At 37.8% G+C, this 124,290-nt stretch overlaps 10 protein-coding genes across 12 annotated transcripts; 3 read left to right on the forward strand and 7 right to left on the reverse strand.

Annotated features, from left to right (window-relative positions):
- The first annotated feature begins 1,586 nt into the window (after positions 1-1,586).
- On the forward strand, positions 1,587-17,794 carry LOC136277230 (tetratricopeptide repeat protein 28-like). The gene is made up of 6 exons (XM_066158960.1): positions 1,587-1,786; positions 4,100-4,251; positions 5,030-5,191; positions 5,454-5,531; positions 11,618-11,685; positions 12,700-17,794. The coding sequence occupies exons 2-6, from the start codon at positions 4,155-4,157 to the stop codon at positions 16,126-16,128; spliced, it is 3,834 nt and encodes a 1,277-aa protein (XP_066015057.1). The 5' UTR covers positions 1,587-1,786; positions 4,100-4,154; the 3' UTR covers positions 16,129-17,794.
- Positions 17,795-21,493: 3,699 nt separating this feature from the next.
- Positions 21,494-110,029, forward strand: LOC131791484 (tetratricopeptide repeat protein 28). Of its 3 annotated transcripts, none has more exons than XM_066158962.1 (6): positions 21,494-21,692; positions 53,199-53,350; positions 95,550-95,711; positions 95,971-96,048; positions 104,757-104,824; positions 106,021-110,029. In XM_066158962.1, exons 2-6 carry the CDS (start codon positions 53,254-53,256, stop codon positions 109,078-109,080), a joined length of 3,465 nt encoding a protein of 1,154 aa, XP_066015059.1. In that variant the 5' UTR covers positions 21,494-21,692; positions 53,199-53,253; the 3' UTR covers positions 109,081-110,029. The 3 variants fall into 3 exon arrangements, with proteins under 3 accessions (XP_066015059.1, XP_066015058.1, XP_066015060.1); XM_066158961.1 differs by lacking the exon at positions 21,494-21,692 and adding an exon at positions 49,548-49,755; XM_066158963.1 differs by lacking the exons at positions 21,494-21,692; positions 53,199-53,350 and adding exons at positions 89,618-89,876; positions 95,149-95,302.
- On the reverse strand, positions 27,415-29,394 carry LOC131786473 (melanocyte-stimulating hormone receptor-like). Its single transcript, XM_059103526.2, has one exon. The coding sequence runs from the start codon at positions 28,766-28,768 to the stop codon at positions 27,824-27,826; it is 945 nt and encodes a 314-aa protein (XP_058959509.2). The 5' UTR covers positions 28,769-29,394; the 3' UTR covers positions 27,415-27,823.
- Positions 31,352-32,876, reverse strand: LOC131769621 (melanocyte-stimulating hormone receptor-like). The gene has a single exon (XM_059085349.2). The coding sequence runs from the start codon at positions 32,798-32,800 to the stop codon at positions 31,871-31,873; it is 930 nt and encodes a 309-aa protein (XP_058941332.2). The 5' UTR covers positions 32,801-32,876; the 3' UTR covers positions 31,352-31,870.
- On the reverse strand, positions 40,081-40,878 carry LOC131785382 (uncharacterized). Its single transcript, XM_066159391.1, has one exon. It carries the CDS (start codon positions 40,876-40,878, stop codon positions 40,081-40,083), a length of 798 nt encoding a protein of 265 aa, XP_066015488.1.
- On the reverse strand, positions 41,028-42,007 carry LOC136277362 (uncharacterized). Its single transcript, XM_066159392.1, has 2 exons — positions 41,587-42,007; positions 41,028-41,482 (listed from the first exon to the last, which is right to left on the reverse strand). Exons 1-2 carry the CDS (start codon positions 42,005-42,007, stop codon positions 41,028-41,030), a joined length of 876 nt encoding a protein of 291 aa, XP_066015489.1.
- On the forward strand, positions 63,283-67,058 carry LOC136277231 (tetratricopeptide repeat protein 28-like). The gene has a single exon (XM_066158966.1). It carries the CDS (start codon positions 63,535-63,537, stop codon positions 65,056-65,058), a length of 1,524 nt encoding a protein of 507 aa, XP_066015063.1. The 5' UTR covers positions 63,283-63,534; the 3' UTR covers positions 65,059-67,058.
- On the reverse strand, positions 69,789-71,452 carry LOC131782706 (melanocyte-stimulating hormone receptor-like). The gene has a single exon (XM_059099445.2). It carries the CDS (start codon positions 70,866-70,868, stop codon positions 69,933-69,935), a length of 936 nt encoding a protein of 311 aa, XP_058955428.2. The 5' UTR covers positions 70,869-71,452; the 3' UTR covers positions 69,789-69,932.
- Positions 80,843-81,786, reverse strand: LOC131776870 (melanocyte-stimulating hormone receptor-like). Its single transcript, XM_059093074.2, has one exon. It carries the CDS (start codon positions 81,784-81,786, stop codon positions 80,848-80,850), a length of 939 nt encoding a protein of 312 aa, XP_058949057.2. The 3' UTR covers positions 80,843-80,847.
- A 9,102-nt stretch (positions 110,030-119,131) lies between the features above and the next one.
- LOC136277527 (adrenocorticotropic hormone receptor-like) lies at positions 119,132-120,081 on the reverse strand. Its single transcript, XM_066159852.1, has one exon. The coding sequence runs from the start codon at positions 120,059-120,061 to the stop codon at positions 119,132-119,134; it is 930 nt and encodes a 309-aa protein (XP_066015949.1). The 5' UTR covers positions 120,062-120,081.
- Positions 120,082-124,290: the final 4,209 nt, after the last annotated feature.

The following is a 124,290-nucleotide window of genomic DNA, read 5'->3' on the forward strand; positions in this document are numbered from 1 at the left end:
GACATAATATCCGTCTTTTCGTGTCTCAAGCGAAATTGCTAGTTACTTCTTAGATGTTTCCCTTAACATGAAAACGGGTTTAAATCCTAATATACCAATTTCATTTCATTTTTATTACTGAGACTCATTATATTTTTATTTGCTTGCTCTTTTTGTTACGTACACGTTCAAACGCAAATAATTTAGTGTTTAAACCAATAAAAGGTGAGTTTGATTCAAAGGTTTTGCGCATCCTCAATGCATATATTTATAGTGCAAAATCGTTGCAGTGAACGGCTTTCAACTTGAAAAGCGCCTAACTCCAAGTGGCACCATGAGTGTTCATGTCAATCACGAGAATCTCGGGCGTGAGTCATCGATTCCCACGCACGAAAATTGGAATGGTTTTAATCTAATCTAAAATTTCTTTGCTAATGGGGAGTCTATATTTCCATCAGTCTGTTCTAAACGGCGAAAAATTAGTCTTTTGCAACACCAAATCAACACGCCGTTAGTTGTATGTTAGTGAATATTTTATAATAGTGGTGTTTACGTTAGTGCGTGACAGTCTGTCACTCCATTAAGCAAGAAACAATAAAGTTCCGCAATGTTCACCACAGGAAAAAATCATTTCTGTAGCCTCGTCGTCCTTGTCCACTGGAATCAAAGAGCCTCACTCCAGTAATAACCTTTTTCACATTTGCCTATTTTAGCTTGTTAGCAAATAAATTTATACCCTCATCATCTTGCCGCAATATCAGTAAGTAAATGATATTTCGGAACAAAAGGAATAACAAAAATACAGATAAAATGCATCATTTTACGCGATAGCACATTTACCGTCTAGACAGTAAGAACCATAGCTGGGAAACGTGATAAAGCCATTCATTGTTTTAAGACGACGACACTACAACTAAAGGGCGCCTAAAAACTATATAGTTTTTATAGTTTTGAGGCGCCCTTGAGATTCTTATCCTATTCAGTTTCAAGCTTGAATTTTCCATTTCACTTATGTATTTTTGGCGGTTACGGCGTAAACCAACTGAACCAACCGCTGGAACACGAAACCATTTCGGTTTGTACGAAACCATTTGTCGTCACGCTAAACCATTTGGGGTCACGCTAAACCATTTCACTTTACGGTGAGTAGATTGATGCGATACTAAACCATTGCGGCTACGATTAACCATTTGCCGATAACCTAGGCCATTTCACACCACTCTGAACCGTTTTTGTCAAGTTACTGAACCAAAGTACAGTTAGCTGAACCGTTTGTCATTTCGACACTGAACCATTTCAGTTAACACTTGGCCACTCATGTTTTTATTGAATCAGTTCAACAAGGGTGGCTACACAGCTCCTCAATTGTATAAACCATTTTTTGTTTGAATATTTCATTTCACCAAATGCGACTTGTCCATTTGTATTTTAAATAAATCTCTTAGGATAAGATAAATCGTTCTCCAAAAGACAATTAGACTCTATCTGTTATTACAAACCAATTCTATTTTTGTATTTTTAACAGTGACAGCCGCTCATATGTGGGCTCTTCTTTCAATTCCCGTTTGAGCATTTCCGGTTTCAAGCTTGCACAGATTTATGGGCCAAGGAACTTTCTGTTTCATTTTCACAACGGGCCGTTGCGATTCTCCGTTCCATGACATAGCTTCGAGTCTTTCTTAGTACTTTCTCTGTCTTAGTGACTTTGAAACATTTTCATGACGGATTGAGGAAGCAAGGTCGTAAAATAGTCAAACGTGCCTTCCGTTTCCGCGACAGAGGGTTTTATCAGATTTTTGAGTTTAAGGTAAATACTTTTATTTGAAATTTTTTTAGTTGAGATTTCCTCCTTCAAATGTTCCTCATCTTTCCGAACTTTCTCTGATTTCCGACAATGAAAGACGTTCCTGCAGTTAAGTGACGACGATTGCCAACTTTTACTTTATTCTGGCGTGTATTAATTGTATTGCCGCTTCTTGTTAGTTACAAGCTTATTAAGCTGAGCTTGTTTGAACAAGTTACAGCTGTCGAATTCACAAAAATTCGCAAGCAATGCCTGGCATTTACCTTGGACAAAATAAATAACTCGGGAGAGTTACAAAGGATATCCAAATTATCGATTTGATTCAGTGCAAGCCCTTTTGGTCGCAACACTTTCAGTTTCGTTTGCGTGTCATGCGGAGCATGTACACAATCGTGTTTGGCACTAGCTTTCATGTCGGGCTTATGTACGTATTAACTTAATTTGCTCCCGTATTTACGATGCATTTGATCAAAAAGCGATAAACATTTTCAGCGTATTCCATGTGTCTAAGTTTATCATTTTATACTGCAGTTTGAAAGTGATTTTTTCTTTTCGATAGACAGCTTAGATTGTCCTTCCAAACTGTACTGATTTCCTCGTTAAATATTGAGACAAGTTGATTTTTCTTCAAATTCAGCTAGTTATTTACTGCAAGAGTCCTTTCAATTAACTGCATTCGAGTTTTAGGAATCCAATGCATCAACTGGTAATGATTGATTAGTGTCTGAGTGAAGTTTTACCTTTTGTCATCTGCTAATCAACATACGATCAATCAATAATCATATCAACTGAATGTTTCCGATCAATTTTTTTTTATTTTTTATCAAAACTGGTTTAGTTCTGCATGAGGCTGCATGCATCCAAGTATATGTTTGTTGATAATTTATGTTGGTATATGGCAAGGTAGTCTTGGGATAAATGTAAAGTTCTGATTGGTTCTTACTTGGTCAGGATTTTGCCACATAGACCATCATTGCACCATACAGAAAATCATAAAACATGTAAATTCATTGTAAACTAGTTTAGTCCAAGTGACATTGGTGCATGACAATTACCTTGCTCTCTTGAAGGGTACTGGGGGATAATGGCACCATGTCATTCCTATACTGTTACAACCTTGGGCCAATATACCTCTGTAAAGCTCTTGCAATCAGCCGGTTATATAGAAGTTTGTAGTGGTTTTTGTAAAAGCAATATACTCTTACAATTTTGTGCAAAGACAATATAAATATAGAATAACTGCAAAAACAATTAGTTAAATATACCTATACTAATAAAGCAAAAATGTCAGCACCTGTACCAAATTGAAATCCATTTCAACATACATCAGCATGCATAAATGTAAATATTTCACTGTTTTTCCTGTGATAAAGTGAAACAGTTGAACTAACAATCACCCATAAAAATATGGGCATCAGCTCAACTGTAGGAAATTGAATAAATAAAATGCATCTTTTATAAGTTTTGACTAGTAAATTCCCTATTTAAAAATCAAATATGAAAATTTTACTTTGGTGTTGTAAAATTTCTTTCTTATGAGAAACGATTCAGCATAAACTCTCTCCTCTTGCGGAGACATGGTGGTCTTATGATTAGTGAGGTGGACGCACGGTCAAGAGGTCTGCATTTGTAGCCTGGCCTGTGCTGGACTCAGGGTCAAGAGGTCTGGGTTCCAGTCAATGTATTGTGTTCTTGTGCAAAACACTTTACTCTTACAGTGTCTGTCTCCACCCAGGAGTATAAATGGGTAGCAAAAATTAGTTAGGGAAACCTGATAAAATGCAAGGAGGGTGAAAGGGGGGAGGGGGGGGGGAGATGACATTGGAATGGACTTGCATCTCCTGTCCAGGGTTGGGTAGTAATACTCCCAGTTGCTTCATGTAAGGAAACCAGGATTAAGTAAAGCTCAGGCCCTGGACGGGCCACTTTTCAAATCCAGATGTGACCTAACTACCTACCACCTCTTAGTTTAAATGATTTAAATTGCTACTGTTACATATTATATAAACTTGAAACACACAGATGTTAATTTTTGCCCAATTTATTTCTGTCAATTGCATAGGAATGTCTTTGGTAAATCTTGAAATTTATTGTAACGAGAAGTGAATTGTTTATTTAAATATTAATGCTTGTTTTCTTCAGTATATATATCTTTTGTTCTATTACTGCTTTAAATATGCTATTAATATTAATTGCTTGTGATTCTGTGTCTATGTATCCCTCCCATTCTCAGGAGGGAAAAAATATTTAGTTTACAATTAATTGGGTAATATGTTGAGCTAATTTTTTACCATTTGCAACCATCTTTTTTTTCAGGCCAGGATGACTTAAAACAGCAACTTTTTGAAAGAAGCATCCCCTTACAGTCGCTATGGCTAGAGAAAGAAGTCCAATTAAGGTTCCATCTGAAAATGAAGACTTACCTGACAAAGAAAATGCTCCAGATTTTGATGAGGACACTTTACGAGGTGAGCTAGGTTCAACTTTGGCTTCAGTCACTGTTAAAACATTTTCTATTCCACCAGTTTCAAGAATGTAAGCAGATGTGGAGAACAATATTAATACACTGCATGACCACCTTAAAGGATATTTGGCCGGTCATGACTCTCTTCTATGATTAAAATATGCTGTTCATTGACTGAGAGGATCCATGACATATTTGTTATTTTCTTTTCTCAAATTTCAAAGCAAGTACACAAAGTTATAATAAGTAAAGACTTTATTTGATCATCATATAACATTCATTTTGTAAGTTTGCATCACTGATAAGTACCATCATCATCATCATCTTTGCATTATATTATGCAACATTAAATTGAAAGTTTCAACTTCCCCTAAGCAACCAATTTCCAGTAGAGTGCAAGTGTTATATCATTGAATATGGAGGTGTTTAACCCTTGACACCCTAACATCAGTATCCATATTCTCCATACTATTCTTTGTATGTTTCTTGTGGTACTGAAAAAGAGAATTTATTTGAAGATCAATGCTTCTTAGGTTGGTGATCATTTCCTTTATTCTCATGAGCTTAGTGAATGATTCAGCAGTATTACTCCAAGCTTTTTAGGGGATGGGTCAAGTCAGGCAGGTGCAAAAGTGGCAGCTGGCACTAAAGGAAAAATCTGCAGATTTTAAATCTCCAGATCTTGGCAGCTCTGCTTATGCACTAATTAACTACAATCACAGGTAATTATTAACTACAACCACAGACTTTGACACAAATTATTTTTTATTTTTTCTTTGCAGCCACAGCTGATGTTTATAGGAATGAGGGTAATGAAGCCTTCAAGAAAGGAGATTTCATCAATGCTATTCATTTTTACACCAAAGGAATTAAAATGAACTGCAATGAGAAAGAACTGAAGGCCAAACTGCACAACAATAGGGCTATTGCACATTTTAAACTTGGTAAGATGATGAGAGCTTTAATATGCATTTTTTTTTCTATTTTGAAGCTATTGAGTAGTCAGTAGTAGTTTTCAGGAAAAGGTGATAATTTTGAATGCATGCCCGGAAAAATTTAGATCTTATCTTGGCCTCTCAAATATACAAAGAAGTAACCTCTTACCCCAGATATCAATGAGCATCAGAAGTTTTTTCCCAAAATTATAGTAATGGTAGTTGGTTTGCAACATGTATGGCTAATTAGAGATATTTATTTGAATAACAGGAAATCACCAGGATTCACTAAGGGATGCAGAAGCAGCCATTGAGTTAAATCCAACTTTCCTTAAGGCAATTGTGAGAGGTTAGATATGTTAGCTGTGCTATAATAATAATAATAACAAAAGAACTCAACACTCTAAGGTGAAATGAGGTTAAATGGAGTTCAATCTTGTCTCAATGGACTTTAATTAAGAGGTCGAGACCACCCTGATGTACATTTGAATCCAGCTCTTGACTGCTACGCCATTAATTTCCATTAATCATGATAAGAATTTTATTTTTAACGGGATGAAGAACTTAATGCGGAATGCAAAGCAAAATTTCAGCAGGAATATTTTAGTTCCTTAAGTCCAATGAGTCACAGGTGTCAGATATGTTAAGAGCGTGTCCACGAGAGCACCGGGCAGTCGTGCTACAAGTCATCTCACCGATTTCAATGAAACTTTGGCAGTTTAAAGGGTCTACCCCAAAACTCAAAACGACAAACTGGTTTCTGTTTTGGTTCTTCCGGGGGGAGATAGACCACCCCCGGTTTTTCTTGGTTTTCACCAAGGAAATCGCTTCAAATAGGTAAAATGTATGAAGCTCTCACGACGATGATCTCTGACCGATTACTTTGAGGATGTGCACACATATTTTTACATCCTTAGTTAATGTCTGCTGCGAGTATCAGTCAGTTTGATTGACGGCTTGTCAATCAACAGAGGCAAATATACGACTTTGGTTTTAGACTTTTCGATTCATCCAACTATTTGACAACTTTGAGGTCAAATATCTCCCGTTGCCAGAAAGCTACAACACTAATCTTAATTCCCCTTTATAACCCTTTTTCATCTCTGAAAATCATCAAAAAAATCTTTGGGCACTACCCTATTTTTGTCTTGGATGCCTTTTAAAATCTGCGACTGTGACAAGTTTCTCTCAACTACACCTGTCAAGCAATTCTTGCTCTAGGCGGTCACTTAACAAAATAAACCTACATTTTTTAGCTCTTTATACAAGATGATTGATCAAGAAAGGTGAAAACTGTGAAAAACTTTCCAGATTTTTTTGTAGGAATGGAAAATTTCACGTTCAGAGAGATGCATGTAAATGAAAAATCAATGGGAAAATCGTAGCGTTTCTTTCTTCAGTCGTTTATTACTTTGAAGATTTGCTAAAATCAGCAGATATGGCTTTTGTACGGCACAAAAACATTTTACAGACGAGAAATTCTGCGCACTCGCTCGAGAGCAAATATCAATAGTTCTATCGGACTAAGAACTGTGCCTCTTTCCCGAAAATAAAATTAAAATAGTGTTGTCGTTGTTACTTACCGCCATCGAACATTTCCATGCAGAACTCCGCTAAGTTAACATCTGCTGTGTGACCCGAAGACTCTTAGTAGGAATTATTCAAGCGCGTTGTTCATGCTGTCTGCTAGATAACAATTTCAGAATAATCTGCATATCTCTATGATTATTTGCCTGCTTCGATCTTAAAATATCTGCATATTTTTTTAAGCATTCTATAACTACACATAAATCTACATCTCTCTATATCGAGTGTTGCCGGCGTTTAATTGCGTGACTTGTAAAATTTTTAAATAAGGATGAGCCAGCGGTAATTTGACGAGTAGCCTTCCTGCAAATTTCCCTCGATGAAATCCTAAGACATAGCCAGTTGTTTTCGTGAGCAAAGACAATAAATGTGACAGAAAAGTGAGATGTAAATGTCTTTTTTTTTTTTTTTTTTTTTTTTTTTAGCTTAATAGCAGCTTTACACTCTCCTGCAGTCTTTGTCTAAATTTTGCAAGGTCTCTCCTTATCTTCTGCCTTGTTCGGTCAGTTTCGAATTCTGAAGCTAGATCATTGGCATCGGCCTCTCCGTCCTTATTCATATTTACAGAGGGGGACCTCATCAATAAACCAATTTTTGTTACGGCAGATAACCGGCTGAAGTATCGAGCGATTTGCTGCTGTATCAACCGGTCAGTCTTAGACAACATTTCTGGCTGGTGTCGTCTCTTAAACTCGATATTTGGGAAATCACATTAGAGGCGGTTGCCTTACTAATTTCCTCCCTTGTCCAGCACACGTCTAGGAGATAATTATCTGCTTTCTGAGAAAAGGTGGCTGTTTTTTGTGTTTTCCAAAGAGCCCATCCAAAGTCCACTTGGTTAGTTAGGGATTGTTCGTCAGAATTTTTACCTGAGGACCGACCTCGAACGTAGCCGTCCTCTATAGAATGGCAAGCCGGTCTTAGTCCATTTCCCCTTGATCTTATCCTAGGGGGAATTTTTTTGTTGGCCTCACTGTCTTTGTCTTTGTCAGGCTACGACTAGTTTGCTGAAGGTTTCTAATGTGACGAGCCTAGTGAGACCCTGAGGTGCTTCAAACTGTGCTAGTTGGTCTGCGCTATAAACGTGTCGCAGTTCTTAAGTCAGAGGGAGGATCGCCCACCTCTATCTATGTGAGCGCCTCTACAGTACCTGCGTATCCCTAGCAATCATATGATATAAAGTTCATCTCAGTCACAAATCACCAGTTAGGAAAACTGATGTTCAGATAAGCGCTCTTCTTGCCCTTCTTCCTTATTCATTGTCGACTCTAAGATAGCAGCTATAGTACGCGTTCTATTTAATTAGGTTTACAGTAACCTTGCCGCCACCAGAAAGACTCGCCACCAGCTTTGATTTCTTCTGCCATCTGCAGATTCATCTCTCTCTCACTTTATGTCTCCGATTTTTATGAGGAGGCATTTACGAACCCGAAGGTGTGAATCTCACACCAAGCTGTGCACGATATTTAAGGTACATCGTGAAATCGCGGCCTTCGTAATCTTCAAATAAGCCAATACGCGCTAGAGTAAGCTCCGTCTCGGACGAAACGCATGTTTTGGATACATCGACGTCTCTCAAATGTTTTTTTTTTAAGCTGTATACCCACGAATTTAGAGGTGTGAGCTGTTGCCGTCCCTGGCCAGCGCGAGGAAAGTAACATTTGGTTCTACAGTTAGTTGCAAATGAACAAGACAACTGCACCATCTCGACTTTATCAATTCCAGTGTTAGATTGAATTGAGGGCTTTTTAGACAATCGATTTATTATATGGCATCACTATGAAGACGTCGTACAACTGATACACCTACACTACACAAGATTAACAATGTCTGTTGCGCTGTTGCTATAAGGAGGAAAATATTACAGGAAGTGTACGCTCTTTTTAAAAAGAGTTTCAGAGACGTTTCAGAGATGTCTATCTTTGATCGGCTGTCACAAAAAATGACCCCCACTTAAATTTACTAGGAAAAATGAACTTACCAACTCCTTTTTGAAAAAATTGGAATTCATCTGACCGATACGCCGGTTGTTTCAATTTTTCTTTTTCCTCGGGCTGCTATGAAACAGTTCATAAATTGACTAATGAATAAAGTGTTTTGAAATACCGTTCGGGATTTGCCTTTCTTTTCTGCGTGCAAATCAAGGGTAGACAAAGTTTTTAAAACATTTGACTATAATTTCATGGAGTTCACCTCGATAATTTCGTCGGCCAGAGTCAAGACGCGCCAAGCTAAGCGACATCGCCCTCCAGTAAAACAATTTTCCAAAGAATAAACATGGCGAACGTGAGGAAACGCACATTTTTTTCATCATTGTGATCAAAGCCCAATGATGTACCTAAATTGGTACTTACGGTATCAAACCATTGATTATGACAGGGTGAGCTTAGTTTTTCTGTCGAGGTCGACGTGACTTCACATGAAAAGCATTTTTGACGGAACAAACTAGTGAGCATCACTGCACGAACTGAGAAAGTAAAAACTTGTATTTATTTCCCACGTGTTTCGTCTGACAATAGTAGACTTCATCAAGGATTTTTTCAAGTAGGGTAAATAAGCTTGCTCATATACAAATAGTAAATAAGTTATCTCTTTACTATTGAAGTCAGTGGATAGAATACGCCAGTGCGCCTACGGTGTTATACATGCGTGACATTTTCCGGACGTTACATGTACGAGTACGTGATCCGTTTAAGGGTCACAGATTTAGTGTAAATATTTCACTCCTCAACATCACCCAATGTCTCTAGTTTACAGAGGTCTTAGAACGTTTCATTATATGGAGTTGCCTTCTGCGGGTAGAAGGCTACAAGCGAATTTCTCAGGCGTAATTGCCTTTGATTTCTCAATTGGCGTTGTCGCAAACACGGTTTTTGGGAGTCACGAGACAAAAAAAAACTTATCAGAACCTAGTTTCATGTTCTAATGGAAATAAATAGCAAATAAAAACACATTTTCTTGAGAAATAAATTCACAAATGATGTGGGTTCTCTGAAACAAATAGTGATAGAAAAGGATTTCAGTTCTGGTCAATATTGACTTTTCATGGCCTACTTCCAAATCTAAGGGAACGTGCTGAGGGAATAAAAAAACATAAATGTGTGATAATGCAAGCAAGAGAATGAAAATACAAATAAAGAAAAAGGAGGAAACATAGGAACCCGTGTTGCAGCGTGCAGATATCTTTTGAACCAGACCTACACACATAAGCCCGACACCAGCCAGAGAAACTCGAAAGAGTCCTGTATAAGAACTAGCTCGCACGTGCACGCAGGAAAGGCCATGACAATCAGCGAAAATAATAGCAAATGCAGACAATATTTGCAGTCAAAAAACAGGAAAATAATATAAAAAAAAGGATTAGAAACTTTCTAGAGGTGTCTTCTTGAAAAAAAAAGATGAACAATTTTAACTTCTCATAAAAAAAAAAACAACAAACAAACCCTACAAATACTATTCCTATACGTGGAATTTCTTGATGGTAGAAAGTGGAAAAAAACATTTTCCAGTCTTATATTCTGGAAACATGGCGTAGTTAATGAATTTAACAAATAAGGGGGGCCGAGTTTCCCGTCATTCGCGGTATGGAAAAGCCGAAGTTGTTACACTCGGGAACTTGTACGTCAACAAGCAGGCGACATGTGACTTTAAAATCTCCTCTCCTGTTACAGTTTCCTTATTGAAAACTGTGCGATAATGATAATAGACGATCAAAGTATTGGCTAATGAATGTTTTGTTCTGTACAAGAGCCCTATGTCCTGATTTTAGCAAATCTTCAAAGTAATAAACGACTGAAGAAAGAAACGCTACGATTTTCCCATTGATTTTCCGTCAACATGTATCCCTCTAAATGTGAAATTTTCCATTCCTACAAAAAATCTCGAAAGTTTTTCACAGTTTTCACCTTTCTTGAGCAACCATCTTGTATAAAGAGCTAAAAAATGTAGGTTTATTTTGTCAAGTGACCGCCTAGAACAAGAATTGCGTGATAGGTGTAGTTGAGAGGAACTTGTCACAGTCGCAGATTTTCAAAGGTATCCAAGACAAAAATATGGTTGTGCCCAAAGATTTTTTTGATAATTTTCAGAGATGAAATGATGGGTTATAAAGGGTAATTAAGATTAGTGTTGTAGCTTTCTGGCAACGGGAGATATTTGACCTCAAAGTTGTAAAATATTTAGATGAATCGAAAAGTCTAAAAACACAGTCGTATATTTGCCTCTGTTGATTGACAAGCCGTCGATCAAACTGACTGATACTTGCGGCGGCCATTAACTAAGGATGTAAAAAATATGTGTGCAAATCTTCAAAGTAATCGGTTAAATATCATCGTAGTGGGAGCTTCATACATTTTACCTATTTGAAGCGATTTCCTTGATGAAAACCAAGAAAAACCGGGGGGTGGTCTATCTCTCCCCGGAAAAAACCAAAACAGGAATCAGTCGGTTTTTTTGAGTTTTGGGGTAGACCCTTTAAACTGACAAAGTTTCATTGAAATCGGTGAGATGGCATGTAGCACTACTACCCGGTGCTCTCGTGGACACGCTCTTAAGTCACTATCTAGCTGTTTTAAAAAGAAGGATCAGGACTTACCTAACTTTAAGTGTTTTTGTGGGAGTTGTTGATTCCAATTTAAGTGTTCTTAGAAGTTTCAGTTGTCTGTAAAGCTAAATAAATCTAACTGAAACCTAATAGGGCCTGTTTATTCTTTTCCGTTTAGTTTTTTTTGTATTGTTTTGTTTTGTCTTTTTTTTTTCTTCTGGTCTGTAATGATTTCAATTGTTTCAGGTTCTTTTCTCAGAATTGAGCAACAGTAATAATATGCTTCTTTGTGTTGTTGCCTACAGGAGCCACTGCTTGTGTTGAATTGAAGAGATTTGAAGAAGCAATCACTTGGTGTGATAAGGGATTAGCTGTATCCTTTGAAGGAATCTTTCATTTTTAACCGTGGGTATAACGGAAAAAAGTTTCCATAATTTGATGTTTCAAGGGAGAAAATACAAAGAAGGGTATTAATTATGATGGGAACTTGTCAGCTCGTATATTTTAAGTGTGTGTGATAAAATAACATAGGAGAAGTTATTACCTCATGACTTATTAATGAAATTACTCCTTTTAGCCAATTTGACTTAGTTCTACTATCCATGCCAATAACTGGTACATTAGTTTAGATAACCCTTTAATTCACAGACCAAATTTGTAATTATCCTTACTGTAAACCATACAATTCTTGTAATGTTAGTAAAGAGAATTCAATATTGCATCAAATAACTATTTTTAAATTGATATATTTTTTCTTACTCTCAACACTTATCTGATTGATATTGTATTGCTATTGTAAGGAGAAATTCTCTTTTGGTCACTCACGGGAGTTAAAGGGTTAGGAGACTAATATTCATCCAGTTTATACATGGTACTTGGGTAGATGATCTCTCTAAAACAAGCCAGAACAAAAAGCTCGGTAATGTTTACATATCTTGTGCAGATTTTCTTGCCTTCGACCTTTTTTCACTACTTAGAGACTCAGAAACTTTCGTTGTGCTTTCCTATGGACAAATAAAAATTTTAAAGACATGTATTTGTGTTATGGACTCATTTCTTCCACTGCTGTAAAACATTTGTCTGATGTTAAAGCTATATTAATTTAAAAATTGAGCAAGTGCTGCTCAGTTTTTGGAAACTAGGGATTAAATCTAGATATTTCGCGTTAAATTTTGTGGCTGCACACAGAAAAAACATTTTTTGAAGTGTAGATCTATTTCATAACTGACTTTAAGGCTGAATGTTGATAAATCATCTAATCATCGCTCTTGTTGAGAGGCTTGGGAACCAAGCACGCAAATGTTAAAATGGACTATTACATATCAGTATGATCAGAAACATAATCTTTTTTGTTTTTTCCACATTTTTAACCCTTAACATAAAAAAGATTGACAAAAACAATAGGATCTTGTCGTCATTAAGACTTCAGTCTGTCAGTGAAGTGAGAGAAGAGTCCAAGAAGGAAAAAGATCCTATTAGTCATGAGCACGGTAGTGCAAGTTCAGGTGATGTCAAGAAAGTCATAGTTCTCTATAATCAGGGAAAAGAAGCCACAGAGTACCTCAACCTATATCTTAAAAAAGCTAAAGAAGTAGGAGACAAGCTTGGGGAGAGTAACACTTATGGTAATCTTGGCAATGCTTATTTTAGTCTGGGTGATTTCAAAAAAGCAATAGAGTACCACAACCTACATTTTAAAATAGCTAAAGAAGTAGGAGACAAGCATGGGGAGGGTTGTGCTCATGGCAATCTTGGCAATGCTTATCACCGTCTGGGTGATTTAAAAAAAGCCATAGAGTACCACAACCTACATCTTAAAATAGCTAAAGAAGTAGGAGACAAGCATGGGGAGGGTAACGCTTATGGTAGGCTTGGCAATGCTTATTTAAGTCTGGGTGATTTAAAAAAAGCATTAGAGTACCACAACCTACATCTTAAAATAGCTAAAGAAGTAGGAGACAAGCATGGGGAGGGTAACGCTTATGGCAGTCTTGGCAATGCTAATCACCGTCTGGGTGATTTCAAAAACGCCATAGAGTACCACAACCTACATCTTAAAATAGCTAAAGAAGTAGGAGACAAGCATGGGGAGGGTAACGCTTATGGCAGTCTTGGCAATGCTTATCACCGTCTGGCTGATTTCCAAAAAGCCTTAGAGTACCACAACCTACATCTTAAAATAGCTAAAGAAGTAGGAGACAAGCATGGGGAGGGTAGCGCTTATGGCAGTCTTGACAATGCTTATTTAAGTCTGGGTGATTTCAAAAAAGCCATAGAGTACCACAACCTACATCTTAAAATAGCTAAAGAAGTAGGAGACAAGCATGGGGAGGGTAACGCTTATGGCAGTCTTGGCAATGATTATGACAGTCTGGGTGATTTCAAAAAAGCAATAGAGTACCACAACCTACATCTTAAAATAGCTAAAGAAGTAGGAGACAAGCAAGGGGAGGGTTGTGCTCATGGCAATCTTGGCAATGCTTATTTAAGTCTGGGTGATTTAAAAAAAGCCATAGAGTACCACAACCTACATCTTAAAATAGCTAAAGAAGTAGGAGACAAGCATGGGGAGGGTCTTGTATATGGCAATCTTGGCAATGCTTATTTTAGTCTTGGTGATTTCAAAAAAGCCATAGAGTACCACAGCCTACATCTTAAAATAGCTAAAGAAGTAGGAGACAAGCGTGGAGAGGGTAAAGCTTATGGCAATCTTGGCAATTCTTATGACCGTCTGGGTGATTTCAAAAAAGCTGTAGAGCACCACAACCTACATCTTAAAATAGCTAAAGAAGTAGGAGACAAGCGTGGGGAGGGTAACGCTTATGGCAATCTTGGCAATGCTTATGACCGCCTGGGTGATTTCAAAAAAGCCATAGAGTACCACAACCTACATCTTAAAATCGCTAAAGAAGTAGGAGACAAGCATGGGGAGGGTAACGCTTATGGCAATCTTGGCAATGCTTATCACCGTCTGGGTGATTTCAAAAAAGCCATAGAGTACCACAACCTAAATCTTAAAATAGCTAAAGAAGTAGGAGACAAGCATAGGGAGGGTAACACTTATGGCAATCTTGGCAATGCTTATCACCGTCTGGGTGATTTCAAAAAAGCCATAGAGTACCACAACCTACATCTTAAAATAGCTAAAGAAGTAGGAGACAAGCATGGGGAGGGTAACGCTTATGGCAATCTTGGCAATGATTATAACCGTCTGGGTGATTTCAAAAAAGCCATAGAGTACCACAACCTACATCTTAAAATAGCTAAAGAAGTAGGAGACAAATCCTTGGAGGCAATGGCCTACTGTTCATTAGGATGGGTTTTTGAGTTGCAAGGTAGACTGCCAAAAGCCGTTGAACATTCCCAAGCTAGCATAAACTTATTCAATTCCTTGAGAGTACTTCTAATATCTAAAGATGAGTGGAAAGTTAATTTTCGAAATCAGCATCAAGTGGCGTATACGGGTTTGTGGAGAGTTCTCGTAGAACAAGGTAATGTAGATGAAGCCTTATTTGTTGCTGAGAAAGGACGAGCTCAAGCTCTGACCGACCTTATGGAATCCAGTTTTTGTGGTGGAACAAGTCACCACAAGGGAGAAGATGAAGATTGCGCAGTTTTAAAAAACGTTCCATCCAACACTGTCTTTCAGGCAGTGGACAAAGCTAACGTCAATCTTTGGGTTGTGTCTGAAGGAAAACAAGTTCACTTAAGACAATGTAAACTCAAAGGTTTTGTTTCAGAGAATAGTGGATCTAGCCTGTCCTTTGAGTCGTTCATGCTCGGTGTCTATACACAACTTGGTGTTCGTTCTAATGTGAGATGCGAGAATCGATCTTTAGATGCTTTGAGGGAGGGCCGTTCAAAAGTGGATGAGAAAACCAAAGAAGCCAAGCCTCAACCTCACATCCAACAAGACGGCTTGAGCACTTTGTATGATATCGTTATGAAGCCGGTGGCTGACTTGATTGAAGGGGATGAGCTACTCATTATTCCTGATGGACCCCTGTGGATCGCTCCTTACGCTGCATTGAAGGATGGTAATTCTAAATACCTGTGCGAATCGTTCACAATCCGAGTCGCTCCATCGTTAGCAAGTCTTAGACTCATTGCCGATTGCCCAGATGATTATCACAAAAGCAGTGGTGCGTTACTTGTAGGAGATCCGTGGGTATCCGAGGTTACTAACAGCGAGGGAAAGAAAGTCTTCGAACAGCTTCACTATGCTAAAACAGAAGTAGAAATGATCGGAAAAATTCTGAATATCACGCCAATCACAGGCAGTCAGGCCACGAAACGTGAGGTGTTGAAAAGACTCAGTTCCGTTTCCCTAGTTCACTTTGCGGCACATGGATGTATGGAAACTGGCGAAATTGCTCTTACACCTGACCCAGACCGAATATCTACTGTGCCAACGGAGGAGGATTATATTTTAACAATTGAAGATGTGTTGAATGCTCAACTTCGGGCCAAACTTGTGGTGCTTAGTTGCTGCCACAGCGGCCGGGGTGAGATCAAGGTTGAAGGTGTGGTTGGCATTGCGCGAGCTTTTATGGGGGCTGGTGCTCGGTCTATTGTGGTGTCCCTATGGGCGATTGATGACGAGGCTACTCTTGAGTTCATGAAATACTTTTATCAACAACTTGCAGGAGGTAAACCAGCAAGCGAGTCACTGAACCTGGCCATGAAAAGCCTCAGAGAATCAGACCAGTTCTGCGACATCAAACACTGGGCGCCCTTTTTGCTGATTGGAGATGACGTCACTCTTGACTTCATAGCAAAGGAAAGAGAAAATTTGAATATGAAATCACATAAATGAAAACTTTTTTATTTCATCTGAAAATGAATGACGCAGGAACTTGGAAGGTTTCAATGCTTCTCCATTTTGGCGCTTTTTGGCTATTTTTCATTACTTTTCACTTTTTTGTTAAATGGAACTTGAGATGTGTGACTTTACTTTGGTGAAGAAATAAAACAGACTATTTCAGTATATTTTGTTCAGTGGAATTGCTTTTTTTTTACCTTTACAAATTTAGATGCTTGCGAAGAGAACAAGATGCAACAAGGCTTCTGCTGTTAATGCCTGAAGTTGTTGAAGGCGACTACGAGGTTTTCGTTTCGCCAAAATGACACACAGATCTATTCCTTTATTGCAATCAGTTATGTGTAAAATAATTTAAAGGTTTTTTTTCTTGTACACAACCAGGAGCTTGTCCACCGGGTTTTAATTACGTTGATAATCTAAGCTTTTGATAAGAAAAGAAACAGTTTGTCATTTGCAAAAGGTGGCGAAATTTTAATTTCAAAAATGTGATTTGCAAAATTCGCAGCCATATGTGAATTGATCTTAATGGTTTTTCTACGTCAAAAATTACTTTGTTGCAATTAGCAATTATCTTTACAAAAAAATTTATTATCATTTTCAACTTTTTTTCAATCCATTTTAATACAATCTAATTCCATCGGTGCCAAGATTGCCATTCTAAGCATAATTTGAAGAAGTAATCATCAGAGATGATGTTGAATTTACTGACCATATGTAAGAGACATAAGACCTACTCTTAGGGGTGTGGCCAGCCTCTAGTCCCGTGGGCCCGGCCTACAGTTGTTTTCCGCCCGCTTGACTTTTCTAATATGACTCTTACAAATGTTGGAACAAAAATTGAAATTTCTCAGGAAAAAGGCCCACAACAAGTCAGAGAGCTGGCTACAACGGCCTGCTTTCAATCAAACGAGTTTGATCAATTTTAGTCCGTTTTATCAAACACTTGGAGATGTCTGATGATATCTTTCTTAGATTTAAGAATTTATACTAAGGTATTCAGAGCACGCTTTGTAATTAGAACCCGTTATGTGGTCAAAAGTTTAAGGTATACTGTATCACAGCTGTTTTAAAAGAAATTTTTGTAAAACCAATGTTAATTTTTGACAGATTTTCATAACTACCATTGGTATATGCTGGTATCAAATGTAATAGTTGACCTTGCACATGGTTGAATATGATGTAACGTAGGATTTTAAAAACAAGCTGGGACAATTTCCACTAAACATTCTTTTTATAATGTTAGTGTATTTGGTGTGAATTGTTTTGATGCTATTTGTATTTAAAGTTGAAGCTATTTGTTCATTTACCTTAGTTTTTATTCATTCACTCATTAACTCCCAAGTTGTGAAGAAAAATTCTCCCAACTGATAAGAATGTGTTTCTTTGTTGCTTCATTCTGAGAATTCGATGAAACATAACGTTTCTAGTGAAAAATAACCCGCTAGTTTAGATTTTCTCTAATTCTTATTGACACCATGTTTGTCGGTGCATTAATTTTGTGAGGAGAATTTAAGTTATGATCAATCTTGGGAATAAATGGGTTCATTTTAGTGTCTCCGTTTAGCGCGTACTTTACTTAATGCCTTGAACAATTTAATGCAGTTTGTATTGTACTTTTTTTTACTTTTTTGTGTAAGAGAAATAGAGAGTGTATAAAATACAAAAACTGCCTTTGTTTTCATTGTCTGTCTCCATATTCTAAGGATTCGCGTGAGATGCAGGGAGAACAGATCTTACGGGGACTTCAATGCTTGTTTTGACCCGTGCGCGCCAAGTTGATAATCTTTGCAGCTGACAGTGTACTGACATTCCATGTTTCAAGCCCCCTCCCACTTAACAAACGCTCGTCGACTCTTCGATTGTGTCTCTTTCACTGTCTACCGTTCTCCATATTGTCACACGATTTTGAATGCCGACGGACGTGTTCATACTGTTACCTGTGTGCGCCCTTTTTACCTTTTTACACCTTTTCACATTTGTGCATCTATTTTTTTTTATCCTTCCTTTTGTTCCTTTCCTTTTTTTCATCGTACTTTTCCTTTATTCCCATTTTTACGCGCACTTCTTTCATCGCCCTCAACTTTATTCTTCTACGCGTTTCATTAGACGTGACTATCTCCTTGTCTGTTTCAGTTTTCATTCGTGTCCATCCTCGCGCAACGTCAGGTCTCTTGCAACTCATATACCTCTTTACTTCCCCAGAGTAGTTGTTATTATGCTTATTTTGTTCACTTTAGGATGGTGTCCTCTTAGCATCATGTCTAGTAAAATCTTAGTTTTCCTTTCGACTCATTCCCAGTCCACAGGGGGTCTCAATTTTAAGTCTCACTTGCAAGTGTTTGCTCTCCTCGGTCCTCTCATCACAGTAGCAGCTATAAAACGAAAGAGCTCCCTCCAAGTCTCTGCGACATAATCGATGCATTTTGTTGGAAACAAGTTCTTTAATGTCCAAATTAAGGCTTCTTCTGTCATCTGATTGCGAATTAATCAAACTCTCGCCCAGGGTCCACCTACATCGCGAGTCCAAGATGGCAGCAGGCCAATCTACAGACTTCTCCGAGTCGGTAGCCGTCATCTTGGATGTAGACGCAGAGAGGACCTTGAAAAAGTGTTTTTACAAGACAATAATCAAGAAAGGTTAAGTTGTTGTAATGCTTCCTAAGAGGTAGTCGATGAAAACCTTTGCGTCGTTCAAAGAAAACGCAGCATTTTCCAGCGCAGTCGTGACTCGTTTGACTTAAAGACACAGAGATGGCGAGTTGATTAAGGCTTTAAATTTCAAACTCTTAAAGGCGGAAATATATCTGAAACAAAATCATTCACGAACATCACTATTAATTCTGAATAATGTAAATTCGATTCACGTTTACTTTAGATAATAAATTTTACTCCCATTTTGCCAATCATACAAAGAAATCAATACACTAAGCAATACCTTCAACAAGACACAGTTACACAGTTGTAAATCTCCATCCTCATCCTCAGTAGAACTATGCTATCACAAAGGTGGAATAATCGCGGAAGAATAACCGCGCTTAAGACCTTCCTATATACCAAGGAATTCGTGCCACTGGATCCGACATGTGCCACTAACCTACTTTCACATTTAACGTGACGTTCAGCTAAGATCAGCAAACTGTTTCTTTTTTTTCTTCATTTTAAACGATTCCAATCCTAATAGTGGTATCATATTTGCATAAGAAAGCTAATGTCAACTCGAGACTCTGCATTATTTTTTTTTTGATGAAATGAAACACAACAAACCAGAGATACCGCGTACTTAAAACACTAACCGTTTAAACATTTTCTTCCACATGACGCTCTTAACGGGCTCAACGAGCTGCCAAAATTCTCTTCAAATCCGTTTTCGTTCGTGTGATAGCTTGACTTCTATTTCGATTTGACAGTTCAGTTCGACAGTTTGACTGTTAAACCTTAAATGAAGATTTGTAGACACCAGCTGAATAGATTTATGAATTTTCTTAACGGCGAATGAACGCATTGAAATCAAAATTGATTTTCTTTAAGCTCAGCTCACTGAACTACAAGTCTGCTGTCAGATGATTAACGTGGACGCTATTTTAGTCCCTTAAATTTCTCATTTCTCAATGCGTCAGCAATTGAAATTATATTCATGAAACAGGGACGCATTTTGTGACACAAATCTTGGCAATGACTGGTGTAAGCCGCAAAGGTACAACGGACGATTACTGGTCATTCTGATTTTTCGGTCATTGCTAACGTAGCACTTGTAGTCATAAGCATGATCCTGAGCAGACCCTTGCAAAAGTTTCACCAAAACTGCAGAGTCCTGGAGATTTTCGCTTGATATTATCTTAAGAGATTTATTTAAAATACAAATGGACAAGTCGCCTTTGGTGAAATGAAATATTCAAACAAAAATGAATGTACAATTCAGGAGCTGTGTAGCCAACCTTGTTGAACTGATTCAAGAAAAACACGAGTGGCCAAGTGTTAACTGAAATGGTTCAGTGTCGAAATGACAAACGGTTCAGCTAACTGTACTTTGGTGACTTGACACAAACGGTTCAGAGTAGTGTGAAATGGCTTAAGTCATCGGCAAATGGTTAATCGTAAGCCGCAATGGTTTAGTATCGAATCAATCTCCTCACCGTAAAGTGAAATGGTTTAGCGCGACCTCAAATGCTTTAGCGTGACGACAAATGGTTTAGTACAAACCGAAATGGTTTAGTGTTACAACAGTTGGTTTACGCCGTAACCGCCAAAAATACAAAAGGGAAATAGTTAAGTCAAGCTTGAAATGAAACAGTCTATGTGGCGTCTGACGTCACAACCTACGTCATTCAGATCCAATTTGGCGCGAAATTCGCCAGAACGAGGTATTCGCCACGCCCTCCACTCGATGTTCACCACAGGAAAAAATTATTTCTGTAGCCTCGTCGTCCTTGTCCACTGGACTCAAAGAGCCTCACTACGGTAATAACCTTTTTCACATTTGTCTATTTCAGCTTGTTAGCGAATAAATTTATACCCTCATCATCTTGCCGCAATATCAGTAAGTAAATGATATTTCGGAACAAAAGGAATAACAAAAATACAGATAAAATGCATCATTTTACGCGATAGCACATTAACCGTCTAGACAGTAAGAACCATAGCTGGGAAACGTGATAAAGCGATTCACTGTTTTAAGACGACGAAACTACACCTAAAGGGCGCCTAAAAACTATATAGTTTTCATAGTTTTGAGGCGCCCTTGAGATTCTTATCCTATTCAATTTCAAGCTTGACTTTTCCATTTCACTTTTGTATTTTTGGCGGTTACGGCGTAAACCAACTGCACCAACCGCTGTAACACGAAACCATTTCGGTTTGTAGGAAACCATTTGTCGTCACGCTAAACCATTTGGGGTCACGCTAAACAATTTCACTTTACGGTGAGTAGATTGATGCGATGCTAAACCATTGCGGCTACGATTAACCATTTGCCGATAACCTAGGCCATTTCACACCACTCTGAACCGTTTTTGTCAAGTTACTGAACCAAAGGACAGTTGCTGAACCGTTTCTCATTTCGACACTGAACCATTTCAGTTAACACTTGGCCACTCATGCTTTTATTGAATCAGTTCAACAAGGTTGGCTACACAGCTCCTCAATTGTATAAACCATTTTTTGTTTGAATATTTCATTTCACCAAATGCGACTTGTCCATTTGTATTTTAAATAAATCTCCTAGGATAAGATAAATTGTTCTCCAAAAGACAATTAGACTCTATCTGTTATTACAAACCAATTCTATTTTTGTATTTTTGGCGGTGACAGCCGCCCATATGTGGGCTCTTTTTTCAATTTCAGTTGGAGAATTTCCGGCTTCAAGCTTGCACAGATTTATGGGCCAAGGAACTTTCTGTTTCATTTTCACAACGCGCCGTTGCGATTCTTCGTTCCATGACATAGCTTTCGAGTCTTTCTTAGTACTTTCTCTGTCTTAGTGACTTTGAAACATTTTCATGACGGACTGAGGAAGCAAGGTCGTAAAATAGTCAAAGGTGCCTTCCATTTCCGCGACAGAGGTAAGAACGCATGGTTGTATCAGATTTTTTAGTGTAAAGTAAATACTTTTATTTTAAATGTTTTTAGTTTAGATTTCCTCCTTCAAATGTTCGTCATCTTTCCGAACTTTCTCTGATTTCCGACAATGAAAGACGTTCCTGTAATTAAGTGACGACGATTGCCAACTTTTACTTTATTCTGGCGTGTATTAATTGTATTGCCGCTTCGTGTTAGTTAGAAGCTTATTAAGCTGAGCTTGTTTGAACAAGTTACAGCTGTCGAATTCACAAAAATTCGCAAGCAATGCCTGGCATTTACCTTGGACAAAATAAGTAATTCGGGAGAGTTGCAAAGGATATCCAAATTATCGATTTGATTCAGTGCAAGCTCTTTTGATCGCAACACTTTCAGTTTCGTTTGCGTGTCGTTACCTCGTTTTGTTATTTGCTTCAAAACGAGGTAAGGACAAAGCATCCACATCCTTCAGCCCGATGATGACGGAGAGTACAAAAAATCTTTGTGTACAAGATGATTGAGGTTAGCAAATATAGTGATATGCCTATACGACCAAGTCATAAGATTATGCGGTAATTAAAAAAATACAACAACCCGGAGAAACTTGAGAAAACCCAAAAGATGGCTACAATGAGATATGTGCGCTTTAAAGTTACAGTATGTGTGTATCTCAGCCCCAACAACAGGGCTAGAAGCCTGTCCACGCTTATGGCCGTCATCGTTGACAAAGACACTCCACATAATGTAGGCTGCGTCCCTTGTGTATTGACAGAGACTCCAGTGTTCGTGAACCAAGGAAATACTGTCAATTGTGTACAAAAAAAATGGTGAACCATTTTTCTTAAAGCCTCACTTTTACCTCAGCTATGATTTATCAAAACGAGGTAAGAACCAAACATCTGCGAATGTTAATATCTTATGGCGCGATAGATAATCCTTCGTCGCTCAGACGACCAATCATTTTATTCAGGTAGAGCGCATTTATTGAAAACGAGAGACAATGCTTTGTCAAACAAAATTATTCATCATTTAATTTCGTTACTCAATAATCACTTTCTTCGCTTTTTCTTCAGGTTACTCGTAACTGCACGTAACGAGAGATATTTTTGTCTTGAAAGCGCCTGCCAGGCTGCAATCACGTAGACCTTTTCATTGAAACTTTCTCAGTAATGCGGTTCACTTATTTAACATGCGAATACTCAATGCTTCTTCTGTCACATGAGCTGTTAATTTCTTCCCAGGAGTCGCATTAAATATAACTTTTTGTAAATTTCTTTGTAACTGGTAATTCTGTCATGTTATTCCATCAATAAACTCTAAAAGTTCCCTCCAAATTTAAGAAAGGTTTATTTATAGCAAATTTCCCTGCAAATTATCTTTGTTAATTAAGAGAGGCTGGATGTTTGTCGCCTAACTGTGTTGCGCGTCACAATTACATTACATGTTTATTCAACTTGGTAAGTTTAATCTTTGAATAACTTGGCGCTAAGAGGTAAAAATAAAAATAAAATAATTTCCTTTTTTTATCACTCACAGTATAAGGCAAAAACTATCCCTACTAAGGAAGAGTGACGTTGATAGGATAAATGAATAAGTGGTGATAGAAAGTCTGAAGAACAACCCGAGGAAGACCTGACTCAACGAAGTGTCTCTTTAATTGTCTGCTTCACTTTTTGTCTCACTTCACTAATCTTCCAGAATTAGCAGTTTATTTAGATATACTGTCATTCTTTTGGGACGATGATTAGGTGGTAAAAAACGTTTTCTGCAGCGTGGTTAATTATCAATTCCAAAAGAGGTTCATCAAACAACTTTAAAGAAATAAAGGAGCGAAAATCAGCAATAATAAATCGCTCGGAAGTGGAGGAGATAGATTCAATAAACTTGAATATATTAAATATTTTCAAACATTTTTCATGCAATATTGTCCCCCCCCCCCCCCCCCCCCCTTAATTTAGGATTAAAAAAAAGTGACCGATCGGGAGGAGAACTCTCTAACAACCGTTTACAGTCAGTTTCATTTCGCACCCTTTTGTGATTGCGTTACGCACAGTAAGCCCATGAGCGTGAGAATGCTTATCTTCGCCTTCCCCTTCCTTGCTCGGCGTTGTTTGAAATTGCTTCGTTTGCTAAAATGCCGACATGTTGCTACTCCGAGCTCGTTGGTGGTTCTTGTAGTTCCCGTAAGACCAGTGGAGAAAGTAAATGCATAGTCCTAACTAAGTGCAAAAGAGACATCCAAGGTCATCTTAAAACATATAAATGCCATGATGCTCAGCTGAAAAGTGAGTTCATTCTTCTTCTCGCCAGAGCAGGTAAATATCTCATTATCAAACATATCAAGAATGTTTAGCAAAGGCAAATACTGTATCCCTCTTTGTCCTGCTTTTCTTTTTTGCACTAAGATCAATGAGGTTATATCGTGACACAGTTCAACGCCCTTGATTTTATCTTTGCTTTAAGATTTATCTCTTGAATCCACGTAAACGCTTGAATACAAGACAACAGGATGCTAAACAGCATTATATGTTGTCATGAAATATAAAGCATTGGTCCATGCCTACAATTTATTTAATTATTTATTTATCATCCATTCCTTCCTTCTTTCATTCCTTCATTTATACATTTATTTATTTATTTATTTATTTATTTATCCATTCATTAATTTATTTAATAAGTACACATATTATATAACTATTATAAATAAGATCCATTATATTTACATTATTTTACGAAATGGGTCTGGGGGAGGGCCGGGGCTCGCATTGAATTGCGCACCCTCTTCACCAAACTAAGTTCCCATGATATGAAATTTCGTTTGTTTGTTTCGTTGTCTTATGTTTTTGTTTGTGCGTGTGTGTTTGTTTGTTTGGTTTGCTTGTTTGTTTTGCTTTTTATTTCTATCATTCTGAGTGAACAAGTAAACGACTTCGCTTTTTCAGGTTTATTTGAAGTCGAGGAAAGCCATAAAGAACTTTCAATTTGTCCCAGACATAGAGATGACTTCGGGACTAGATGGTTATGCAATTAAAAAAAATGCTCCTGTCCATCGGATTGGGCTCCACATGGGAAGTCTTCTCGGAAAGGTGATCGAGGTATGACTCTGCAACAGTCTCAAAAGCTTTATGCTTTAACATCTACACTTCAGTTCCGGTGGGAGTCACGTAAGTATACATCAGAATTCCATCCTGACCGCCACCTTGATAAGAGATAGTATCAGGATAGTAGAAGAGAAAACTACCCTCATTGATAAAAGCAGAGATACTCTATGTGCAAAAGCTGACAGAAGGAACAGGCACACAACCTCAAATGGCCAGCTTTACTGTACTGATGTCAAGCTCGACAAAACTTTCGGAAGGCTGGGCACTGAGGGCGTCTAAGAAATCAAAGCATTTCAACGAAAACCAAAAGAATTATCTCGAAGAAAAGTTCAAACTTGGCCAGGAGACTGGTTACAAAGAAGATCCATCCCAAGTTGCGAGTGACATGCGTCGCGCTAAAAATGAAAACGGAGAGCGTCGATTTGCTGTTGGCGAGTTTTTATCACCACAGCAGATAAAGTCGTATTTCTCAAGGTCAGCAGCAAAGATCAAACAGGCGGATCGGTAGCAGAGATCGATGGACTAGCCATTGATCAAGAAATGGCATACTCCTCAGCTCATGACAAGATAATTCAAGAGTGCCAGCTTAGTCATCCCATTTTGTATGACACATACCACCTCTGTCAACTGTATGCCACGAACAAGCTTACTCGTTTCATTATTTCTTTCCTTCAAGATATATGCACATATTTCCAATTGGAAATTGATTCCCTTCCTGCTACACGAAAAGCACCATATGTTGGTCTGATCAATGAACTGATAAAGTCGTGTACGTGCAAAGAAAAATAGGAACTTTCCAGCTGGAAGTGACCATAGTCTTCGTATTCAGAAAGTAATGACTTCTGGAAAAGAGGGACACCAACATTATTCCAACTGCCTCGAGATTATCCCTTTGTAGCTTTGTTATAAAAAAAAAATTGACAGTGAAAACCTCACGTTTACATAAACATGTTTTAGATCGAAGGATTTTGTAAAGACCAACCTTGTTCTGGTTAAAACGTTGGTCATCTTCTTTATTATTTTCACTTAATGGGCTTCCCGTGTGTAACGCAATCACATACCATCGATCGCGCTGTGGTGGCGAGAAATGGTAGCATGGATAAGTCTTGAAAACGGTGGAGCGGGTTAAATGCGTACTCTTGGCATGGAAACCACTTCTAAAGGTAAAATTTTGTGTAATTATAGCCTGGACAATTCCTTTTGATGCTAAAAAAGCGTTTGTTATCGTTGGGTTGCAGTATTAGTTGCGAATATGACCGTTGTAACAACATGAACTAATAATTTGCATATACTAGACTATCGAAAATTGCCCAGATTGCTACGACTTTTTGGCTTCAGGAGAAAATTGTATGTATATTTAACATGAAGGAGACCTGTTTCGAAGTTTTTATATGATATAAGAGGGAATTCGAGTGTTTTGGTAATGTTTTTCTTGATGTGACGTGCAAGTCATGTTGGTCACGTAAGGCGCCTCTTGAGCTCAAATACACTTATATAAATCGCTCTAAAAATTAGTGGTTTGATTAGCCCAAAAACTTTATTGCAGTTTCTAAAAGAAGAAACCTTATTCTTGAGAATGGTTATTGTCTCATGGTCAGTCTATGGAGCCATGTGACAATGGCCGATTTTAGTCGCCAAAGTTGAGCTATGTTTGATGAATGAAATTTTACTTGAATTAGAAAATTCGTAAAAAAAATCGCTTTTCAAGGAATCTTGGAAAAAATACTTCACAACCTTTAAAAAATATCTCTTGTTTTAGAATTGTTATATTGTTTCCGAATTGCTAGCGAAATAAGTTTTTTTCGGCCGTTATCTTTAGGTGCACTATTTCACCGGGAAAACACGGTTATGAACCCCCAAAACACAAAATGCCACTGTTCTCCCAACATAATTTTTTTTCGGCATTTTTTATATTTTTCCATAACTAAGGCCATTTATACCTATGTTCTGGCAAAGTTTGAAAAAATGTTAATTTTTTCATTTTCAACACCTTTTCTCGATTTTCACAGACGACCACTCTTAGACCACTTTTTAAGTTTTATCCAATGCTCTGATATTGTTTACAAAGGATAAATTCGTTTGACGGTCTTCACTGCGGACTCATTTTAGATTTTCAGTTTTTTGAAGCAAACGGTATTGAAACATCTGTTGATGTTCGCTCAATGCAGTCTTTAAATCGAACTAAACGCTCAGCGTCCCGCTCATTTAGAAAAACCGCAGCTTTAAGACGAGCTTTAGTTTCAATAGACAATATTATTCGTTACCTACTTCTGCACTGTGTCGTTTTGGTCGACTGAATTGTTCAGAAGAAAATTTTGCGGCAGATTTCTTCAAAAACTTTCATCACATGTGCAGCATTGTCAACCGATTCGTTCAATAAAAACTCGAATTACCGGAACTCCAAGAATGCGAAACAAGAGCCCTGTTTCAATTTTTCATGTCAGGTAGGATTTTACCAAGCGTACACTTGCGTTCGAGAAGGTAGAGCCATTATTTCACGAGAAACTGAACAAATTTAAAATATTATTAACTCAGTATAGGCTATTTAAAGCTCGTTAACTTGTACTTTGTAAAATATGTCGTTAATTAATTCAAAACATTCATGATAATCCGAGTAAATGTTTAATTTAATGAAGGATCGATCGGCACTGGAGCAGCAACCCTCTGAAACCGCATCCCGCGTAGTCTTTAATAAAAAATGTTATAGTTAATTTTACTTCTTTCGCTTTCTTATAATAACATTCATGAGAGTATAATTTAAGTCAAGAGATTATAAGACATTATATATCCTCTTGTGCACGTATATCTTTCCTTGGATTAATAATTTATGCGCTCAAAAAAAAGTTTAGTAGCATGAAAAATATTTTTTAAAAGTTTTGGTTTGTGTTTCCATTACCTTTCCTTAATTTTGTTTTACGTGACTAGCAAAAAATACTATCGACAGACCTTGAGCAAAAATTTAAGCGACAAGCGTTCTCTATCGGTCAGCTTTGCACTGAAAGTACTTATACGATCATATATAACTCGAGGATGGTCTAACTCCATGGACAGCAAAGTGCTTGTCTGATTGTCTGCTTCATTGCTCGTCTCACCTCACTAATCTTCCAGCAATAGAGAAACGGGTTTAACGTCGAGTTAAAGTAAATAAGGATAGCTGCTATTTCCCTTGCGACGACTGAGGTTGATGAATGTGTTGTACTAGAAGTGGTTACAAATACCACAAAAGGGGATGGTGCATAACAAATAACTAAGACTGACTGTACCCACAGTGCACTGTGCACTGCTTTTCTGTATCGCGCCATGTTCAGTGCATTTGGTTGGCTCGGCTGTTGTTGAACTTGTGCCTGATGATGTCTAAGAGTGCGAAATATCTTTGTATACGAGGCGAGTGAAATAAGCAGCGAAAGTGGTACCGATATCAAGATAAACAAATTGGTTATACGCTGATCGAAAATGATGCATAAAGAGGCGACAAGACATAAAACCCAAAAGCTAGCTATAGTGATATAAATACGCTTCAAAGTTACAATCTCTTTGTATCTCAGCCCCAACAACAGGGCAAGAAGCCTGTCCACGCTTATTACCGCCATCGTCAGCAAAGAAACTCCACATAATGCTACGCCTGTGATGTAAGATGCTTCTCTTGCGTAATCACAAAGGCTCCAGTGTTCGTGAACCACCGACATCCAATAAGTAACACGGAGAGGCTGAGCAACAAGACCAACCAACAGGTCAGTTGTTGCCAGACAGCGATACAAGAGTTTAGACGGCGGATGAAGGGAAGATTCCTTGTGAAGGGCAACAAGGATAAGAGAATTACCAAGAAATGCTGTGACGGCGAGGAAAATGTTGACTGCTGCGAAAGAAACTGATGCTGATTGAAGCCCACCCATGATGAAAGAGGGGGAGCATACCAGTTCTTCAAATGTTTTTGTCTTTGTTCCACCTCTGGTGAAATTCGTTGTCGAATAATTCTGCATTCGTTTCCTCTGTTCTTGCAACGAGAAATATTTCGTCTAAACAGGACACGCCGAACTATGGTAACTGAAACCTCTCATAAAGACTTCCGCCCTCGCGTTTAATCATTTAAAATGCGTCAGAAATTTGCAGCTGTGGGATGCCTCAGGCATGAAACTGATTCTGGTTGAAGCCCAACCAACAAAGAGGAGAGCATAGCAGTTCTTCAGTTGTTTTCGTCTGTGTTCCAACTCTTCTGAAATTTGTTGTAGGTTATCTAAGATTGCAACGAGTAATATGTCGTCTAAACAGCCCACATCCAGCCACCATCAATTACACCTCATACTTCAATTAATGATATTTATACACACTGAGAATTCTTCATCAGTGTTTACTCGTTCAAAATACGTCAGAAAGTTGTCTGTTGTGTCCAAAAATTGAACCTTTGAAGTGCCTCAGGTATGAAATGGCAACAAGTAGAAAATGGAGAGACATCTGTGGTATCATTCTTTTAAAAGAACGACGAACAATCTCCTTTTATCTAGATCAACTGTCACTGATAGGGTGCTAACCTGGTGTCCATATTATTCGTGTGAAGTTCAGACTTGTGTCATTAGTAGCCATGAAAAATTGGAAATTAAAATTTCAAGCTGGCGCGATTTTATTTGGTCTTAGAAAAGTGCGATTTGAGACAATCTGCGAATGCATAAACCAATTTAAATGTAAATTTTGGTCACAGATGTAAACGTATTTTTAAATGTTTGAATCAATTTGTAATGACAGGTTTTTTCTTTCCGCTTTTCGTCCCCGGACTGATATTAAAAACAAAACCGTAACACGATGTTATGCCGCGCGCCATCGATTTTTTCAAACTCGTTCTCTACCAGCTTTTTCACTTTCGTCAGGAAAGTTATGATGATTTTTTTTAACAAAGACTGTTTTGCCTATTTTGCCTATTTCGCCCCACGATGTTATTTCCTTTCTTCATCCCTTTGGTCAACAAGATAAGAGAAATGGGCGCTAACTGAAAATAAAGGAGGCGGAGAAACCATCAGCCATGATGGCACTACGCGCTCGGTATCGTTTTAATCCCAGAGTTCCATCGGGTACCAAAAAAAATTTCTTTTCCTTTGATGCCAATTTTTATTCCAACTTTACATTTGTCATTTTCGATCTACAATTTTTCTTCCTTTAATGTTAATTCCTTTAGCAAGCACACAGACATCGGTCAGTAATATTTCTGTTTGACGATATGATAAGGAAATTCTCTTTTGTCAGTTTTTGAATGACAGCATAAGCGGTTTCAACGGTATATTTAAATATACTGTCATTCTTTTGGACCGGTAATTAAGTGCAAAGATTATCCCTGTATTGTGGTGAATTCTGAATTCCTAAAAAGCGTCATGGAACGAGTTCAAGGAAAAAGAAGCGAAAGTTAGGAACAGTTAATCACTCGGGTCGGTAGACATAGGATCAAGAAAAACTTGAAGAAAACACAGACCAGCATTAAACTGGATATATCAAATATTTCAAAAGTTGACAATATTCTTGCCATGAGTTAATCTGTGAGAGCATCCAGAAAAATATTTCATTTTAGTTAACGCCAATTGCACAAGAACGATCCCTAAAACCCTATTTCCTACGTAACATTTCAAATAAAAACCTCCTCACTATTGTTTACACGTTTGAAATACGTCAGAAAATTGTTCGCCGTGTCAAAAAAGCTTTTTTTGTGCTTAACTTGTCATGTACATCATGTATGAAATATGAATAACAGAAAACTATTCAAAGACATCTTTAAAATTATTATTTCATGTTGCAACAAACAATCCCGCTTTATTTAGCTTGCGAGAAGGCACTCAATATTATGGCTTCAATGCGAATTGAATAAGTTTGAGGATATAAGGCCAAAGATGCAAAGATTAGCTGAAAGAAAAACTAGATGAATGACTTAATTAATTGCTAAGAGATGCGTCAATCCTTCCTCAGAAAGAGTTCTTTCCCAGGGAATTTTCTTTTCAGTACAGCGAAGGTAGCTTTAAAACTAATCAAACAAAAAGATGTTTGTCGCAACCAGCTGTTGATTTTACTAGATAACGTTTCAGTTTAATTCAAATTAGCATTGAAAGGGAATTTCCTTGACAAACACAAAGACATGGGCTATATTTTTTTATTTTGCAATGCGATATGAGACTCCTAGGTCTTAAAAGATCTATTTTATCACTTCTTTAATGGGTGAAATAAACATGTCGTTTTTAGGCCGATAATTAGATGGTATGGTATTGAAGCAAATTCTGAGCTCATAATAAAGCTTTGAAAACGAATTTAAAAAAACATTTGAGGAACTTTGGGACAGCAGTTAATCACTCGGAAATGGAGGAAATAAAATCCGTAAAACTCAGAGACAACCTAAAGATACACCAGTGACAAACTGAACTTATGGTGACCTCTATACAATAATACGAAACTTGTTTTTCGCCGTTGCCAATATAACTTCAGCACATCGATCGATCTGTAAAAAAATTCCATAACAAACAGAGATGATCAATTTTATTTCAAATACTTTCGTAACTTTCAGTTAAATATACAAGTAACAGAAACTTCTTCACATAAGCTTTACGGGTAATTTTCTGATCACAAAACAAACAAATTCTAGACTTAAACTGGACTGTCTCTCTTGGCAATATGGCGTCAACATCAACGTCAAGCGCTTTCTTTTAATTACGAGTTTAATGAGTCGAAATAGTTTTCTCGAAACACACAACATCGGCCTCAAACACATCTCTTAAACTACTCTTCGAAGTTTTATCTGATACCTTCATATTGCTAAGAGGAGAAAACATGAAAGTAAAATGTTTGCATATCTTTTCTTCGATTATGACATCTTGTTTTTTTTAGCATAGCGGCAAGAAAAAATATTTTTGAAAACACATAGCTACGGTTACCTAGTCTGTCGTTAAATTTTTCTCAGAGATATAAAGACTTTCGACAACAGCCTGTGAAACTATTCTATTGAGCCACTTATTTACTTTTATTCAAAAACGTATTTAACGACTGCTCTCTAATAATAATCATGACTTAATGAGTTTGCTTTGAAAGTCTGAAGAACTCGAGGAAGACCTAACTCAGCAAAGTGCTTCTCTAATTGTCTGCTTCACTGCTTGTCTCACCTCACTAATCTTCCAGCAGTATAGGAACGGGTTTAACGTCGAGTTGAAGCAAAGTAAAATAATTGCTACTTTATATATGACGAATAAGAGAAATGAATATTTTTTGGTATGAGCGATCACAATATTCACTGTACATAGTGGTGCATAACAAACAACTAATGCTAACTGCACCCACAGTGCACTGTATACTGCCTTTCTGAATCGCGCCATGTTCAGTGCATTTGTTTGGCTCGGCTGTTGTTGATCTCGTACTTGTGCTTGGTGATATCTGAGAGTGCGAAAAATCTTTGTGTACGATGCGACTGATATTACCAGGCAAAATGATATAACTAGGGAGCTGTACATAAAGATTATACGGTGATAAAAAAATCCACTTAAAGAAGCGACAAGGGTAAAAACCCAAAAGGTAGTTACAATAATATACGTGCGCTTCAAAGTTACAATTTGCTTGTATCGCAGTCCCAACAACAGGGCGAGAAGTCTGTCCAAGCTTATGGCCGTCATCGTCATCAAAGACACTAAAGACAATACATAGGCTGTGATGTAGGCTGCGTCCCTTATGTATCGACAAAGGCTCCAGTGTTCTTGAAACACGGACATCCAATATAGAGCACAGAGAGGCAGGGAAACAAGACCAACTAACAGATCGGTTGTTGCCAGACAACAATACAGGAGTTTGGACGGCGGATGCAGGGAGGATTCCTTGTGAAGTGCCACAAGGATAAGAGAATTTCCAGCAAATGCTGTGATGGAGAGGAGAATGTCAACCGCTAAGAAGCAAATTGATAGTTGTTGTTGAAGCCCACCCACCAAAGAGGGAGAGCACAGCAGTTCTTCATATGATTCCACGTGACTTCTACCGCTACTGAAATTTGTTGTCGACATAGTTATGTTTTCGGCGTCTCCCTTTTCTCATAGGTTTCTGTTCTTGCAACGAAAAATGACAGCAAGGATTACTGTAGCTTTACTTCCTAAATAACAATCGCATGCTGACTTACTCATTTAAAATGCATCAGGAAATTTTCGATTGGATCAAAAAAAAAATTTTTCCCGGGAACCTTTGGGTGCCTCTGTTATGAAATAGCAATTAAAGGCAATTATAGAAACATCTGTTATTTCAGTGTTTTTGTAGGGCGGCAAAGAGTCGCTCTTTATCAGAATTAAATTTCATTATAATAGGATGCAAATGAAGGGTCCATTCCTTTCGTGTGGAGTTGAGACTTGAATCATTATCAGCTACGGAAAGCTAAAAAATGCAAAAGCTCACTCTGGTGATGTCAATTGTACTAGGTGAAAACTTGAATTTGTGACAATCACCCAATGTACTAGGTAGAAAACACAATTATTCAACTATGCAAACTTGTTTCAAAATATTTGAAATTAACTGTGTATCTACCTTCGCTTTGTAGGTTTTTTTTCTCTCCGTTTCGTATCCGACTAGAATTAACAATAAAACAGTAACAGGATCAAGTTATCCCTTTGGCAAAACATTTTCTACAACTGTAAAAGGAAAGTTATTCAATTTTTGTCCCTGCGATTCTCTTGAGCAATTAACGATTCTACTTTGGTGATAACAGTTAGTTTCCAATTATGAAGTAGACAGGATAATTTATTAATCGAGATGGAAAATGAAGGGATGGGCGCTCAAAGCTTAACAACAGTCGATGAAAAATTTACAATTGTTCTAAGAGAGGCTTCGTCTTTACCAACTCTGACCCATATTTCAAACTCTCTAAGATTGTCTCGTGCTTTATATCGCACACTGAGGGACGAATAAGTTGTTAAGATGACACCTGCTTGCCACGACAGATTCGGACTTGCATTAGGCCTAGTTTACATGATTACGTTTGTTTCGACGTTATATACCCGTTTTTAAAAACCTTTCAAATTTGAAAATAAATATCAAATAAATTTATCTTTTCTTTTCTCATCAAAAAAAGACACCGTGATGAGAAAAGAAAATACACACACACACACACATATATATATATATACATAGACCATTTAATATATTTTTTTCAAATAGCAGCATTTTCGAATATATAAACCATTTTTCGAAAATGCTGCTATTTGAAAAGATATATTAAGTGGTAAATGTTTATATTTATATATTAACTTTAGATCCATTGTTTTATTTTCGGACGGGAAAATTGCTGATAGACAAACCAACAACTCATCCAAATCTTTAATACAGAGTAAGAGTTTATCCAGAAAATTTTCAATTTCTGCAGCTGGTCAAATTACTAAAAGAGTTTGTGTGGGCTGCGACAAGTTTTTAATCTCAAAGGTATTCAGTTTTAGCACAAATTAGCACTAAAAGGTAGTTTCGTTGACAAATAAATAGACTTCGGCTATATTACTGTTTGACAATACGATGGAAGAACTTTTTTTTCACCTTTTTAAATGATGAAATAAGCAGTACATTAAGATAAGATCTCATATAAGTGTCCATTATTAAATTGAAATATTCTTCCTTTATTGAAGACAATACTAAACAATAACGAGGAAAAGTTAGCCTATGTGACCCTATGATCTAGTTTTCTTTCTTCCTACGTCTGGTTAGTGAGATAACAAAAGTGTTTTTGTATCAAGAAAGCTCTCATGTAAATCGCAGGTAATTTTGCGGTGCTCTTTTAATCACAACGGTTACATCTTAATACTGAAGTGAAGAAAACAATTTATAAGTGGTGGTCGAAAATCAATGGACGTATGCTAAGGAATTATCAAAACTCGCCGCACAGTTCTTCAATTCTGCCTTCATCAGCAACATTTACTTCAGAACTCCCTCACTAGCGTTTACTCTTTGAAAAGACTATTGACAAAAGATCGATGTACAACGATTCCATTGAACTTCTAATTTCCTCCGCTTAAGCAATGATATTTTTGACGAGCGCTCTCCAACAATTATCGTGACTTAATGAAAGTCTTACAAGACCAAACCGAGGAGGAGGTAACGCTAAGGACGGCAAAGTACTTCTCTGATTGTCTGTTTTACTGCATGTCTTACTTCCCAAATTTTCTAACAACAAAATACGGATATAACTTCAAGTTAAAGTAAAATGAGACAACTGATACTCTCCATACAACGACTGAGTCTGATTGATATGTTTTACTATAGATTGGTGCGCAACAAACAACTAACGCTAACTGCACCCGCAGTGCACTCTACACAGCCTCTCTGTATCGCGTCAACCGAATAGCGACTGCATCTTAACTAGTAAATAGTGTGTGTTAACCCCTTAACTCCCAGATCAAATTGTTATTTCTCCTTACTATCAGTCATACAATTCTTATAATGTTAGTCAAGAGAATATATTATTGGATCAACTAATTATCCCCAAATTGAGATTTTTCTTTACTCTCACTACTTATCTGTTTGATTTTGTATTGATATTGTAAGGAGAAATTCTGTCTTGGTCACTCATGGGAGTTAAAGGGTTAATTAATTAAGATATGAAGCACACAGGAAACTGAGGAGACATCATCCAGCCATGACACCCTCGGCCTCGTTTTGAGTACGAAATTTCATCAAATACTAAATTATTCATTTCGTAACATATTTACTTTTCTTTCGACTCTACATTATTTATTTTAATTTTTAATCCATTATTTTATTCATCGATGGGGAAATAGCTGGGAAGCAAACCACACGAGTGCCTTCATTGTCAAAAAAAAATGCAACAACTTATTTGATTCTTGTGTAAAGTTCTTTTCTCGGCAATTCTCCTTCCCATTTATCTCTTCTTTAATTATTCCGAATAGCGACTGCAGTTTGATTGGAAAACAGTTATAAATAAGCAACACAGCGGTCAAATGATTAGGCGTGCGCTTTTAGATGGATAATTTGCTATTCTAGACATTGAGAATCCAAATGATGCGTAGTTTTTTTGCAGTTTCTTAGGAAAGTTCAAAGTTTCTAAGGCCTAGACTTATACACTTTGTTGCTCAAGACTTAACCCATTTGGTTCTAGTTGACACTCTTTAAACTTTGCCTAGCGGCGCAATGAAATCGTAAGCCTGGACGTGCTGGCGGTGGTTATTCCTTATTGCATTTATGGTGGAGTTGACGTCATCACCGAGGGAAATATGTGAAAAAAGGAAGAACCAGTGCCACATAAGATATTGGTAACAATAACAGGTCTATGTTATGATAGTAGACTGTGTGACGAGGGTAGAAGAAAGGTTCTGTAATTTGATTTAGACCAAGATTTAAGCTTTCTACGAAATCCCTCTCTCAACTGTATTATGCTTTCAATTTGGAATAGTTAGGAACTTAACCTCTCCTTCTCCACTTTACGCAGTACACGCGTTTGAAAATCCCCCGTATTCTTTTCAAAACACGTGCATGCGCAGTGTTTGACCGCTGTGTTTGAATTGGCCGCTACTAGCTGTTTACTCCAATCAGTAAAATTTAATTCGAGCACTAATTAGCGCTAAAGTCAAATCCCATGGCAAACATTAAGACATCAGCTATTTGCTCTTTTCAAAACAATAAAGGAACTTGACTGTGATTTTTTTCTTAAGGACTATGAAATAAACATGGTGTATACTTGTCGCCACAGTTTACTGGCATAAATTACTACAATTTAATTACGAAAAAATCTAACATAACACTCTTACCATGTTTATTTAGGATTTTAATAGCTGTTTCGATGATCACGTTATGCTCTACCACACTCAAGCCAGAGTTGAGTTCCAGTTTATATATCTTCTCCATCTTATTTTATCAGTTGCATGACAAGCGTGACACAAATTCAAAGATGGATCAACCTCCGAAATACCAATAGATTGTATTTTTTTCCTCTTTGCACGATATCTAGAAAAACCTTCTAGGAATTTCTGTATTCAGAAAACTAAAATGTCTAGATTCATCAATAATTCCTTTGCCGGCGTAAGTCAGAGAATGTTTTCAAAAGTCAATTTGATTCACAAGCTACATACTGATTTAGTGTGTTGATGTGTTGTATAAGTGTCTCATCTTACTTGCTAACATGGAGATTTGTTGTTCATTCAAATCGTTCGCTGGCGGAACTTGTGGGTTTAGTTATCGAGAAGATACAGAATCTAAAATTCTAAGCCACATGAGCTACCTTAAGTAATATAAAACGTGCGCGCAGATCGAGCGCAGAGAAAGTCTAAGTGATGTGTAGTTTTTCGCAGTTTCTTGGAAAAGTTCAAAGTTCTCTAAGGCCTAGACTTATAAGCATTGTTGTTCTAGACTTAACCCATGTTGTGCTAGTTTACACTCTCGTACTTTCTTTTAAAATTTTGCTTGGCGGTGTGAAGAAGTTGTTAGCTTGGCCGTGCTGGCGAGGGTAAAGGAAAAGTTCTGTAATTTACCTTTATCGCCGGAACAAAGCGTCTCCGTTAAAAATAAGTTGAGATATCTCACTATAAAATAAGGCCAAGCTTAAAGCTTTCTCCGAAAACCCTCTTTCAACTGCATTACGCATTCAATTTGGAATATTTAGGAATTTAACTTTTCCTTCTTCACTTCACGTACTACACGCGTTTGAAAATCCCTCGTATTCTTTCAAAACATGTGCATGCGCAGTGTTTGACCGCTGTGTTTAAATTGGCCGCTATTAGCTGTTTACCTCAATCAGTAAAATTTACCTCAAGTACAAATTAGCACTAAAGTCATATCCCTTGGCAAACATGAAGACATCAGCTATATTACTGTTTTCAAAACAATAAAGGAACTCGACTGTGACTTTTTTTAAGTAAAGAAATAAGCAGTATATTTAGATATACTGCTATATCTAAGCCCGATAATCAATTGGAAATATTCTCGCTGTATTTTGGGTCAATTCTGAATTCAATAAAACTTTATGAAACGACTTGAAAGAAATATAGGGGAAAGTTTAGGACAGTTAATCGCTCGGAAAATGGTAAAAATAGAATCAAATCACTTGGAGACAATTGAAAAATACACCATGAACAAACTGGAAATAAAGCGACCCTTTCTATCTGATATTTTTAAAAGTCGATATTTTTTTTTCATTCAACATTCCTTTTTTCCTTCAGCATATAATTTCAGCGGAACGGTGAACCTGAAAGAGAACTTTGTATAAACCGTTCTTACTTCAATTTTGTTCCGTACACTTACTTACAATAACACACGTGAGAGTATGATCGTACGCGCTCATATCTTTTCTTAGATTATGAATTGATTCATTCATGATAATGAGAGGTAGTTTTAAGAATACTTTCATAAATTTATGGTTAGTTTTTTGGTTGCCTTCCGTTTAGTTGTTAAGGTGCGAAAAATACAATCGAGAGACCTCGAGCAAAGATATATATCATGGTGTAGCTGATTGACGAGCGTTCCCTATCAGTCAGTTTTGAACTGAAAGTACGATCGGGTAAAAGTCGAGATGGTCTAACTCCATGGACAGCAAAGTGTTTGTCGGATTGTCTGCTTCATTGCTTGTCTTACTTCACTTATCTTCCATCAGTAAAGAAACGGGTTTAACGTCGAGTTAAAGTAACTAAGACAACGGTTATTCCCCTGAGGATGACCAAATGCGATGAATGTGTTTTACTATGTGCAATCGCGGTTACCACGATAAAGAATGGTGCAAAACAAACAACTAATGCTAACTTCACCCACAGTGAACTATGCACTGCTTTTCTGTATTGAGCTATGTTCAGTACATTTAGCTGGCTCGGCTGATGTTCAACAGGATTTTCAGCCTGAGCCTGATGATATCTGAGAGTGCGAAAAATCTTTGTATATGATGGGAGAGAAATAATCAGGCAAAGTGGTATAGTTGTGATACGATGCAAAAAAGTTATAAGTCATCAATATTTGAACTCACCCCGCTAATTGTGGATATTTATAAATGCTCACTCAGGGAGGGATATGTTCCTGATCTGCTGAAGCGATCCATAATCAACCCCCAGCCCAAGGTTTCTCCGCTTCAAGAAATTCAATCTGACTTGAGACGTAATATATCAAACACGAGGAAGAGTGTTTCATCCGATATCTAAACACCGAGAAGTGGTTGAAAAAACAAGGCGCAGCCGAGTTTTTTTAACCAACTTCAAGGTGTTCGGATATCGGACGAAACACTCTCTCGAATGTTTGATATAGCTCCTCAGACCATTAATAATTCTTGGAGAAAATCAAAGCAAAAATTCGCCAAATTTTAGGATAATTAATATCACATATTCAAACCTCCTTCACGGTTGTAATTTCCTTTTTCTCAGCATGAATTAATAATGAGTTTGAGAACTATCTCTCCGACATGCACCCTTGCCAAAGTCATGGAAGGGTTTGCGCGCAGCAGGCTCGTGGCCCAAATTTCGGAAAAACTTAATCCACCCCAGTACGCAAGGGAGGGGCACTCCACCACGGACGCCTTGATTTATATCTTACAGACGATTGACGAAGCAACTGATGGTGGGAATTGTGGGAATTACCGATTTCTCTAAGGGTTTTGACCTGATTGACCATTGAATTCTTCTCAGGGAGTTGGCGTCTTTCCATATAGACACTGTCTTTATTAACTGGATTAGTGCCTTCCTGACTGGAGATCGCAAGCTGCAAGGATTGGTAACTCTCTGTCTGATTGGAGGTCACCCAGGGGAGGTATCCCACAAGGGACGAAACTGGGTGTGATTTTGTTTGCTGTAATGACCAACAATCTTTTGCGTAAATGGTATTTGAGGATTAAATTCGTTGATGATGCCATTAGAAATCCTGCCAAGAAACGGTATTAGCTTACTAAATGTAGCTGTCAATGATATTCACAAGTTTCTATCGAACATAATATGAAATTAAACCCGAAAAAATGCAAAGAAATGTTAATTAACTTCATGCAAAATGATAGTTTACTACAAGACCAATTGTCCCAGGTAACGAAACCGTTGAAGGTGTAACAACTTATAAATTAGTCGGTATTATAATCAATAAAGATTTAAAGTGGAGCGAGCATATATATTAGATATCGAAAAAAGCTTCGAAACGCCTGTATTCCCTGAGGATTCTTAAAAAACCGGGTGTTAATACAGAGGAAATTGTCAAAGTTTATTTGACAACAATAAAACATATACTAGAATATGGCGTACAATTCTGGCAAGATATTCCTGAATTTCTTTCAAATAAGCTGAAGTCAATTAAAAAAAGGGCACTACATATCATCTATCCATGCCATAGTAACTTAGATGCCCTTAATACTACCAACCTTAGCAGCTTGAAAGAAAGACGAACTCAGCTCTGCTGTAAATATATTCAGAAGATGACTCAAAAAGACCACCCCATTCACTTCCTCAAGCCGAGAACATGCTGTGGTAAGCACTATAAGCATAACTAGCTTTAAGGTCAGTTCATTAATCGATAGTTCTGTCGCCTTTCCCATGCCCCGCAAGTTCTGTAGTACAACATTTACATCCCATGTCTTGTTGTATCTGGGCATAGGTGGCCTGTTCTGATAAACACCCTTCATAAAGCGTTTAACGTCTGGGTGTTCACCAAATGTGTAGTTACAATTACTTGAAGTCTGTAAGATGGTTGAAAGAGTTGAACAGGCTGAATTAATACTACTATAGCTCAATTTCTGATCAAATATGGCAGCCAAAAATTCTAGAGCGTCAGTTATATTTGTGTAAATTAGATCAATTTTCCTTGCAGAACAGAGTAGGATCCATTTGCGAATGTGCACATCATATTGTTTTCGGGACGAGTCCCTCCATGAGTGCATGATAATGTCGGTTGTTTTCTTAGAAAAACCTCTGTCTTCGAAAATTTTCCTTTCAAATGACATACCAAGAGAGTCAGTTTCTCCAGTAATGGGTGTAGTTGTTGAGTCCCCGGCAAAACGAACAGATCTCTCTTGGGCTGAGTAACAATGGATACCTCCACCAGCAGTCTGAGTAGTTTGGGGTACCAGCTTTGGCACATCCACCGTGGCACTATAAGAATGCCCTCTGCTTGGTTTGCATGTAATTTCTCCAGACATCTCCCAATTAGACTAAAAGCAGGAAATGCATAAAAGAATAAATTATTCCAATTTACAGAAAATGCATCCACGAACAAAGCTTCCGGGTCTGGACGCCATGATGAGTATTTGGCACATTGTTTATTCAAACGGGATGCAAAGAGGTCAATTTAAGGACTATCAAACTTATTGGTAATCCTCTTGAATATCTGTGGATCTAACATCCACTCTGTGCGGTCATTAAATACCCTAGATTCTGCATCAGCTTCTACATTTTTACATGCAGATAAATATGTAGCACTGAGCCAGTTATTATTAGCAATACACAAGGCCCAGATTTGTTTAGTTACCTCATTACATGGAATGGATTTACTTCCACCAATGTTATTTATGTGGGACACTGCAGTAGTGTTGTCACATTGCACCTGGATGTGTTTATTTTTGTGTGCACCACACAAAGCTTTGAGAGATAAAAATATAGCGAGCAGTTCAAGGTAATTGATGTGATTTAGTGCTTCTGTGAGGGTCCATCTGCCCCTTGCTCTCTGGTCGCCATGCACCCCTCCCCAACCTCGAGAAGAGGCATCAGTTTGGATTACTATATCAGCTTCACCATGTGAGATTGCTTTACAGGAAAAAAGGAGGTTTGCAATCCATCACTGCAGTTCCTCTCTTGAATTAACAGATGAGATATTTCACTCGAGAAATTGCCTTTAGTTTGTCTCAAACCCTCAATTTTCTCAATGTCAAGGCTATGGTAGTGTAATGGGCCATGTTCCCCGGCGGGGAAGCTGGAGACCATAAGCCCAATAACCTCTGCTAGATGAAGTATGGTGGGATAGGAATTACTGAGAAGCTTTTCACATGCTTGGACCACCTTCTGAACTCTAGCATGAGAGAGTCGTACCGTCATTGACACTGAGTTCAGGACAAAGCCCAAATACTCGAGTTGTTGAGAGGGATGCAGACAAGACTTTTCCTCTTGGACTACAAATCCAAGATCTCTAAGCAGTTGCACTGTGTTCAAGGCATTTCCAAGACACTCATGAAAGATATCTCCTTGCAGATAAAGATCATCTATGTATGCAGATGACATGAGGCCTTTTTCTCTAAGGACTTTAAACACAGGTTTGGGCAGCTTGCTAAACATACGGGGTGCAGAGCTTAACCCATTTGGTAGACACACATAGAGGTTGTCCCTCCACACAAACCTGAGAAATTTCTGGTGCTCTATTTGTCAACTTCAGCTGATTGTTGACGTTATTAGCGGTGCTGGACCCCGATAGGTTTTAGTCCTTAGTGCTAGCGCTGTCTTTGTTTGGCGCCTTGTCGGTCTCTTTCTCCGCGTCGGAGTTTACCGAGCCTTCTTCATTGGCAGATTCCTCGACCTATGCGAGGTTTCCTAAAGTCTCATTCATCTCAGTAAATGAGTGGTCCATTGAGGAGTTGAGTGTGGTAATAGAGGACACTAGTTGTTTAGTCATAAGCGAGAGTGCTTCAATAATAGAGTCGGGTTTCCCGAGTGAGTTTGGCGAGTCGCCATGTTTGCTTGAGTCAAGCGCTGATATTTCTTTTGGATTTTGCTTTTTTTTTCATGTTGACGGTCTTTGATAAGGTAGCTGAGAAGAGTTTCTCCTATTTTTCTTTGATTGTATGACAGTTTACGTCGACGTTGAAAGGTTTTCTTGATTTCGAAGTTAGATTTCGTATTTCTCGACCGTCTCAGGCAAGACGGGAAAATGCACTGATCTCTGGGGCGGTTAGTGCTTTCTCACGTGACTTCGTCAGTGCGCATGATGACGAGGCAGACTTGTGATTTTACCCCTATGAGGGAGACGCGATGGCGTAATGGTTAGTGCGCTGGACTCCGGGTCAAGAGGTCTGAGTTGGAAACCTGGCCAGGTCATTGTGTAGTGTTCTTGGTTTGTCGGTCGGGATTAAGAAATAATAGTGAAATAATAAAGTAAGATGAGATCGTAGCTCTTCTGAGTCCCTATGACTTGAGGTGGCAAAAGTCATCTGATTGTGCTTATGTCATTACTTTATGGAAGATGTTCTTCTATTGTTGCCAGGTTGAAAATATTTTTTTGAAAAGTAAAGCAATAGTTTTTTTTAATTCAAAATCATTCCCATACATCTTAATTATTAGTTCAGTATGTCCTACATTTGTAAGGATACTTCAAGGAATGGCAAAAAATCCACAGTGGTCCCTCTCCTGCTTCTTGGCCCTGCTCCTCCCCCTCAGTGGCCTGCAGGCGGAAGTAACTGGTATGGTTGAGTCCTTGATAATCAACTGCAAACAGGACAAGTGGAGATGCCCACTCTTGTAGGTGCGGTAAAAGACAGTGGTGTCCTTGATGTTACACTCGAGGAAGGTGAACAGCAACAAGAAACCATTTCCAGGGAAGGTGAACAAATTGGTAAACACGAGATCGCTAAGGTGTTTTGCCATCGTGGTAGCCAGACGAGACTGCGTTCACAATCTATCTCTAAGGACGCAGAAAGTTTGAATTCACATTTCTAATTCAAAGTGAGTAGAAAACGAGCGCAAATGTTTTAAACTAATTTTACAAAGCTATTGTTCATTGAACTGAGCTACGCTGACAGTCTCCTTCATAGGGGAAAGCAGTTTAAAACTTTAGCATGGAGGCTACTCATACTCTTTTCTGGGAACTAGGAAGTAACGCCGAGGAAGACTTTTTTGTTGATTGATGTACATCTTCGCTAAACATTTTTTGGGGCTCATATCATATTAATTAATGTTCGCCTCTCCTTTTCAGATTTTCGTTACCAACGCATATATGCCACCGTAAAAGGATTCTTTACAAAACGATTTAATCTAGTAGAGTATCTCTGTCTAATCCGAAGAACTAGTGATAATTCTATCACTCCAAAAGACTTAAACCCCTTAACTCCCAAGATCTGATTGTTAATTCTCCTCTCTCGCTGCTACACATTTCCTTTTAGCGAGCTGTTCAATCAATTGATTTATGCATATGGTATTTCATTTTCGTCAGACGCTTAAACGTTAATTCATATGATCAAATTTCTTTCAAACAAAGAACACCAATCAAGAAGAAAACGGCTTTGAATGGATCATGAACTCGATAGACTGGAAAAACGTGAAATAATAGAAAAATGTAAAAATAATAAAAATAAAGTATAACTAATCAGATCGTATGAAAGTGAGAGTCATGTGAAGCGCTCGAGAAGTATTTTAGTAATGTTAAGGTGTGTGTATACGAAGTATGCTGAGTTTTTGGGAGATTTCTACTCCAGGCGCAGTCTATTAAATATATTTTGGTTGCTTTTGGCCTCGCACCAGGTGCAGGCATTGTAATCAACAATGTATGAATAACTGGGTTTAGTTTCTAAGGAAATTGTGGTGCTGCGTCGGTGAGGGGTACAACGAGATAATTTGGTTTTATAATCCAACTGCACAAGCTAGAGTTCAAATAATGCAAATATATGTATATACCACATGTGTACAGTTGGTTATTTTGTACTGTAAAAAAAACCTGTTTAACCAGTCGGCTACGCACGCTGCGCTTCTCTATCCACTTTGCTTTTCCCGCCTTATGAGAAATGAGCAGAAAGACATGGCGGAATAAAAAACAGTTGGATCATAAATAATATAGTAGACTATTCATTGGTTTGTAGTATTGCCTAGTACTTTCACTCCTTGTTTGAATTTGACGAGCCTGTGGGGAAAGTCAAAATACGGCACAACTCATAAAAATATTCAGGTATGCCACCGCCAGATAAAGAAAATCCGAAAAAATCCGCAAAAATCACCATGAATCTTATTTCGCAATCTTTAATCTTTAATCTTTAATCCCAGTTCGTAATCATACATCGAACAAAAGTACAAAAATGGTTGACAGGACGGTAGTAGGGGGAAACTAAATTCCCATGCTAAGACATACCCTTCAAAAAAAAAACTATAACCAAAAAAAAACAAAACTGGTATTTGGGGTAATTATGAACGGAGGTACTTAATTAGTGAAACTTTAAAAGACTGAAGGCTAGGGGATGACATTACTTCAGAAGGCAAACAGTTCCAATCGTTAATATATCTATTAAAAAAAGAATATTGAAAATAATTTGTACGAGCAACTTTAGGCCTTATTTTACACCCATGCTTACTTCTAGTTCGAGTTATTCCAATAATATCAAAGTAATGATGGCAATTGATATCACAGTAACCAAATATAATCTTATACATTTGAACTAGGCTAAGGTATTGCCTTCTCAGTTCTAAAGAGTCCCATTTTAACTCTAGAAGTCTTTCAGGATATTCTTTGTCTGGGCCACATATTAGTCGGGACGCTCTTCTCTAAATTGTTTCGATTGCCTTGGTGTGTTTCACCAGATAAGGATTCCAGACTGGGCAGGCATACTCGAGGATAGGTATCACTAGTGCCTTAAAAGCTGTTTTGATACCAGTCTTGTTTGAATAACCAAATGTCCTTTTTATCAAGCCCAGGACCTTGTTAGCTTTAGCACAAATTGAGTTAATGTGATAATCCCATGATAAAGACGGCGTCAGCCAAAGACCCAGGTGTTTGTGGTGGTCCACTTCCGGTAGTAAGATATGATTCAACGAATATTGATATCTTACTGGGTCATTCTTCCGTGAAATGTGTAGGACTTCACACTTCTGGGTCTTAAGAGTAACAAGCCAAGACTTGCACCAATCAGAGGCAGATGTTAAATCCTCTTGAAGTAGATCGCAATCCGATCCATTTGCTATGTGTCGATGAAGGACAGTATCGTCAGCAAACGAATCAGCGTTGCAGGTTACTGAGTAAGGAAGATCGTTGATGTATACAAGGAACAGCAAAGGCCCAAGTATACTGCCTTGGGGTACACCAGATGTAAGATTTAACCAGTCAGATGCTTGACCCTCAATCACTACACGCTGTTTCCTTGACGTGAGAAAATCCCTTAACCAAGTTAAGATCTGGCCTTTTATACCATTGCATTCCAATTTGTAGAGGAGATGGGCGTGAGAGACTTTATCGAAAGCCTTGGCAAAGTCCAAAAATACTGCGTCAATAGATCCGAGTTTATCCAAGGCCTGAAGCCACTCATGTACTAATTGCAGTAGCTGGGTAACACAAGATCTTGATGGTCTAAAGCCATGCTGATTGTCATTAAGCAGTTGGAAGTCAATCAGATACTTCATTATGTGCTTGTGGATCAAGCGCTCTAACGTTTTCACAACGACGCTAGTCAATGAGATTGGACGATAGTTGTCTGCCAGGTTATTTTTGCCAGATTTGAATATTGGCACAACATTTGCAACTTTCCAATCAGTTGGAATATTCCCCCGAGACAAAGTGAAGTTGAAAAAGATTGTCAGGGGTAGAGCCAATTCCATAGCACATTCCTTGAGTACTCTTGGAGGAATATTGTCAGGGCCAGATGCTTTATTGACATCGATTGATTGAAGTAGTTTCGTCACTTCTTCTACGCTACAAGATAAGTCACCAATAACATGTTCAGTCAGCTGATTAGGATTCTGGAAATTACTTGCTTCTGAGGCCTTGATGTAAACAGAATGGAAGAAACTGTTGAAAAGGTTAGCTTTATCGAGTGGTGTATATGCTCTTTGTCCCTCGTACTCGATGCAGCTCGCCACGCTACGATTGCCTATGCGCGCTTTGACAAAAGACCAGAATTTTTTGGGGTTGGTCTTTAATGAAGCTGTTAAATCGTTGACATAGTTCCAGTAGGCCTTGCTTAATTGGTCCTTCACGCAGTTACTTAGTCTTTTATATTTAACCCATTTAGCGGGGTCCCCAGAGGATTTAGCTTGTTTCCATAATCTGCGCTTCCTGCGAATTAATTTCCGTAGATCGGCCTTTAACCATAGTGCGTTACGCTGGGGTTTAAGTTGTTTTGATGGAATATTACGTTCAACAGCCTGGAAAAATGATAATTTCCAAGCATCCCAGACATATCCACAGACTCCATAAGATATGAACAGTCCCACTGCAGATTACAAAAATCTTCACGTAGTCCAATAAATCTTCACAAGTTGATAATCTTTGCAGCTGACATTCCATGTTTCAAGCCCCCACCCCCACCCCCACCCCCACCCCATACCGTTCTCCGTTCTCCGATTTTGAATGCCGACGGACGTGTTCATACTGTTACCTGTGTGCGCCCTTTTTACCTTTTTACACCTTTTCACATTTGCGCATCTCTTTTTTCTCCTTCCTTTTGTTCCTTCCCTTTTTTTCATCGTACTTTTCCTTTATTCCCATTTTTACGCGCACTTCTTTCATCGCCCTGCTATCACAAAGGTGGAATAATCGCGGAAGAATAACCGCGCTTAAGACCTTCCTTTATACCAAGGAATTCGTGCCACTGGATTCGACATGTGCCAGTAACCTACTTTCACATTTAACGTGACTTTCAGCTAAGATCAGCAAACTGTTTCTTTTTTTCTTCATTTTAAACGATTCCAATCCTAATAGTGGTATCATATTTACATAAGAAAGCTAATGTCAACTCGAGACTCTGCATTAATTTTTTTTGATGAAATGAAACACAACAAACCAGAGATACCACGTACTTAAAACACTAACCGTTTAAACATTTTCTTCCGCATGACGCTCTTAACGGGCTCAACGAGCTGCCAAAATTCTCTTCAAATCCGTTTTCGTTCGTGTGATAGCTTGACTTCTATTTCGATTTGACAGTTCAGTTCGACAGTTTGACTGTTAAACCTTAAATGAAGATTTGTAGACACCAGCTGAATAGATTTATGAATTTGCTTAACGGCGAATGAACGCATTGAAATCAAAATTGATTTTCTTTAAGCTCAGCTCACTGAACTACAAGTCTGCTGTCAGATGATTAACGTGGACGCTGTTTAAGGCCCTTAAATTTCTCATTTCTCAATGCGTCAGCAATTGAAATTATTTTCATGAAACTGGGACGCATTTTGTGACACAAATCTTGGCAATAACTGGTGTCAGCCGCAAAGGTACAACGGACGATTACTGGTCATTCTGATTTTTCGGTCATTGCTAACGTAGTGCTTGTGGTCATAAGCATGATCCTAAGCAGACCCTTGCAAAAGTTTCACCAAAACTGCAGAGACCTGGAGATTTTCTCTTGATCTTATCTTAAGAGATTTTTTTAAAATACAAATGGACAAGTCGCCTTTGGTGAAATGAAATATTCAAACAAAAATGTTTATACAATTCAGGAGCTGTGTAGCCAACCTTCTTGAACTGATTCAAGAAAAACACAAGTGGCCAAGTGTTAACTGAAATGGTTCGGTGTCGAAATGAGAAACGGTTCAGCTAACTGTACTTTAGTGACTTGACACAAACGGTTCAGAGTAGTGTGAAATGGCTTAAGTTATCGGCAAATGGTTAATCGTAAGCCGCAATGGTTTAGTATCGAATCAATCTCCTCACCGTAAAGTGGAATGGTTTAGCGTGACCTCAAATGCTTTAGCGTGACGACAAATGGTTTAGTACAAACCGAAATGGTTAAGTGTTACAACAGTTGGTTTACGCCGTAACCGCCAAAAATACAAAAGGGAAATAGGTAAGTCAAGCTTAAAATGAAACAGTCTATGTGGGGTCTGACGTCACAACCTACGTCATTCAGATCGAATTTGGCGCGAAATTCGCCGGAACGAGGTATTCGCCACGCCGTTCACTCGACGTTCACCACGTTCACGCTCCACGTTCACGTTCACGTTATTTCTGTAGCCTCGTCGTCCTTGTCCACTGGACTCAAAGAGCCTCACTCCGGTAATTACCTTTTTCACATTTGCCTATTTTAGCTTGTTAGCGAATAAATTTATACCCTCATCATCTTGCCGCAATACCAGTAAGTAAATGATATTTCGGAACAAAAGGAATAACAAAAATACAGATAAAATGCATCATTTTACGCGACAGCACATTTACCGTCTTGACAGTAGGAACCATAGCTAGGAAACGTGATAAAGAGATTCATTGTTTTAAGACGACAAAACTACAACTAAAGGGCGCCTAAAAACTATATAGTTTTTATAGTTTTGAGGCGCCCTTGAGATTCTTATCCTATTCAATTTCAAGCTTGACTTTTCCATTTCGCTTTTGTATTTTTGGCGGTTACGGCGTAAACCAACTGCACCAACCGCTGTAACACGAAACCATTTCGGTTTGTACGAAACCATTTGTCGTCACGGTAAACCATTTGGGGTCACGCTAAACCATTTGGGGTCACGCTAAACCATTTCACTTTACGGTGAGGAGATTGATGCGATGCTAAACCATTGCGGCTACGATTAACCATTTGCCGATAACCTAGGCCATTTCACACCACTCTGAACCGTTTTTGTCAAGTTGCTGAACCAAAGTACAGTTAGCTGAACCGTTTGTCATTTCGACACTGAACCATTTCAGTTAACACTTGGCCACTCATGTTTTTATTGAATCAGTTCAACAAGGGTGGCTACACAGCTCCCAATTGTATAAACCATTTTTTGTTTGAATATTTCATTTCACCAAATGCGACTTGTCCATTTGTATTTTAAATAAAACTCTTAAGATAAGATAATCGTTCTCCAAAAGACAATTAGACTCTATCTGTTATTACAAACCAATTCTATTTTTTGTTTTTTTGGCGGTGACAGCTGCCCATATGTGGGCTCTTCTTTCAATTTCAGTTGTAGCATTTCCGGCTTCAAGCTTGCACAGACTTATGGGCCAAAGAACTCTTTGTTTCATTTTCACAACGCGCCGTTGCGATTCTCCGTTCCATGATATAGCTTTCGAGTCTTTCTTAGCACTCTCTCTGTCTTAGTGACTTTGAAACATTTTCATGACGGACTGAGGAAGCAAGGTCGTAAAATAGTCAAACGTGCCATCCATTTCCGCGACAGAGGTAAGAACGCATGGTTTTATCAAATTTTTGAGTGTAAGGTAAATACTTTTATTTTAAATGTTTTTAGTTGAGATTTCCTCCTTCAAATGTTCCTCATCTTTCCGAACTTTCGCTGATTTCCGACAATGAAAGACGTTCCTGCAGTTAAGTGGCGACGATTGCCAACTTTTACTTTATTCTGGCGTGTATTAATTGTATTGCCGCTTCGTGTTAGCTACAAGCTTGTTTGAACGAGTTACAGCTGTCGAATTCACAAAAATTCGCAAGCAATGCCTGGCATTTACCTTGGACAAAATAAGTAATTCGGGAGAGTTACAAAGGATATCAAAATTATCGATTTGATTCAGTGCAAGCCCTTTTGATCGCAACACTTTCAGTTTCTTTTACGTGTCATGCGGAGCATGTACACAATCGTGTTTGGCACTAGCTTTCATGTCGGGCTTACCGTATTTACCCGTGTATAATGCGCACTTTTTTTCCATAAAAACAAGCATCAAAATCGCGGTGCGTATTATACACGGATTCTATTGTTTGTCAAGCACGTCCTAATTTGCATACGTTAAAAACGCAACAAAGAAAGTAAAAGTGCACGGATCGATGGCCTGGGGAGGAGAAAGAGCTTGCTTGTTTACAACTCATTTGAAGCTCACATGACAGATATTGTGAACACTTCCTTCAAACGCGAACTTCCCTTCTCCAGTCGCTCGATGTATCTTTGAACAAACCATTTAGAGATGGAGTCCGAAAGGAGTGGATGGCTGATGGAATTCACGAACTTACTGGACGACAAAAAAAGGCTTCGGAGGAACTGATCTGTTCGTATATTTCACAAGCGTAGGAAGGCATTCCATCAGAAATGATCGCTGCCTCTCTCTGAAGTGTGGGATCACAAACAATTCGAATGGATCACAAGATGAATTGGTTTACAATTCAACTGAGATCACTGATTAACTTGAGGATTCAGTCATCGAAAACCTATTCGAATCGGACTGTGAGTCGGTTTAAAGACACTGAACATTTTACTTAAATCACGCAATTGCAATGCAGTAATTATATTCAAGCTACCAGCAGTACTGTGAGTAGAAATAATGTTTATGAACGGCTGTTATGATAATAATTCAAGTTGTGAATTTAGGTATATTAGTAAGGACTTCAAGTTACAACATTTATAAAACGTTTGACTGTTACTGAATAGAAAAGCTTGTAAATAGGTGCTCGGTGCGTTCGATATTTGTAGTAGCAACTAGTTAGAAATTGTTGTAAACATATTATTGATGAATTCCCAGCTCTTGTTAATTAAGTGAAAAAATGGAAGTTTTAATTCTTGGTATTTGTCATGAAATTTTTTTTTTCGGAAAAAAGAGGTCAAAAATTAGGGTGCGTATTATACACAGGCGCGCATTATACACGGGTAAATACGGTATGTACGTATCAACTTAATTTGCTCCCGTATTTACGATGCATTTGATCAAAAAGCGATAAATATTTTCAGCGTATTTCATGTGTTTATGTTTATCATTTTATACTGTAGTTTGAAAGGGATTTTTTCTTTTCGATAGACAGCTTAGATTGTCCTTCCAAACTGTACTGTTATACTGATTTCCTTGTTAAATATCGAGACAAGTTGATTTTTCTTCAAATTCAGCTAGTTATTTACTGCAAGAGTCCTTTCAATTAACTGCATTCGAGTTTTAGGAATCCAATTCATCAACTGGTAATGATTGATTAGAGTCTGAGTGAAGTTTTACCTTTTGTCATCTGCTAATCAGCATACGATGAATCAATAATCATATCAACTGAATGTTTCCGATCAATTTTTTTTAATCAAAACTGGTTTAGTTCTGCATGAGGCTGCATGCATCCAAGTATGTGTTTGTTGATAATTTATGTTGTTATATGGCAAGGTAGTCTTGGGATAAATGTAAAGTTCTGATTGGTTCTTACTTGGTCAGGATTTTGCCACATAGACCATCATTGCACCATACAGAAAATCATAAAACATGTAAATTCATTGTAAACTAGTTTAGTCCAAGTGACATTGGTGCATGACAATTACCATGCTCTCTTGAGGGGTTCTGGGGAATATTGGCACCATGTCATTCCTTTTCTGTTACAACCTTGGGCCAATATACCTCTGTAAAGCCCTGGCAATCAGCTGGTTATATAGAAGTTTGTAGTGGTTTTTGTAAAAGCGATATACACTTACAGGCTATTTTGAATTCCAGTTCAATTGACTTCCTTGCTACTCCACATTTATTGAATTTTTTTGTACATGAAGACAGCCAGCAAGGATTATTTGATATTTAAAAAACAACCAGGCATGATTATTAGGAGAATTAAAGTTAGCATCAAAGACAAATCAATTTTGTGCACAGACAAAAAATACAAAAAATATACATATACTTATAAAGCAAAAATGTCAGCACCTGTACCAAATTGAAATCCATTTCAACATACATCAGCATGCATAAATGTAAATATTTCACTGTTTTTCCTGTGATAAAGTGAAACAGTTGAACTAACAATCACTTATACAAATATGGGCATCAGCTCAACTGTAGGAAATTGAATAAATGAAATACATCTTTTATAAGTTTTGACCAGTAATCCCTATTTAAAAATCAAATATGAAAATTTTACTTTGGTGTTGTAAAATTTGTTTCTTATGAGAAATGATTCAGCATAAACTCTCTCCTCTTGCGGAGACATGGTGGGCTTATGATTAGTGAGGTGGACACACGGTCAAGAGGTCTGGATTTGTAGCCTGGGCTGTGCTGGACTCAGGGTCAAGAGGTCTGGGTTCCAGTCAATGTATTGTGTTCTTGTGCAAAACACTTTACTCTTACAGTGTCTGTCTCCATCCAGGAGTATAAATGGGTAGCAAAAATTAGTTAGGGAAACCTGATAAAATGCAAGGGGGGTGAAAGGGGGGGGGGGGGGGAGAGATGACAGTGGAATGGACTTGCATCCTGTCCAGGGTTGGGTAGTAATACTCCCAGTTGCTTCATGTAAGGAAACCAGGATTAAGTAAAGCTCAGGGCCTGGACAGGCCACTTTTCAAATCCAGATGTGACCTAACTACCTACCACCTCTTAGTTTAAATGATTTAAATTGCTACTGTTACAAATTATATAAACTTGAAACACACAGATGTTGATTTTTGCCCAATTTATTTCAGTCAATTGCATAGGAATGTCTTTGGTAAATCTTGAAATTTATTGTAACGAGAAGTGAATTATTGTTTATTTAAATATTAATGCTTGTTTTCTTCAGTATATATATCTTTTGTTCTTTTACTGCTTTAAATATGCTATTAATATTAACTGCTTGTGATTCTGTGTCTTTGTATCCCTCCCATTCTCAGGAGGGAAAAAATATTTAGTTTACAATTGGGTAATATGTTGAGCTAATTTTTTACCATTTGCAACCATCTTTTTTTTCAGGCCAGGATGACTTAAAACAGCAACTTTTTGAAAGAAGCATCCCCTTACAGTTGCTATGGCTAAAGAAAGAAGTCCAATTAAGGTTCCATCTGAAAATGAAGACTTACCTGACAAAGAAAATGCTTCAGATTTTGATGAGGACACTTTACGAGGTGAGCTAGGTTCAACTTTGGCTTCAGTCACTGTTAAAACGTTTTCTATTCCACCAGTTTTAAGAATGTAAGCAGATGTGGAGAACGATATTAATACATTGCATGACCACCTTAAAGGATATTTGGCCAGTAATGACTCTCTTCTATGATTACAATATGCTGTTCATTGACTGAGAGGATCCATGACATATTTGTTATTTTCTTTTCTCAAATTTCAAAGCAAGTACACAAAGTTATAATAAGTAAAGACTTTATTTGATCATCATATGACATTCATTTTGTAAGTTTGCATCATAAGTACCATCATCATCATCATCTTTCCATTATATTATGCAACATTAAATTGAAAGTTTCAACTTCCCCTAAGCAACCAATTTCCAGTAGAGTGCAAGTGTTATATCATTGAATATGGAGGTGTTTAACCCTTGACACCCTAACATCAGTATCCATATTCTTCATACTATTCTTTGTATGTTTCTTGTGGTACTGAAAAAGAGAATTCATTTGAAGATCAATGCTTCTTAGGTTGGTGATCATTTCCTTTATTCTCATGAGCTTAGTAAATGATTCAGCAGTATTACTCCCAGCTTTTCAGGGGATGGGTCAAGTCAGGCAGGTGCAAAAGTGGCAGCTGGCATTAAAGGAAAAATCTGCAGATTTTAAATCTCCAGATCTTGGCAGCTCTGCTTATGCACTAATTAACTACAACCACAGGTAATTATTAACTACAACCACAGACTTTGACACAAATTATTTTTTATTTTTTCTTTGCAGCCATAGCTGATGTTTATAGAAACGAGGGTAATGAGGCCTTCAAGAAAGGAGATTTCATCAATGCTATTCATTTTTACACCAAAGGAATTAAAATGAACTGCAATGAGAAAGAACTGAAGGCCAAACTGCACAACAACAGGGCTATTGCACATTCTAAACTTGGTAAGATGATGATATCCATTTTTTTCTATTTTGAAGCTATTGAGTTGTCAGTAGTAGTTTTCTGAAAAAGGTGATAATTTTGAATGCATGCCCGGAAAAATTTACATCTTATGTTGGCCTCTCAAATATACAAAGAAGTAACCTCTTACCCCAGATATCAATGAGCATTACAAGTTTTTTCCCAAAATTATAGTAATGGTAGTTGGTTTGCAACATGTATGGCTAATCAGAGATATTTATTTCAATAACAGGAAATCACCAGGATTCACTAAGGGATGCAGAAGCAGCCATTGAGTTAAATCCAACTTTCCTTAAGGCAATTGTGAGAGGTTAGATATGTTAGCTGTGCTATAATAATAATAACAAAAGAACTCAACACTCTAAGGTTAAATGAGGTTAAATGGAGTTCAATCTTGTCTCAATTGACTTTAATTAAGAGGTCGAGACTACCCTGATGTACATTTGAATCCAGCTCTTGACTGCTACGCCATTACTTTCCATTAATCATGATAAGAATATTATTTTGAACGGGATGAAGAACTCAATGCGGAATGCAAAGCAAAATTTCAGCATGAATATTTTAGTTCCTTAAGTCCAATGAGTCACAGGTGTCAGATATGTTAAGAGAGTGTCCACGAGAGCAACGGGCAGTCGTGCTACAAGCCATCCCACCGATTTCACTGAAACTTTGGCAGTTTAAAGGGTCTACCCCAAAACTCAAAGAGACAAACTGGTTTCTGTCTTGGTTCTTCCGGGGGAAGATAGACCACACCCGGTTTTTCTTGGTTTTCACCAAGGAAATCGCTTCAAATAGGTAAAATGTATGAAGCTCTCACGGCGATGGTCTTTAACCGATTACTTTGAGGATTTGCACACATATTTTTACATCCTTAGTTAATGTCTGCTGCGAGTATCATTCAGTTTGATTGACGGCTTGTCAATCAATAGAGGCAAATATACGACTTTGGTTTTAGACTTTTCGATTCATCCAAATATTTGACAACTTTGAGGTCAAATATCTCCCGTTGCCAGAAAGCTACAACACTAATCTTAATTACCCTTTATAACCCATCATTTCATCTCTGAAAATCATCAAAAAAATCTTTGGGCGCTACCGTATTTTTGTCTTGGATGCCTTTTAAAATCTGCGACTGTGACAAGTTTCTCTTAACTATACCTGTCACACAATACTTGCTCTAGGCGGTCACTTGACAAAATAAACCTACATTTTTTAACTCTTTATACAAGATGATTGACCAAGAAAGGTGAAAAATGTGAAATACTTTCGAGATTTTTTGTAGGAATGGAAAATGTCACGTTTAGAGAGATGCGTGTAAACGAAAAATCAATGGGAAAATCGTAGCGTTTCTTTCTTCAGTCGTTTATTACTTTATTACTTTTTATTACAACTTCGGCTTTTAGAGACGAGAAATTCTGCGCTCTCGCTCGAGAGCAAATATCAATACTTCTATCGGACTAAAAACTGTGCCTCTATCCCGAAAATAAAATTAAAATAGTGTTGTCGTTGTCACTTACCGCCATCGAACATTTCCGTGCAGAACTCCGCTAAGCTAACATCTGTTGTGTGACCCGAAGACTCTTAGTAGGAATTATTCAAGCGCGTTGTTCATGCTGTCTGCTAGATAACAATTTCAGAATAATCTGCAGATCTCTATGATTATTTGCCTGCTTCGATCGTAAAATATCTGCATATTTTTTTTCAAGCATTCTATTACTACACATAAATCTTCATCTCTCTACATCGAGTGTTGCCGGCGTTTAATTGCGTGACTTGTAAAATTTATTAAATAAGAATCTGAGCCAGCGGTAATTTGACGAGTAGCCTTCCTGCAAATTTGCCTTGATGAAATCCCAAGACATAGCCAGTTGTTTTCGTGAGAAAAGACAATAAATATGAGAGGAAAGTGAGATGCAAATGTCTTCTTTTTTTTTAGCTTAATATCAGCTTTACCCTCTCCTGCAGTCTTCGTCTAAATTTTGCAAGGTCTCTCCTTATTTTCTGCCTTGTTCGGTCAGTTTCGAATTCCGAAGCTAGATCATTGGTATCGGCCTCTCCGTCCTTATTCATATTTACAGAGGGGGACCTCATCAATAAACCAAATTTTGTTAAGGCAGATAACCGGCTGAAGTATCGAGCGATTTGCTGCTGTATCAACCGGTCAGTCTTAGACAACATTTCTGGCTGGTGTCGTCTCTTAAACTCGATATTTGGGAAATCACATTAGAGGTGGTTGCCTTACTAGTTTCCTCCCTTGTCCAGCACACTAGATCTCTAGGAGATAATTCTCTGCTTTCTGAGAAAAGGTGGCTGTTTTTTGTGTTTTCCAAAGAGCCCATCCAAAGTCTTCTTGGCTAGTTAGGGATTGTTCGTCAGACTTTTTACCTGAGGTCCGACCTCGAACGTAGCCGTCCCCTATAGAATGGCAAGCCGGTCTTAGTCCATTTCCTCTTGATCTTATCCTAGGCAGAATTTTTTTGTCGGTTTCACTGTCTTTGTCTTTGTCAGGGTACATTTGGATGGCAGCCAATGACTGAAATGTTTTGATACATCCTTCTTTTAGCAAGAATATCTCGCTTTCTTGTTCCGTCTATGACGGATTGGGTATAGTTCTTGCGATGACCCGCGTTCAGAAATATGTGCACGTTGCTGATAACCACCCGCTTGTACGACTTGTTTGCTGAAGGTTTCTAATGTGACGAGCCTAGTGAGACCCTGAGGTGCTTCAAACTGTGCCAGTTGGTCTGCGCTATAAACTTGTCGCAGTTCTTAAGTCAGAGGGAGGATCGCCTACCTCTATCTATGTGAGCGTCTCTACAGTACCTGTGTATCCCTATCAATCATATGATATAAAGTTCATCTCAGTCACAAATCACCAGTTAGGAAAACTGATGTTCAGATAGGCGCTCTTCTTGCCCTTCTTCCTTATTCATTGTCGACTCCAAGATAGCAGCTACAGTAGGCGTTCTATTTAGGTTTACAGTCACCTTGCCGCCACCAGAAAGACTCGCCACTAGCTTTGATTTCTTCTGCCATCTGCAGATTCAGCTCTCTCTCACTTTATGTCTCCGATTTTTATGAGGAGGATAGTGGCATTTACGAACCCGAAGGTCTGAATCTCACACCAAGTTGTGCACGATATTTGAGGTACATCGTGAAATCGCGGCCTTCGTCATCTCCAAATAAGCCACTACGCGCTAGAATAAGCTTCATCTCGGACGAAACGCATGTTTGGGATACATCGACGTCTCTCAAATGTTTTTTTTAAAGCTGTTTACCCACGAATTTAGAGGTGTGAGCTATTGCCGTCCCTGGCCAGCGCGAGAAAAGTAACATTTGGTTGTACAGTTAGTTGCAAGTGAACAAGACAACTGCACCATCTTGACTTACCAATTCGAGTGTTAGATTGAATTGAGGGCTTTTTAGACACTCGATTTCTTATATGGTATCACTATGAAGACGTAATACAACTGATACACCTACACTGCATAGGATTAACAATGTCTGTTGTGCTGTTGCGAGAAGGAGGAAAATATTACCGGAAGTGTACGCTCTTTTTAAAAAGAGTTTCAGAGACGTTTCAGAAATGTCTATCTTTGATCGGCTGTCACAAAAAAATGATCCCCACTTAAATTTACTAGGAAAAATGAACTTACCAACTGCTTGTTGAAAAAATTGGAATTCATTTGACCGATACGCCGGTTGTTTCAATTTTTCTTTTTCCTCGGGCTGCTATGAAACAGTTCATAAATTGACTAATGAATAAATTGTTTTGAAATACCGTTCGGGATTTGCCTTTTTTTTCTGCGTGCAAATCAAGGGTAGACAAAGTTTTTAAAACATTTGACTAGAATTTCATGGAGTTCACCTCGATAATTCTCGTCGGCAAGAGTCAAGACGCGCCAAGCTGAGCGACATCGCCCTCCATTAAAAAAAATTTTCCAAAGAATAAACGTGGCGAGCGTGAGGAAACGCACATTTGTTTCATCATTGTGATCAAAGCCCAATGATGTACCTAAATTGGTACTTGCGGTATCAAACCATTGATTATGATAGGGTGAGCTCAGTTTTTCTGTCGAGATCGACGTGACTTCACATTAAAAGCATTTTTGACGGAACAAACTACACTGCACGAACTGAGAAAGTAAAAACTTGTATTTATCTCCCACGCGTTTCGTTTGACAATAGTAGACTTCATCAAGGATTTTTTCAAGTAGGGTAAATAAGCTTGCTCATATACAAATAGTAAATAAGTTGTCTCTTTACTATTGAAGTCAGTGGATAGAATACATCAGGTGCGCCTACGGTGTTATACATGCGTGACATTTTCCGGACGTTACACGTACGAGTACGTGATCCGTTTAAGGGTCACAGATGTAGTGTAAATATTTCACTTCTCAACATCACCCAATGTCTCTAGTTTACAGAGGTCTTAGAACGTTTCATTATATGGAGTTGCATTCTGCGGATAGAAGATTACAAGCGAATTTCTCAGGCGTAATTGCCTTTGATTTCTCAATTGATGTTGTCGCAAACACAGTTTTTGGGAGTCACGAGACAAAAAAAACTTATCAGGACCTAGTTTCATGTTCTAATGGAAATAAATAGAAAATAAAGACACATTTTCTTGAGAAATAAAGTCACAAATGACGGGGGTTCTCTAAAACAAATAGTGATAGAAAAATATTTCAGTTCTGGTCAATATTGACTTTTCATGGCCTACTTCCAAATCTGAGAGAACGTGCTGAGGGAATAAAAAAAACATAAATGTGTGATAATGGAAGCAAGAGAATGAAAATAGAAATAAAGAAAAAGGAGAAAACATAGGAACCCGTGTTGCAGCGTGCAGATATCTTTTGAACCAGACCTACACACATAAGCCCGACACCAGCCAGAGAAACTCGAAAGAGTCCTGTATATGAACTAGCTTGCACGTGCACGCAGGAAAGGCCATGACAATCAACGAAAATAATAGCAAATGCAGATGATATTTGCAGTCAAAAAACAGGAAAATAAGATAACAGAAGGATTAGGAACTTTCTAGAAGTTTCTTCTTGAAAAAAAAAAGATGAACAATTTTTACTTCTCATAAAAGGTCACGCAGTGACCCTACAAATACTATTCCTATACGTGGAATTTCTTGATGGTGGAAAGTGGAAAAAACATTTTCCAGTCTTATTTATTGGAAACATGGCGTAGTTAATGAATTTATGGGGCTATTGATATTTCCTAACAAATAAGGGGGGCAGAGTTTCCCGTCATTCGCGGTATGGAAAAGTCGAAGTTGTTACACTCGCGAACTTGTACGTCAACAAGCAGGCGACATGTGACTTTAAAATCTCCCCTCCTGTTACAGTTTCCTTTTTGTAAACTGTGCGTTAATGATAATAGACGATCAAAGTATAGGCTAATGAATGTTTTGTTCTGTACAAGAGCCCTATGTCCTGATTTTAGCAAATCTTCAAAGTAATAAACGACTGAAGAAAGAAACGCTACGATTTTCCCATTGATTTTCCGTCAACATGCATCTCTCTAAACGTGAAATTTTCCATTCCTACAAAAAATCTGGAAATTTTTCACATTTTTCACCTTTCTTGATCAATCATCTTGTATAAAGAGATAAAAAATGTAGGTGGCGGCGGCCATTATCTAAGAATGTAAAAATATGTGTGCAAATCTTCAAAGTAATCGGTTAAATACCATCGCAGTGAGAGCTTCATACGTTTTACCTATTTGAAGCGATTTCCTTGGTGAAAACCAAGAAAAACTGGGGGGGTGGTCTTTCTCCCCCCGGAAAAAACCAAAACAGAAACCAGTCTGTTTTTTTGAGTTTTGGGGTAGACCCTCTAAACTGACGAAGTTTCATTGAAATCGGTGAGATGGCATGTAGCACGACTGCCCAGTGCTCTCGTGGACACGCTCTTAAGTCACTATCTAGCTGTTTTAAAAAGAAGGATCAGGACTTACCTCACTCTTAGTGTTTTTGTGGGAGTTGTTGATCCCAATTTAAGTGTTCTTAGAAGTTTTAGTTGTCTGTAAGGCTAAATAAATCTAACTGAAACCTAATAGGGCCTGTTTATTCTCTTCCGTTTAGCTTTTTTGTATTGTTTTGTTTTGTCTTTTTTTTTTTCTTCTGGTCTGTAATGATTTCAATTGTTTCAGGTTCTTTTCTCAAAATTGAGCTACAGTAATAATATGCTTCCTTGTGTTGTTGCCTACAGGAGCCACTGCTTGTGTTGAATTGAAGAGATTTGAAGAAGCAATCACTTGGTGTGATAAGGGACTAGCTGTATCCTTTGAAGGAATCTTTCATTTATAACCGTGGGTATAACGGAAAAAAGTTTCCATAATTTGATGTTTCAAGGGAGAAAATACAAAGAAGGGTATTAATTATGATGGTAACTTGTCAGCTCATATACTTAAAGTGTGTGTGATTAAAAACATAGGAGAAGTTATTACCTCATGACTTATTAATGAAATTACTCCTTTTAGCCAATTTGACCTAGTTCTACTATCCATGCCAATAACTGGTACATTAGTTTAAATAACCCTTTAATTTCCCAGACCAAATTTGTAATTATCCTTACTGTCAACCATACAATTCTTGTAATGTTAGTACAGAGAATTCAGTAATGCATCAACTAACTATTTTTAAATTGATATATTTTTTTTTTACTCTCAACACTTATCTGATTGATATTGTATTGCTATTGTAAGGAGAAATTCTCTTTTGGTCACTCACGGGAGTTAAAGGGTTAGAAGACTAATATTCATCCAGTTTATACATAGTACTTGGGTAGATGATCTCTCTAAAACAAGCCAGAACAAAAAGCTCGGTAATGTTTACATATCTTATGCAGATTTTCTTGCCTTCGACCTTTTTCCACTACTTAGAGACTCATAAACTTTCGTTGTGCTTTCCTATGGACAAATAACAATTTTAAAGACATGTATTTGTGTTATAGACTCATTTCTTCCACTGCTGTCAAACATTTGTCTGATGTTAAGGCTATATTAATTTAAAAATTGAACAAGTGCTGCTCAGTTTTTGGAAACTAGAGATTAAATGTAGATATTTCGCGTTAAAGTTTGAGGCTGCACTCAGAAAAAATATTTTTTGAAGTGTAGATTTACTTCATAACTGACTTTAGGACTGAATGTTGATAAATCATCCACCTTTCATGCAAAGCCCTCCTAATGGGCCATTTTATAGTTGTGTACTTAGCTGCCAAGCCTTTGATTTGGAGTAAGGCTGAAGGTGACCTTGTTGTGATAGAGACCAGTTTCTAGAAACGATAATAACAAAGTAGTTTGCATTTAAAAAGCAGCAATGTTTTTATCATAACAAGGTCACCCTTAATCATGGTTCTTGTTCAGAGGTTTGGGAACCAAGCACGCAAATGTTAAAATGGACTATTACATATCAATATGATCAGAAACATAATCTTTTTTGTTTTTTCCATATTTTTAACCCTTAACATAAAAAAGATCAACAAAAACAATAGGATCTTGTTGTCATTAAGACTTCAGTCTGTCAGTGAAGTGGGAGATAACTCCATGGAGGAAAAAGATCCTATTAGTCATGACCCGGGTAGTGCAAGTTCAGGTGATGTCAAGAAAGTCATAGATCTCTATAATCAGGGAGAAGAAGAAGAAGGAGACAAGCATGGGGAGGGTTGTGCTCATGGCAATCTTGGCAATGCTTATGACCGTCTGGGAGATTTCAAAAAAGGCATAGAGTACCACAACCTACATCTTAAAATAGCTAAAGAAGTAGGAGACAAGCATGGAAAGGGTGTTGCTTATGGCAATCTTGGCAATCCTTATCACCATTTGGGTGATTCCAAAAAAGCCATAGAGTACTACAACCTAAATCTTAAAATAGCTAAAGAAGTAGGAGACAAGCATGGGGAGGGTAACGCTTATGGCAATCTTGGCTGTGCTTATCACCGTCTGGGTAATTTAAAAAAAGCCCTTGAGTACCACAACCTACGTCTTAAAATAGCTAAAGAAGTAGGAGACAAGCGTGGGGAGGGTGGTGCCTATGGCAATATTGGCAGTGCTTATTTTAGTCTGGGTGATTTCAAAAGAGCCATAGAGTACCACAACCTACATCTTAAAATAGCTAAAGAAGTAGGAGACAAGCATGGAAAGGGTGTTGCTTATGGCAATCTTGGCAATCCTTATCACCATTTGGGTGATTCCAAAAAAGCCATAGAGTACTACAACCTACATCTTAAAATAGCTAAAGAAGTAGGAGACAAGCATGGGGAGGGTAACACTTATGGCAATCTTGGCTGTGCTTATCACCGTCTGGGTAATTTAAAAAAAGCCCTTGAGTACCACAACCTACGTCTTAAAATAGCTAAAGAAGTAGGAGACAAGCGTGGGGAGGGTGGTTCCTATGGCAATTTTGGCAATGCTTATTTTAGTCTGGGTGATTTCAAAAAAGCCATAGAGTACCACAACCTACATCTTCTAATAGCTAAAGAAGTAGGAGACAAGCAAGGGGAGGGTGTTGCTTATGGCAATCTTGGCATTGCTTATCGCCGTCTTGCTGATTTCAAAAAAGCCATAGAGTACTACAACCTACATCTTAAAATAGCTAAAGAAGTAGGAGACAAGCTTAGGGAGGGTAACGCTTATGGCAATCTTGGCAATGCTTATTTTAGTCTGGGTAATTTCAAAAAAGCCATAGAGTACCACAACCTACGTCTTAAAATAGCTAAAGAAGTAGGAGACAAGCGTGGGGAGGGTAGCACTTATGGCAATCTTGGCAATGCTTATTACCGTCTGGGTGATTCCAAAAAAGCCATAGAGTACTACAACCTAGATCTTAAAATAGCTAAAGAAGTAGGAAACAAGCATGGGGAGGGTAGTACTTATGGCAATCTTGGCAATGCTTATGACTATCTGGGTGATTCCGAAAAAGCCATAGAGTACCACAACCTACGTCTTAAAATAGCAAGGAGACAAGCTTAGGGAGGGTAACGCTTATGGCAATCTTGGCAATGCTTATTACCGTCTGGGTGATTCCAAAAAAGCCATAGAGTACCACAACCTAGATCTTAAAATAGCTAAAGAAGTAGGAGACAAGCATGGGGAGGGTGGTGCTTATAGCAATCTTGGCATTGCTTATCGCCGTCTTGGTGATTTCAAAAAAGCCATAGAGTACCACAACTTACATCTTCTAATAGCTAAAGAAGTAGGAGACAAATTCACGGAGGCAATGGCCTACTTTTTATTAGCATGGGTTTTTGAGTTGCAAGGTAGACTGCCAAAAGCCGTTGAACATTACCAAGCTAGCATAAACTTATTCAATTCGTTGAGAGTACTTCTAATATCTAAAGATGAGTGGAAAGTTAATTTTCGAAATCAGCATCAATTGGCGTATACGGGTTTGTGGAGAGTTCTCGTAGAACAAGGTAATGTAGATGAAGCCTTATTTGTTGCTGAGAAAGGACGAGCTCAAGCTCTGACCGACCTCATGGAATCCAGTTTTTGTGGTGGAACAAGTCACCACAAGGGAGAAGATAAAGATTGTGCAGTTTTAAAAAACGTTCCACCAAACACTGTCTTTCAGGCAGTGGACAAAGCTAACGTCTATCTTTGGGTTGGGTCCGAGGGAAAACAAGTTCAGTTAAGACAAAGTAAACTCAAAGGTTTTGTTTCAGAGAATAGTGGATCTAGCCTGTCCTTTGAGTCGTTCATGCTCGGTGTCTATACACAACTTGGTGTTCTTTCTAATGTGAGATGCGAGAATCGATCTTTAGATGCTTTGAGGGAGGGCCGTTCAAAAGTGGATAAGAAAACCAAAGAAGCCAAGCCTCAACCTCACATCCAACAAGACGGATGCTTGAGCACTTTGTATGATATCGTTATGAAGCCGGTGGCTGACTTGATTGAAGGGGATGAGCTACTCATTATTCCTGATGGACCCCTGTGGATCGCTCCTTACGCTGCATTGAAGGATGGTAATTCTAAATACCTGTGTGAGTCGTTCACAATCCGAGTCGCTCCATCGTTAGAAAGTCTTAGACTCATTGCCGATTGCCCAGATGATTATCACAAAAGCAGTGATGCGTTAGTTGTAGGGGATCCGTGGGTATCCGAGGTTACTAACAGCGAGGGAGAGAAAGTCCTCAAGCAGCTTCCGTGTGCTAAAGAAGAAGTAGAAATGATCGGAAAAATTCTGAATATCATGCCAATCACTGGCAGACAGGCCACGAAACGTGAGGTGTTGAAAAGACTCAGTTCCGTTTCCCTAGTTCACTTTGCAGCACACGGATGTATGGAAACTGGCGAAATTGCTCTTACACCTGACCCACACCGAATATCTACTGTGCCAACGGAGGAGGATTACATTTTAACAATTGGAGATGTGTTGAATGCTCGACTTCGGGCCAAACTTGTTGTGCTTAGTTGCTGCCACAGCGGCCGGGGCGAGATCAAGGCTGAAGGTGTGGTTGGCATTGCGCGCGCTTTTATGGGGGCTGGTGCTCGGTCTATTGTGGTGTCCCTGTGGGCGATTGATGACGAGGCTACTCTTGAGTTCATGAAACACTTTTATCAACAACTTGCAGGAGGTAAACCAGCAAGCAAATCACTGAACCTGGCCATGAAAAGCCTCAGAGAATCAGACAAGTTCTGCGACATCAAATACTGGGCGCCCTTTTTGCTGATTGGAGATGACGTCACTCTTGACTTCATGGCAAAGGAAAGAGAAAATTTGAATATGAAATCACATAAATGAAAAATTTTTATTTCATCTCAAAATGAGTGACGCAGGAACTTGGAATGTTTAAATGCTTCTCTATTTTGGCGCTTTTTGGCTATTTATCATTACTTTTCACTTTTTGGTTGAATGGAACTTGAGATGTGTGACTTTACTTTGGTGAAGAAATAAAACAGACTATTTCAGTATATTTTGTTCAGTGGAATTGCTATTTATTTACCTTTACAAATTTAGATGCTTGCGAAGAGAATAAGATGCAACAAGGCTTCTGTTGTTAATGCCTGAAGTTGTTGAAGGCGACGACGAGGTTTTCGTTTCGCCAAAATGACACTCAGGTCTATTCCTTTATTGCAATCAGTTATGTGTAAAATAATTTACAGGTTTTTTTCTTGTACACAACCAGGAGCTTGTGTACCGGGTTTTAATTACGTTGATACTCTAAGCTTTTGATAAGCAAAGAAACAGTTTGTCATTTGCAAAAGGTGTCGAAATTTTAATTTCAAAAATGTGATTTGCAAACTTCGCAGCCATATGTGAATTGATCTTAATGGTTTTTCTACGTCATAAATAACTTTGTTGCAATTTGCAATTATCTTTACAAAAAAATCGATTATCATTTTCAATTTTTTTTCAATCCATTTTAATGCAATCTAATTCCATCAGTGCCAAGATTGCCATTCTAAGCTTAATTTGAAGAAGTAATCATCAGAGATGATGTTGTTGAATTTACTGACCATATGTTGGAGACATTAGACCTACTCTCAGGGGTGTGGCCAGCCTCTAGTCCCGTGGGCCCAGCCTACAATTGTTTTCCGCCCGCTTGACTTTTCTAATATGACTCTTACAAATGTTGAAACAAAAATTGAAATTTCTCAGGAAAAAGGCCTACAACAAGTCAAAGAGCTGGCTACAACGGCCTGCTTTCAATCAAACGAGTTTGATCAATTTTAGTCCGTTTTATAAAACACTCATCAGTTTGTTTTAGAGAACGACCTCAGAGACAAATTGTCCATGTAATCTAAACCAGGAAATAGCGAAGCAGAGTTTACTTTAACTGAAGTTTCCATTGCTGTGACCTTTAATGAAGGTGACAAGGAATTTGTTGTTTTCATTAGGAAAATATTTACGCCAATAAATTAGGGAAACACTTGAAGTTAGCCATGTAGTCCTCAATGGGAATTATTTTGGTGAAAATGTTCATGAATAAATGTAAATCTAGGCCGTAGTTAAAAAGGTTCAGGGCTTCAGGATAAAACTTGCATTTTTTTGAAAATTTCCTGTTCAAATTTTTTCATGGCTTTAAATTTACTTTAGTATAATTTGGAGATGTCTGATGATATCTTTCTTAGATTTAAGAATTTATACTTAGGTATTCAGAGCACGCTTTGTAATTAGAACCGTTATGTGGTCAAAAGTTTAAGGTATGCTGTATCACAGCTGTTTTAAAAGAAAGTTTTGTAAAATCAATGTTAATTATTGACAGATTTTCATAACTACCATTGGTATATGCTGGTATAAAATGTAATAGTTAACCTTGCACATAGTTGAATATGATGTAACGTAGGATTTTAAAAACAAGCTGGGACAATTTCGACTAAACATTCTTTTTATAATGTCAGTGTATTTGGTGTGAATTGTTTTGATGCTATTTGTATTTAAAGTTGAAGCTATTTGTTCATTTACCTAAGTTTTTATTCATTGACTCATTAACTCCCAAGTTGTAAAGAAAAATTCTCCCAACTGATAAGAATGTGTTTCTTTGTTGCTTCATTCTGAGAATTCGATGAAACATAACGTTTGTAGTGAAAATAATCCGCTAGTTTAGATTTTCTCTAATTCTTATTGACACCATGTTTGTCGGTGCATTAATTTTGTGAGGAGAATTTAAGTTATGATCAATCTTGGGAATAAATGGGTTCATTTTAGTGTCTCCGTTTAGCGTGTACTTTACTTAATGCCTTGAACAATTTAATGCAGTTTGTATTGTACTTTTTTTTACTTTTTTGTGTAAGAGAAATAGAGAGTGTATAAAATACAAAAACTGCGTTTGTTGTTATTGTCTGTCTCCATATTCTAAGGATTCGCGTGAGATGCAGGGAGAACAGATCCTACGGGGACTTCAATGCTTATTTTGACCCGCGCGCGCCAAGTTGATAATCTTTGCAGCTGACAGTGTACTGACAATCCATGTTTCAAGCCCCCATCCACTTAACAAACGCTCGTCTACTCTTCGATTGTGTCTCTTTCACTGTCTACCGTTCTCCATATTGTCACACGATTTTGAATGCCGAGAGCCGTGTTCATACTGTTACTGTGTGCACCCTTTTTACCTTTTTACACCTTTTCACATTTGTGCATCTCTTTTTTCTCCTTCCTTTTGTTCCTTCCCTTTTTTTCATTGTACTTTTCCTTTATTCCCATTTTTACGCGCACTTCTTTCATCGCCCTCAACTTTATTCTTCTACGCGCTTCATTAGACGCGACTATCTCCTTGTCTGTTTCAGTTTTCATTCGTCTCAATCCTCGCGCAACGTCAGGTCTCTTACAACTCATATACCTCCTTACTTCCCCAGAGTAGTTGTTATTATGCTTATTTTGTTCACTTTAGGATGGTGTCCTCTTAGCATCATGTCTAGTAAAATCTAAGTTTTCCTTTCGACTCATTCCCAGTCCACAGGGGGTCTCAATTTTAAGTCTCACTTGCCAGTGTTTGCTCTCCTCGGTCCTCTCATCACAGTAGCAGCTATAAAACGAAAGAGCTCCCTCCAAGTCTCTGCGACATAATCGATGCATTTTGTGGGAAATGAGTCCTTCAATGTCCAAATTTAGGCCTCACGGAACAGCGTATGCACGTGAGCTAAGGAAAATTTCAGACATGCGCAGAATAGGCCCTTTCCTATGTTTACTTCTCTCCTCAACACTCTTAAATAATCCTGATATCAAAATGTCATCAGCTAACGCTTTTGTTTCACACGCAATCAATAGTGCCTTTATTCCTCTGCCGGTTCCTTTTCATTACATTGTAGATGGTAAAAAAATAAATATTCTAGCATTTCTAAAAGGTAGTTACAATTAAGGCCGCTTGCGTCCCCTTATGGTATTAGTTGCGAATATGACCGTTGTAACAACATAAACCAGCAATTTGCATATACTAGACTATCGAAGATTGCCCAGATTGCCATGAATGTTTGGCTCCAGGAGAAAATTATATGTATATTCAATATGAAAGAGACCTGTTTCGAAGTTTTTATATGATATAAGAGGGAATTCGAGTGTTTTGGTAATGTTTTTCTTAATGTGACGTGCAAGTCACGTTGGTCACGTAACGCGCCTCTTGAGCTCAAAACGCTTCTATAAATCGCTCTAAAAATTAGTGGTATAGCCCACAAATTTTATTGCAGTTTCTAAAAGAAGAAGCCTTGTTCTTGACAATGGTTATTGTGTCATGGTCAGTTTATGGAGCCATGTGACAATGGCCGATTTTAGTCGCCAAAGTTGAGCTATGTTTTGATGGATGAAATTTCACCTGAATTAGAAAATTCGTAAAAAAAATCGTTTTAAAGGAATCTTGGGAAAAAATACTTCAGAACCTTTGAAAAATATCTCTTGTTTTAGAATTGTTATGTTGTTTCCGAATTGCTGGCGAAATAAGTTTTTTTCGGCCGTTATCTTTAGGTGCACTATTCCACCTGGAAAACACGGTTATGAACCCCCAAAACACAAAATGCTACCGTTCTCCCAACATAATTTTTTTTCGGCATTTTTTTATATTTTTCCATAACTAAGGCCATTTATACCTATGTTCTAGCAAAGTTTGAAAAAATTTTAATTTTTTCATTTTCAACACCTTTTCTCGATTTTCACAGACGACCACTCTTAAACCACTTTTTAAGTTTTATCTAATGCTCTGATATTGTTTACAAAGGATTAATTCGTTTGACGGTCTTCACTGCGGACTCATTTTATATTTTAAGTTTTTTGAAACAAACGGTTTTGAAACATCTGTTGATGTTCGCTCAATGCAGTCTTTAAATCGGACTAAACGCTCAGCGTCTCGCTCACTTAGAAAAACCGCAGCTTTAAAACGAGCTTTAATTTCAATAGACAATATCATTCGTTACCTACCTGTGCATTGTGTCGTTTTGGTCGACTGAACTGTTCAGAGGAAGATTTTGCGGCAGATTTCTTCAAAAACTTTCATCACATGTGCAGCATTGTCAACCGATTCGTCCAATAAAAACTCGAATTACTGGAACTCCAAGAATGCAAAACAAGAGCCCTGTTTCAATTTTTTATGTCAGGTAGGATTTTACCAAGCGTACACGTGCGTTCGAGAAGGTAGAGCCATTACTTCACGAGAAACTGAACAAATTTAGAATATTATTAACTCAGTATAGGCTATTTAAAGCTCGTTAACTTGTACTTTGTAAAATATATCGTTAATTAATTCAAAATATTCATGATAATCCGTGTAAATGTTTAATTCAATGAAGGACCGATCGGCACTGGAGCAGCAACCCTCTGAAACCGCATCCCGCGAAGTCTTTAATAAAAAATGTTATAGTTAATTTTATTACTTTCAGTTTCTTACAATAACATTCATGAGAGTATAATTTAAGTCAAGAGATTGTAAGAGATTACATATCCTCTTGTGCACGTATATCTTTCCTTGGATTAATAATTTATGCATTCAAAAAAAAGTTTAGTAGCATGAAAAATACAATTAAAAAGTTTTGGTTTGTGTTTCCATTACCTTTCCTTTATTTTGTTTTACGTGACTAGCAAAAAATACTATCGACAGACCTCGAGCAAAAATTTAAGCGACAAGCGTTCTCTATCGGTCAGCTTTGCACTGAAAGTACTTATACGATCGTATATAACTCGAGGATGGTCTAACTCCATGGACAGCAAAGTGCTTGTCTGATTGTCTGCTTCATTGCTCGTCTCACCTCACTAATCTTCCAGCAGTAAAGAAACGGGTTTAACGTCGAGTTAAAGTAAACAAGGACACCTGCCATTTCCCATGCAACGACTGAGTTTGATAAATATGTTGTACTAGAAGTGATTACAAATAGCGCAATAAGGTATGGTGTATAACAAATAACTAAGACTGACTGTACCCACAGTGCACTGTGCACTGCTTTTCTGTATCGCGCCATGTTCAGTGCATTTGGTTGGCTCGGCTGTTGTTGTACTTGTGCCTGATGATGTCTAAGAGTGCGAAAAATCTTTGTGTACGAGGCGAGTGAAATAAGCAGCGAAAGTGGTATCGATATCATGATACTCAAAAGTGTTATACGCTTATCGAAAATGATGCATAAAGAGGCGACAAGACATAAAACCCAAAAGCTAGCTATAATGATATAAATGCGCTTCAAAGTTACAATCTCTTTGTATCTCAGCCCCAACATGAGGGCAAGAAGCCTGTCCACGCTTATTACCGCCATCGTCAGCAAAGAAACTCCACATAATACTACGCCAGTAATGAAAGCTGCTTTTCCTGCGTAATGACAAAGGCTCCAGTGTTCGTGAACCACGGACATCCAATAAGTAACACGGAGAGGCTGAGCAATAAGACCAACCAACAGGTCAGTTGTTGCCAGACAGCGATACAAGAGTTTAGACGGCGGATGAAGGGAAGATTCTTTGTGAAGGGCAACAAGGATGAGAGAATTACCAAGAAATGCTGTGACGGCGAGGAAAATGTTGACTGCTGCGAAAGAAACTGATGTTGATTGAAGCCCACCCATGATCAAAGAGGGGGAGCATAACAGTTCTTCAAATGTTTTTGTCTTTGTTCCACCTCTGGTGAAATTTGTTGTCGACATAATTCTGCATTCGTTTCCCCTGTTCTTGCAACGAGAAATATTTCGTCTAAGCAGGACACGCCGAACTATGATAACTGAAACCTTTCATATAGACTTCCTCCCTCGCGTTTAATCATTTAAAATGCGTCAGAAATTTGCAGCTGTGGGATGCCTCAGGTATGAAACTGATTCTGGTTGAAGCCCAACCAACAAAGAGGAGAGCATAGCAGTTCTTCAACTGTTTTCGTCTGTGTTCCAACTCTCTGAAATTTGTTGTAGGTTATCTAAGATTGCAACGAGTAATATGTCGTCTAAACAGCCCACATCCAGCCATGATCAATTACACCTCATACTTCAATAAAGATATTTATACACACTGAGAATTCTTCATCAGTGTTTACTCGTTTAAAATACGTCAGAAAATTGTCAGTTGTGTTCAAAAACTGAACCTTTAAAGTGCCTCAGGTATGAAATGGAAATAAGTAGAAAATGGAGAGACATCTGTGGTATAATTCTTTTAAAAGAACGACGAACAATCTCCTTTTATCCAGATCAACTTTCGCTGATAGGGTGCTAACCTGGTGTCCATATTATTCGTGTGAAGTTTAGACTTGTGTCATTAGTAGCAATGAAAAATTGGAAATTAAAATTTCAAGCTGGCGCGATTTTATTTGGTCTTAGAAAAGTGCGATTTGAGACAATCTGCGAATGCATCAAACAATTTAAATGTAAATTTTGGTCACAGATGTAAACGTATTTTTAAGTGTGTGAATCAATTTGTAATGACAGGTTATTTCAAACCGTAACAAGATGTTATGCCGCGCGCCATCGGTTTTTTCAAACTTGTTCTCTACCAGCTTTTTCACTTTCGTCAGGAAAGTTATGATGATTTTTTTCAACAAAAACTGTTTTGCCTATTTTTCCTATTTTGCCCCATGATGTAATTTCCTTTCTTCATCCCCTTTGGTCAACAAGATAAGAGAAATGGGCGCTAACTGAAAATAGAGGAGGCGGAGAAACCATTGTTTTGCACCAGCCTTGATGGACCTACGCGTTCGGTATCTTTTAACCCCAGAGTTCCATCGGGTACCGACAAAACGAGAAACAAAGCAGAAGAAAAGTAGGAAATTACTTTTTTAAACAATTTTTCGCTGTTTCTTTTACATTTTCTATTTGTTCTCCTTATTTCGCAAAGTGATTGTCCTGCAAAAATTATATCACAAAGTTCGCCCAAATTTTTCTCTGTCAAAGCTTTCATGTATACAGCAGTGACTGAATTCTTCATGTCGTAATTCCCCTGAGTGATTGGCAATTCTCCTCCAATAACCAGAGTTATATGACTGTGCTAAAGTGAACATGATAATCTATTGATCGAGAAGGAAAATGATGGAATAGATACTTAAAAACTATCAACACTCGGTAAAAATATGTAACAATTATCTGCCGAAGATGAAGTGAATAATATTATTGTTGAATAATTCCCGTGACGAAGTCGAGTTAAAAACTACACCTTGTTAAACCTACATAGACAGCATTTATTATTTATGAACCTACGATCACTCTCGGTTGCGTGTTAAGTAACTCCCGCGTATCTTTCTAGCTCTTCAAACTTCCTGCGTTTATCGTATATTTAATGAGTGCACAGTGACGCACGAAACAACTGTTAAAAATACCCTGTCAAAGATTAGGAAAAGTTAGGTAACCACCACAGACACGCCGCCTCGTTTTAGGTTGGAAAAAATTCGTTTTTGCAAAATAATTACTCTCTATCGGATTCAATATTTTATTCCGGCTTCAACTAGTCATTTCATTTACCAACGGAGGATTAGCTGACAGAAAAATCAGACTAAAGACTTAAGAGCGACGGTCACGAAATATCGACCAAAATCTTAATTTCGTGGCAAGAGTTGAAAAATCGCTTTCTTTCGTTTTTTGCCCATAAGTAGCTTTTAGGTAGATAAGATACCTGCTGTGGATTGTTCCTGCCAAAAGCTTTTTATTTCTTAGAAAAATTAGAATATCGGTTTTTGTGGTCGGAGTCACAAAATTGGCTAATCATTTACGTGAAATTTGCATACATCAACTTGCCTCTCGTTCGCAAACAAAGTCGTACGGAGAAATTTGGACACTTTATTCCAACAGATTCACTGTTCTTCTTTTACTAGAAGATTCTTTTAGAGCAAAAGCGACACTCACCGAGCAGAAATTATCTAAAAATGAGGAATAGGTTTTATGAATAACAAAAACTCCGTTTTGTTATTGATTTTCGACGGCAATATTGCACATGTGGTATAACTCCAAATTGACTTCATTCTAGTTAAATCCCACATTTATACATACATCTAAGATATACCTGGGAATTAGCTTGGGTTATTGAAGGAAATCTCTATAAGGCGGTATCGAAGTTAAGGAATTTTCATGGTGGGTCGGCGGTAATTGTGTAAACACTTCCAGTTTCGAAATCCATGAAAGTGGATATTTGATCCCCAAATACTCATTTTTCGTAATCCTTGTAGGTTTTACAGTTGCAAAGTTGTGTTTCTACTTAAAGAGTGAGATAGAAAAGCCAAACTGGGTGAGTTTTGGCCATTTTGAAACGCTACACTCTTTGTTTCGTGACTAAACGTGATATTGGGGAGTCGATCAGTCACGGAATCACAATATTAACAATGCACTTCTTGACGTCGTATAAGAACAGTGTAAGGGTATAATTGAATGAGTAAAACAGCAAGTTTTGGAAAATATGGCTCTCAAAAGTCGGTTGCCATGGTAACGTCAATGCTGACGTACAAGTCACGACGACTTTAAAATGTCCCCAGATGATTTTTAGGAAAAGTCGCTGGGTTTGGTGCTCAAAGCTTGAGTGGCGTGTACATCAATTCTTTATCCAAACCACTAGAACAAGTGTAATTTCCAGTTTCATTTTGTTTTGAGGACATAATAGATTCCCAGAGAAGATCTAGATCATTAGGCGCTATTTCACCAAGAACAGCTGAGACCGCTTGCTTGGCTTTGCGCTAAGGTGGTCAATAGGTTCTTCCAACTTCATTCCTGTAGTGCTTGTCTCGGTTTCTTCTAGGAGGGTTGCTGGTAAATATAATGACGTTTCTTGATCTAGTAAGTCATGTGCTACCACCGAACAAGGAGTACTTGCAGCAATTGGAAGGTTACACATCACGCCCTAGACAAGGACGCAAAATAAATATAACGTAAACTGTATTAAAAAAAAATTAATTGGGTACATAATTATCAAAGTTAACCAACACTTAGACAAAGATCAATAATCCCTCCTGATCTTTGTTGCCTTTATTATGGACTAAAAATAAAACCTTTTTTGCTGCCTTAATTTATGATAAAAGGTGCCTAATTTATTACATAAAATACCTTTCATTATCACAAATAAGTACGAACTTTAAAGCGAGTAGTAAAGGAACCCGGAGTGGTATATTGGAAACCCGAAACGTTTTTTGGGCGTTATTCACCGTATTTTTAACCTTGAGAAAATTGCATGAACTCGTATCCCTGGCGGTATAAGGTGGAGGGATGCGTGTGTGTAGGTGGGGGCAATTGGAAGCAAAAATGCAGTTTTTTTTTAAATGAACCCTTTATTCTTAAAAGAACAATTTGGCCTCAGCTTGCCATCGCGGACTACGTGGTCTTTAACTTGTTGCCACTGCTTCAAGTTCTCAGATTTTGGTGAGAATAAAAATAGAAAATCCGCTAAATAAATTTCAACTGTGTGCAGACGCAAGGGCGACATAAAATGCACGGGGTATTAAACCTCTTCATTATCTGCGGAACTCAGGAAAAACTGACGTAGAAGGCACAAAATAAGCATATGGCATTGTTTTCTTGGATACCAGCACACAGTCTGAGGTCCACGAAATCGGTTAATTTGTGCTTTCTATCCCTATTCGTTACATTTCAAGGAAAGGCAGTAAGGAAACGGGGCCCGCTCATGCAGATTTTGTGATGATAAGGTCCCTATCCATTTTTTTTTTATCTTTTTTGCCCCGCGGGCCTTGCTTGGTGCCATTGTTAATAACACTATTTCCATTGAGTGCCATTTCAGAACTCACAGAAGTCTCAACAGTTTCCTCGTAAGAAAGGTTCTTGGTCTCCGGAAGCTTTGTGGGCAGCTCCCCTATTTTCTGCATGTCAAGATTAACCCGGCAGTTGCGACAAATACCTGTTGAGTGAATCGATGGAAAATGCAGGTTTTTGCTGATACGATATAATCACTATTCTGAACAACTACGGTCTTAATTTACACAAGTAAGGGAACCTGTTTTAAAAAACTTAAATGATAGATTTTCCTGCCCTTTCATATACTTCAACCCTTCGATTCCCTACCCTTTGATATACCTGAAGCCTGATAAAGGTACCCTTTAGGGGCTGAGTCTCCCTGTAACTATCTATCAGCCATCAGGGAATCTGCTTTAAAAAGCTGTAATTTTAGGAGTCCGGTGAAGGCTTCTAAATTTACCTTTTTGCTGCTACAATCACTAATATAAAATGTTAGAGTAATGAAAGGAAAAGAAACACGTAAATAAACAAAGGCTATTGAATTTGCGACCGTCACGGCTACTTAATTATTGAAAAAGTCAAAACAAAAAAAAAAGAAAAGTGCTTACAAAGTGCTTTAATTGAAGAGTCAGATTGGACCGCCATTTTAGAGCTGGTGTGTTTGGTTGAAAAAGATGAAAAATGATGTATACATACCTGAACTAACTGGAATAAAAATTCCCAGTTTCTTCCATATCAAATAACAAGCACTTTTGCCAAGTCCTCGTTCTGCCTTTGCGTTTTTTGGGCTTGTCCGCCGTGCTTCGAGATTAGCGAAGGAACTTAGCACAGTTCGATCCTCGACGCCACCCAATACCAAGGGATGAGCGGTGCCGGGGACAAATCGTTAATTCCGAAAGGTCTAACTCCTAAGAAAAGGATGTAGATACTCTTCCCAAAATAAGTTCGATTTCGGTTTCTACATCACTTATTGACAAGGAAGACTTATGAACCGCGATGTCTCTTTTGCAGTTCAGAAATGGAATAACCTCAGTTGATCTGCTCCTATCTCTGGGGTCATAAGAGCAAGAACCGCCGACTAAGGAGCTAAAAGAGCACTTAACGTCCATGATGACACAAAACTGGCAAAACAAATTCGCTCCAATTTCGCTAATTAAATATTCCCTCTTTGTATTTAATTGACTAATTCAATTTACTATGGCTAGTAAACTGCTTCGAGCTTTAGCCAACTCTGTCATTTCTTCAATAAATAATAGAAATGAATCCTCACAATTGAAGAAAATATCAATTTAAAAAAGAATCTATGATTTTTGTCTTTCTGTTCCGATTCTTCTGAAACCAAAGGAAGCGGAAAAAACAAGTATAAAAGTTAAACAGGTTAGCCGAGAGCTAATCAAATTTCATCCTGATATTTATCAGGGAAAACATCTTTCACTGAAAAGGAAAACTTCTACCTTAACAATGAGAAAAAATAACCTCTCTTTGGCCGATTACCTTTTTTTCAATAAAAAAGGACGAAAAGCTCACACCAGAATCGTTTTCAGTACGCTTTCGTGTATATTCCGGCCTGCTGTGTGAAAACTCCGCTTGACGTTACGGTCACGCAACAAGAATTGTTTACTCAGCCGTTGAAAAAAAATTTGAATGAATTACTGTCATTTCAAAACCTTCGCGTGAGGCGCTGTAAAGAAAACCCATGCTGATTCTAACATATTATCAAGGAAAACCTTAAATCCCTCTAACGACATAGTTAAAAGGAAAATCTGAATTATATCACATAGTGAAAAAAACATATGAATTAAGGAGGTATTTGCGGGATTTTTTACGGTTGAAAATACAGCACTTTCCTGCGCGTTGTTTGCTATTTATGAACAACAATAAAGATAAGTCATATAGTTTCTGGGAAAGTACGGCACTCACTCTATCAAAATTCGGTGTCATGATCCTTTGAATCATTTTTCCTTGAAGACCAAAAGTCAGTTTAAAATATCAATTTCACACTTGCTTGCGGGACCTTTCGGGATCGTCGCGGGTCAAATTCGTTTTTCTCAGTTTTCTCAGAATTAAAGCGCTCCGGAAGAAAAAGAAATACATGAAATTTCTTCTATTCTTAGTAGCTTTTTATAGTCAGAAAATAAGCGAAATTAATTTTTCAACTCTTGCCACTCAATGGTCGATATTTCCTGACCGTCGCTCTTAATCGCTGAAGATGCGTCAATCCCTCCTTTAAGAGGGAGAGTTCTTTCATAGGGAATTTTCTGTCTGATCCTCTATGATAATTCAGTACCTTGATAAACAAGAACATGTTCGTCGCAACCAGCTGTTGATTTCAGTAACTAAAGTTTCAGTTTAATTTCAAATTAGCACTGCAAGTGAATTCTCTTGACAAACACAAAGACATGGGCTCTGTTTTTTGTTTTACAATACGATATGGGCCTCCTAAGTCTTAAAAGATCCATTTTGTCCCTTCTTTAATGGGTGAAATAAACATGTCGTCTTTAGGGCGATAATTAGATGATATGATATTGAAGCAAAGTCTGAGCTTATACAAAGCTTTGAAAACGACTCAATTAAAAAAAAATTGTGGACCTTAGGGACAGCAGTTAACCGCTCAGAAATGGAGGAAATAAAATCCGTAAAACTTAGAGACAACCTAAAGATACATAAGCGACAAACTGGACATATGGTGACCTCTATACAAATGATGCGAAACTTGTTTGTCGCTGTTGCCAATATAATTTCAGAACATCAATCGATTTGTAAAAAATTCTGTAACAAACAGAGATGGTCAATTTTATTCCGTTTACTTTCGTAACCTTCAGTTAAATACACAAGTAACAAAGACTTATTCTCATGAGCTTTACGAACATTTTTCTGATCGCAAAACAAACAAATTCAAGACTAAAACTGGACCGCCTCTTTTGGCAATATGGCGTCAACATCAACGTCAAGCGCTTTCTTTTAATCATAGGAAAACTAGTTGAAATAGTTTTATCGTAACACACAACAATGACTTACTCATTTAAAATGCATTAGGAAATTTTCTATTGGGTCAAAAAAATATTTTTTTCTCGGGAACCTTTGGGTGCCTCAGTTATGAAATGGCAACTAAAGGCAAATGTAGAAACATCTGTTATTTCAGTGTTTTTACAGTGCGGCAAAGAGTCGGGTCCATATCTTCCGTGTGAAGTTAAGACTTGAATTATAAGCTACGGAAAGCTAAAAATGCAAAAGCTCAGGCTGGCGATGTCAGTTGTTGTAGGAGAAAAATTGAATTCGTGACAATCACCGAATGTACTACGTAGACAACACAATTAATCGAAATTAATGTACGGCCACACATACAAACTTGTTTCAAAATATTTGAAATTAACTGTGTATCTAATTGCGCTTTGTGGCTTTTTTTCTCTCCGTTTCGAATCTTACTCGAACTAAAAACAAAATAGTAACAAAATCAAGTTGTCACACCAGCAAACCATTTTCTGCAACTGTAAAAGGAAAGTTATTCAATTTTTGTTCTAGCGATTCTCTTAAACAGTTGACGACTCTCCTTTAGTGATGACAATTAGTTACAGGATAGTTTATTAATCGAGATGGAAAACGAAGGGATGGGCGCTAAAGGCTTATCAGCAGTTGATAAAAAATTGACAATTGTTTTAGGAGAGGCTTCGTCTTTACCAACCCTGATCAACATTCAGACTCTCTAAAACTGCCACGTGCTTTATATCGCACACTGAGGAACGAATAAGTTGTTAAGAAGACACCTGCTTGCCAAGACAGATTCGGACTTGTATTAGGCCTCGTTTACACGACTGCGTTTCTTTCGGCTTTATACATATATGTAAATACCCGTTTTTTAAAAAACCTTTTAAATTTGAAAATATAAATCAAACAAATGTATCTTTTCGTTGCTCATCAAAAAGAGATACTTTATATATAGAGACTATTTAATATATTTTTTCAAATAGCAACGTTTTCGAAAATGGGTTTATATATATATATATATATATATATATATATATATATATAGGAAGTCTGCAAGTCGATTTTCGAGTGGAACAGTGCTCAATACGTTGAAGCAGAGCAGAATAAATATTATGAGAGGGAAAAAAATAAAGGACGCAACTACATTTCCCTACATTTAAATGATTGAATTTAAATGGGAAATGTAGTTGCGTCCTTTTTTCCCTCTCATAATATATATATATATATACATTTATATTTATATTTTAACTTTAGATCCTTTGTTTTATCTTCGGACGGGAAAATTGCTGATAGAGAAACCAACAACTCATTCAATTCTTCAATACAGAGTAGGAGTTTTATCCAGGAAATTTTAGTTCCTCCGAATAGCGACTGTAGCTGATCGAACCACTAACGCGTTTGTGTGGGCTGCGACAAGTTTCTACTCTCAATCAGTGAATTTAAATTTAAGTACAAATTAGCTCTAAAAGATAATTTCGTTGACAAATAAACGAATTAATAATACCTTTTTTAAATGATAAAATAAACAGACCGAGGAGGAGGTAACGCTACGGACAGCAAAGTGCTTCTCTGATTGTCTGTTCTACTGCTTGTCTTACTTCACTAATTTTCCAGCAGTAAAGAACGGACATTCAAGTTAAAGTAAAGTAAGACAACTGATACTCTCCATATAACGACTAAGTATGATTGATATGTCTTACTATAGATTGGTGCCCAACAAGCAACTAACGTAAACAGTGATAAATGGGCAACACAGCGGTCATGCGCTTTTAGATGGATGATTTGCTATTATAAACATAGAGAATCTAAGTGATGCGTAGTTTTTTGCTGTTTCTTGGGAAAGTTCAAAGTTTCTAAGGCCTAGACTTATACACATTGTTGTTTTAGACTTGACCCATGTTGTGCTAGTCTATACTCTCGTTCTTTACACTTTACACTTTGCTTAGCGGTGTAAATGAAGTCGTAAGCTTGGCCATGCTGGCGAGGGTAAAAGTAAGCTTCTGTAATTTGCCTTCATCGCCGGAACAAGGCGTCTGCGTTAAAAATAAGTTGAGATATCTCAACATAAAATAAGACCAAGCTTTAAGCTCTCTCGGAAATCCCTCTTTCAACTATATTGCGCATTCAATTTGAAATAGTTAGAAATCTAAACTTTCCTTCTTCACTTCACGTAATACGCGCGTTTGAAAATCCCTTGTATTCTTATCAAAACACGTGCATGCGCAGTGTTTGACCGCTGTGTTTAAATTGGCTGCTATTAGCTGTTTACCTCAATCAATAAAATTTACTTCAAGTACAAATTAGCACTTAAGTCATATCCCATGGCAAACGTGAAGACATCGGCTATATTACTGTTTTCAATACATTAAAGGGACTCGACTTCGACTTTTTAAGTAAAGAAATAAGCAGTATATTTAGATATACTGCTATTTCTAGGCCCGATAATCAATTGAAAATATTCTCGCTGTATTTTAGTCAATTCTGAATTAAATAAAACTTTATGAAACGACTTGAAAGAAATATAGGGGAAAGTTTGGGACAGTTAATCGCTCGGAAATGGTAAACATAGAATCAAAATCACTTGGAGACAACTGAAAAATAACCAGGAACAAGTTGATTATAAAACGACCCATTTTAACTAATATTTTTAAAATTCGATGGTTTTTTTTCATTCAATATTCCTTTTTCCCCGTTAGCATATAATTTCAAACGGTGAACCTGAAAGAGAACTTTGTACTAACCGTTCTTGCTTCAATTTTGTTCCTTGCACTTTCTTATAATAACAAACGTGAGAGTATGATCATGCGCGCGCATATCTTTTCTAAGATTATGAATTGATCTAATCATGATAATGTGAGGTAGCATTAAAAATATTTTTACAAATTTATGGTTAGCTTTTCCATTGCCTTCCCTTTAGTTGTTAAGATGTGAAAAAAATACAAGTTTTGAACTGAAAGTAGCAGTACGATCTGGTAAAACTCGAGATGGTCTAACTCCATGGACAGCAAAGTGCTTGTCTGATTGTCTGCTTCATTGCTTGTCTTACTTCACTTATCCTCCAGCAGTAAAGAAACGGGTTTAACGTCGAGTTAAAGTAAACCAAGACATCGGCTATTCCCCATAGGATGACCAAGTGCGATGAATGTGTTTTGTTACTATGTGCAATCGCGGTCACCACGATAAAGAATGGTGCAAAACAAACAACTAATGCTAACTGCACCCACAGTGCACTATACACTGCTTTTCTGTATTGAGCTATGTTCAGTACATTTAGTTGGCTCGGCTGTTGTTGAACGGGATCTTCTGCCTGAACCTGATGATATCTGAGAGTGCGAAAAATCTTTGTGTATGATGCAAGTGAAATAAGCAGGCAAAGTGGTGTAGTTATGAGACGGTGCAAAATAATTATACGGTCATCAAGTAAAGCCCATAAAGAAGAGACAATAGCCAAAATCCAGATGGTAGCTACAATGATATATGTGCGCTTCAAAGTTACAATTTGTTTGTACCTCAGCCCCAACAATAGGGCGAGAAGTCTGTCCACGCTTATAGCCGTCATCGTCAACAATGACAATGCAGACCCCATGATGTAGAGTGCTTCAAATGCGTATCGACAAAGGCTCCAGTGTTCCTGAACTAAGGACACCCAATAAGTAGCATAGAGAGGCTGGGCAACAAGACCAACCAACAGGTCAGTTGTTGCTAGAGAACAATACAAGAGTTTGGACGGTCGGTGGAGGGAAGATTCCTTGTGAAGGGCAACAGCGATGAAAGAATTCGTAACGAATGCTGTGATGGAGAGGAGAATGTGCATTGCTGAGAAAAAAGTAAATATTTCATGTAATCCACCTCCCAAAGATGGGGTGCATGACAGTTCTACAATTGTTTTCGTCTGTGTTCCACCCCTAGTGAAGTTTGTTGTCGACATTGTTCTGTAATTGTTTCCTTTTTCTTGTACTGAGGCAACTGGCAACGAGAAATATTTCGCTTAAACAGCCCAAGCTGTGCAACGATGAGTGAAACTTCCTTCAGTACACACATAGAGATTTCCTCATCAGCGTTTGCTTGTTCAAAGTGCGTAAACAAATTGTCTGTTGTGCCAAAGAGTTGATTGCTTTTTTCCGGAACCCCTCAGATTTAAGCTTCTTTTTAATATTAGAATTCATTAACATTTTAATGGTTTGATGCAAAATTTTATACAGATGATATGGACACTTTACTAGCTCCCTATCGATGAAAGATCTTAGGAAACGTGACCAAAATAGGAACAAATGAGCTTTAAGAGTCAAACGTACAGACAGACATCTTTGATACTATCAGTATTTCACAATTATTTTAAACGTCGTCTTCTCGGGTAGAAATTCACCTTTAGCTGAGTGGAGAAGATGGAGTCTTACGTTTAATCTCGGAAAATTGGAAGTTTTGGAAAGAATTAATTAAGAAAAGGAAAGTGTTTATTTAAATCCATACACCCCCTTACACAATGTTTGTTATTATCAATGACATTTTCAAACATTCATAAGCAATGTGGATATTTTTCTAATGACAAAACAAATTCAAGTTGACAACTGTTTATAACAAGGACAAGAGAGTTGCCAGGAGATGCTGTGATGGGAGGAGAAAGTACACCGCAGAGAAGGAAATGGCTGTTTGATGCCGGCAACTCATTAGCCAGAAAGGTTGAAAGGCCACTTTCCAAACCTGGTGTTCGTTTGTGTTACAGCTAGCCTCCTATAAAATTAGTTGTCGCCATGCAGTTCAATATACGGTCGTTTCCTTTTACCCGCTAGTTACCTGTATTTGCAACGACAGATGTTTCCTATCAAAAGCACCTGGCCGGTCACGATCACTCAAACCCTTTTTTCTCAAGGCCCGGCCACACGCACGCAACATTTCAACGCAGCATCTTGCAACATTATTATTATTAACCAGACATCTTGACCGAACAAGCTTGTTCAAGAAATGATTTATGATATAGGAAACATTTCGCTTCAAGATTGAAGCCCACATTCCTCCAAAATTAAATCATTTACAATTCCAATACTCAATTCTGTCACAAGAGAAGCCGATTTCCTCCCACAGTTGCATTAAATATAACTCTTTGTCAATTTCTTTGTAACGAGTAATTCTCTCACTGATATGTTATTCCGTCGATAAACTCTAAAAGTTCCTTTTATAGATACAAAAGTTTTATGTTACTGGACCATGAAGGATAGAAACATTGCCTCTCGCGGGAAAATTTTCCCGCAAATTATCTTCCATGAAAAGCGAGGCAGGAGGTTTTTCCAGTTTCTCATATATTCCTTTGCATTAAAGATCCGACAAACGTTCAGTATCCAGAAGCATCATGAAGCTATGAAATATAGATAGGAGTGAAACCCGAAAAGGATCTAGCTCCACGGACAGCAAAGAGCTTGTCTTATTGTCTGCTTCACAGCTTGTCTCTCTTCTCTAATCTTCCAGCAGGAAAGTAACGGATTTAATGTAGAGTTAAATTAAATTAAGCCAGAAGACGACTAAGTGCAATGAATATGTGTTACTTTGGCTGATCAAAGTTTCTATTATAAAATATGTTAAATAACAAACGACTAATGCAAACTGCACCCACAGTGCACTGTACACCGCTTTTCTGTATTTCACCATATTCAATGCATTTGGTTGGCTCAGCTGTTGTTGGACATGATGTTGAACTTCAGCCTGATGATGACTGAGAGTACGAAAAATCTTTGTGTACGAGATGATTGAGATTAGCAGAAATAGTGATATGCTTATACGGCCAAGCCATAAGGCTATACGGTAATTTAAAATACAGCACAAATCAGTTAAACTTGATAAAACCCAAAAGGCAGCTAGCATGATAAACATGCGTTCCAAAGTTACAGTTTGTCTGTATCTCAGTCCCAACAATAGGGCTAGAAGCCTGTCCACGCTTATGGTCGTCATCGTCAATAAAGAAACTCCGCAAAATGTATAGCTTATTGTGAAGGTGGCGTCGCTTGCGTATCGACAAAGACTCCAGTTTTCGTTAGCCAAGGACATAAAATAAGTAGCCATCATAGGCTGGCTAAAAATACCAACCAGTAGGTCAGTTGTTGCCAGACAACGACACAAGAGTTTGGACGGTGGGTGAAGGGAAGATTCCTTTTGAAGGGCAACAAGGATAAGAGAATTCCCAAGATTTGTTGTAATGGAGAGGATAATGTAAACTGCAGCTGAGAAATAGATTGACTGTGGTTGTAATCCACCTGCCAAAGAAAGGGAGCACCGAAGATCTTTAACGCGTTTGTCTGTGCTTCATCTTTGGCTAGATTTGTTTCCGCCATCATTCTGTAGTCGTTTTGGTCTTTCCTTCAGGTTACGTGTGTTTGCAACATGAAATGTTGCGTCTTGAGAGCAACTGCCCAGCCTAGAAATCACTTAAACTGCGTTGATCACTGAAACTGAATAATCATATGAATAATCATATGAATAATTATATGAATCATCATGTGAATCATCAAATGAAAACGTTTTCAATCGCGTTTACACGTTTGAAATGCTCGGGAATATTGTCATTTGTGTCCAAAAAAAAAATGGTGAACCATTTACATGATTTACATGGATCTTCTGATCATTTTACAAAGTTTGTCTTTCACAAACGATTGATCCTTAAAAGAGAACTTTACGAGAAACAGCGATAATCAGGTTTGGTTTTAGTAAAGTAAAACGTTTTAAAAAACGCCATGCACCGCAAATTGTTATTTGGTTAGAAATCCTTGATTCATATTTCTCACGTCAGGATTTTTGATAAAAACGAAATCTCGAGTCAATATTTAGTTCTACCTTGGTGATATGTTTCTCAGTTCGATCGCCATCAGGAGATGCCTGTATAATTTCCCTTTGCTATTTCTGCAGCTTTCTTTGTGAAATGGTTATGATAATCTAATGTTGGGTAATGATAAACACCCTCAAAATAATAACAATCCTTTCTCGTCGCCTGTGATCTAGATGATCTCTTTATTTGCACAAAAAAGCTTAGCCTTTAATCCTTTCCGGGTTTTTATTGTTCAAACAATGTTATCGATGAGCTTCTTAGAAGTCAGTGAATCCATCGGCACCGTTTCGACTATATCTACCAATAAATGCTATAAATATAAGTCTTCTCCACTTCTACGAAATATTTTGCCATCAAACAGAAAAATGGAAATTTTTACTAGCTTCAGGAAAGACTACAGGAGACCACAGAATCTCGAAAGTTAATATATTTCACTGGGATTTTATCTATTGACACTTAGACCCAGTTCTTTAAACAAAGTTCAGTCGTTGTTTGACAAAACTGCGTTCTAAGCCATCTTCAATTTAGCTGAACCTTTTATCTTGGTATATATTTTTGTGAATAGTATCTAGAAGGTCGAGATCTAATAAAGGAAGGACATTTATTATGATTAATCTACCCTCTTGTAAAGAACACCTGCTTTTCACTGCTCGCGTAAAACCACGGTTTGGGTTAGACCTTGTGTAAATAACCGGCCTTAAATTTTTGATGAAACATACCATTTATTTTGGACTTTTTCGCTCAAAATTACGATTTCTTGTCTTTAACAAGACTTAATTTGAACGGCTCGTACGGCAATATCGTGTCAAAGTCATGCGCTTTATTTCATGTAGTGCGGTTAAAAATTTGAAATTATTTCACCACCCGTAAGAGAAGAACTTAAAAGTCACTCCTTCACTACCCTTTCGGAATCAATTTTATCCTATACATGTACTTTCTTATCACTAAGATAGTAAAACACTAAGTAAAATCAAACTAGCGTCCCGTTTTTTGCCCTACTTTGCGTGGACGGCATTTTTTATGTCGATCAAATCATAGGTTGTTGTATTCAAAATAACTGCCGTCGTATGAAACTTACTTGTCCCAAGTATTGCCGTTAGTGATACGACTCTCTGTCCTTTAGCTATGCGTACACTTGGAAATAAAGTTTATCCACAGAAGCCGCGATTGAAATCATTGGTTGTTAATAAGATAAGGAATTTTTTTCGTATCAAGCCGACTGTAGTCAAACGCCTCCCTCAATTAAGATGAATACCATTCTCCAATTCGTACGATATCATTAACGTGTAGTTTCCATGATTTTGCTTTATCATGCGCAAAATGAGCCATGTTGATCTATGGTGAGAATATCTAAAAGCTTTGTACAGCGACTTCATTAAGCTTCTTACTTCTTCCTATTCAATGATATATCTGGCAGTTGGCGTTATCTAATAGCATCGTCACGTTACTTACTCGCTTGAAACAACTAAAAAAGAGTATAATGGAAGATCTAACCTCGTGGACAGCAAAGCGCTTGTCTGATTGTCTTCTTAACTGCTCTTCTTACTTCACTAATCTTCCAGCAGTAAAGAAACGGATTTAGTAAAGAAACGGAATAGCGAGTACCAGGGTACTCGCTATTCCAAGAGCGACGACTAAATGTGATGAATTTCCTTTTATATGAGCCATCACAATTCCCACTAAAATCACTGGCACATAACAAGCAAGTAACACTAACTGCACCCACAGTGCACTGTACACTGCCTTTCTGTATCGCGCCATGTTCAATGCATTTGGTTGGCTCGGCTGTTGTTGAACATGACTTTGTATCTGAGCGTGATGACGGCGAAGAGCACAGAAAATCTTAGCATATGAAGCAATCGAGATTAATAGGCAACATGAGATGACAATTCGACCAAACCAAGGCGCTATACGAGAATCTAACACGTTGCATAGAGTAGCGACAAAGGTTACAATACAAAGAGTAGCGACAATGATATATGTGCGCTTCAAAGTTACAATTTGTTTGTATCTCAGCCCCAACAGGGGGAGAAGTCTGTCCACGCTCATGGCTGCCATTGTCAACAAAGACAGAAGAGATAATCCATACCCTGAAATGGAGGCTGCTACCCATGCAAATCGACAAAGTCTCCACTCTTCGAAAACAACCGACATCCAAAGAGTAGCAGTGAGAGGTTGGCTTACAAGAACAACTAACAGATCACTTGTTGCCAGACAACGGTACAAGAGTTTGGACGGCGGATGGAGGGAAGACACCTTGTGAAGTGCAACGAAGATCAGAGAATTCCCAAGAAATGCTGTCAGGGAAAAGAAAATGATGATTGCTGACAGACGCAATGAGTATTGTTCAAATTCGCCAGCCAAAGATGAGGAACATACAAGTTCTTCAAATGTGTTCACTTGCGTTCCATCTCCCATTGAATTTGCTGCCGCACTGAGAGCACCTGCGCAGCGTTGATCACTTAAACTTTATTTTTTTTTTAAAAATAACCATATGAAAACTTTTTCAGTCGCGTGTAGTCGTTTGAAATGTTTGGAAATACAGTCATTTGTGTCCAAAAAATGGTGAACCATTTTTCTTAAAGCCTTACTTTTGCCTCAGCTATGATTTATCAAAACGCGATAAGAACAAAACATCTGCGAATGTTAATATTTTATGGCGCGATGGACAATCCTTCGTTACTCAGACGAGCAAGAGCTGTCAATTTCTTCACAAGAGTCACATTAAATATAACTCTTTGTAAACTTCTTTGTAACGGGTAATTCTTTCACGTTATTCCATCGATAAACTCTAGAAGCTCCCTCCAAAGATGAAATAGTTTTTTTTTTACAACGACTTTTCCTTCAAATTATCTTTGTTAAATAGGAGAGGCAGGATGTTTGTCCCCTAACAGTGTTAAGCGTCACAACTACACCACATGTATATTCAACTTGTTAGGTTCAATCTTTGAATGACTTTGCGCAAAGAGGTAAAATTAAAATAAAATATTGTGCTTTTTTTTTCATCCCACAGTTTAAGGCAAAAACTAGCCTTACTAAGGAAAAGTGACGTTGATAGCCGCATTAATGAGTAAGTGTTGTTTAAATTATGATCAGCTTCTGGAAACCAAATTTGAATGGAAGGCGAAACGTCAATCAGTTGGAGACAACTTGAATGCTGACTGTGGACTTCTAACATAAAATCAGGGGCAAAAATAATTTAGTTTCTCGACACCACTGTCGTTCACTGAGTTCAAAAGCTTATGACAACAAGAGGACTCTGTAAGAACCATTTGCAGTCAATTTCATTTCACATATGCACGGCTGAGAAAAAAGTAAATCTTCGATGTAATCCACCACCAAAAGATGGGGCGCATAATATTTCGTTTAAATAGCACACGCCGAGCGACGATGACTGAAACTTCCTTCCATAAACACATAAAGACTTCCTCATCATCGTTTGCTCATTCAAAGTGCGTAAGCAAATTGTCTGTTGTGCCAAAGAGTTGATTTCTTTTTTCCGGAACCTGTGACGAGCCTCTTGTATGAAATAGCAGTAAGAGGCAAATAGAGAGACATCTGTGATACCATTTTTTCACAAGTCGAAAAAGAATCCTTTTTCAGCTGATCGACCGTTGGAACCTGTGGACCTGTTCAAGAAGAAAACGGCTTTGAATGGAACATGAACTCGATAGACTGGAAAAACGTAAAATGATAAAAAAATGTAAAAATAATAAAAATAAAGTATAACTAATCAGATCGTATGAAAGTGAGAGTCATGTGAAGTGCTCGAGAAGTATTTTAGTAATGTTAGGGTATGTGTATACGAAGTATGCTGAGTTTTTGGGAGATTTCTTCTCCAAGTCTATTAAGTATATTTTGGTTGCCTTTGGCCTCGCACCAGCTGCAGGCATTGTAATCAACAACGTATGAATAACTGGGTTTAGTTTCTAAGGAAATTGTGGTGCCGCGTCGATGAGGGGTACAACGAGATAATTTGGTTTTATAATCCAACTGCACAAGGTAGAGTTTAAATAATGCGAATATATGTATATACCACATGTATACAGTTGGTTATTTTGTACTGTAAAAAAACCTGTTTAACCGGTCGGCTACGCACGCTGCGCTTCTCTATCCACTTAGCTTTTCCCGCCTTATGAGAAATGAACAGAAAGACATGGCGAACAAAAAGCAGTTAGATCATAAATAACCTACTAGACTATTCATTGGTTTGTAGTATTGCCTAGTACTTTCACTCCTTGTTTGAATTTGACGAGCCTGTGGGTAAAGTCAAAATACGGCACACCTCATAAAAATATTCAGGTATGCCGATATTAACGTGATATTTTCCTCCGTTTGAAGGTCATGCTCTTTTTCTGTTTCAAAAATGAAAACATTAGGTACACAAAGTGTCCCATCTCAACCCGCCCATGCTACGTATACCTATGTTCTTATAGATGATGTCATGGATCAGGGGACTGTGCACAAAGAATAACATTAACCAGAAATCTTGGGCTCATTTAATAAGTGTGGTGGTTTGTGGTCTTCGCGAGAGCCTCGTTGATTAAGGTCGAGATTTATCGGGACATGAAAGTTTCGCATTTCATTTTTTGTATTATTTTTAATTCAAACGTGTTTTTACGACTCCTTTACGCGCAACGAACACGCCTAACAACTCACGTTCCATCACGTACCATAAAAACAACGTCCAAAGTCCATTAGAAGATACCCAATCATTGCACTACGTGAACATTAGGCAATTTTTCACGCGCTTGAATTGTATTCCATCAACCAAATTCGCATCTACGCGCACCCGTGTATTATTCACTATCTATGACTCATTTCCTCGGGAAAGTTCACAATGCGTCATCAACTTTTGGTTTTCCTGAGAATGTCACGCAATGGTAAAAACATCATTATGGTCATGAAACAAAAAGTGAGTCATTTGCATCATTTTGGTGGCAGCGAGAAATTTTTAACGCTCGCCATCCCCAGCTTGAAGCGTTGCTTCTAGGTTATCGCGAGCTAAATTTCAGAGGAATAAAATCAAATATTCCTACGTCGTGAGACCACTAGGAAAAGAGTACTCTCTCGACACCGTTCGTGTTATAAGTCACCTTCTGAAGAACTCATCCAAATAACTTCGGTCTTGCAAAATTTTACAAACTTAACAGGTTCTTAAGGACGAATTCAACGCTCCATCGCTGACGAAACGTCGTTTTAAGGTAAGCTCTGAAACAATTAATTTGACCAAGAGGATTTTTGTCTCACCCACTCGCAGTGTTCCATCAATAACATTGCCAGTTTGCATTAACAAATAAAAACTTTTTACATTGTAAAATATAGACAATCCGGTATGAGGCGTTGGGTCTTGGTTTCATATAGGTCTTTCAGCAAAGTGAGCCGGCAACAACACACTAGACCATATGATCCCAGACAAGAGCAAGTTATGAAAATGTTATCGATTATTGATTATAAACTACCGTCTACGTGTTACATCCTGTTCGCATTATAGAAATTGAAAGAGGAAGCAGTTGTCACAAACACACGTTTCGAGGGTAAGATGTAAAACGCTCCTTGCTTATTAAATGATAAAAAAATTTGGCAGGTATTTTAAGTCAGAGAAAATTTTAAGGCGACAAATCAAAATACGAATTCTTTAACACATCATTTGACCTCTTTTGAAAAAATGTAGATTATATTAAGAACACAGCGTAACTGAATATTTATCAGCACACCTGTAGAAAATGAAAATAAGCTGAAATCCAGCTCACACATAGATTTTGGAATAAATGATGTCTTCTTTGCCCTTTTTTTTTGTCCTACATAAATTAACGAGTGAACCACATGCTCCTCGTTCTTGTTCGTCATAACTCGAGTCGGAAATTGGACGAAAATTTGAAATGAGATTGCCTAATTGCATTTGCTCGTTCCACATAAAATCATGAGTGCTACCCGTTGGTGATTTTCATTGAAGGCATTCTGGGTGGCGAATATTTATCTATAAGTTTAGTTTGAAATGACAGAAAGAAATAGATCCTGAACGATCTCGGCAGGAAAATTTTGAAGATCCGTAAAGATCTTGGAAAGAAAATTAAAGATCTTGGAAAGAAAATAAAAGACCCCTGAAGATCTTGATAAGAAAATGAAAGATCCTTGAAGATTTTGAACATTTATTTTTTATCCCACACATTTCTTTATAATTGTTTCTTGGCCAAGGCTGGAGAGGTCAAGTATGATCGATATCTCGGATTTCTGGTAATGGAAAACTACCTTGTTGTCTCAAATAGAGTGAATTAATACTTAGAAACGAAATTACCATCAGAAAAGCAAGTAGAAGGAGGCAGTAGGGGAGGGGGTGTGCAGATTTTTGGGATATGTATATTTCTTTTTATTTTTCTTCCCTGACCTAGTCTACTGATTACAAATTTTACCTCGCCAATTAAATTCCATTTTGCTAAATTAAACTTCGCTCCATCACGTTTCATTTCCTTGTAAACAACCTGCATTTAATCACGTATTCTAATCGCAATGTCTAACCCTACTGGAAAAAATTCACACTAACTAGTGCTACCGATAGTGAACTTTTAACGCAATTCTCCCGCGTTTTGACTTTTTCTACGAATAAACTCGGCTTTTAACTACCTTGAACTTAATCGAATCGCATGTTTATTCCTTTCAAACAACCTGCATTTTATAAAGTATTTCACACACAGTGGGCAAAGGCCAGATAGGCAACAACCAATCAAGGAGCCCTCTCTCAAATATTATCCTTTTCTCTTGTGAAATGTATCTTCATTGGTCGAGATCGCAATATATCTTTGGTTAGGGTCTATTGGAGATACAACAGAGTTTCAGTTTAATTTTCGTAATAGAATTACGTGGAATTATATTTTTCAGGCATCTAACTGTAGACGAATAATTTTGATTTTCTCTCTGGTAGAGGAACGGCAGTAAGCGTGGTCTCTTTCGCAACTATTATTTGGTCTCATCCCGCTACGCGCTCTCTCTCCGTCGGGGAATAGATGGCGTTGTGTGACGAGACCAAACAACTGCTGCGAAGGAGAAAACAGTAAGCGTGGCACCAATCCATTTTATTTTTGCTTAGAAGTATTTAGACAATAGAGAAAATAGACCACAAGATACCTGTGTGAGTTAAGCTAAATTATGTTTTTTCTCTCTTTCTCTTAAGGTGAAGTAATGCAATATTTTCGATCTTTTATAAAGTTATGCTCTTTTTCTGTTACAAAAATAAAAACATTAGGTACACAAAGTGTCCCATCTCATCCCACCCGGTCAAAAAAAAAATAAATCTTGCATGCTACGCATGCCTATGTTTTTACTTGGAAGCCAGAAAATTCCCAATAAACTAGTTTAGTGCAAGTGACATTAATGCATGAGTATCACCTTGCTTTCGTGAGCTGTACTGAGAAATATTGGCACTATGACATTTCTATACTGCCGTAACCTTGGGCCAATATTCCCTAGTAAAGACTCGTGCTCGGATGGTTAGTAAGAAGTTAGTACTGGCTTTCGAAAATGTGATCTACACTGTACATGTATCTAAGGCTATTTTGAATTCCAGAACAATTGATTTCCTTGTGCCTCTACATTTCTTGAAATTTTTTGTACGTGAAGACAGCCAGCAAGGATTTTATGATATTTGAAAAACAACTAGTCTGGATTATCAGGATAGTTAAAGTTATCATCAAAGACAAATCAATTCTGAGCACAAAACAGAGTAAACATGAAATGATTGCAAAAACAATTCGTTTAATATACATATACTGGTAAACCACAAACATCAGCACCTGTACCAAATTGAAATCCATATCAACATACATCAGCATGCATTAGTGTATATATTTCATTGTTTTTCCTGTCATAAGTGTCCAACTAACAGCCAGCTGCACACATATGGATGTCGGTTCAATTGGAGGAAATTGAATAAAAAACTTACACATTTTGTAAGTTATGACCAGTTATCCCTGTTTAAAAATCAGCTAAGAGAATTTTACTTTGGTTTTGCAAAAGTTGTTTCTTATGAAAAAGAATTCACCATAAACTCTCCCCTCTTGTGGAGACATGATGGCCTTATGATTAGTGAGGTGGAGTCAGAGTCAAGAGATCTGCATTTGTAACCTGGCCAGGTCATGTGTTTTGTTTTTGTGCAAAATAATTTACTCTCATAATACCCCTCTCCACCCAGGAGTATAAATGGGTAGCAGAAATTAGTCAGGGGAACCTGATGAAATGACAGGAGGGAAGAGGCAGGGGGGAGGAGGGGGGGGGGTAACCATGGGGTGGACTGTCATCCTTTCTAGGGAGGAGTAGTAATACCTAGTCGCTTCATGTGAGGAATCCAGGACTATAAGCTCAGGGTCTGGATGGGCCACTGCTTAAATACAGACTTTACCTAACTACCTACTACAGCCTCTAGTTTAAATAATTTCAATTGCTTCTGTTACAAATTATACGAACTTGCAACATACAGATGATGATTTTTTGCCCAATTTATCTCAGTCAATTAGGACTGTCTTTTATAAATCTTGAAATTTTCAAAAATCCAGACAGAGGCGGAGTTTTCTATACTAATGTCTGAGCACTTTGTAGGCTTCCCGCAATCTGGCGGGACGTGTAATTAAGCACACAGTGGTAAAGGGCCCTTCGGCAGTAGCTACAAGACGCTGACAAAAACTTTTTCTCTTCACCGAAAATCATATCAAAATTTTTCTTTGCTAAATTTCAAGTGTGCTGCACGTATCAGCACCCCCCGGGGAACCCCTATAGATAAGAGGGCGAGGATGCGCGCCGGAATTTCGAAAGTGACCCCTATAAAATTATAAAAGGTACCTGAGTCTTATCTGTGTGGGAGTGGCAACAACAGATATCTACCCCTACAAAGTATCAATTTAAACTAAAAAAAATTGAAAAATCCCAAAACTGAAAACTTCTTTATCGATGTGCTCTAGAGGCTCAAGTCAGATCATTAAAATCGTCCTAGTGCTTACTAAATGCTTATTTCAGGTATTTTATCGAGCGAAAAACATCTTAAAAGGTACCAGCTAGGTCTCTGGCAGTCCTTTAAAGTTGGAGACACCATAAAAAGGTACCAGATCACTGATTTTGACCCCTGAAAGGTACGACAAGCATCCTCACCCATTTTTGATCGCCTCCTTCCCCCACCTCCCCCACCAACCCTGTCAGCACCTAAAAACAAAAGATGTGATTTGCCAACTACGAGCTGTCAGTCTCATACCTCGTAAAATTCACGTAAAGTGGTTATTTACTCATAAAAACTTTAGGCACTGATCTGTCAGATTTTTAGATGAACTCGTTCTTGAACAAAACTCATCCCGATATCATGTTAAATGCCCCAAAGAGTTTTTATTCCCAGAGCATCATGCTTTTTTCCCTGCCAGAACACTATAAATTTCATCGCGTTGAAACAACAACCCGCTTTGAACTGCTACGCTGCCACTGAAACAGCGATTAGTGGCCACAAAAGTAACATACTGTCATATTGTCAATTCAACATAAACAAAAATCTTCATACAGAGTAAATATTCATTTGTGTTGGTATCAATTATTGCGTGACTAGCTTCTAATATAACTGGGATAGGAGAAAAACACAACGGAAAAGCTGAGCTCCCGGCAAAAAGTAATACCCAAGCGTAATATAATGACCGAAACAGTTATTGGTCTTATAAAATCATAAATAAACTAGGTAAGAGTGTTGCGTTAGATTTTTTTACAAATTGTAGTGATTTATGCCTCGATATGTCAATAAAAGGTGGCGACAAGTGGGCACACCATGTATATTTCATAGTCGCTAGCAAGTAAATTTTGCCGGACTTTGAGTTCGTCTCACAATAGAACAACACAATTGCACAAGAAAATTTTTACAGTAATTTTATAACCATCCTTTTTTCTTTTAAAAGCTAGAAGCTCAGTAGATTTTGTCATATCGGTCGTTGTTAAAACTGTCTTTGTTTTGATGCTACTTTTCGACATAGAAAAAGTATGTCGGACAAAAATAGTTACCAAAAAATAAATATTTCTTTGCCATCCTCAATAATGTCAGTGGATTAAGTTTAGTTGATAAAACAAAGGATTATGCCGACAGAAATACCGGAGGTCAAGTAAATTCGTTACATGAGGTGACACAACTCGGGCAATATTCAGAGTGAAAATTTACATATTTGAGCGGTCCAACCGAAAAAAAAATTTCTCAAAAACTAAAATGTATTTTCACAAAAAAAATTACACCACAATTATTAGGACATATTGGGCTACAAAATATGAAAGTAGGAGAGAAAACAAATTTGGGTGACTTGCCGCCGTTTGTCTGATGCATGTTGACATTAGCTCTTAATTGGCGTCTGATTTTGTGTCTATGTATCCCTCCCATTCTCAGAAGGGAAAAAATATTTATTTTGCAACTGGGTAATATGTTGAGCTGATGTTTATAACCATTTTCAATCACCTTTTTTTCAGACTAGGATGACATAAAAGAACAACTTTGTACAAAGCATCAGTCTTCTTACAGTTGCTATGGCTACAGGAAGAAGTTCAATTAAAGTTCCATGTGAAAATGAAGACTTACCTGACAAAGAAAATGCACCAGATTTTGACGAGGACACTTTACGAGGTGAGCTAGGTTCAACTTCGGCTTCAGTAATTGTTAGGACAATTTCTATTCGATCAGGATCAGTTTCAAGAATGCAAGCAGATGTGGAAAAGGATATATACAGCGTATGACCACTTTAAAGGATATTTGGCCAATCATGACTCTCTTCTATGATTACAATATGCTGTTCATTGAGAAGATCTACGACCACAGACTTTGACACCTATTTTTAATTTTTTTTTCGAATTATTTTATTTTTTCTTTGCAGCCACAGCTAATGTTTATAGAAATGAGGGTAATGAGGCCTTCAAGAAAGGAGATTTCATCAATGCTATTCATTTTTACACCAAAGGAATAAAAATGAACTGCAACGAGAAAGAACTGAAGGCCAAACTGTACAACAACAGGGCTATTGCACATTCTAAACTTGGTAAGATGATGAGAGCTTTAATATCCATTTTTTTCTATTTTGAAGCTATTGAGTTGTCAGAAGTAGTTTTCTGAAAAAGGTGACAATTTTGAATGCATGCCTGGAAAAATTTAGATTTTATCTTTCCCTCTCAAATATACAAAGAAGTAACCTCTTACCCCAGATATCAACGAGCATCACAAGTTTTTCTCAAAATTATAGTAATGGTAGTTGGTTTGCAACATGTATGGCTAATCAGAGATATTTATTTCAATAACAGGAAATCACCAGGATTCACTAAGGGATGCAGAAGCAGCCATTGAGTTAAATCCAACTTTCCTTAAGGCAATTGTGAGAGGTTAGATATGTTAGCTGTACAATAATAATAATAATAATAATAATAATAAAAAAAGAACTCAACACTCTAAGGTTAAATGAGGTTAAATAGAGTTCAATCTTGTCTCAATGGACTTTAATTAAGAGGTCGAGACCACCCTGATGTACATTTGAATCCAGCTCTTGACTGCTACGCCATTACTCTCCATTAATCATGATGAGAGTATTATTTTGAACGGGATGAAGAACTCAATGCGGAATGCAGAGCAAAATTTCAGCATGAATATTTTAGTTCCTTAAGTTCAATGAGTCACAGGTGTCAGATATGTTAAGAGCGTGTCCACGAGAGCACCGGGCAGTCGTGCTACATGCCATCTCACCGATTTCAATGAAACTTTGCCAGTTTAAAGGGTCTACCCCAAAACTCAAACGACAAACTGGTTTCTGTTTTGGTTTTTTTTCCGGAGGGAGATAGACCACCCCCCGGTTTTTCTTGGTTTTCACCAGGGAAATCGCTTTAAATAGGTAAAATGTATGAAGCTCTCACTGCGATGGTATTTAACTGATTACTTTGAAAATTTGCAAACATAATTTTACATTCATAGTTAATGTCTGCTGCTAGTATCAGTCAGTTTGATGGACGGCTTGTCAATTAACAGAGGCAAATATACGACTGTGTTTTTAGACTTTTCGATTCATCTAAATATTTTACAACTTTGAGGTCAAATATCTCCCGTTGCCAGAAAGCTGCAACAATGATCTTAATTACCCTTTATAACCCATCATTTCATCTCTGAAAATCATCAAAAAAATCTTTGGGCACTATCGTATTTTTGTCTTGGATGCCTTTTAAAATCTGCGACTGTGACAAGTTTCTCTCGACTACACCTGTCACGCAATTCTTGCTCTAGGCGGTCACTTGACAAAATAAACCTACATTTTTTAGCTCTTTATACAAGATGATTGATCAAGAAAGGTGAAAATTGTGAAAAACTTTCGAGAAAAACTTTCGCGATACATGTAGACGAAAAATCAATGGGAAAATCGTAGCGTTTCTTTCTTCGGTCGTTTATTACTTTGAATATTTGCTAAAATGAGCAGATATGGCTTTTGTACGGCACAAAACATTCATAAGTCTATAATTTGATTGCATTTTAGGAGATTTTAAAGTCACATGCTGCGTGTTGGCTGATATTACTACATGTTCTAGTGTGCTACAACTTCGGCTTTCACAGACGAGAAATTATGCGCTCTCGCTCGAGAGCAAATGTAAATTGTTCCTTCGGACTAAAAACTGTGCTTCTATCCCGAAAATAAAATTAAACTAGACCCTGTGAGCAGGGTGACTGGGATACCTGGATGGTACTGGATCCTTGGAATCAAGTGTAGTGATACTACGGGTGTCGGACTAGTATACTGAAATAGTGCGCTCAAGTCTGGCCAAGGGCATACACCTATTTTAAAACATAGGCATGCTATGCATGCAAGAGTTACTTTTTTGTAGGGTGGGTGGATTACTTGAAACATTAGGAGTGATGTCTACATTCTTACAAAAGGAGAGAAGAATATTAATGTGGGAAAGAACGAAAATGTCGAATTACCTCACTCACAGGTATTTTGTGGTAGATTATGTGTTTTTTGCAAATAAATGTAACCAAAAATAAACTGTATTGGTGCCACGGATACCTGTTAGCACAAAATACAGACAGCAGACTGTAGACCGGATACAAAATATAGACTGCAGACTGCAGACTGCAGAGTGGGTACAAAATGCAGACTAAGAATCTGAAGAGTTTTTACATCTGGTATATAATAATATGTCATCTTACAGCTTACCGAGCGTCACGCAATCGCTTTTCTGCGATCCGCCTTCACGATTATTTGCACTATTGTGGAATATTCCTGGCTCATTTCTTGAGGAAAAATCGATCGAAATATTATTTCAAACTTTCAATATAGTCTTCTTACTTTGCGCGCGAGTTGGTTGGTGTGATGTCTGTACAGATTTTACCAACGTAATAAAAGTAGTTGACGTGAATAACGGTGATGGTTAAGCAAGCTTAAAACGACAGAAATCGTCAGAAAATACAACGGATACACAGGGTATGAGTAAGTTTTATTGATTTTACGAGAAAAATGTTCATATTTCGAAATATGTATCGTTATAAATCGACCATACTTCGTTCCCTATACTATTCCTTATAACGTGCAGTTCCTCTCGTAACTTAACACCAAGTCACACAACGCGTGACGCATTCATGAATTATCGTTGGTTTTTTCTCGAGACGTGAGCTTGGGCCGCCTGTGACAAGACAATTGCGTAGACAATATTTAACATAATAACATTATACACAAAAAAACACAGGGTTTTGGATCACATATTTATTAAAAAAGAATATCCATACAACTACAATGAAAACAAACATAAGATTCACCTTTCTGATCGTGAAATTAATACCATTCGTACTGTCATCGTAGCTACGTTCCTTGCCATCAAGTGAATCCAACATGTCGTCTTTCTTCACAAGCAGTCTGCATCCATTATAGTTATGTTCTTCAGTCTCACGGTAGTAGTGTTGTTCAATAGATTGCATAGAGTATATGCAGTTTGGTTTCAGATTTCAGATTTTGCTTTTTACAACAAGTGAACGTTTTTCAACTAAGACATTGGCATACTTAGCATACAAGGCATTCAAGGCTTTCATGGCTTTCAAGCGTTCGCGACTCAATCCGTTCCAAAATTACCGCTCAATAACATCTTTCAGTGTGGATTAGCCGCGATTAATACGACTTGTATATGCGTCTGTAAGTATTTTGCGCGTTTGCGCCATAATGCTCCAGGAGACCGCAATCCAAATACATTAAAATACAAAATAACCGACCAAAGAGTTTTATAAGCAAAATCTCGTGATTCGTCATGTGACCCGGCCCTGTCCTTGCAAGACAACGTCAATCATCATCAAGATAACACGCGTGATCAGCAAGTGAACACCTTCATTGGATCATAGTTAGTTGTCATGGTGTTGAGGGATAACACGCGTGATCAGCATGTGAACACCTTCATTGGATCATCGTTAGTTGTCATGGTGTTGAGGGATAACACGCATGATCAGTATGTGAACACCTCATTGGATCACAGTTAGTTGTCATGGTGTTGAGGGCCCAATGACCTCTGGGTACTATTGCGCAATTTTTCCATTTTGTGGCGGAGGAAAAAAAAAAAAACGACAAAAAAACAAAGGCATTTTATGACTGGGCTACCACAGGTATCCCAGTAAATAGTGTTGACGTTGTCACTTACCGCCATCGAACATTTACATACAGAACTCCGCTATGCTAACATCTGTTGTCTGACCCAAAGACTCTCCGTAGGAATTATTCAAGTGCTTTGTTCATGCTGTCTGCTAGATAACAATTTCAGAATAATCTGCAGATCTCTAAGATTATTTGCCTGCTTCGATCGTAAAATATCTGCATATTTTTTTCAAGCATTCTATTACCACATATAAATCTACATCTCTCTAGATCGAGTGTGCGTGACTTGTAAAATTTTTAAATAAGAATGAGCCAGCAGTAATTTGACGAGTAGCCTTCCTGCAAATTTCCCTTGATGAAATCCCAAGATATAGCCAGTTGTTTTCGTGAGCAAAGACAATAAATATGAGAGAAAAGTGAGATGCAAATTTTGCAAGGTCTCTCCTTATCTTCTGCCTTGTTCGGTCAGTTTCGAATTCTGAAGCTAGATCATTGGCATCAGCCTCTCCGTCCTCATTCATATTTACAGAGGGGAACCTCATCAAGAAACCAATTTTTGTTACGGCAGATAACCGGCTGAAGTATCGAGCGATTTGCTGCTGTATCAATCGGTCAGTCTTAGACAACATTTCTGGCTGGTGTCGTCTCTTAAACTCTCTCGATATTTGGGAAATCACATTAGAGGCGGTTGCCTTACTAGTTTCCTCCCTTGCCCAGCACACGTCTAGGAGATAATTCCCTGCTTTCTGAGAAAAGGTGGCTGTTTTTCGTGTTTTTCCAGCTCACCCAAAGTCCACTTGGCTAGTTAGGGTTGTTCGTCAGAATTTTGAGGTCCGACCTCGAACATAGCCGTCCCCATGGCTAGAAATTGAAGACATCATGGCGGCTAAGCATGCGCATAAAAGACAAATTACGGAGTTTAAATATGGCGGCTGCATAAGGCTTTCCGTGGGAAAATTTTGAAAATCAGACACAGTAATTTTCTGAAAGCGTGTACTAAAAATGCCTTCGTCTGAAATGTATTAGAAGAGTGTCCAGATCACTCACCATTGTTCTCAAACTCTCACGATTTCGCTACGATCTGCCCCAGTCGAAGAAACTTTAAACCTTTTTGGTGCCCTAAGTGTCTTAAAATGGCTTATGTTGGTCAGCTAAAGCTTTTCCTGCAGCCACAACAAGGGTTGTTTTGTCAATTGCCCACGTCTGTTAGATCTTTTCGAAAGCCGACCTTCTAATTGAAGGCTATTTAAAGTTATAAAAGTGTGAATCCACGCTGCCAAACGACTTCCATAAGTCCAAAAAATTTTTTTTCTTATCGGTCTTGTTCCCAGTAGAGACGTTGACTCAAAAACTAAAATTATAAGATCTGAAAACATATCAAAGAACTCTTCGATCGTCATTTTGTATAAACATAGTAACCTAGCCTGTTATGGACAATACCGCTACAGGGCAGTTACTGAAGGCTCAAAGATTGACATAGATTGCAGCATTGGCGCGAAAATAATTTGACTTGAAAAACAAAATAGTAAGCTTCTTACTTGGACAAGATTTTAACAGCTTCTTAAGCAATATCTCGGAAAGAAAATAATAAAGAAGTTATCAGCGCTGCAAAATGTCTGATACACCTCCATTTGATTCATTTTTAAAATGGAAGTTGAGGATTGAAAGTCCCTCTTTAGCCTATGCTGCTCGTGTTGCGTCCGCGACATCAGCCGCTGACTGACCTCGATTTCTAGCCATGCCTATAGAATGGCAAGCCGGTCTAAGTCTATTTCCTTTTGATCTTATCCTAGGCGGAATTTTTTTGTCGGCTTCACTGTGTTTGTCTTTGTCAGGGTACATTTGGATGGCAGCCAATGACGGAAACGTCTTGATACACCCTTTTTTTAGCAAGAATATCTCGCTTTCTTGTTCCGTCTATGTCGGATTGGGTATAGTTCTCGCGATGACCCGCTTTCAGAAATCTGTGCACGTTGCTGATAACCACCCGCTTCTACGACTAGTTTTCTGAAGGATTCAAATGTGATGAGCCTAGTGGGACCCTGAGGTGCTTCAAACTGTGCCAGTTGGTCTGCGCTTTAAACTTGTCGCAGTTCTTAAGTCAGAGGGAGGATCGCCCACCTCTATCTATGTGAGCGCCTCTACAGTACCTGCGTATCCCTAGCAATCATATGATATAAAGTTCATCTCAGTCACAAATCACCAGTGAGGAAAACTGATGTTCAGATAAGCGCTCTTCTTGCCTTTCTTCCTTATTCATTGTCGACTCTAAGATAGCAGCTACAGTAGGCGTTCTATTTAGGTTTACAGTCACCTTGCCGCCACCAGAAAGACTCGCCACCAGCTTTGATTTCTTCTGCCATCTGCAGATTCATCTCTCTCTCACTTTATGTCTCCGATTTTTATGAGGAGGAAGCTGGCATTTACGAACCCGAAGGTCTGAATCCCACACCAAGTTGTGCACGATATTTGAGGTACATCGTGAAATCGCGGCCTTCGTAATCTCCAAATAAGCCAATACGCGCTAGAATAAGCTCCATCTCGGACGAAACGCATGTTTGGGATACATCGACGTCTCTCAAATGTTTTTTTTTTTTTTTAAGCTGTATACCCACGAATTTAGAGGTATGAGCTGTTGCCGTCCCTGGCCAGCGCGAGAAAAGTAACATTTGGTTCCACAGTTAGTTGCAAATGAACAAGACAACTGCACCATCTTGACTTTATCAATTCGAGTGTTAGATTGAATTGAGGGCTTTTTAGACACTCGATTTCTTATATGGCATCACTATGAAAACGTAATACAACTGATACACCTACACTACATAGGATTAACAATGTCTGTTGCGCTGTTGCGAGAAGGAGGAAAATATTCCCGGAAGTGTACGCTCTTTTTAAAAAGAGTTTCAGAGACGTTTCAGAGATGTCTATCTTTGATCGGCTGTCACAAAAAAAATGACCCCAATGATTTACCTAAATTGGTACTTACGGTATCAAATCATTGACTATGACAGGGTGAGCTTAGTTTTTCTGTCAAGGTCGACTTGACTTCACATTAAAAGCATTTTTTAACGGAACAAACTAGTGAACACCACTGCACGAACTGAGAAAGTAAAAACTAGTATTTATCTCTCACGCGTTTTGTCTGACAATAGTAGACTTCATCAAGGATTTTTTCAAGTAGGGTAAATAAGGTTGCTCATATACAAATAGTAAATAAGTTGTCTCTTTACTATTGAAGTCGATAGGATACGCCAGTTACGCCTACGGTGTTATACATGCGTGACATTTTCCGGATGTTATATGTACGAGTACGTGACCCATTTAAGGGTCACAGATTTAGTGTAAATATTTCACTCCTCAACATCACCCAATGTCTCTAGTTTACAGAGGTCTTAGAACGTTTCATTATATGGAGTTGCCTTCTGCGGGTAGAATGCTACAAGCGAATTTCTCAGGCGTAATTGCCTTTGATTTCTCAATTGATGTTGTCGCTAACACAGTTTTTGGGAGTCACGAGACAAAAAAACTTATCAGAACCTAGTTTCATGTTCTAATGGAAATAAATAGCAAATAAAAACACATTTTCTCGAGAAATAAAGTCCCAAATGACGGGGGTTCTCTGAAACAAATAGTGATAGAAAAAGATTTCAGTTCTGGTCAATATTGACTTTTCATGGCCTACTTGCAAATCTGAGGGAAAGTGCTGAGGGAATAAAAAAAACATAAATGTGTGATAATGCAAGCAAGAGAATGAAAATACAAATAAAGAAAAAGGAGAAAACATAGGAACCCGTGTTGCAGCGTGCAGATATCTTTTGAACCAGACCTACACACATAAGCCCGACAACAGCCAGAGAAACTCGAAAGAGTCCTGTATATGAACTAGCTCGCACGTGCACGCAGGAAAGGCCATGACAATCAGCGAAAATAATAGCAGATGATATTTGCAGTCAAAAAGCAGGAAAATAAGATAACAGAAGGATTAGAAACTTCCTAGAAGTGTCTTCTTGAAAAAAAAGATGAACAATTTTTACTTCTCATAAAAGGTCACGCAGTGACCCTACAAATACTATTCCTATACGTGGAATTTCTTGATGGTGGAAAGTGGAAAAAACATTTTCCAGTCTTATTTTCTGGAAACATGGCGTAGTTAATGAATTTATGGGGCTATTGATATTTCCTAACAAATAAGGGGAGCAGAGTTTCCCGTCATTCACGGTATGGAAAAGCCGAAGTTGTTACACTCGGGAACTTGTACGTCAACAAGCAGGCGACATGTGACTTTAAAATCTCCTCTCCTGTTACAGTTTCCTTTTTGTAAACTGTGCGATAATGATAATAGACGATCAGAGTATAGGCTAATGAATGTTTTGTTCTGTACAAGAGCCCTATGTCCTGATTTTAGCAAATCTTCAAAGTAATAAACGACTGAAGAAAGAAACGCTACGATTTTCCCATTGATTTTCCGTCAACATGCATCTCTCTAAACGTGAAATTTTCCATTCCTCGAAATTTTTTCACATTTTTCACCTTTCTTGACCAATCATCTTGTATAAAGAGATAAAAAATGTAGGTTTATTTTGTCAAGTGACCGCCTAGAGCAAGAATTGCGTGACAGGTGTAGTTGAGAGAAACTTGTCACAGTCGCAGATTTTAAAAGGCATCCAAGACAAAAATACGGTAGTGCCCAAAGATTTTTTTGATGATTTTCAGAGATGAAATGATGGCTTATAAAGGGTAATTAAGACTAGTGTTGTAGCTTTCTGGCAACGGGAGATATTTGACCTCAAAGTTGTCAAATATTTAGATGAATCAAAAAGTCTAAAAACGCAGTCGTATATTTGCCTCTGTTGATTGACAAGCCGTCGATCAAACTGTCTGATACTCGCGGCGGCCATTATCTAAGGATGTAAAAATATGTGTGCAAATCTTCAAAGTAATCGGTTAAATACCATCGCAGTGAGAGCTTCATACGTTTTACCTATTTGAAGCGATTTCCTCGGTGAAAACCAAGAAAAAACCGGGGGGGTGGTCTATCTCCCCCCGGAAAAAACCAAAACAGAAACCAGTCTGTTTTTTGGAGTTTTGGGGTAGACCCTTTAAACTGACAAAGTTTCATTGAAATCGGTGAGATGGCATGTAGCACGACTGCCCAGTGCTCTCGTGGACACGCGCTTAAGTCACTATCTAGCTGTTTTAAAAAGAAGGATCAGGACATACCTCACTCTTAGTGTTTTTGTGGGAGTTGTTGATCCCAATTTAAGTGTTCTTAGAAGTTTCAGTTGTCTGTAAGGCTAAATAAATCTAACTGAAACCTAATAGGGCCTGTTTATTCTTTTCCGTTCAGTTTTTTTGTATTGTTTTGTTTTGTCTTTTTTTTTTTTCTTCTGGTCTGTAATGATTTCAATGGTTTCAGGTTCTTTTCTCAAAATTGAGCTACAATAATAATATGCTTCCTTGTGTTGTTGCCTACAGGAGCCACTGCTTGTGTTGAATTGAAGAGATTTGAAGAAGCAATCACTTGGTGTAATAAGGGACTAGCTGTATCCTTTGAAGGAATCTTTCATTTTTAACCGAGGGTATAATGGAAAAAGTTTCCATAATTTGGTGTTTCAAGGGAGAAAATACAAAGAAGGGTATTAATTATGATGGGAACTTGTCAGCTCATATACTTTAAGTGTGTGCGATTAAAAACATAGGAGAAGTTATTACCTCATGACTTATTAATGAAATTACTCCTTTTAGCCAATTTGACCTAGTTCTACTATCCATGCCAATAACTGGTACATTAGTTTAAATAACCCTTTAATTTCCCAGACCAAATTTGTAATTATCCTTACTGTCAACCATACAATTCTTGTAATGTTAGTACAGAGAATTCAGTAACGCATCAACTAACTATTTTTAAATTGATATATTTTTTTTTACTCTCAACACTTATCTGATTGATGTTGTATTGCTATTGTAAGGAGAAATTCTCTTTTGGTCACTCACGGGAGTTAAAGGGTTAGAAGACTAATATTCATCCAGTTTATACATAGTACTTGGGTAGATGATCTCTCTTAAACAAGCCAGAACAAAAATCTCGGTAATGTTTACATATCTTATGCAGATTTTCTTGCCTTTGACCTTTTTCCACTACTTAGAGACTCATAAACTTTCGTTGTGCTTTCCTATGGACAAATAACAATTTTAAAGACATGTATTTGTGTTATAGACTCATTTCTTCCACTGCTGTCAAACATTTGTCTGATGTTAAGGCTATATTAATTTAAAAATTGAACAAGTGCTGCTCAGTTTTTGGAAACTAGAGATTAAATGTAGATATTTCGCGTTAAAGTTTGAGGCAGCACACAGAAAAAATATTTTTTGAAGTGTAGATTTACTTCATAACTGACTTTAGGACTGAATGTTGATAAATCATCCACCTTTCATGCAAAGCCCTCCTAATGGGCCATTTTATAGTTGTGTACTTAGCTGCCAAGCCTTTGATTTGGAGTAAGGCTGAAGGTGACCTTGTTGTGATAGAGACCAGTATCTAGAAACGATAATAACAAAGTAGTTTGCATTAAAAAAGCAGCAATGTTTTTATCATAACAAGGTCACCCTTAATCATGGTTCTTGTTCAGAGGTTTGGGAACCAAGCACGCAAATGTTAAATTGGACTATTACATATCAATATGATCAGAAACATAATCTTTTTTGTTTTTTCCATATTTTAACCCTTAACATAAAAAAGATCAACAAAAACCATAGGATCTTGTTGTCATTAAGACTTCAGTCTGTCAGTGAAGTGGGAGATAAGTCCATGGAGGAAAAAGATCCTATTAGTCATGACCCGGGTAGTGCAAGTTCAGGTGATGTCAGGAAAGTCGTAGATCTCTATAATCAGGGAGAAGAAGCCATAGAGTACCACAACCTACATCTTAAAATAGCTAAAGAAGTAGGAGACAAGCATGGGGAGGGTGTTGCTTATGGCAATCTTGGCAATCCTTATCACCATTTGGGTGATTCCAAAAAAGCCATAGAGTACTACAACCTAAATCTTAAAATAGCTAAAGAAGTAGGAGACAAGCATGGGGAGGGTAACGCTTATGGCAATCTTGGCATTGCTTATCACCGTCTGGGTAATTTCAAAAAAGCCCTTGAGTACCACAACCTTTATCTCAAAATAACTAAAGAAGTAGGAGACAAGCATGGGGAGGGTGGTGCCTATGGCAATCTTGGCAGTGCTTATTTTAGTCTGGGTGATTTCAAAAAAGCCATAGAGTACCACAACCTACATCTTAAAATAGCTAAAGAAGTAGGAGACAAGCATGCAGAGGGTGCTGCTTATGGCAATCTTGGCAATCCTTATTACCATTTGGGTGATTCCGAAAAAGCCATAGAGTACTACAACCTAAATCTTAAAATAGCTAAAGAAGTAGGAGACAAGCATGGGGAGGGTAACGCTTATGGCAATCTTGGCAATACTAATCGCCGTCTGGGTAATTTCAAAAAAGCCCTTAAGTACCACAACCTACATCTCAAAATAACTAAAGAAGTAGGAGACAAGCATGGGGAGGGTGATGCCTATGGCAATTGTGGCAATGATTATTTTAGTCTGGGTGATTTCAAAAAAGCCATAGAGTACCACAACCTACATCTTAAAATAGCTAAAGAAGTAGGAGACAAGCATGGGGAGGGTGGTGCTTATGGCAATCTTGGCATGGCTTATCGCCGTCTTGCTGATTTCAAAAAAGCCATAGAGCACTACGACCTACATCTTAAAATAGCTCAAGAAGTAGGAGACAAGCTTAGGGAGGGTAACGCTTATGGCAATCTTGGCAATGCTTATTTTAGTCTGGGTGATTTCAAAAAAGCCATAGAGAACCACAACCGACATCTTGAAATAGCTAAAGAAGTAGAAGACAAGGATGGAGAGGGTATGGCTCATGGCAATCTTGGCAATGTTTATTACCGTCTGGGTGATTCCAAAAAAGCCATAGAGCAACACAACCAACATCTTAAAATAGCTAAAGAAGTAGGAGACAAGCATGGGGAGGGTAGTGCTTATGGCAATCTTGGCAATGCTTATGACTATCTGGGTGATTCCAAAAAAGCCATAGATTACCACAACCTAGATCTTAAAATAGCTAAAGAAGTAGGAGACAAGCATGGGGAGGGTGGTGCTTATAGCAATCTTGGCATTGCTTATCGCCGTCTTGGTGATTTCAAAAAAGCCATAAAGTACCACAACTTACATCTTCTAATAGCTAAAGAAGTAGGAGACAAATTCACGGAGGCAATGGCCTACTGTTTATTAGCATGGGTTTTTGAGTTGCAAGGTAGACTGCCAAAAGCCGTTGAACATTACCAAGCTAGCATAAACTTATTCAATTCGTTGAGAGTACTTCTAATATCTAAAGATGAGTGGAAAGTTAATTTTCGAAATCAGCATCAAGTGGCGTATACGGGTTTGTGGAGAGTTCTCGTAGAACAAGGTAATGTAGATGAAGCCTTATTTGTTGCTGAGAAAGGACGAGCTCAAGCTCTGACCGACCTCATGGAATCCAGTTTTTGTGGTGGAACAAGTCACCACAAGGGAGAAGATGAAGATTGCGCAGTTTTAAAAAACGTTCCACCAAACACTGTCTTTCAGGCAGTGGACAAAGCTAACGTCTATCTTTGGGTTGGGTCCGAGGGAAAACAAGTTCAGTTAAGACAAAGTAAACTCAAAGGTTTTGTTTCAGAGAATAGTGGATCAAGCCTGTCCTTTAAGTCGTTCATGCTCGGTGTCTATACACAACTTGGTGTTCTTTCTAATGTGAGATGCGAGAATCGATCTTTAGATGCTTTGAGGGAGGGCCGTTCAGAAGTGGATGAGAAAACCAAAGAAGCCAAGCCTCAACCTCACATCCAACAAGACGGATGCTTGAGCACTTTGTATGATATCGTTATGAAGCCGGTGGCTGACTTGATTGAAGGGGATGAGCTACTCATTATTCCTGATGGACCCCTGTGGATCGTTCCTTACGCTGCATTGAAGGATGGTAATTCTAAATACCTGTGTGAGTCGTTCACAATCCGAGTCGCTCCATCGTTAGCAAGTCTTAGACTCATTGCCGATTGCCCAGATGATTATCACAAAAGCAGTGATGCGTTACTGGTAGGGGATCCGTGGATATCCGAGGTTACTAACAGCGAGGGAGAGCAGCTTCCGTGTGCTAAAGAAGAAGTAGAAATGATCGGAAAAATTCTGAATATCATGCCAATCACTGGCAGACAGGCCACGAAACGTGAGGTGTTGAAAAGACTCAGTTCCGTTTCCCTAGTTCACTTTGCGGCACACGGATGTATGGAAACTGGCCAAATTGCTCTTACACCTGACCCAGACCGAATATCTACTGTGCCAACGGAGGAGGATTACATGTTAACAATTGGAGATGTGTTGAATGCTCAACTTCGGGCCAAACTTGTTGTGCTTAGTTGCTGCCACAGCGGCCGGGGCGAGATCAAGGCTGAAGGTGTGGTTGGCATTGCGCGCGCTTTTATGGGGGCTGGTGCTCGGTCTATTGTGGTGTCCCTGTGGGCAATTGACGACGAGGCTACTCTTGAGTTCATGAAACACTTTTATCAACAACTTGCAGGAGGTAAACCAGCAAGCGAGTCACTGAACCTGGCCATGAAAAGCCTCAGAGAATCAGACAAGTTCTGCGACATCAAATACTGGGCGCCCTTTTTGCTGATTGGAGATGACGTCACTCTTGACTTCATGACAAAGGAAAGAGAAAATTTGAATATGAAATCACATAAATGAAAAATTTTTATTTCATCTCAAAATGAATGACGCAGGAACTTGGAATGTTTAAATGCTTCTCTATTTTGGCGCTTTTTGGCTATTTTTCATTACTTTTCACTTTTTTGTTAAATGGAACTTGAGATCTGTGACTTTACTTTGGAAATAAAACAGACTATTTCAGTATATTTTGTTCAGTGGAATTGCTTTTTTTTTTACCTTTAAAAATTTAGATGCTTGCGAAGAGAACTGGATGCAATAAGGCTTCTGTTGTTAATGCCTGAAGTTGTTGAAGGCGACTACGAGGTTTTCGTTTCGCCAAAATGACACTCAGATCTATTCCTTTATTGCAATCAGTTATGTGTAAAATAATTTAGAGGTTTTTTTCTTGTACACAACCAGGAGCTTGTCCACCGGGTTTTAATTATGTTGATACTCTAAGCTTTTGATTAGCAAAGAAACAGTTTGTCATTTGCAAAAGGTGGCGAAATTTTAATTTCAAAAATGTGATTTGCAAAATTCGCAGCCATATGCGAATTGATCTTAATGGTTTTTCTACGTCATAAATTACTTTGTTGCAATTTGCAATTATCTTTACAAAAAAATTGATTATTATTTTCAACTTTTTTTCAATCCATTTTAATGCAATCTATTTCCATCAGTGCCAAGATTGCCATTCTAAGCTTAATTTGAAGAAGTAATCATCAGAGATGATGTTGTTAAGACCTACTCTCAGGGGTGTGGCCAGCCTCTAGTCCCGTGGGCCCGACATACAATTGTTTTCCGCCCGCTTGACTTTTCTAATATGACTCTTACAAATGTTGAAACAAAAATTGAAATTTCTTAGGAAAAAGGCCAACAACAAGTCAAAGAGCTGGCTACAACGGCCTGCTTTCAATCAAACGAGTTTGATCAATATTAGTCCGTTTTATCAAACACTCATCAGTTTGTTTTAGAGAACGACGACAGAGACAAATTGTCCATGTAATCTAAACAAGGAAATAGCGAAGCAGAGTTTACTTTAACTGAAGTTTCCATTGCTGTGACTTTTAATGTAGGTGACATGGAATTTGTTGTTTTCATTAGGAAAATATTTACGCCAATAAATAAGGGAAACACTTGAAGTAAGCCATGTAGTCCTCAGTGGGAATTACTTTGGCGAAAATGTTCATGAATAAATGTAAATCTAGGCCGTAGTTAAAAAGGTTCAGGGCTTCAGGATAAAACTTGCATTTTTTTAAAAATTTCCTGTTCAATTTTTTTCATGGCTTTAAATTTACCTTAGTATAATTTGGAGATGTCTGATGATATCTTTCTTAGATTTAATAATTTATACTTAGGTATTCAGAGCACGCTTTGTTATTAGAACCTGTTATGTGGTCAAAAGTTTAAGGTATACTGTATCACAGCTGTTTTAAAAGAAATTTTTGTAAAACCAATGTTAATTTTTGACAGATTTTCATTACTACCATTGGTATATGCTGGTATAAAATGTAATAGTTAACCTTGCACATGGTTGAATATGATGTAACGTAGGATTTTAAAAACAAGCTGGGACAATTTCCACTAAACATTCTTTTTATAATGTCAGTGTATTTGGTGTGAATTGTTTTGATGCTATTTGTATTTAAAGTTGAAGCTATTTGTTCATTTACCTTAGTTTTTATTCATTAACTCATTAACTCCCAAGTTGTGAAGAAAAATTCTCCCAACTGATAAGAATGTGTTTCTTTGTTGCTTCATTCTGAGAATTCGATGAAACATAACGTTTCTAGTGAAAAATAATCCGCTAGTTTAGATTTTCTCTAATTCTTATTGACAACATGTTTGTCGGTGCATTAATTTTGTGAGGAGAATTTAAGTTATTATCAATCTTGGGAATAAATGGGTTCATTTTAGTGTCTCCGTTTAGCGCGTACTTTACTTAATGCCTTGAACAATTTAATGCAGTTTGTATTGTACTTTTTTTTACTTTTTTGTGTAAGAGAAATAGAGAGTGTATAAAATACAAAAACTGGGTTTGTTTTCAATGTCTGTCTCCATATTCTAAGGATTCGCGTGAGATGCAGGGAGAACAGATCCTACGGGGACTTCAATGCTTGTTTTGACCCGCGCGCGCCAAGTTGATAATCTTTAATCAACTGACAGTGTACTGACATTTCATGTTTCAAACCCCCACCCACTTAACAAACGCTCGTCGACTCTTCGATTGTGTCTCTTTCACTGTCTACCCTTCTCCATATTGTCACACGATTTTGAATGCCGACGGACGTGTTCATACTGTTTGTGAAAACAGGTTTTGCCTTCACAAATAAACGGACGGATGGGGACAACTCTTAAAAACTCCTTCTGGGTAAAGGTTTTCCTTGGGGGCACTCGCTGGCTGCGGGAAGGACCGGAATCTATTACGGCTGCTGACTATCCTTGAGACAATGACTAACAACAACAGGGTTGGCTCCAACGTAGATTTATTCTGCAAGCTCCACTATAATTTTGACCAGAACTGACCTGGCCAGAGCTGGTTCGACCCCCCTCTTCTTTTCTCTCTTTTCGTCTCTCTCTTCTTAAGCTTTACAAACAGTTCTATTTAAGCCTAACGTACATGGATGAGGTAATGCCATGAATAATCTAAAGAATCAGGTAATCTACTACACTATTGGCTAAGTGGAATTTCGCCTTTTACAACATTAATTACTTTCAAAGAGTTCCGGTGGATAACAATTACACAGAAGGATATGACAGGTGGCTGTTACAGTTAAACACTAATAACAACTGTTTACGGGTGACTGAAGGAGAACTGGTAGCGTTTCGCTTTGCTGAACTAAGCTTTCTACGTTGAATTTTATATATTTTAAGCGCTAGCATGAAAGAACTCGATAACTTAAAAATCCTATCGTTACATGTTGCCTGCTAGCGCCCTTTTTACCTTTTTACACCTTTTCACATTTGTGCATCTCTTTTTTCTCCTTCCTTTTGTTCCTTCCCTTTTTTCATCGTACTTTTCCTTTATTCCCATTTTTACGCGCACTTCTTTCATCGCCCTCAACTTTATTCTTCTACGCGCTTCATTAGATGCGACTATCTCCTTGTCTGTTTCAGTTTTCATTCGTCTCAATCCTCGCGCAACGTCAGGTCTCGTACAACTCATATACCTCCTTACTTCCCCAGAGTAGTTGTTATTATGCTTATCTTGTTCACTTTAGGATGGTGTCCTCTTAGCATCATGTCTAGTAAAATCTTAGTTTTCCTTTCGACTCATTCCCAGTCCTCAGGGGGCCTCAATTTTAAGTCTCAAGTCCTTTAGTGTCCAAATTAAGGCTTCTTCTGTCATCTGATTGGGAATTAATCAAACTCTCGCCCAGGGTCCACCTACATCGCGAGTCCAAGATGGCAGCAGGCCAATCTACAGACTTATCCGAGTCGGTAGCCGTCATCTTGGATGTAGACGCAGAGCGGACCTTGAAAGAGTGTTTTTACAAGACAATAATCAAGAAAGGTTAAGTTATTGTAATGGTTCCTAAGAGGTAGTCGATGAAAACCTTTGCGTCGTTCAAAGAAAACGTAGCATTTTCCAGCGCAGTCGTGACTCGTTTGACGTGAAGACACAGAGATGGCGAGTTGATTAAGGCTTTGAATTTCAAACTCTTAAAGGCGGGAAATATATCTGAAACAAAATCATTCACGAACATCACTATTAATTCTGAATAATGTAAATTCGATTCACGTTTACTTTAAATTATAAATTTTACTCCCATTTTGCCAATCATATAAAGAAATCAATACACTAAGCAACACCTTCAACAAGACACAGTTGTAAATCTCCATCCTCATCCTGAGTAGAACTATGCTATCACAAAGGTGGAATAATCGCGGAAGAATAACCGCGCTTAAGACCTTCCTATATACCAAGGAATTCATGCCAATAGATTCGACATGTGTCAGTAACCTACTTTCACATTTAACGTGACGTTCAGCTAAGATCAGCAAACTGCTTCTTTTTTTCTTCATTTTAAACGATTCCAATCCTAATAGTGGTGTCATATTTGCATAAGAAAGCTAATGTCAACCCGAGACTCTGCATTAATTTTTTTTGATGAAATGAAACACAACAAAGCAGAGATACCACGTACTTAAAACACTAACCGTTTAAACATTTTCTTCCACATGACGCTCTTAACGGGCTCAACGAGCTGCCAAAATTCTCTTCAAATCCGTTTTCGTTCGTGTGTTAGCTTGAATTCTATTTCGATTTCACAGTTCAGTTCGACAGTTTGACTGTTAAACCTTAAATGAAGATTTGTAGACACCAGCTGAATAGATTTATGAATTTGCTTAACGGCGAATGAACGCATTGAAATCAAAATTTATTTTCTTTAAGCTCAGCTCACTGAACTACAAGTCTGCTGTCAGCTGATTAACGTGGACGCTATTTCAGTCCCTTACATTTCTCATTTCTCGATGCTTCATGAAACAGGGACGCATTTTGTGACATAAATCTTGGCAATGACTGGTGTAAACCGCAACGGTACAACGGTACGTGCCTATCAAAACAACATGTCCATTTACTATGAAGCGAAACTAACGACGTACATCTAAAAAGTTCTGCTTTGATTCTTTTTTATCCCTTAGTATTGATCAAAGGATCAACAGTTTTTAAGGAGAGATCAGTGTATTGTGTTTCAACAATGAAGTGATTGAACGAATATTTATGGAAGATTTTACGATGACAACCCGTGTGGACATAGACGAACATGCATCACTCCTGCACCGCTCAAGCTATTAGCTGCCTCTTCCAAACGAAGACAGGCATCTTTCTCAGAATATTTTGAAATGATAAATGATCTTCTGTGTGACTTTGGTACAACCACATTTCAGAACATCGATCGATCTGTAAAAAAAATCTGTCACAAACAGAGATGGTCAATTTTATTTCATATAGTTTCGTAACCTTCAGTTGAATATACAAGTAACAAAAACTTCTTCACATAAGGTTTGCGGATAATTTTCTGATCACAAAACAAACAAATTCAAGACTTAAACTGGACTGTCTCTTTTGGCACTATGGCGTCAATATCGACGTCAAGTGCTTTCTTTTAAATATCGGGAAACTACTTGGAATAGTTTTATCGTAACACACAACACCGGCCTCAAACAAATCGAAGTTTTATCTGATGCCTTGATATCAGTAAGAGGAGAAAACATGAAAGTAAAATGTTTGCATACATTTTCTTCGATTATGACTTCTTGTATTTTGGCATAGCGGCAAGAAACCTTCTTTTTGAAAACACATTGCTAGGGTTATCTGATCTGTCGTTAAATTGTTCTCAGAGATATAAAGACTATCAAAAACAGCTGGCGCAATTATTCTATTGAGCCTCTTATTTTTTTTTATCCAATAGCTTATTTAACAACTGCGCTCTAATAATAATCATGACTTAATGAGTCTGCTTTGAAAGTCTGAAGAACAACTCAAGAAACCCCTATTTCAGCAAAGTGCTTCCTTTAGTGTCTGCTTCACTGCTTGTCTCACTTCACTAATCTTCCAGCAGTATAGGAACGGGTTTAACGTCGAGTTAAAGTAAAGTAAAATAACGGCTACTTTCCGTGTGACGACAAAGAGTAATGAATATTTTTTAGTATGAGCGATCACAATTTCCACTGTATATATTGGTGCAAAACAAACAACTAATGCTAACTGCACCCACAGTGCACTGTACACTGCCTTTCTGAATCGCGCCATTTTCAGTGTATTTGTTTGGCTCGTCGGCTGTTGATCACGCACTTGCGCTTGATGATATCTGAGAATGCAAAAAATATTTTCGTACGATGCGAGTGATATTACCTAGCAAAATGATACAACTAGGGAGCTGTACAGAAAGATTATAGGGTGATGAAAAAATCCGCTTAAAGAGGCGACATGGTTAAAAACCCAGAAGGTAGTTAAAATAATATACGTGCGCTTCAAAGTTACAATTTGTTTGTATCTCTGTCCCAACATCAGGGCGAGAAGTCTGTCCACACTCATGGCCGTCATCGTCATCAGAGTCACTAAAAGCAATACATAGGCTATGGTTTTGGTTGCGTCAAATGCGTAGCGACAAAGGCTCCAGTTTTCTTGAAACACGGACACCCAATAGAGAGCATTGAGAGGCTGGGGAACAAGCCCAACCAACAGATCAGTGGTTGCCAGACAACGATACAGGAGTTTGGACGGCGAATGAAGGGAAGATTCTTTGCAAAGGGCAACGAGGATGAGAGAATTCCCAGCAAATGCCGTAATGGAGAGGAAAATGTCAACCGCTACGAAGAAAATCGATAGTTGTTGTTGAAGCCCACCCACCAAAGAGGGAGAGCGTAACAGTTCTTGCAATGATTTCGTGTGACTTCCACCGCTACTGAAATTTGTTGTGGACATAATTCTTTCTTCGGCGTTTCCCTTGCTTCCTAACTGACAATCGCATAAAAAATTTTCTGTTGGGTCAAAAAAATTATTTTTCCCGAGAACCTTTGGGTGCCTCTGTTATGAAATAGCAATTAAAGGCAAATATAGAAACATCTGTCATTTCAATGTTTTTACAGTGCGGCAAAGAGTCGCTCTTTATCAGAATTAAATTCCATCATAATGGATGCTAAGCAACGGTCCATATCTTTTGCCTTATGTTAAGACTTGAATTATTATCAGTGATGCAAAGTTAAAACTGCAAAAGCTCAAGCTGGCGATGTCAATTGTTGTAGGAGAAAAATTGAATTCGTGACAATCACCGAATGTACTACGTAGACTACACAACTATTTAAAATTAATGTACAGCCACACATACAAACTTGTTTCAAAATATTTGAAATTAAATGTTTATCTAATTGCGCTTTTCTCTCCGTTTCGTATCCGAATAGAACCAAAAACAAAATAGTAACAAGATCAAGTTATTACGCCAGCAAACAATTTTCTGCAATTTCCTCTTTCACTTCAACTGTTGTCCTTCTTCTTTGGCCAGCAAATTTATATTGATTATCCCGGATAATGACGAACGAAAGATGGCCTTCTAGAACCTATCTGCAATTTGTTTGCTTCTAATGTCTTGTTCAAAATATGACGAGAAAATAATTTATTTCCATATCAAGTAAGTTTACATGTAAAGGGAAGTTATTCGGTTGTTGTTCAGGCGATACTCTTGAGCAATTAACAATTCTCCTTTGGTCATGACAATTAGTTTCCAATAATAAAGTAAACAGGGTAATTTTGTTATCGAGATGGAGAATAAGAGAATTGCCGGTTTATTTAGATATACTGTCATTATTTTGTGATGATGATCACTTGGAGAAATATTCCCTGTATGGTGGTAGATTATGAATTGCAAAAAGCTGGGTCGACTTTATTCTGTTTTGGTTTCTCGTTTCTTGTCATGATTGCAGCGAGAAAAATATTTCGTTAAGGCAGCAATTGTACAACGACGATCACTTAAACCCTATTTGCTACATAGCAATCATCTAAAAGCTTCCTCACTATTATTTAATCGTTAAAATACGTCAGATGATCGTCTGCTGTGTCAAAAAAGTCTTTTTTGTGCCTAACTTGTCATATACATCACGTATGAAATAAGAATAAGAGACAAATATTTAAACACATCTTTAAGATAATTTTTTTTCATGTTGCAACAAACAATCCGCTTTATTTAGCCTGCGAGAAGGCACTCACTATAAAGGCTTCAATACGAGTTACTTCCACCGTGAATAAGTTTGAGACTTCGAGTAACACGACTCGGGGGCGAAGGAACGCCGTGCTGCAGTGCTGATAATGAAACCTGAAACCATCGAAGGCCGATGTTTATACAACCTTGTTTTATTAATATAGGCTGTCAATCAAATTTCAATATCATTTGTGTAAGGTTGAACCTTGAATCGTTATCAGCCTCAGCAAGCTGAAAATAAAAGTTTAAGCTAAGGATGTCAAACCTATGACAATCAGTCCAGTAATTTGAATTTGTACAACGATTCAAAATTAATGCACGGCTACAGATGATTTATTTAGGACATTTGAATGGAACTGTGTAATTAGTAACGTTTTGTGGCTCTTTTACCTCCATTTCGTCTCCGACAAAAGAAGAACGAAACTAAAAAAAGCAAGAAATTACGTGTTCAAACAATTTTTCGCCGTTTCTTTTACATTCTTTATTTGTTCTCCCCCTTGCGCCAAACACATTTAAGTGATTGTCCTGGAAAAATTATAAAACAAAGTTCGTCTAAATTTTTCTTTGCTAACGTCTCGTCTGCGTAAAGAGAAGAAAAATAGTTTGGTTTCTAGCAAGCTTTCATGTATACAGCAGTGACTGAATTCTTCATGTCGTAATTCCCCTGGGCGACTAGTCATTCTCCTCCAGTAACCAGAGTTATATGGCTATGCTTAAGGGAAAATGATTATCTATTGATCGAGAACGAAAATGAAGGAATGGATACTTAAAAACTATCAACACTCGATAAAAATATTTAACAATTATTTGCCAAAGATGAAGTGAATATTGTTGAATAATTCCCGAGAGGAAGTCGAGGTTAAAACCTACACCTAGTTAAACCTACGTTAACAGCATTTATTATTTGTGAACCTAAGATCACTCTTGGTTGCTTGTTCAGCAACTCCAGCGTATCTTTCCAGCTCTCCAAACTTCCTGCTTGCATCGTATATTAATGACCGCACACTGACGCACGAAGCAATTGTTAAAATACCCGGTCAAAGATTAGGGAAAATTAGTTAACCACCACAGATACCACGCCTCGTTTTAAGTTGGAAAAATTTTCGTTGTTTCAAAATAATTACTCTCTATAGATTAAACATTTTATTCCGGCTTCAAATCAGTCATTTCATTTATCAACGGAGGATTAGCTGAAAAAAAAAAGCCAGAGGAAAGATTTAATCGTTAAAAGATGCGTCAATCCCTCCTTTAACAAGAGTTCTTTCCCAGATAATTTTCTTTCTGATCCTCTCTGATAATTTAGTACCTTGAAAATTTAACAAGAACATGTTCGTCGCAGCCAGCTGTTGATTTCAGTAAATAACGTTTCAGTTTAATTTCAAATTAGCACTGAAAGAGAATTCCCTTGACAAACACAAAGACGTGAACTATATTTTTTGTTTTACAATATGATATGGGCCTCCTAAGTCTTAAAAATCTATTTTACCACTTCTTCAATGGGTACATATACATGTTTTTAGGGCGATAATTAGATGGTATGGCATTGAAGCAAATTCTGAGCTCATACAAAAGCTTTGAAAACGAATTAAAAAAAAAAACGTTTGAGGAACCTTTGGACAACAGTTAATCGCTCGGAAATGGAGGAAATAAAATCCGTAAAACTCAGAGACAACCTAAAGATACACCAGCAACAAACTGAACATATGGTGACCTCTACACAATGATGCGAAACTTGTTTTCGCCGTTGTTATTATAACTTCAGCACATCGATCGATCTGTAAAAAAATTCCGTAACGAACAGAGATGGTCAATTTTATTTTATACACTTTCGTAACCTTCAGTTAAATGAACAAGTGACAGAAACTTCTTCACATAAGCTTCACGGATAATTTTCTAATCACAAAACAAACAAATTCAAGACTAAAACTGGACTGTCTCTTTTGGCAATATGGCGTCAACATCAACGTCAAGCGCTTTCTTTTAATTATAGAAAAAATGAGTCAAATAATTTTCTCGTAATACATAACATCGGCCTCAAACACATTTCTTAAACTACTCTTCTGAGTTTTATCTGATGCCTTCATATTACCAAGAGGAGAAAACATGAAAGAAAATTGTTTGCATATCTTTTCTTCGACCATGACATCTTGTATTTAGCATAGCGGAAAGAAACTTTATTTTTTAAAACACATAGCTGTGGTTACCTAGTCTGTCGTTAAATTATTTTCAGAGATATAAAGACTATCGACAACAGCCTGCGCAACTATTTTATTGAGCCACTTATTTGGTTTTATCCAATAACTTATTTAACGACTGCGCTCTAACAATAATCGCGACTTAATGAGTCTGCTTTGAAAGTCTGAAGAACAACTCAAGAAAGACCTAACTCAGCAAAGTGCTTCTCTAATTGTCTGCTTCACTGCTTGTCTCACTTCACTAATCTTCCAGCAGTATAGGAACGGGTTTAACGTCGAGTTAAAGCAAAGTAAAATAATTGCTACTTCCCGTGTGACGACTGAGAGTAATGAATATTTTTTAGTATGAGCGATCACAATTGACACTGTACATACTGGTGCATAACAAACAACTAATGCTAACTGCACCCACAGTGCACTGTATACTGCCTTTCGGAATCGCGCCATATTCAGTGCATTTGTTTGGCTCGGCTGTTGATGATCTAGTACTTGTGCTTGGTGATTTTTGAGAATGTGAAAAATCTTTGTGTACGATGCGAGTAATATTACCAGGCAAACTGATATAACTAGGCTGCTGTACAAAACGATTATACGGTGATCAAAAAATCCACATAAAGAGGCGACAAGGTTAAAAACCCAAAAGGTAGTTACAATAATATACGTGCGTTTCAAAGTTACAATCTGTTTGTATCTCAGTCCCAACAACAGGGCGAGAAGTCTGTCCACGCTTACGGCTGTCATCGTCATCAAAGACACTGAAATAAATACATAGCCCGTGATGTTGGCTGCGTCCCTTGCGTATTGACAAAGGCTCCAGTGTTCTTGAAACACGGACATCCAACGTAGAGCCATGTGAGGCTGGGCAACAAGACCAACCAACAGATCAGTGGTTGCCAGACAACGATACAGGAGTTTGGACGGCGGATGCAGGGTAGATTCTTTGTAAAGGGCAACAAGGATGAGAGAATTTCCAGCAAATGCTATAATGGAGAGGAGAATGTCAACCGCAACGAAGCAAATTGGTAGTTGTTGTTGAAGCCCACCCACCAAAGAGGGAGAGCATAGCAGTTCATAAAATGATTTTAAGTGACTTCTATCGCTACTGAAATTTGTTGTCGACATAATTCTGTCTTCGGCGTTCTCTTGCGTCCTAGCTGACAGTCGCATAAAGAATTCTCTGTTGAGTAAAAAGAATCAATTTTCCCGAGAACCTTTGGGTGCCTCTGTTATGAAATAGCAATTAACAGCAAATATAGAAACATCTGTTATTTCAGTGTTTCTACAGTGCGGCAAAGAGTCGCTCTTTATCAGAATTAAATTCCATTATAATGGTGCTAATCAACGGTCCATATCTTTTGCGTTATGTTAAGACTTGAATTATTATCAGTGATGGAAAGCTAAAACTGCAAAAGCTCAAGCTGGTGATGTCAATTGTACTAGGAGAAAAAATTGAATTCGTGACAATTACCGAATGTACTACGTAGACTACACAACTATTTAAAATTAATGTACAGCCACACATACAAACTTGTTTCAAAATATTTGAAATTAACTGTTTATCTAATTGCGCTGTGTGGCTTTTTTTCTCTCCGTTTCGTATCCGAATAGAACCAAAAACAAAATAGTAACAAGATCAAGTTATTACGCCAGCAAACAATTTTCTGCAATTTCCTCTTTCACTTCAACTGTTGTCCTTCTTCTTTGGCCAGCAAATTTGTATTGATTATCCCGGATAATGACGAACGAAAGATGGCCTTCTAGAACCTATCTGCAATTTGTTTGTTTCTAATGTCTTGTTCAAATTATGACGAGAAAATAATTTATTTCCATATCAAGTAAGTTGACATGTAAAGGGAAGTTATTCGGTTGTTGTTCAGGCGATACTCTTGAGCAATTAACAATTCTCCCTTGGTCATGACAATTAGTTTCCAATAATAAAGTAAACAGGGTAATTTTGTTACCGAGATGGAGAATAAGAGAATTGCCGGTTTATTTAGATATAATGTCATTATTTTGGGATGATGATCACTTGGAGAAATATTCCCTGTATGGTGGTAGATTATGAATTGCAAAAAGCTCGGTCGACTTTATCCTGTGTTCGTTTCCCGTTTCTTGTCATGATTTCAGCGAGAAAAATATTTCGTTAAGGCAGCAATTGTACAACGACGATCACTTAAACCCTATTTGCTACATAGCAATCATCTAAAAGCTTCCTCACTATTATTTAATCGTTAAAATACATCAGATGATCGTCTGCTGTGTCAAAAAAGTCTTTTTTTGTGCCTAACTTGTCATATACATCACGTATGAAATAAGAATAAGAGACAAATATCTTAAGACATCTTTAAGATAATTTTTTTTCATGTTGCAACAAACAATCCGCTTTATTTAGCCTGTGAGAAGGCACTCACTATAAAGGCTTCAATACGAGTTACTTCGCCCGTGAATAAGTTTGAGGCTTCGAGTAACACGACTCGGGGGTGAAGGAACGCCGTGCCGCAGTGCTGATAATGAAACCTGAAACCATAGAAGGCCGATGTTTATACAACCTTGTTTTATTAATATAGGCTGTCAATCAAATTTCAATATCATTTGTGTAAGGTTGAACCCTGAATCGTTATCAGCCTCAGCAAGCTGAAAATAAAAGTTTAAGCTGAGGATGTCAAACCTATGACAATCAGTCCAGTAATTTGAATTTGTACAACGATTCAAAATTAATGCACGGCTACAGATGATTTTTTAGGACATTTGAATGCAACTGTGTAATTAGTAACGTTTTGTGGCTCTTTTACCTCCATTTCGTCTCCGACAAAAGAAGAAACGAAACTAAAAAAAGCAAGAAATTACGTGTTCAAACAATTTTTCGCCGTTTCTTTTACATTCGTTATTTGTTCTCCCCCTTTCGCCAAACACATTTAAGTGATTGTCCTGGAAAAATTATAAAACAAAGTTCGTCTAAATTTTTCTTTGCTAACGTCTCGTCTGCGTAAAGAGAAGAAAAATAGTTTGGTTTCTAGCAAGCTTTCATGTATACAGCAGTGACTGAATTCTTCATGTCGTAATTCCCCTGGGCGACTAGTCATTCTCCTCCAGTAACCAGAGTTATATGGCTATGCTTAAGGGAAAATGATTATCTATTGATCGAGAAAGGAAATGAAGGAATGGATACTTAAAAACTATCAACACTCGATAAAAATATTTAACAGTTATTTGCCGAAGATGAAGTGAATATTGTTGAATAATTCCCGAGAGGAAGTCGAGGTTAAAACCTACACCTAGTTAAACCTACATTAACAGCATTTATTATTTGTGAACCTAAGATCACTCTTGGTTGCTTGTTCAGCAACTCCAGCTTATCTTTCCAGCTCTCCAAACTTCCTGTGTGCATCGTATATTAATGACCGCACACTGACGCACGAAGCAATTGTTAAAAATACCCTGTCAAAGATTAGGAAAAATTAGTTAACCACCACAGATACGCCGCCTCGTTTTAAGTTGGAAAAATTTTCGTTTTCGCAAAATAATTACTCTCTATAGATTAAAAGTGCCTCGGTATAAAATGGCAATAAGTAGAAAATGGAGAGACATCTGTAGTATTATTCTTTTAAAAGAACGACGAACAATCTCCTTTTACTTGGATCAACTTTCACTGATATAGAGCTAACCTGGTGTCCAAATAATTCGTGTGAAGTTCAGACTTGTATCATTAGTAGCCATGAAGAACTGGAAATAAAAATTTCAAGCTGGCGATTTTACTTGGTCTTAGAAAAGTTGGATTGGAGACAATCTGCGAATACATCAAACAATTCAAATTTATATTTTGGTCACAGATGCAAACGTATTTTTAAATGTTTGAGTCGATTTGTAAAGACGTGCTTTTTTCTTTCCGTTTTGTTTTGCGTCTACGGACTTATATCAAAAACAAAACCGTAACAAGATGTTATGCCGCGCGCCAAACCATTTCTTTAATTTCGTTCTCTACTGCCTTTTTTCCTTTCGTCAGGAAAGTTATAATGGTATTTTTTTTAAACAAAAACTGTTTTGCTTATTTTGCCTATTTCTTCCTATGATGTAATTTCCTTTCTTCATCCCTTTGGTCAACAAGATAAGAAAAATAAGCGTTAACTGAAAATAAAGGAGGCGGAGAAACCATTGTTTTGCACCAGCCATGATGGCACTACGCGCTCGGTATCGTTTTAATCCCAGGGTTCCATCAGGTACCAAAATAATCATTTCTTTTCGTTTGATGCCAATTTTTATTCCAACTTTACATTTGTCATTTTCGATCTACAATTTTTCTTCTTTTAAAGTTAATTCCTTTGGCAAGCACACAGACATGGGTCAGTAATATTTCTGTTGACGATGTGATAAGGAAACTCTCTTTTGTCAGTTTTTGAATGACAGCATAAGCGGTTTAAGCGGTATATTTAAATATACTGTCATTCTTTTGGGCCGGTAATTAAGTGCAAGGATTATCCCTGTATTTTGGTGAATTCTGAATTCCTAAGAAGCGTCATGGAACGGGTTCAAGAAAAAAGAAGCGAAAGTTAGGAACAGTTAATCACTCGGGTTGGTAGACATAGGATCCATAAAACTTGAAGAAAACACAGATCAGCATTAAACTAGATATATCAAATATTTCAAAAGTTGACAATATTATTGTCATGAGTTAATCTGTGATAGCATCCAGAAAAATATTTCATTTTAGTTAACGCCAATTGCACAAGAACGATCCCTGAAACCCTATTTCCTACGTAACATCTCGAATAAAAACCTCCTCACTATTGTTTACACGTTTGTAATACGTCAAAAAATTGTTCGCTGTAATGAAAAAGCCTTTTTTATGCTTAACCTGTCATGTACATCACGTATGAAACAGGAATAAGAGACAACTATTCAAAGACATCTTTAAAATTAATATTTCATGTTGCAAACAATCCCGCTTTATTTAGCTTGCGAGAAGGCACTCAATATTATCATGAACATGATAATCTAATGATCGAGAAGGAAAATGAAGGAATGGATACTTAAAAACTATTAACAATCGATAAAAATATTTAAGAATTATTTGCCGAAAATGAAGTAAATATTGTTGAATATTTCCCGAGGCGAAGTCTTGTCAAAAACTATACCTTGTCAAACCTACATTAACAGCATTTATTATTTATGAACCTACAATCATTCTTGGTTGCGTGTTAAGCAACTCCAGCGTATCTTTCAAGCTCCCCAAACTTCCTGCGTGCATCGTATATTAATAACCGCTCACACTCGTTACTTTACTCTGTTAAAGATTAGGAGAAATTAGTTAACCACCACAGACACGCCGCCTCGTTTAAGTTTGGGGTCAAAGC

This window comes from Pocillopora verrucosa, chromosome 12 (genome assembly GCF_036669915.1).
Source record: "Pocillopora verrucosa isolate sample1 chromosome 12, ASM3666991v2, whole genome shotgun sequence".
NCBI classification, from domain to species: domain Eukaryota; kingdom Metazoa; phylum Cnidaria; class Anthozoa; order Scleractinia; family Pocilloporidae; genus Pocillopora; species Pocillopora verrucosa.

What these genes read in the sequence shown, in the direction of transcription:
- LOC136277230 (XM_066158960.1), top strand. Translation starts at nt 4,155, where the DNA reads ATGGCTAGAGAAAGAAGTCCAATTAAGGTTCCATCTGAAAATGAAGAC. An exon ending in TGATGAGGACACTTTACGAG is followed by an intron (nt 4,252 to 5,029) that starts GTGAGCTAGGTT and finishes TTTTCTTTGCAG; the next exon opens with CCACAGCTGATGTTTATAGG. An exon ending in TATTGCACATTTTAAACTTG is followed by an intron (nt 5,192 to 5,453) that starts GTAAGATGATGA and finishes TTTGAATAACAG; the next exon opens with GAAATCACCAGGATTCACTA.
- LOC131786473 (XM_059103526.2), bottom strand. Translation starts at nt 28,768, where the DNA reads ATGCAGAATTATTCGACAACGAATTTCACCAGAGGTGGAACAAAGACA.
- LOC131769621 (XM_059085349.2), bottom strand. Translation starts at nt 32,800, where the DNA reads ATGTCGACAACAAATTTCAGTAGCGGTAGAAGTCACGTGGAATCATAT.
- LOC131785382 (XM_066159391.1), bottom strand. Translation starts at nt 40,878, where the DNA reads ATGTCTGGAGAAATTACATGCAAACCAAGCAGAGGGCATTCTTATAGT.
- LOC136277362 (XM_066159392.1), bottom strand. Translation starts at nt 42,007, where the DNA reads ATGTTTAGCAAGCTGCCCAAACCTGTGTTTAAAGTCCTTAGAGAAAAA. An exon ending in TGACATTGAGAAAATTGAGG is followed by an intron (nt 41,483 to 41,586) that starts GTTTGAGACAAA and finishes TTTCCTGTAAAG; the next exon opens with CAATCTCACATGGTGAAGCT.
- LOC131791484 (XM_066158962.1), top strand. Translation starts at nt 53,254, where the DNA reads ATGGCTAAAGAAAGAAGTCCAATTAAGGTTCCATCTGAAAATGAAGAC. An exon ending in TGATGAGGACACTTTACGAG is followed by an intron (nt 53,351 to 95,549) that starts GTGAGCTAGGTT and finishes TTTTCTTTGCAG; the next exon opens with CCACAGCTAATGTTTATAGA. An exon ending in CCTTAAGGCAATTGTGAGAG is followed by an intron (nt 96,049 to 104,756) that starts GTTAGATATGTT and finishes TGTTGCCTACAG; the next exon opens with GAGCCACTGCTTGTGTTGAA.
- LOC136277231 (XM_066158966.1), top strand. Translation starts at nt 63,535, where the DNA reads ATGGCCTACTTTTTATTAGCATGGGTTTTTGAGTTGCAAGGTAGACTG.
- LOC131782706 (XM_059099445.2), bottom strand. Translation starts at nt 70,868, where the DNA reads ATGTCGACAACAAATTTCACCAGAGGTGGAACAAAGACAAAAACATTT.
- LOC131776870 (XM_059093074.2), bottom strand. Translation starts at nt 81,786, where the DNA reads ATGTCGACAACAAACTTCACTAGGGGTGGAACACAGACGAAAACAATT.
- LOC136277527 (XM_066159852.1), bottom strand. Translation starts at nt 120,061, where the DNA reads ATGTCGACAACAAATTTCAGTAGCGATAGAAGTCACTTAAAATCATTT.